Below are 124750 nucleotides of genomic sequence, written 5' to 3' on the forward strand. Positions count from 1 at the left end.
TGGGACGAGATGATGGCTCATTATCCAGACAGGTCCTGCTTTCCCTGACACTCCGTGATGACTGTATGGAGCTGCTGCCGGAGAGTGCTGCGGGACCTGAAAGGAAGAGCAGAAAGCTTTTTCCCTGCCTGTTCAACTTGTGGATGGACTTCAACCAAAAGCTAAGATCTATACTGAAGGAAAATTGTCATAAGGCGCCAGGACCAGCTCTCACAAAAGGCCTCTCACTCTTCATCAGCATAATTACCCCCCCGAGGCCAAACCTAAGCGCTGGAAGCACCGGGAAGCAGCTCCAGAGCTCAGCGTGCTGGCTTAGCATGCAGTCACACTCTGGGACACGTCGCTAAATGCAGGTGCACACCACTCCCATTTCCAGACGAGCTTTCTCTAGCTCCCAGCCCATTGCTCCCTTCCAAAAGCCAGAATAAGGCAGGGGCCAGAGTGCCTGATGACTGCACAGGCTGCTGTGCTGAGCAGGGCTGCTCCCGGCCCCATGCTCTCAGCTCCCCACACTTACCAGCAGGGCCTGGTAACTGGCCTCAGGACTGCTGCCAAACCAGTACAAATCCACAGGAACTATCCTCGTTCAAATCCTGCCGCTCAGATGAATAGGGCTGTGCGTGCACGCACACACAGAGCTGCTGTGGCTTGGCAGATGAGCGGCACCTCATTAAGTTGCAATAACTCAATCACGCGCTATCATCGCAATCTCTATTCTCTTAACTCCGCGGTTGGGTGTTTTCAAAGGCTCTGCGTGCTCGCAGGTCCCACTGGCAGCGCTGGGGCTCGCAGGTGCTGCAGCCTCTGAAGATCAAGGCGCTGTGTGCAGATGTGGGAACACAGCTCCCTGCCTCACTCGGGTGCCCGTGCTCAAAGCACCAACGCTCGCTCCACATTGGGGTGCCCATGTCACGAGACCACAGAGCCCATTCAGAGGAGCGGAAGGGATGAGCACAAAGGAACAGGCGTGGGTTTGAACTGGGAAACACAACGCTGCCCCAAATCCTGGGGGGATACCTGACCTCAGTGTGACTCCACAGACCCTAAAGTCTATTTATCGCTGTCATCCTGAACGCTCTCTTTCAGCTTACAAAAGCGATGGACCAGCTTCCCTGAGGTCATGTTTTAAATATACCACCCTGGAGCTACACTTTAAAATTCAAAGCATCAGAGGACACACAGAGAGGGCGTTTGGCATCATTTTTGACAAGCAGAAATTCTCCTTGACAGCCTGAAAGGTGAGCACCAGCGGGCCCTGAGCCACACGCACAGGCAGCATTGAAACAAGACCACAACAATACAGATTTCATGCACTACACCAACTTTTCTTCCACTCTGTTTGCCCACAGATCTGAACAACGTTGAACGAGTTTACTGTGGATAGCCCTTATGAAGGAGAGGGGAAGTGATGCTGCTGAGGTCAGATGGACCCAACACAAGTGTGGGAAGAGCCCCAAGGATGGATGCACTGACCCTTCACTACAGCCACATCCAGGGGCCAAGGAGGGGGTGCCCAGCACAGTGACATGCTTATTTCCTAATGAGCACCAGTAAACTGGTGTGGGTGGAGTAGTGACTTCGGAATTCAACCCAAGCTCTGCATGGCTGCCATCAGCCATCCCCACAGGCAGAGCATATACCTTTAAGTGCAGTTCACTTGCCCCCAAGAAGGGAGAAAAAAATATTAAAAAGAAAAAGTCCATTTAGAGTTATATTACCAGCAACAGATGAATTTAATTAGTAGTGCAATCATGACAAACATTTAAAGGTCTGAAAAGCTGTGAAGGGAAATTTGCTTTCCTGAGTGAGAGACCCATGCCTTGTGTGTGCTGTGCATAGCGGAGCTCTGCCATCAGTGACTCACTACGGAGAAACATCACAGGACCACGGGGTTTGTGACCAGGAGTGAGCCGGGCTATGGAGCAGGAGGGAGGTTATTACAAACCAGGATTCCCTTGCCCTGTTTCCTTGCCCACAAGGAGGTTGACTTGGGTTTCATGTCTGCACAAGCGCTGTCTTACCACGCGCATGCTCACCCCCTGCATGGGCTATCTGGACATTAGGTCTTGACAAGAAACAACTGCATGTTACATCTTAATTTCCTTCTTCAAATCAGGTGGGCGAGTAGGAGTGAGGAACTGGAGGAGGTTTTGCTTTATCTTCAGCTTCTATTTCCTGCTGCATCTAAGCACATCATGCTTTGCTGATGATCCAGCCCAGTTTCTCTCACCTTGGGGCATGGAGGAGGTAGGAGGGTCTGAGCTAACATCAGAATAGCATCACCAAGGGGCTCTCCCACCCTCCATCCTTGGGGACACAGTTTGTGGCAGCATCTCAACTGCTCATAACCCAGGCAAGGGGCATGGGTATCCATCTTCTGCTCAGCCAGAGCCCTCAGGTGTCCCCACACCCAGCAGCTGGAGCTCAATTCTTAAACATGTTTAGGCACCCATCCTGTGAGCCACTTACATTTCACCGAAGTATTTCCTTTTGGCTGGTTCTGAACTGTTGGAGATACCTTAACCAGCTGTGCACAGGGGCTCGGGTGGAACTCTGCCATGCAGCCCTTTGCACTGAATCTCAATGAAATGAGGAGGACCTCGATTCATACTAACCTTTATGAACTAGGAACTAACCCCTAACTTCTGATTTCAAGCTTGTGAAGTGAATGGTACAATCTTTTGTCATGACAGAAGCAGCAGATATATGACATTATGGGCTGCCAGATATTACAGACAAAGCAGACCTTCATAAGAAGACCAAGTCTTCTTCACCCTGCCTAGAGGTGGCCATAGAATTCAGCTGGAGTTTTATGCCCTTGGGACTGAGTGATGCTTTGGAAAACAAGAGATTTCCAATAGAAGGGAGCGGGGCTCCAGTTTGGTGAGCTGCATACCTACATCCCCTCCCAGTGAGCAAAGCTATCCCATTCTGCCACCACTAACTGCAATTTCTCCCTTTAACACCAGTTTTTAGATGCTTCTTGTGGAACATCTTCAAGCCAGGGACAAACGTGGTGGGATTAGGGACTGGCCAGGGCCAATGGCTTCCTTGGGAGATCTTGAAGAGGCAGAGAGCCTCACAGATCCCATCTCCAGGATGAATCCCCTTCCTGCATGCTTGTTGGAAGGCCCAGAATTTGCTACTTTGTGCATCCCTGCTGTCTTCCCCTTTGTGAATTTGAGTTTGGGCACAGAGAACAGTCAGACACTTGGGAGTTAAAGCAAACACACTTTGAGTTCTGAGACCCAAACCCATCAGTAGTGAGGCAAGGAGAATACATGTCACATGGGACATGCAGGGCTGTGGCCTGTGCCACACCACGCCTGTATAACATGGGAGATTTCCTGCCATATGGATGAGGACTTGCTGGGGCCACCTTGATGGACAACTGGGCAAGGAGCCGTGCATCCCAGTTCCTTCCCACAATGACATTCAAAAGGTCATCAGCAGACATGGAGGTGAAAGAGGAAGTTTCCTGCACTCCTGTTCTATTTTAAGGACTCATAATGGCACGGTACGTGATTTAACGTGCTTAATATACCACAAAATGAAGTGAGTATAAATGAATTTTCTGTTTGGGTAGAGAATCTGCTGAAAAAGAAACCAGCTTCTGGCAATAGAACACATAAACAGTTAACTCAAACAACACACAGTTGGGTGCAGATTGGCTCTGCTTATAGCCAACACATGGGAACTCTGGGCAAAGCCGTAGCACACTAGTTATAGACTCATCCCATAGATTTAGAGATGGAAAACACTTATTAGGTCATTGAGTCTATCCCACCTGCCAGTGAAGGATTGTTCCCTGCAGAATTTTCTCTATTGCTTTGTACAGTCCAGTTTTAAATGATCCAAGCGATGCGGTCTCAGTCGCTTCCTTGGGGAGGCTCTTGCACAGATATGCTTTGTTTAACTCAGCCCTTTAAATGGTTAACCCTTTTCTTTCTCAGTTCTCTTCCCATTTTATGTTTCAACTTTCTGAAGCACAAAACGTTTCCTTTTATGTTTTCCAGTCCATCGTACTTACATGTTTATGGCCATACAACCACCACAGCTGTGGGATCTGAAACAGGTCGTCATATCTACAGGCTAAAAACGTGATCATAATTCATCACAGGAAAAATACGTTTTTTTTTAAGTGGGTATGCAAACAAAATCCTCAAAGCCACAAAACGTGAAGGATATTCCAATGTGACATGTCTATCAGCATGGTGCAGTTGCTCAGGTCTGGTCCTGTTATGTAGAAAATTAATTGATGCTGAGCTCATGAATCAAGTTCATCTTCACAGGTAGCAGGTGAACCCAACATGATTCAGAATCTGATGAAGTTTTGAATGTTGGTAAACTCCCCTGACATTATTTCTGTTATTTAAGTTACAAAAGGCAAAATTTAACCCAGGAAAAGTCTGGCTTGTATTTTCCACATCTCAGTGAAAGCAGTTAATTAAAAAAAAAAAATCTAACTAACCATATACTTGTGCCCATCAAGGACAAAAAATTCGGACCTGGCTCCTTTGTCTTTCTCTAATTCCCCTCTTTTGGTCTTCCACTGTGAAGTGGGTCCACACATTGTCATTAACCTCTGGTACATGGAGTTGCTTCAGCTGCTGCACAGTCCAGCTCCCATGGGAGCATGTGGAAATCCCTGATGTGACGGTGATGTGAAAGGACCAACAAAGTATTCTCAAATAGAAGTGACTGTCAGTTTTGTTCTTCATGCTGCCAAATGCAAACAAGTCTGAGACATGCAGTTTTGTGACTGTGGACCGTGCATAGAAGGAGCACACACGTACAAGGAGAAGGATGTATAGGTTTTATAGCAGTGTTCATCCCCAGAATGTGAAGAATATATCAGGAGATGTTGCAATACCTTGCTAGTTTCCCACACATCAGATGTCAGGATTGCTCCATTAGTCTCGTAATTCACAGGAGTTATGGGAATTGTAGAGCGTATCTGTCTGGAAAATTTTGTGGAGAAAAAGGTAGTGGGTTTTACCAGACAAGCTGATGCAGATGGAAAACACCCACCGAGCCCTACAGGACAAATATCTAAGATATTACTTCTTTCTGAAAACTTTGCCTCTTTTACTCCTGTAGCCCACTGTAATTGGAAGGCTCATGCCTTGTCACAGTGGTGTTTTCTCACACTTTTCTATCATGTAAAACCACACAGCTCTGGGAAAAGGCACAAGAGCACCAGTTTCATGTCCTTACCATAGGCACAGTCACTGCATTACCTGGATCCATCCCTGCAAGAGACTGACCTGAGTGTTGAAGACCTTGTGAAGAACAGCAAGAGATCATAGAATCATTAAAAGATATCTAAGATTACCTGATCCAACTGCCAAAATATCCCCACTGTGCCCATTAACTAGGTCCTTCAGTGTAACATCTCCGTGGTTTGTGAATACCTCTAGGGACAGTGACTCCACCACCTCTCTGGGCAGCCTGTGCCAGTATGTTACCACTCCTTCTGAGAATAAGTTTTTCCTAACATCCAACCTGAACCTCCCCTGGTGCAATTTAAGTCCATCACTTCTTGTCTTCATGCTGTTATTGGGGAACAGAGGGCAACCCCCACCTCACCTCAACCTCCTTTCATGTGGTTGTAGAGAGCAGTAAGGTCTCCCCTATACCTCTTCTCCATACTGACCCATCCCAGTTCCCTCATCTGCTCCCTGTAAGACTTCTGACCCAGAACCCTCCATTGCCCCTCTCTGGATGTGCTCAGTATCTTTCTTGTAGAGATCTTCCTTGTGTGATGAGCAAGCTGCTCCAGTGCCCAGTGCTGCTCTGTGCCCTCTTCTCTTTACTGATAATACAGAACGTGTATCACTGTTGCTCAGACATAACTGGTGGGGATGGTGCTGGGGGGTGTCCCCACTTCTGCTCAGACCCTCTCAGGGGTTGTGTGCCCACAAGCCGTGACTTCGCAGACCCTGCCTGCTGCCTTCATCCTGCTCTATGTGTTGTAGTGACATCTGGGCACCAAAGGTGGTTTATTGCTCTAGGTAAGCAAAAGAACAACAGCGGAAACCACAGCTTTCTCTTGTGTTCTGTTTGTCTGGTGACTCCCAAACCACAGAGCCTGTTTTCAGAAGGAGGATTCGTAAACCTTCAAGAAGAGCTGAAGGTGGGAGCTGGCTGCATTGGGGGTCCTGGGCACAGATAGAAGACCTGGCAGAAGCAGAACCACCAGGAGCTGTCTGCGAATGGGGATGGCCAAGGGGAGATGAGGTCAGAAAGGTCCTGGAGGGTGGAGTGCATCCCAGGAGGAAGGTCACGTCCGAAAGAGCAGCTCTCAGTAAGTCAGATGAATTATGTTGCTTAGAGCAGCATAGATAACAGCTCAGGAGGCTGGGGCTGTCTCTGACTCAGGTTTCCGTACTCTGAGCATTTTGCAGAGCACCTTTTATTGCCTTGTCTACTGCCAAACAAATGGATAAATAACCCTGTGCCTCTCCCCCAAGCCTTCTTATCGTCAGGGTGTGAGTAAGCCCTGGTGCTTGGATCCAAACTCACACTCCCAGCCTCCTGGGATGCCCATCACGCGATCCCGTTCAGATCTGCACACGTCTTCAGGAACTGAGTGGGCCCCTCTAGGGTGCCCCATGAACCCCACAGTGATTTCCATGGGAGACCCTCGAGCTGCCTTTCAGCAAGTTCTTCCATAGCCAGGGTAACCCAGAGGGCTCTGATGAATCTTGCAGTCAGAAAGCCACCTCTCTGATGAAAGGAGATTCTCGAGTGTAGTATGGTCCCTCCAAAGTTCAGGTGGAATTAATGATAAGGTGTTAATTCTGTCACCAAGTGGTGGGGGTGATGCAGCCGTTGACCAGAGGCACTGAGCTGAACAAACATGCTGCAAAGAACTAAGCACACAAGGACATGTTGCTTGAATTTAACTGTCTGTCAGGACGAGAACTGTTTTCATCCACTCGGACCCTTCTGAGCTTTGCTGACAACACAGCACATATCAGAGCACCGTTTGTTATTCCAGCACAGCAGTCAGCAACAAGACTTCAACCTCAGTGTGCTGCATAAAGCATCTTGAGGCTTGTGAAGAAGTTATGTAGATGAATGATAACAGTCAAGATTAGACAACCGCAACTCTGTAAGCATGCTGCTGCTGCTGGCTCACAGCTCTGCCAGGGTGACCGCCAAGCTCCGTGTGCTCATGGGGCTGCAATTCCCCAACCACAGCTCCACAGTGGGACTGCCACTGCTCCAGACACCTGCTCGTAGCCAAGCAGCAACGTGTTGCAAGCACACCTCCCTGCCTGCCCTGCTTGCCTTGCAGAATCAAAGTGCTCACTAAAGGTCTTCCCGCAGTAACTGTCCTTTGCTTGGAAAATGAAACCTCCCGGTTTCTGCCCATCAGCTCAGAGACGAGGGCTGCCCATGGATGTATTGGACACCCTAACAGAGTTGAAGGTCCTGCTTCTCCAAACCCAGCATGGAATGCCTCTCCTCTCGAGTTAGCACTACCCATCAGGCTCTATTCCTGAGCATTACCACTTGTATTTGAAAGGGCAGGAAGGGCTGGGTATAATGAGTGTGTTCCTTGCTCCAGGGATTTTAACACAGGTCTGCAGATTTCCTGAGAATTTGCCCATTTGTAGGAGTGCCACACTGCAACAAGTGGTCATAGCAAACCAATGGGTAAAGAGGAGGGGCAAGAAGCACGTTCCTCTCACGCTACAAGCAGTGAAATTAATAAAGCACCTACAAAACTTGCTGCTGTTCAGCTGGAGACCTGGGCTGGGACACAGCAGCTGAGGGCTGCAGTCACACTTGGGCACACACCTCCCATCACACATCTGGGCCAAGGAGACAGAAGCTCCTGACCCACTGCAAGAAGTGCCAAGCATTCTCCATCCCTTCCAAAGGAAACGGCGGAGTCAGCACAATCCTACCTACACCCGGACTCCACCGAGACAGCTCAGGATTGGAAAATCCCATTACCACCCATTGAGACACCATTAAACAATTTCCCAGCCTTGCCATGTGACTGTGCACAGGCTACACGGGAGCCCAGGCTTCTGCACTTCCAAAGTGTGTCTGCTGGGTCATGTGGAAGCTTTCCAAACCCCTTAAATCTAGCCAACAAATGCACCTTTCCAGCCCAAGCCAGCAGACCAGTTGGGAAGGGAGCACTCAGCACCACCTCCGACCACGCGTGCTCCTCACCTGGGGTTTTTTGGCCTGCTGAGGGCTGGACAGTGAGCATACAGAACATACCATGCAAATCGCTGTGCATCTCCGTGCAAGCTTGGCTTGTGGCAGAACTCTTCCCAAAGCAAGTATTCCAGGCTCGCATATAAATTAAAGCTCGTAAATCAGTTGAGAAAAAATCTCCGCGATGGCAATGGCCAACTTGTTAGAAGGGAGCTAAAGGCTACAAATGGTTTTCAATGAAGCCTCGCTAGCTGTCAAGAATGCACGAGGCAGCGGCGGTGTTTGGGTTGGGAACGCGAGCCGGATTTTTCTCCCCTCTTTTGAGGACAATGAAATGTAGCAGCTTTCCTTCCCCTCCGAGCTGCTCGGGGTGACCTGAGCCGGCAGACAACAGCACAGATATAATCTCTGGAAATCATGAAGTGACCGAAGAATGGCTGAGGAGTTCTGAATAACTAAATAAAGTCCTCGGTGTTTTCTTTAGCAAGTAAAGAAAATACTTTTAGCGTTTTAGTGTGACTTTTGGGGTCAAGGGGGAATCTCGAGTCCAAATACAACAAACCCGTGTGGAAATTGCTGCCAAGAGTCTGATAGCTGGGCTGGGAGTTTGCCTTGAGGCTCAGATGTGCGAGTGCAGCCCGCTGGAGGCAGGCTGAGCCTGAGTTCTTGCTCAGAGCATGGGAATCTCGGGCACGTCCTCTCTCCTGGAGCAGCGTGCCCCTCTGCAGCCCACTGCCAGCACCCGGCACATCCCAGCAGCCAGGACCACGGGTCAGAACATCAGTGCTTCCCTGTGCCTGGTGCAGACGATGTGCCATTAGCAACACCTTACAGCGTTGTCTTATATTCTGTGAAATGCCCTGTTAGGAAATACATTATCACTATGTGATGTTACTGAGGTCACAAAGCAGTGTTCATGGGTGAGCTCAGTGAAAAAACAGGGAAAGAACTGATATCTCAGCTTCCTGATCTTTGATGCATTGTAGTAGATAGGATTGCCTTCTCTAGCACACCCTCTTGAAGACTTAACCTTTTCTTTTTTTAACCTCACACTGCTAAAGCGGTCAAATCTTCCTATACCATATATGTTGTAAAGTAGAGATGTTATAAAGTAGAAATGTAATACTGGCTTCAAATGTACATTCAAAAAATCTTCAGGGCTTTTTTTTTTTTTGTAGGTTTGCTTAGAGAATAATCGAATACTTGCGTCAGAACATCACCCCCAGTGCCAGTTTCACATACCCCATCTGTCATCATTGGCACAGGTGGAAGGACTCTCCTTCTGCTCTGATGCCATGAAGAGAGGATCCACGCTGCAGAAGCACACCCCCTTGGTTTCTTATTCCAGCATAGGATTGCTGTGCCATGATGGGCAAAAGAAATAATTGAGGTTGGAGAGAGAGAACATATTTACTGGACCAACATAGCCTACCCAAACACCAGGCTGACTTTCAGACACACAAGGTCTCCTTCTGAGTGATTTTTTGGGATTGTAACAGCTTAATGAAAAATATCACCTCTCTCTTTGAAATGGTCTTTCTTATTCACAGCATTCAGCCAGTTGAAATCCAGGTTTCAAGAAACATCATGTATCTCTTATTTTCTTCTGATACACTGCTGCTTGTGCAAATGAATGCACCTCGGGTTCTCTCAGCCTTGCCTACTTCATACAAGGATGTATTGCACAGCTTCCTCACCAAGCCATCTGCTCTCAGAGAGGAGAAAGCCAACATCTGACATACCACATACCATCAAGCAGCCTCAAAAGGACAGTAGTGGGCAAATGATACCCTGCATCTGCTCAGCTCGCATTCATTTCCAGCCACCTAAGGTTTGGCTGCAACAGCTCTTCTAAACCCAAATACATATGTTGGCTTAGAGACACCATAGTAAAGTAGCCTAACAAACCAAAGCAATTGGTTTTAATAAGAATCTTGGCTTGTTTTGACAATGCACTGAATCTTCATGCTGGCACTGCAAATGTTTTTTTAGGAAAATGTATGCATCTTTGCAGCTCTCAGCAACTAAATCCTCTCTGCACTTCATGGAAAGGGTTTCCTGGCTATCCGCTTTCTGATGTATTCCAAGTTCCTTGCAGCTGATTGTTGTCTAGGCTGAAATAGTTTAATATGAAGCTCAACTATTTGCCCCCGTTGTGTGCTGCGTGCTGAGGGTGCGTGGGGCGTGCGGGGATCACACACTATGTCCTTCCTCCTCCCACACCTACAGAGCGGGCCGGGGCTGCTGAGGCATCTCAGTGCTTCCCGAAGTGCGTTGTGCAGATGTGTTTGGAATAGCTACGGAAGCGGCTGTCTCCTGCTACCAGGCCTTATTACAGGCAGTAGCAATGCTCCCAGAGTTCAAAGGCATTTCATGCTCACTGAGCGTTTTTCAGCAAGAAATCTGAGATTAAATAAACTCCAGTCCTCTCTGAGGAGAAAGCAGAAGATGGAGGGAGAGGCGCTGACTCTCGCGGCACAGCGTGCATCTTGGTGTACCTTGGAAAACACCCAGGCGAGGTGCTCCTCAAGCTCACATCTGGCCAGGACATCTCACTGCTGGGGCCAGGGCTGTGCCTGCTGCTTTTGAACGGGCTCCGTGCCAAGGATGCCAACCTGCTCACAACCAAGATGTTCCCCAGCCTGTGTCCTACCACCTCCCTGCTGGCTCCTGAGGGGCCAGGTGAGGTTACACTGGATTTACAATTTTTCTCTTGTTATCTGCTATAAAAGATGGTAAGCTAGATTGTCACTAACAGAAATATTTAGCTCTCAGTGAGCATAGGCACACGACTCCCTCTCACTGGGAAAAGCAACTGCTGACCTGCTCCTTAGCAGCATCCTACATCCTGCTCTTGTGCTAGGGAAGCAGTGCCCAGGGCATATTACTGGCCATGAACACAAAGGCGTTGCTCAGACATATTCAGAGGGGCACAAAGAATTGAATTGTTTGATCTTTCTCTTCTCCCTAGCGACACTGGCTCTGTGGGAAAAAGAAAATGCTTGAGTCATAGAAGTGACTGAAATGTCATTCTCAGTGATAGGGATGTCTACCCAGGCTCAGATGGTCAGTACTGCCCTTAGCAGGCTGCAGGTGTTACTCCTTGCACCCTCTATTCCCCCAGTGAGTGGCATGGCTGAGGGCATGGGCTCCATGCAGAGCACCCGAGCTGGGAATGCTCTATCTCTGTGCATCTGCCAGCCTGAGGGCCAGGAGCAAGCACATTCCTCACAGCTTGAGGAAGTCCTGTGCTCAGCTTCTGGGGCTGGGCTGGCTTTACCGGACTCATAAAGGTATTGATGCTCTTACAGACTGCTCAGACGTTATCCAAGAGTACAAGGCATGGAGATCCACACCCTCAGCATGCTTGGCTGCTTCACTCTCATCGGCTCCACCGAGACAAAGACATTTAATACTGCTGAGGATCTGGGCCCAGTGTGGTTTGGAAAATCCCATTAGATACCATTCCTCATCTTCAGGTGACTAAACATTTCAGAAATCCAGTCCCACATGCCCTCAGAGACTGGACAGTCTCCACGTCAGTCTTTCTGGACTGCCCTGTTAAAGATCACTATTATGGTGCTGGAAAAACCACCCAGGTTAGACCTGACCTCAGAAAGGCCATCAGGCCCCTAAGCTAGATATGATGCAGAGGTAATTAGCACATACTCTCTGCTGTAGACAATACACTGCGAGCCCAGGATAGATCTAAAAGCCTGAGAGGCAGACATGGAAGAGTGTTATGTTCTCTGTCTGAGATCTGAATCCCAGGGAGGGTGGAAATAGCAATGTAGGACAGCTGTGAGTATGCTTAGTATTAATATCAAATATAATGGTAATTCAAAACAGAATCTTTTGGTACAGATCTGAACTGCACAAGCCAAGTTATGAAATGATATTAGCATCTGGATCTGAGAAGCAGCTGAGACTAAGTTGGCCAGCATTTGCCATATGTCTCATCTACAGAGATTATTTAAATAAGTAAACACAATGAGTTAATATAAATGAAATTACTTTGCAACCTCTCTGTGCTGGTGGAATGGCAGATTGTCAGAACGACCACGTTCAACGGAAAGTCTGAAAGGGGAAAATTCAGATGGCACAATACTGGCTTTTCAACTGGCTAAATAGCCTAGCCCAGAATGGTGAACATTCACAATGATTCTTATCTGCTGGCAGGTGAGAGAATCCCATTGCCGTTGCCAAAGCCTTAACTCATCAGAAAATCAGTGGTTCTTTCTTGGAAACATGAGCTAAAACCTTTCAAAGACCTTCTAGATACATCTCTGTGTAGGGAAAAGGGGCTGTAATTTTAAGAGCATCAAAGGTATAGAAAGTCATGCTGCTTTCCAGTAATTCCCTGACAACACCTAGAGGGTGAAACAAACCTGCTGGTGGTCTGATCTGAACTGAAGGAAAAAAAAAACAAAACCCTTAAATGCTGATTCTGGGAAATAAATTATTCCCTAAAAACAAGCCAGAGAGATCCAGTGTCTTCATTTCATTTTGATTTGTGCAACTATCTGAATGTCTCCAGTGAGAAATTAACCTAGGGAGGATTTCAGTATTTGGCTCAAGAGAAACTCTTCAGGGAGTGCCATCGTTCAGGCTTTTTCTTAAGAAGTCTCTCCCCTTTGAACAGCAGATCAAGGCTTGAGCACTGGGTCAATGGCATCCAGTTGCTTGGCCATGTGGGCAGGCTCCTAAACACAACCAGCTCTGATGCTGAGTCACATTCCTTTACTGATGAAGAAGAGAGAAAACTATTAATTGCATACCAAGGACATTTTCTTCATAGGAAATTGGTAAGCTCAGCACTGCCTTAGAAGATGTCAGTGGTATCATTCTAATAGGCTCTGGCAATTCTGCATCCCATCAGCCCCAGTTTTTCTACTCTGATTGGTACAAAATGTTTCTGAAAACTGACACTGCTAATAACAATAGGTGCCCAAAGTGATCACTTGCAGTTAGTTTTAGGAAAGTTCAAAGACTGAGTTTATTTTGGCTCTCCTAACTAGAGCATGTAACATTCTTTTAATTTAGAACAGGACCTTGCTTCAGCTCTCCTTGGATGGATATGAACAGGTCCTAAGGATGCATGAGCTGAGTGGCCCGAGCTCCATTCTTGTTCACTGCCCTTTTGCACAGCATACCAATAAACTGGCTGTTCAGAAGAATCAAACTGCATGCATCCAGGTTTCATGGGTTTGGGGTTAGTTCAAACAGGTGTAAAATCCCCACAAAGCATAAGGCATCTGATCCACAGAAGCAAATGATATCTGAACAATCAATATAACTTTTTCCTTACCTCTTCCATACGGTTTGTGAATGGAGATAAATTTTGTATAGGGTGATTACGCCCAGTGGATTAAATGGTCGTGATGCTTAGTGGGTAAAAGCTCGAGGATCCAGTGTGAAGGAAGGAAACTGCACAAATGGACTGGCCTGCAGTTCCAACCCTCTTTTCCAAACAGCCCACAGTAAGGCAGAAGAGCTCTGTGCTGCTTGTCATTCACTTCACCACATCTTCCCAGTTCTCTTTGCTCCTGTGCAATTACATTAAAGTCCCAAACGCACAACAACTGACCTCAAAGATGCATCCCTCTGCCATCAACCTGAAGAGGCAAAGCACACTGAGTTCTAATTATTTGGTGATATGGGGAAGTGTAAAATACATTCTCATGCATGAAAGCAAAGAGTGCAGCAGCTAGAACCAACGAGAAGGAGCAATCAGCCCAAGAGCACAAACACACAGAAATATGATGGGTATGAAATCATTCGGAGCCAATCAGTAAGCTCCCAACTTCTAAAGCAATTTCATAATTGAGTAATGGGACACAGCAGGGTCTGAACTATTGTGTATTATAATCTGAATGGAATGCTGTGAGAAGGCTCGAGCAATCTGATCGCACCGAGCCCTTGCTCACCAGAAATGCCTTTGACATATTTCCTTAAAGCGCAGCAACAAGAGTGAAGTAACTGCTTGTTAATGACACCCCGATGGGTTGTCTGCAGCGCTGAAACTGAGATAGCAGAGATTGGAAAGCCTGTGCCTCTCCTTGGCTGGAGTTAACACACCAGCCCCCACAGACTGCCCACCCACTTCAACCTTAATCGCTGGCGTGCCTGTACAATCACCAGTTTCACTTTACTACATATTTCCTCCCCCAGAGCTTCACTTATAAAGCAGGAGGCACTAATAATTTGTGATGATCCCGCGCCAGCCTCCTGTCATGGCTTAGTGCTCCGTGGCTGGAGCACACTGCTGAGCCGTGGCTATCTGCACAGCCTCACTGGCAGGCCTCATTCTCCTTCTATTTTCCAGACCTTCCTTGGATGTGCATGCATTAACTTCACCAAAAAGTTTTCAGCTCTCTCTGTACTTAAGGACATCATCCTCTACTTGCAAGCAAGCCCGGAAGGAGCCAAAAGCTGGAAGTGCTTGATAGCAAGGCAGCAGGGATGGTTTGAGATCTGAACTCCAGGACGTGCTGCAGAACCTCGGTCTGCTGGGACACAAAAGCTGACATAACCTACTTGCTCAGTATAGGTGTGGGCTGATATCCCCCATTACTTGACGGAGAGAATGGAAAGGGCAGAAGTGCAGTTTCTGTGGTAAAGACAGCTTGATAAATAGAGTAAAAGCTGCATGCACAAGCAAAGCAAAGTAAGGAATTTATTCCCTCCTTCCCATCAACAGACAGGTGTTCAGCCACTGTCAGGAAAGCTGGGTACCATCACATGTCACCAGGCCTTGGCGAAACAAATACCATCACTATGAACATGCCCTCTTCCCCCTTCTTTCCATGAGCTGTTATTGCTGAGCACGACATCTCATGGTATGGGATATCCCTTTGGTCAGCACAGTCCTGATTGTGACCCCTCCCAGCACCTTGTGCACCCCAGCCTGCTCAGTGCGCAAGCACTACCCAGCTAAAACAGTGTGTGTTATCTGTACTGTTTCAGTCACAGATCCTAAACGGGGCACCATGCAATCATAGAATCATAAGGGTTGGAGGGGACCTCAAGAGATCAATTAGCTCAGCAAACCCAGTTCAACTGAGCCCTGGCTGACTCAGGCTGGATGAAACCAACCTTGAGGTCTGCTCTCAACTTCCCCAAATGCTGCTCTCAGAAATGACCACTGTCCGGAAAGGGAATGATGCTGCAGTGCCAATGAGCTCACAGGGACCATCTTCCCTTCATGGCATCTCTGTGACATTAACCTTGACCAGGTTAGCTGCAGTCAGTCCCCTGTGTAGTTACATCCTCCTCACAGGAGCTGCAAAATGTCACTGCAGTTAGGTTGTGGCTGCCAAGTAGTTATGACGTGTTCCACCAGCCAAGGTCCCCTTGGTCCATGAGAATGAGGGAGGTTTTCAAAGTACTCATGGAGAGCAAGAGATGGGGACAGTTGGAAGACTCATGCTTGCAGAACCCAACATGCCAAGGAAGGGAAGGTGCCTAAAGATACAGCCTCCAGCTTGCCAGTCATATGAGACTTCTAGTCCTCGGAACACCAAGGAGAGACAGCCCACTAGGAAGAAAAAAACTATGGAGCTGAAAAATGACAAAAAATGGGGTTGCAAGACAGTACCACAGCTCACTAGGGTGGCACACACTGGTGTGGATGGCCCAGAAGCTCCACTCCCCGAAAGTCCCAGCAAGGCCCTGTCACTGGCATGGGTGGGAACTGTGGGCCAGGCCCTCACATCTGAATGCCCACTTCCTTCTGACTGCTCCAAGGGTTGAGAGTCAACAATAAATCCAGTCAGTGCAATTAAAGCTGGGAAGAGCAGAACTGATGGAGGAGCATGGAAAGAAAGTGGTAACTGTACTTAGAAACTGGAAAAGTGCTCTAAAAATAATTTATTCCACAGAATTTGAGACCTGTACATACAAGGCTGTCCTGTCTCCTCTGCCCAAAAGGATGACTTCACAAAACCTTTTCAACCTCTACAACCTGCTATAACAGTTCTGAGTTTACAAAGAACCTGCTTGTGCTTGTTACTGGAGGATGCTGGCAATTAATAGATCTGTTTTTCGAATTGATCAATGCCGAGCCCAGTATTGATGCACAGTGGATGCCTACACCTGGGTGCAAGTGTGGGAGAAACCTGTTCCGGGGAAGAAGAAGCAGGGGCCACCATGGGCTCCCTCTGACTTTAGATGGACTTTAATCAGGCCCAGGTAAGCTGTGTGCGTGCATGCAAGGTAGTCTGGATTTGGACTACCAAACACTCACAACAAACAACTCACTAATAAGCTGCAGACCAAGATTTTATTTCTTCAGGGATTATTCAATAAATGTTTCCAAATAAGAAGTTTCTATGGGAAAAACCTAGCCTTTTCCTACAGACAGCTTGCATTCCGGAAAGAAGGCAACATTGCTCACATAAATTTTTCATCACAAATTACTCACCCAGTTCTTGCAGCCAGTGGTGCTTTTCCTCTACCTGGAGCTGTAGAAAAGCCAAGTGGTGTCCCTTCAGAGAGAGGGGAAGGGCCATCTCAACCAGCTGTGTGACATTTGGCCAACACGAGAGGCTCGTGACACCTCCTAATACAGACAAAGCATTTGCCATGGGACCTGTATGCCATCAGGATGCTGAGTGCCCCCCTCCCTCATCCAGCAGGCACACCTGGGTAAGCAGCACTGACTTGGGTGAGGAGACAGCTTCCATGCTCAGCTAAAACGAGTTGGACAGCGTGGTGGGGATGAGGGTAACGTGAGAGCCATGGCAGGAGGAGGCATGGTTCTCACATTTGCAGTGCACTGCCAAGTGAAAGAAGGGTTCACTATGAGACAACCTGTGGCTGGGAAAGGGACTAGCTCTGTTCTTGGCTGCTTGTCGAAGCTAGTTATTTTGCAATATTAGTACAAGCAGTAAGTCCGTATTTTGCAAGACAAGTTTTAATTTCTCCAGCAAAACCAGGAGCAGACAGTCATGCCAAAACAGGCAGTCGGTACAGCTTCTTCAGAGCTTTGAGTCTGCAGGAGAACACACAGGTACAACCAAAATAAACAAGAAAAGTAAAACAGCACAGCCGTGGAGGCATGCAGGGAGGAACTTGAGGTGTTGCTGAAGTGTGTGGTCACATACCTCACCAGCATCACATGCTTGGGATGGACACAGAGTAGCCACAGGTTGGGGTTGCATAGACACAGAGATGAAGGTGTCCTTGGGATTCAGGATGGGGTCTTTCTTGCAGCTCCTGTGAATGTCAGAATGTGTGCAGCAGGACACAAGATAACAGTACTGAGTTGCTGCCTCTGGAGAGGCTTCTGGGGAAGGCATAGAGTGCTTCTTGAAGCCACAGCAGTGGCCATATTTTGTACATCTATTCCGCTGCTGTGCATCAGAAGTCTCTTTTGCACAGAAGTTTTTTGCCTGCCCAATTCTAACCTTCAAGAAGCCATATACTGTGCTTCCAGTACACTGTCATAGAAAGAAAACTAGGAACAGCAGGCAGCAGAAAACCAGGTGACAAAGCACCTGAATTTCCAGATCAGCGGAACTTCACTGCAGAACAAAGCAATGCTTGGTAGGGTTTTCCTCCTCAAAATACAGGTCATCTGCAGGCAGTATCCGCCACATTTACTAGAATGCCAAAGTTCATTGTCAGTGCCAGAGTTATTACTGAAAACAAATGCAGCCCTCACAGGGAACTCCTTGAGGTCTCCCGTGCCCCAGAACTATGATGGCAGCAGCCAGGCTGCACTCTGGTATATAACAACATCTGTCTCCCAGTCCAAATTTGCCAAGCTTCTGTATGCCACCACCAAGTGAGGTATCCCAGAGCTTCATTGCAAAAAAAAAAAAGCACCTTCCTTGGGGTCGAAGTGTTATCCTTCATTAGGACTTACATTAGATACTGATTGTGTAAATTCAGAGTTGTGTCCTTGCTTTGCACATCCAGAATTCTTGTTTGCTCCCGTAAATCACTCACTCACCACTTCCAGTTTCCAAGACAAATCATGTAATAGCCCTAATTCACACCATTTGAGGTGTCAGGCATTATTCTGCATCTCTTGCCATACTTTTCAGTGCGGCCAGGGTGAGGTTTTAGAGCAGCCAGTGCAACTCCTCAGGCTGCACTGCACTGAGCTCTGCACCTGAGACAAAGCAGCACATCATCACATCTTCAAAAGCAGGGCACACATTTCTCTAACTGACAGTGTGTTAAGTGGATATTATTCTTTAGCAATTCCAGTGCATACTTCAACTAGTTTAAAAGGAATTACTGGAAGTTAGGCAACTGTGGACTTCAGCGATTTTGTTTCGTCTTTCTCTGAACCTGACAACAGAACAGTGCAGACTTTCAGACTTACCAGACTGTTGAGGTCTGTGTGCCACGGGTGTACATGAAAGCCAATTTGAGATTAAGTGGCAATTTGAACCAGCAGTTCCTCAGAAGTGATGTTCTCCCTTGGCAGAGGTCCCTCCAGTGGAAGAGGCGAGTGTGCGTTCCAGTACATGCATTCCAGTGAACAGCACTTCTTGCCATCATCCTCCTCCTTCTGCGTCTTTCATCTGCTTGAAATTTAGAGGGTGATTTAGCAGACCCGAAATTGGCTCCTAATGAAGGCGATCTGACTTGTCAATCTCTCCCGTGGCTGTTGCAAGAATCCTTGATAATAACTTGGGTGGGATCCACCCTCAGAAGGCAGTGCCTAACACTGGGCCATCTGGACACCCACCATGTGCCAAACACCGTCGTTCACATTTAGTCCAGCTTCCTGCTCAAGTCAAATGGTATTTTGACGAGTGACTGCTGAAATGCTCAGGATCTGACCCTTGCGTGTTTGTCTCGCTGTCTCCAGCAGCGACGATGGCCTGCTCGTCAGCTGTTTACTCAGTTTGCAATAGAGCCAGCTGAAAAATTTTCAACAGTGCGATTTCTCATCCAGTACAGTCTATTCAAAATCAAAATATTTCTCGGCAGTTTGTCAATTTCAATGAAATTTTACAACAGGAGAATGTCAAAACATGGTGTTTCATCACCGCCGCGGTGGTTCTTTTCAATGGCATTGACGTGTTCCATTTCATTATGGTCTTCTTGCTTTCACGGCGGCACATATCTCAATATTGACACAAACGCAATGCAGATTTTATAGCTCCCACTGCCTAATGTCTTGTTTTTCCATTTTTATACAATAGGAAAGTAGAAACAAATCAACGTCATTTTGTCTTATTTAGACTTTTTTTTTTCCCTGATTAGTTTCTAAACATACATTTCATGAGAAATTTCCAGATTTCACTTTTTCATCTTGATTCATAACAAAAAGAGCTGGGGAGATTCAGGGCTTCTCCTGGAGTGGAAGTTCCACCTCCTGACACAGCCCTCGTTACCACTCAGCCCTCCCCCAGCCACGGCTCCAGCTGAAGTCCTTGGCTCTGTGGGAACAAATAAGGTAGATCTGATTCACAGCCTAGCAACAGGAGAACACAACTGGCAAACCGTCCCTCTGCAAAATTGCGTGAATCATCATGGCTTTGATGACAGCCCTCCTCGCAGGGAAAATGTACCTCAGCAACGGCAAAAAAAGATCTTAAATCAAATCAGATGCAGCATGGAGTATTTATCTACGGTTCTTCTGGGAACGAGAATTGTAGTGGAATAAGTTCTCGTGGTTATTTTTTTGCTAAGGTGGGCACAATAAATTAAAATTCTGATTATACCTTGACCAAAACCAAGAGAGAGACAACAAGAATGCAACGCTGCAAATCCAGGCCACTGCAGTAATAACATTGCGTGACACTGGGCACACAGCCTCCCCACAGGCTTTGGTTGAGGAGCAAGAGCCCTGCCAGGCTCCACCACAAGCGGAGGAACCTCTTCCTGGGGTGATTCATGCTATAGGAGCTGATGAAACATGAGCCCACTCCACGTGCATCATGGCATAGTTTCTCAGGCAACCTCTGCTCATCTGCTTGTACTGCCTTCAAACAGAGATACGCTGCCTTGGGCTGAGATGCTCCTTTCTTTCTGAAGTTGCCTTCTGGACTGCTGGGTCTCATCTGCCATTTGCTAGAGTTTAGTTTCGGGTGATGCAGCTCTCTGCTGTTTGGTGCTCACCTGTCAGTGCAGTGAAGGTGAGGGTCGGTGACCCTACACGGTGACCATGCTGGTGCAGCACTGAGTGCCCAGAATCGGAAAGATGACAGAGGAAACATCAGTTGCCAGAGTGAGACCTCATCAAAACCATGTTGACAAATCTACTGCTATTTCATGCTTTGTTTTCTTTGTTTTCCTTGCAGGCTCACAATTCCCTGGAGAACCCATTCAGAAGTCCAGTACTGTTGGGAAAGTATGTACCTTATAAAAAACTTCTAGTTTAAGGCGTTGGAGATGTAAGATCATCTATAAAATGATTTCACCTCTGCGCTGTAGTCCCAGGAGCTGAAGAGTCATGTCAGCCATTGGTTACAGAACATCAGCTAATTCCAGGCTTGCCTTGACTGAACTATCCCAGTTACACCAGCCTTTGCTCCTTTGTCCACTAATAGTCAACAGTACTCCAGGCTTCAGCTTTTCCATCAGATTCAAGAACTGGTCCAGTCTGAGGTCTGCTCTTCAGCCTGCTTCTCTGATGGCCCTGCAGCCTTTTCCTCCTATTGCCCAGCTGGACACAAATCCCATATACAAACAAAACGGCCATGCTCCCATCTCAGGGGTACTGAGTTACTCAGCCCACAGATGCCCACCCCCAGCCAAGAGGTTACAGACCGTGAGCTTAGATCATAAGTAAAACAGGGTGGGGACTTCCTAGCAGGGCTGCAAAGCCTCTTTGGGCAATTTCAGAGCAAATAAACAAACAACAGAAAAAGAGAAAGAAAAAAAAGTTATGTATTTCAAATGCAGAGCCCCAAGTGTTCGAGGCTGGTTTCCCTCAAACAGAGCCCTGGGGACAGGAGGTCACCCCGAGGTGCCCTGGCCAGCAGCACGTTGGCCATGTCCTGGTAGGGAGCGGAGAGCGCGGTCAGACTGCGGTTTCACAGCTGCACTGCTCTGGCCTTGGGTGATGAAATAAGGCCCAGACAGGAAGCAGTTTTCCTCAACAGTAAGCTGCTATTTTTACACATTTTGCTTTCCTGACCAAGGAGACACTTGAAGCCAGTGGGCCCTGCTGTGCTGCTCCAGCACCAACAGCCCAAGATGTCCCTGGACCTTCCTCAGCATCCAGCCAGGCAGGCTGCGAGCTCACCCCTACCCCATGTGAGGGGGCAGGATGGGTGACAGAGCTCCCATGGCTCCAATATCCCATGGTGGCAACAGGACGTCAAAACAGGGCAGCAAAGGATGGGAGGCCTGTTCCTCACAGGTAAGGAGTGGGTGTAGGAGCAGCATGGCCTCATCCAGCACCCTGCTCCTGCAGTGTCCCCAGGCTAAGTCACATTGCTGTTTACACACGATGGTTTCCTGCAGCTCTGCAGCCCCTGCCTGCAGTCCCAACTCACTGTCCCTCAGGAGCAGGGAATGGGCAATGCCACACCAAGCCCCAGTGGCACATCCAGACCTCACCACAGCCTCCATGCCACCTCTGTCCCCTGCTCAGCTCATCCCGCCTGCACGGGCTGCTCGAGAAGCTGCAGGATGGACCTAATGAAAACATATAATTAACATGTGCCTCCTAGGGGGGTTGTTAGGCTTAGCTCATTAACAGTTAAAGCATGTCCAATGCTCAAAGTTATTTGTTTGTTTGTGTTTTTGCAGCTGTCCTTAGTTCTCTTCGGTCAAGTAGAGGTGTGAGGTCCAAAATAGCACCGGGATGGCTGAGCTTATGTTTCCAGCCCTGAAAAAACAGTGAAGTGCTGAAAAAAAAAGGAAAAAAAAAAAAAAAAGCCTGTGAAAAGGATTCCACTCCAAAGCCCTCTGCAAACAACACATACAAGCATGGAAATGCAGGAGCCTGTGCACCCTGGGGATGGGAGCTGCTGCCAGCTACTTCGGGAGAAGAAGCAGAGTCTCGATGGCTTGGGGAGGAAACTTAGGACACAGATAGCAGGGTAAGAGAAGTCCCTGTTTCTCTGCTCCTTATCTGTAGTGCTGCAGCTCAGCTGAACAGCTGACACACGGTCAGATGAAGCCACCCATCCACTCTGGATGCTCAGTCCCACTGGGAACCAGTCCTACCTGCACTGGTGCCCAGCAGCTCCGCGGGAGCATCCCTGGTCATGTGCCTCTCTCCAGCATTGAGGCCCTTCTCAGAACACACCCAGAGGGGTGTGCATGCTCTTAAAATATGAGTGCCACAGGGAGCAGCTCTTCTCCAACCCCAATACCCAGCCCTTACAAACAAAGTGCTTGGAACAGAGCTAACCCCATTTTAAAGACTCGCTCCTTTATCCAGCTGAGCACAGCAGAACAGGTCTGGAAGCAGGTTTAAAGGTGTAAGTAAAAGTTAGAAGATCAGAAAATGATGTAGAAGTGCTGTTACCCATCTCTGTATCACTCAAAGCAGTGGCCATGCATCTCTGTGCATCACTGGAAGTGGACAGCTCTGGCTCCTTCTCCAGCTGGCGATGCTGGAAAGAACCTATGTGTCCCTGCAACTGGAGGCTTGGACAAGCATTGCACTGTGAAACCAGGCTGAGCATGAGGGCAAAGCATGCCAAGTGACAGAAAGGTGAGCTCACGACCTCTCCACTTGCTTCAGCTGACTCCAGCAGGGATGCATCACCACTGTTTCACAAAGAAATTCCCCTACAAGTGATCCCTCAGCTCACTGGCGGGCTCTCAACTCCTGTGTGTTTCGATCACAGTGAGGTGATGGAAGGACAAATAGCCAAGCAATAAGCCAAAGGAAACTTTGCCCCTGGAAGTGACCCTGAGCCCAGCCGCTGTACTGCAGCCCTGCCTCTGAGATCAGGCACCAGAAGGACTTCAGAGAGAGCATGAGGAGGTCCAGCTATGGCCACGGAGCAGCAGGAGTGGCACTTGGAAATGCAGCACTGACCCATGTCCAGGACAGGAGCTGCCGGCGTGCTGCTCTGAGCCACAACCTGGCCTGGCCATTTTGGTTGTTTTGGTCTTTCTTCGAGGGAATGAGCTCAGATGAAACCGAAGCAGGTGCTAATTAAAAACAGGGCTATTCTTCAAACTGGGCTTTTAATTACTGTAAAAATATGTCGAGGAAAGTTGCAAAGGGGAAGAAAAATAGTAATTCCTTGTGCTACCTGCCATTTTCACTTGATTACCATCACACTTTTCTGTAGAGCAAAAACATCAGTCCTTCATAACAAACTCCTCTCTTGGGGGCTAGTGTGAATTGAGAGCTGTGAGGCCCTGCCGTGGGCTCCAAAACTAGCAGCATAATGTCTGTAACAGACATGCTACCTAATTAAATTGTTAGGGAACAGGCTTTTATATCTTTAACACCTAATTTACTATTGTTTCTTTGAAAGTGTTTGGCTTCCCTGTGGTTTTTGGGCCTCCCTTCTCAGTTTTACGATGGCTTTTAAGTTTTTCGTGTGTGTTTCAACTAAATAACCATTTTGGAGGTTTTGTTAGGGTCCCGGCTCAAGTCAGACCGAGGGAAACCAGGGCCTGTTTTACTGTTGTTCATGCTGGGCGAGTTACCACTACCGTGCTAATTATGTAATTACCCCATTTTAATAGCTATTGTATACTGCTTTATTGCTAACAAATCTTATTTCCTCTTTCTTTTCTCACTGATTGAACGGTAAAAGTATAAGAACACACACAAATATTATACTGCACTATAAACCACAATACAAGCCTTGCAAGAGTTTGCACCATAAACGAGCACCTCGGCTTATCTGAATGTACGTGACAGAAGCAATGATGCAATCTTTGCTCATCAGGAAGACACCAAATTGTGTCCTTAATCCAATCCCAGGTGCAACACTGGACCAAAAGGGTTTCACCCAGTAAAAGCGGAGCAATGGCAGGGATTTGCTGGGCACATGGCAGCCAAATCCCCACTGCTGTCCTCCAGCCTGCTCCCGGCACCCAGATCAGATCTGCAAACAGCAGCAAGGGCTGCCCTGCTCCCCGTCACATTCCTCCTTAAATCCATCCTTTGCCAGCATATCTACTGAAAAAAAATTGACAGCAAAAGACTGAATTAGGCTGCTGGTGTGCTAAGACCACTGTCTATCATACTGAGCAATATTGGCTCATCGTCCTTCCACGCTCACTCTCTGTCTGCACCCATCTGCTGCCTGCAGGCTCACGCTGGGGTTCAGAGCAGCGATGCTGCGCAGGGAGCAGGTCGGGGACAAAAGCTGCAGGATGCTGTGGTGGCAGCAAGAGACAGAGAGGCACACCCCCATGTATGTGCGAGTGTACACAAATTTACATAGAGGTGGATAGCTCTATTTCTAATTCTGTATCTCTGTTTATATCTGTACCTCTATACCTTTACTCATATCTACATCTATATCTTTGCCTGTCTACCTGTACCTGTACCTGGCAGCCTTCAGCAGTCAGTGCTTCGTTTCTTCTGGCTGGACATTCAAAAATAGGGAAACTATCCCTGTAAAAAATGGGACTTGGCTGAAATCTGAACATCTGCAGAATGAGGTCTCGTCTTCCAGCAGGAAAATCAAAGTGTTCCTGTCATGCCAGACCCACAGAAAATCCCCACCCTGAGCCATCGTGGCACGCCATGGGCAGGCATCTCCTTGGTGCATGGGGCAAGGCCACAGAGAACATCAGGAGATGAAGCAGAGCTGTAGGAATGGGGCTCTGGCACTGAGGATGATGGCACCTGGAACTGTGGCTGCAGGAGGCATGGCGAGGAACATTGGCCTGGCCTGAAGGAGCACGGGATGATGTTTCCACACTGGAATTTCTCTAAGCTCTTTGTGTGGTTAGAAGAACTCTGAGCTCTCGCCTACCAGCACCTCTTTCAGCCTTAGCTCCTCACGCTGGGGACAGGCTGGGCTGGAGAGCACAGGCGTGAGGACACAGCCATGCACCAACTACACAAGATGGACAGAGGTCTGGGACATTGTTCCCAGCCCAGTGCCAAAGTAGAAGAGCAGAAAGCAGAAGCTGGTCCCCTTCCTCTCAATTCCCACCTTATGTCTCAGCAATGTGTGCTGCTTCCGGGAGACACTGGTGGGTTTAGAAGTCTGGAGCATCCTATTTTGGAATAGCTTCTGGCATCCAGAGCACACTGGGTCAGGAATGATGGAAGCCTACTTTTAGAAGGCCCAGAAGGCAGGAGCTGGAGCACAGATCACCTCCTGCTGAAGCATCATCTCTCTCTGGTCAGAGTCCTCCTCTGCTGACCGTCTAACGCCATGCAGCCGCCCCACCAGCCCTGTGTGGCCTTCAGGCTGGCGTTGGCATTGCCGCACCAACAGCCATGCCAGCACAGCCCAGCTGACATCACAGCCCACAGACATCTCTGCTGCACTAGTGACCGCATATTAATGGATTATCACCGTTTTGCAGCTGCTGGCCCAAACCCCGAGTGCTCCACCCAGACTTGAGCCTGCAGGCGTGGGCAGAGGAACAGCTTTCTGGCAGGCATGGCTTAGAGACATCATACGATGCTGCCCATGAACTCTGTGTTCCAGGCCCCTCTTTCCAGGCACCAGCAGGCTTTTAGGATGCTCCCAGAAGGGCCAATGAAGGGCCCCCCCTATGTCCAGGAGTGTTGGGTCTCTGGGTGGAGACACAAACTGCAAAACATCACTCCCCGCCATTTCAGAAATGATTTCCACCAGCTTCTGCTTTCCTATTGCACATACCAACCTTGAAAGGGTTAAGAAGGATTCGCAATATTTCTAACTTGTATTACTCAACGGTATCAAATTATTCTTGGATCACATATTAAATGGAGGTTTTCCATATAATATCTGTCGCAGATGGGAAAAAAAAAAAAAGAAAAAACACATCTCTATGGGTGAGTGTAATCCACTCATTGGTTTACTGATACAGCCCTCTCCAGGGATTGTCAGAAATAAACGCACTGCCACTGTTTGGTGGATTTTGCATTTGGATTGCTGAGCTAGCTGAAAAAACGTGTGAAATCACATGGAAGCCGACAGCTCCCTGTTGACTCGGCATAGGAACCAGCTCGCATGTGTTATTTATTCCAGCAAGCCTGTGGACCGTGTCGTGCACACGAAATGCTATCGCCTGCTCTGAAATGAGAATGGATAATGATCAGTAACGTTTTATTCATAGTGCATCTCTCGTGCGCACGTGCCGAAGGGGCGGAGGTCTGATCGGATGCTGCGAGGCGAGGTGCTGCTCACCAGGAGCATCCCTCAGACAGGTGCTGCTGGATCCAGCCCTGCCAAACGCTGCACTTCAGGCTCTCAGGTGTGCTAGAGACACGGAGTTTTATTTGTTCAGCTGCTGGTTACCTGCAACGAAGCGCTGCAGCGGTAAACATTGCTTATCCATTGGGAGCTCCCATGAGGAATGAAGGATATCAGTGTGCCCAACACAAGGGTAGGCAGGGGGTGGAGAAGCGATGCACGCTGCCCCTCCAGCTCCGCCAGCCCCCTGCCCTTGTTCCCACCCAGGCTGGCCAGCACTGCGCGTCCTCCCCTCTGCGCTGGCACGGCCGGTGTGGCACGGCTCCAGCACGGCATCGCCCTCACCACACAGCTACCGGCGGGGGATAATTAGTGCCTGCCCCATCTGCTCGATGAGCTGGGAGGCGAGGCTGGGGAGCTCTGCCAACCCGCGCTTAACTCTTCCATCCTCAGGCGGCTCCCGCTGAGGGAGCGGCGGTGGGAACGGCTGCAGATAAGAGTAGAGGTCACCCAGACACCCACCATGGGATGGACAGATTCGGGTTTCCCCACAGCACAGCCCCTCCACGCTCTGTCCCCATCCGGAGCAGAATGCTCCGTGTGCAGCTTTAAGTTGGACGCTGGCGTTTGGGAGACGAGGGAGGATGCTAACCGCTGCAGAGTAACGCAGACGCGAGATTAATGCTGCTCTCAGCAGCAGACTTCTCTCCTGCATTAAAGTCAACACATCACCCAACACTTACTTCACACCCTCCCTGGGGTGGCCGGAGAGTTCCATTTAAAAGGTTAATACCTTCTCCGCCCCCACGCCCCTAAAGAAACAGGATATTTCCTAGCTAATTTGTATGTGTCTAATTTTCATATCAGCAGCACCGAAGCTTTCTCGGCTTTGCTTTATTTCCCTCCGCGTTGCTGCTCTCTCCGTTTTGATCATTCCTTTTTTCCTTTCCCTTTCCCAGATTCCATCATCCACAGGTTTCTGGGTGAACAACAAAACAGCACATGCTGGAGCCTGCTCGGGTGGGTATTTTTTCTCGCTTGGAAAACCTTTTCCCCTCGCTTTCACCCTCCCCGCCGAGGAGTTCAAAGGGACACGTTCGCAAACACGGCCGCGCTCGCCGCACCCACCTTTGCCACCTTGAGGGAGGGAGCGGCACGAAAACTCGCTGGTGAACATTTGTGCAAATATTCATCTGGCATCCGCTAATGTCAAGTCTGGCTGGATTGGGGCGAGGAACTGCCGAAAAGCAGAAATGAGGCGGGCAGACGGCGAGCGCACAGCTGCTTTGTTATGCCAAGAGGAGACGCACCGGGAAGGGGTCCTATGGGCATCACCCAGCCGAGCGGCGGGGTCCTGCACTGTGCTGGAAGCATCAGGGTGTCGGAGTCAGGCTCCTTCTCAGCATCCCAAAGGCTGATTGTCGTTCGGGAAGCTTTTAGGAAGGTCTCACGGTGCACACAGCGATGGGCCCACGGTAACAAACCAGCGGTCCTGCTTGTTTCATTTGCTCACCCAGAAAAATAATTAATGCAAAACTGATGGTGGTTTTTGTTTGTTCCCTAAAACAATGTTATCAGTGCATGCCCTCGGTGCGTTTCACTGCAATTACTAAGGTTATTCCAGCTGGAAAGAGAGTCAGCTTAACTTTTTCTTTTAAACTAATGACCATTTAATGTCAGATAAAAGGTTTAGAGGAAAGGATTAACTACCACTTTCAACAGAGATGCAGGAGATAATTGACTCAATTTACCCCGATCCACGTGGGTGCAGGGACTCTCTAACAGGTGTCCCTGCCCTCCAGGAAGATGCTTCTGCTCTCAAACAGCCACGCTCTCAAGGCAGAGAAATTGCAGGTCGGATGCGAAGCTGATAACGAAACCTCAGGAGCAGATAATGAACCCAAACGCACAGTGTGTGCCAGGAGGCATGGGTGCAGCCCTGCCTGTTCTGAGCCCAGCAGAGCTGCATGCTCTCTCTCTCTCACTCACCACCGCTCCTCTGGAAGCTTCCAGCTCCATCACCTCTGCTCACTTCCCCTTCTCCCTATTGACCTTTGCTTTTTTTCTCCCCCCACCCTTGACTGCCATTTCCAACACCTCGGGGTGATCCCCAGGCTGCTGCAGGCACTGGGGTGAGTGCTGTGTGCCTGGGAAGCAGCCCAAGGGAGCTGGAGGGGCTCCTGCAGGGCTCTCGGCCAGGCGGGCAAGGGGCTGGGGCTGCTGTCTTCCTCCAGCACATGATGTAATCCCGGGTCACACCTTGAGCAGGTACGAAGCGAACCTGCAGCCTGAGTCACTTGGCTCCCACAGCAGATGGGAGATTATGGCCAGGTTCAGACCACCTGCAAACATCCTGCTCACCACTGGGTCCCACGACACCCAGCCCCACTTCCAGCTCCCCCACTAGTGGATGGGATCTGTACTCCCACAGCCTCCAGGCAATGGAAGATCTCAGCTCGAAGGCTCAAAGGCACTGGACACAGCTTGCTGCACTCGAGATCGAGCAGATTCTTCAGTTCTGTAACGGGACCAACTTCACTTAGGTTGCTGGCATGGGTTTTATGGGACCTGGAGAAGAGCTGGGCTGCCCTGTGCGTGCTGTCTCCAGTCCCAACCCATTGCCATGCCAGCAAAGGGGCCAGTTTCCCATACGGAACATCCTTTGGGACCCACCACTAGCAGATGCAGGAGACTTTTGTGGGGGAAATGTGGTCCTGGAGCTTCTTATAAGGGTGGAAATGTAATTGGGAGAGGAAGTATGCACCATAGCTTTCACTGAGAGGGAGGCGAGCACGGTAGATAAGGTGCCCTCCACCAGGGCAGGTCTCTCATCGCACGAATCCCTCATGGCCAAGGAGCAGGTCTGAAATTCACATCCCACACCTGAGCTGTTCCAGAATGTCACCAGCCCAGCCCAAGGCAGACGGGACAAGCAGCATCCCGCCTGCCCGGCAGCGAGCTCCAGCGCCTGTTTGCCACGCCCTACATTCATCTGCCTCCATCCCATAACAGGTCTCCCATTCCAGTTGCAGAGTTCACTGCCTTTCACCATATGCCTGTGTTTTGGGAGCAGGTGAGCGGGCGGTCCCCATTCACTTTCCCTGCAGTCTAGACTATTCATTACTTTCCTGTCTCTAAATGAGGCGGGCGCAGTCCTTTCAATACCTCTCCATAAAGCGGTCCCTCACGCGGCCTCTAATCGTTTGCATTGTCAGCTGCTGGGTGCTCATTATGGCCCTCCATCCCCTTCCAGGTCGGATATCCAGTGGAGCCTGGCTCTCTAGCAAGGGTCTCCTCGAGATTCCCCTCGTCAGGAATACTTCTCACCCATCCCTTTCACCATCCCCACATTTTGTTTAACTTTTCCGACAGCAGAAAAAGAAAAGGAAAAACACCTCGGAGTCGCTGCGGATGGCTCAATAAAAAACAGTTGCAATTAATTTGGAGCTTGATGAGCTCGAGCTATTCCTCGCGGTGTGCCGTGCCCCGCAATTGCCGGTGGTGAATGTTAGCTGCCATTGTGCTGCCCATTCACCTAGCTTTGTGTGGTCTGACAATATCTCAACCCAAGGTGGTATATGGTTGCAGGCACTGCCGCTCTCGTTATTTACAATGGCTAATTAAGATCCTGCTACAACCTTCATCCCACCCTTAATTCTTACGAAGCAGCCAACAAAAGGTTTTGATTTCCTTTTTGGCTGGAAGACCTTTTGGCTTCTGCAAAAAGGGGATTAAGAATGAAAGCACATAAAGGTATGTGCACAATCACAAAGTCATAACAGCTCTCCCAGTGCAGTCTCCCAGGAATGAAACGCAGTATTAGCAAGAAGGGCTAATTGGGACTGGTTTAAGGAGCACACATTGTGTAGCAGAGCCCGGTAACACTTTTGATCAGGCAGACAACACAGCCACAAATTGCTTTCTTCCCTCTCCAAAATATCTGACCCCGGAGGAAATGGTATTTTACCTTTCCCAAGCAATTCAGACAGATGGGCGGGACGGAAAGTGCTGGTCTGCAGGGGTGCAGGACCGGGAGCTGGGTCCCCACCACTGCCTCTAATGGCACCAACATCACCACTGTCACTGCCCCACAGCTCTCTGAAGCTTCCTGCCAAAAGCTGCGGGCAGTATTTGGAGTGCTGTGTTGGGCTTCCAGAGCCACTGTGAGACAAGCAGGCTCCGTCCCCTGTCAGTGTTTGGGCAAGGTGTGCTGCAGAGCTGGCTCAGCTGCCCCCTGAGAGCCTCCTCATTGCACACCTTGCTGAGAGGGAGGTTGAGGATGGCCTCTCTTCTGCTGCTTCCCACCACGGGCAGCCGGCACTGCTCCCAGCTCCCAGCCCAAAGCTCCCCTCGCGGTCCCCATGCCCCCAAGCCAGCCTACAGGCCAAGGGAATCTGGTTCATTAGCTCTTGGCAATGCCACCCCCAAAAATGTCATGGCATGCAGAAATCTATGAAAGCCAGAGGCCCAAGACATGTGTTTTTGTTTGTTTGCATGTGCCAACATTTCCAATGTCTCAAAAATGTGTGCCTGCAAAAGCAGCATGTGTGTTATTCATTTAGGATCATTTTCAGCCCTTATAATAGGAGGCTCATTTTATCCTCTTGAAAGCTCTCGAGCAGCGATGAACACAGCCCCAAAGCCTGCCATTGCTGTAAACAACATTTAGGCTCCACGTAGCTCCTGTCTCTCCTTGGGAAGCAATGCTATGGAGTGGAAGGGTTTTTACTGTTTGCTTGCATCGAATACATTGATAGATAGGCAGCTAACTCCTTTAGGTTCTTTTGTAAACCCCAGCCAAGATTTTTACATTCTGATTCATGCAAATGTGGTCATATGATCAAAGCAACATGTGCTACCTCCCAGAAACTAATGCACTAATCGCTGACGTGCCCTGGGCCACGGCCTATCTCACACCATCACTGTGCTCCATGGTTCCTGACACTGCTTCCTTCTGCCTTGCACAAAGCATCCCTCAAGCACACAGCTGGATCCAGCAAGCCGGGGATGGGGGCTGCTCTGAGCCAGGAGGCATCACCAACTGTAGGGTGAATACCCTGAAAGAATAGTACCCACACAGTGTAATGAAGATGGACCATATATATTTTGGATGGATTATTCAGATGGTATAAAGACACATGGTAAACTAGGAAGGGCTCATCTGGAGCTCCACACGGGAGGGATCTCCAACAAGAGATCCTTCCCCAGTGGTGGTCAGCCCTTACTTGGGGTCTGGGAGAGGTGGAGCCAGACTCCACCCCTTCTGGTCACACAGATGAACTGCCTTCACCTGTGCTCCCGTGGCTGATTTACTGCTCGCCTCAGGTGATCAATCAGTGATTCAGATCATGATTCAACCGTTCCCATACACCAATCATCCCAAACCCATTGCCTTCTCCTTTTCATCACCATGCATGCCAGGGTTGCTGATGGCAGACTTAGGCTGGTACTGATGGAGAGATGCAATGAGAACATAGCTGGAAACTCTTGGGGCAATTCTCTGGTATTCCCCCCATGGGCTCAGAACTGCCTGTTTTGACAGCAGATGGCCCTCCCGAGCCCAGGACTGCCCTAGCGGGTGCGAATGCTATACAAGGGGAGCAGGTCTGGGCTGCTGGGGCGGGGAGGGATGCTCGGTGTGCCCGCAGCTGTGCGCTGCCCTTCCCCAGCTCCATCTCTCCAACCGCACCCAGAGCTCCCACATCTGTGCTTCATAGCCTAGGGGAAGCCATCATCGGTGGCTGCAATGTGGTTACATCTTCCGTTATTCCTGGCCACTACTGTTGCTTTCTTCAAAGAGAAAGTGGTGTTTTCTATCCCTCAGACCCAAGCAGACCAATTCATCTCTTCAAATTGGTTTGATGTGGCTTGGGAAACCCAGCTGCTGCTTTCCCAACCTGCTGTCATCCGGTTCCGCTTCCTGCGGCACGGGGCTCGCAGCCCAGGGATGCTCAGCGACACATCTGTGTGCTCTGCAACTGCACTGCACTCCTGCCTCAGGAGCTGGGGGTCACCACAGGGACTGCTCCTGGCCCAGAGCTTGTGGGATCAGCTGGGGCCATGGGCAGGCTCCAGGAGGGGCTGCAGGTGGCACTGCACAGGGCATGGATGTGCTGCTGGGCAGTGGGCTGGAGGAACAAACTCAGGAGCAGCACTTTAGAGAGGGGGTTCGGACCAATTCGGAGCCTTTGAAAACAGTTTCCACTGAAAAATAAGCAGGGAGATTTCCTGAAACACAAAACACTGCTCTTCATTTTCAAAGCGAAGCTTCTCATTTCTCATTTTTTCCTTTGAAATCACCGACATTTAGGAGAAGAAATAAAACGTCGAATAGATTGAATGAAACATTTTCGGCAAACCCAAATCTCTCCACCCAGTACTTTGTCTCACTTAAAAAAGAAAAGTTTCAGTTTGACCTGATTTTTCCTCCCTAATTTTTCAGCTCACACCGTTGGAAATAACAGAGTCTGCATAGGTTACATCATTCGCGAAGAATCTCTTCTCATCCGTCTCCAAATGAAAAACAACAAACATTCAAAAAATAATTGAAGTTTTATATATATCCCTTGGCCATTCAGGTGGTATGGCTGGCACGAGACAGCGGCACTTGAAACAGCTGTTGTGAATCTTAAGTGTAAACTTCCACCCTTTGGCAGGAAATCAGGAAATTCTGCATAGGAATATACCTGCTTTCCCTCGCAGCAGACAAAAGTTGCAACGTTTAATGCAGGAGAGGGAATAGGGGAGGAGAGCTTTGTCCCTGTGGTTACCATCCTTCCCTCGGTGCCAAGGGGTGGACAAGAGGACCGTGGTTTGCCATACCTCTTCCTCCTTCCCAGGCAGGTATCTGGCTTGGAGTTTAACAGTAGGAAGCAAAACTACAGCCCCCCACACGTGCTGCTTCCCGTCATCCAACCTGATTTCTCAAGGCTGAGTATGGTAACACAGCGTGCTCTTGGAGCAAAGCTCACATATGGTTGGCGTTATCCAGCCCATCCCACCTGGAGCCAGCCTTGCCTGTGGGTGAACCCTCCCTGGGGAGACCAATCGCTCAACCACCCCCCACAGCACAAGGGCGAGGGTCTGCCTGGAGAACGTGCACCCGGAGGGGCACTGAGATGCTCCATGAGCCCTGGATGATAGACAATGGACATCCATGGAACCACGTGTAGCCAATGGTGATACACTCTTGTAAGCAGGGTGCTTGCTTCACCCAAACTTGATCTCTTCCGAGCTGTGTGCTTGTGAGCTAAGGCAAGCCAGGCCTGACAGAGCAATCTTCTCTGGACTCCCAGAGTTTCCCCTCTCAGACAGATTGATGTTTCAGCACAGCATAGGCCCAGCTTCACAGTTCATCTAGTTATGGCACTACCAGTGCATGCCACGAGCTGAGCCCCGCTGTGAGTAGCACTGCTACTACTCCAGCCCTACATTTGCAGCAGCAGCTACAATATGCTGTTATTAAATTCAATTAAGGAGTGTATTTGTTTAAAATGTGCCCACCCAGAGCTCCACACACATTAACGCCATTGATGGCTTCGAGCAATCATCTAAGTGTTACACGCCTTGCTATTGAGGTTATTTCCACAATGGTAATTAAATTCTCATTAACAGTTTTCAATTATAAAGTAAATGAAAGGTAATAGCCTACACAGAGAACTGTAGATCATATCCAGGCAGCCTGAAGTATTTCTGAAAGGAGGAAATAAAGGTAGAAAGGCTGCTTCTACGCAGCATGGAGGGCAGCAGAGCACTGCTGAGTAGGCTGAAGCCTACTGGTGGCTTCTTGTCCCATGGAGTACAACCCAGCCATGGGAACACCAGGACCCAGCCATAGGAGCACCAGGGGCCGGGTGCCCTTGAGCACTGTCCTGTCTGGCTCTTGGCACATGATGGATTTCCCTATTTCTTCTCATTCCTTGAATGTCTCCTTCCCTGAGCACCCAAACGCCCTTTGTGAGGGTGCTGGAAGGGAGCCTGGTGATGGATCCTTCTCATCTTTTCTGCTGCTTTTGGCACAGTTGCTTTAATAAAGCATAAGGAGCAGATGTTCAAACACAAATACTCCATGTGCGCTGTCCTCAGCCAGCCAGTCCCTCAGAAGGCTCCAGCCCAGGTGAACACGGTCATCTCTCCACTGTGATGACATCTCACAGCCTGAGGAACCCATCTGACTGCTGTCCCCTAAACATTTCTCCAAACCAACAATTTGAGTGCCAGAAGCCCTACTGTTGACTGCTTTGCCCCTAAGTCCCGGTGCCAGAGTCCAAACCCAGTGCACACTGAGGGACAGGGAGCAGATCCCCCCCCAGCTCTTGGCCCCATGGGAGATCACTTCTGCCAGCCCTTCTCCACCCTTTACCACCTTCACCCTCACTGAGTTCCCCAATGGCATACAAATCCTATCATGCTGACAATGATCCTCGGTGCCATGGCTGTATTTACAGGAAAAAAAAAAAAGAAGGCACCTGTAAATCCTTTCTTCCCCTGGAAATCAGCTGGGTTTCTCCTCTCACAGGTACTCACACAGCAATCTACAGCCACTCCCAGTCGCCCACCCCCAGCGCTCCTCTGAACTCTCCCCAAATCTCTCCCACACGCATCAATCTGAAGGCAAAGCAGAGCTGGCAAAGCCTTCCAGCACCCACCAGCCATATCCACCGCCACACTGCCATCCCGTGAGGTCCCACGTGGGCAGCAGCCACGCGGTCGGGCTGGACGTGGGCTGCCTGTGCTGCATCCCCTAAGTAAAGCATCACCTGCAGGGCTGCCTGGCTTTCCATCAAGCAGCGTGGAGTGACCGTGCTCAGCACGGCTCGTTTTTCTCTGAGCATGCGAGGTTTGGAGATCTGTTTCAGATAAGCATCCTCAAGTTTGCATGCTTATCTGCACCATCTCCCAAACGGCTTTGATCTGCAGGGTTTGGCTGCAGCTCCCAGAGTTATCATGAGAAAGCTTGTTCTTGGGAGAGCCGTTCTGACTAACAAGAAAAAGCTTTCTGAGTGGCTCTGAGCATCCTGAGCCCTGGCTGGAAGCAGGGAACACAGCGATGCGTGCATGCAGCAAGAAGACAAGTGAGCCTTTCCTTAATGGGGCTTGGTCGTCCCTTCAGCTATAACTCAAGGCCAACCATTTCATCTTCCTTCTTTTTGCCACTCTTCACTTAATGCTGCCTCACCTGCTCCACTGGGAGGGTCAGCAAGTGCTGTCTGCAAACACGGACAAGTTCTTCATGCTTATACGTGGCTTTGCATCACCCAAATCCTCTGCTGAAGTCTCGTAAGGAAAATGGGCTGTGCTGAGGAGCACCCAGAGGTGGGGAGAAACGTGCGTGGCAAGGAGGGCAGGGGGTGGCCCGGGGGCTGGTCGGGGCTAGGGTGAGTCCTAGAAGTTATAATATTGAATCTTGTCGACACCATGGAAACCAAAAGCACCCTCTCCAGAGCTCCAGCAAAGGAAACGTAAGCCACGCGTAAGTATGTGTTAATTGAGTCACATGCTAATTTTCCAGTTTACCTTTTCCTTGGCCAAAGCATTAGGAAATATTTAGCGGGCTGAAAAGTATCACATTTAAGCCTCGCTCTTGCAAAACTCCAGCACGTGTTTCCCTGCTCTGAGCCCATCGCCCCACGTAAGATTCCTCCACTGTGGGAGCGACGAGGGGGAAGAAAGAAGACAGCACTGAGGGAAAGGCAGAATTACAGAACTGGCAGTAATGCTCATAGCAGGGAGACCATCCCACAGGCCCTCACAGGGAAGGTAAACAGCCATGAAAAACAAAACCACCATCCAGCAAAGGGAAAGAAGCATGAGCAGCAAAAATATATACACGTGTTTTAAATAATTTTTTTTAATTGTTGAGGCAGTAATACTTGGTTCATGGAACTGCAATATACAGAGAGGTGAAATAAATAGCTTATATATATATAATATATATAATATAGCTGGTTTTAAAATATTCCCTTATCATTGGTGTACTAGGTCATTTTGTAGTCACTTGAATGTATTTAGCAGCATTCTCCAGAACTGAGCATAATGCAGGATCACGGAGCCGTGACACCTTATGTCGTCAGAAAGGTTACAGAAGATCAATGCGTCGAGAACTCCACGGAAACTCAATGACTGTGGCACACACCATCGTGTCTCGGTCCAGCTTGCAGCAGGCAATAAATAGATTACTGCAAAACTGGCAAGTTTCAGGGCAGGGTCTCAGTAACTTTGGGAAAGAACTTTGGTTTTCTTTGGCTTTATTGGTTTATTTTTAATAATTAGGTTTTTTTTTCCTCTGGGGATATGCTTGAAAAGTTGTCCTTTCCAAAAAGAGAAATAAGCACCTGTGTGTCATCAACAACAAGAAGTCAATTTAAATAGAGCAGTTCGTTTTGTTTTTCAAGTCACAATAAATCCCTAACAGCTTTTCCCCAGCGTTTGCCATCTAGTCTTTTATTAAGTTTTTTTATTTTTTATTTTTTTAAACACAATGTACAAAAATAGAGCTTCTTCCTTATTTTTAATGTAAAAATATTCCTCTGGTGCAGTTTTTTTTTTCTTTTTTTTTCTTTTTTTTTTTTTGTGGTTTATTACTGTGACACCGTTTCGTCTGCTTTTAACTGGGGTTGGTGGGTCGTATTCTCTTAGTCCTCTTGGTGACTGTTGTGTACTTGAAAGGTTTCTGTATCTCCACTTGCCCCTTTGGGTACCTCTTCATAAAATGCACATCCTGCTGGTTTTCCCGGGTCTTGGGCCCTTTCCGTGGCCTCCCTTTTTTGGTGAATCCAACATACCAGCCTGAATATTTCGCTGACATCAGCGCCGTGTAGTTGTTTTCTAGGACTTTCTCAATGAAGACGCACTCCTTGCTGGTGCCATCAGGCTGAAAAAGGGATAAAAAACAACCAGTTGTTATCCAAAGGCAAGCTCGCTGACCATAACCCTACCCTGCACAAATAAAACCATGTGAACCCTGGTTTCGCTTCAAACATCGCTAACAGGAGCAGTAACAAACCATCAGCTGAAACTGAAATGAGTTAGAGAAACCAAAACAAAAGCAACACGAGTTCACCTTCCTTCTGACCCCTCCTACGGAAGGGCAGAGAGATGTTTCACAGGCCGTGCTTTATCCCATCCAGCTCCTTCACCCTCAAGCAACGCAGGACATTTTGCTTTGAGTTTTCCATTAGAAAGGAGGAGAAACTGAACTTGTTCCAGAGAAACCTCATACTTATCAGGGGAAACAGAACTTTGCATTGGCCAGATGACGCTATTTCTACTTCTACTGCTCGCTTTCCACATATTTTCCAAAATACCTTATGGGCTTGTGTCCATAACTATCCAAATCCCGCTAGAACTATTACCAGCCTTACTCTAAGCCTTCTGAGTGCTTTGAACATTCCTGCAGCATCCCAGGCATGGCAGCGAGCAGATAAACCACGTGTGGAGCTCCCGGGGTGAGACAGATGGGTGCTGGGGCCACGGGCACGTGCTGTGCTCCCGACCCTGCTCGGACCCCTGGGCCCCATCCTCTTGCTGCTGCAATCTGAGGTCAGGAGGAAGCCAGCCCCGGCAGCACAGCAGCATGGAGGGCTGTCCCCATGCCGAGCAGTTCCTCAGGATGGGTCAAGCATCCCACATGCCTACCAAACCCCAGAGCTAGCACAGCGTGGGGACTAAGCCCACTGCCAAAGGGGATGATATACAGGATTACATATATATTATATATATTATATATACCTCTGCTCTTCCAGGATTTGGAAGACAGTTTCATTTCTGATGCAGAGGCGGACGTCAGCCTTCCCCTGTCCATCTCCGCCTGAGCACAGTCAGTCAAAGCTCAAGGAATTGGCTTTGAGAGCACATCTCTAAGTGGTTTTCCTGTTTGCAGAGCGAGCCAGGGTCAGGTGTAGAACTGGAGGTCAGAAGTTCCTGTTCCCTGAGCACCCCAGGGCAAAACATCCACCCAGACCGCTCACTGGCAGGAAGGGTTTGGCTCAGCGTGGGGACTCCTCCCCAGAGCCAGGCCTGGGTGCCAAGCAGGGCTGTGCACTGACCCAGGGTGCTTTCAGGACTCCCCAGTCTCTGCAGCACCTGCAGCACTGAGGGAAGTTGTGACACCCAGTAGCACGTTTCAGTCCTTCAGCATAGATGAAGTTCTATTCATCTTCTGGCAGAAAAAACCTTCTGTCCTTTAACTGCTGATTTAGCAGTGTCACATCAAGAGCATTGAACGGCACTCGGGTTTGGGCTACAACAAGTAGCGATGGCTCATCCAGCTCTGGATGCCGTCTCAGCCTTGGGTGTTTCACAGGCTCTGGACAGTGACCAACATACTATGGAGTTTCAGACAGGACTTAATCTAACACTTAGCAATGCCAAAGGAAGGATTTCCAGCATGGCATCAGTCCAGTCCAGCTCCCCAGTGAAGTCCCATTCGGGCTTTTGGGAACTGCAAGCCCATCAAATTCACCCCCTCCCACACAAACACAGCGGTATCATCCTTTGGCCATGTCTCTGCCACATCTCCAGGGGACACCGAGGCAGAGCTGAAGGGAAAATAGCACCACGGCTGCAGGTACTGGGGTAAGGAGCCCATCTGGCTGCAGTGGGGCAGGACTCCTGCTGGATGCTGGAGGCATTCCCAAAAGGCACTGCCACAGCCTGGGGTGCGCCAACCCGAAAGCCATGAAAGCAGCACCCTGCTGCAGGACCTCGTTACCACATGCCAGCCTCATTACGGGCACACAACACAGCAGGGCAGTAGCAGGCAGAAGGTGTGAGAGAAGGTGCTGGATGACTTCCTTCAGCACAAACAGCTGACCTGGGGCGCACAGCTCTACGGGGTTGAGCTCTGCCATACAACTGGCAAGCTTCACCCCAGGCCAGGCACAAAGGTCTGAATTTTATCATCTATAATGTGAAGCCTGAAAACGCTTTAATGAATGGCAAAGGTGGGCAAAGCACGGGGTTTCAGGTCCTGGGGGGGTCATTCTCCGAGTCCTGGGTTTGATCAAAGCCACATGAGCGGGGAAGAGGAAATCAGTTGACACCACAGGGTTCCACCAGGTTTCAATGCGAAGCCATAAAACCAGCCCGGGGTTTCTCAGGGCTCAGCCCACTACAAACCTTTCCCCAAAGAATGGAGAACTTTTAAACAATACCATGGCTGGCTTTCAAATCCACCCAAGCCCAGGTGCTGATGAAGCGACCAAATCTGTCCTGCAGGGCAGCAGGTAATTGGAGCGGCCGTTTCCCCCGTGCTCACAGAAGGCCCTGGCGTTGAGCCCTGACCTTGTTGCTAGGAGAACTGAGGCGTTTTCGTGCAATTTGGGAGGTTTCCGCTTGCACTGCAATGTCAGTTTCTCATGGAAAATGAAGACTGGAATTAAAAGAAAACGTGTGTGTAGGAGGGGGAAGTTATTCTATTCATAACAAAAAAGTATTTACTTATACCTTCAAATTTGCCAACATCGCCTAGGACAGAGACGGGAGGTGTAGGAATAACAAGGTGCAACTCCAGGCCAACCTCAGGGCTAATTTGAAGTAAACAAAGTGCATGAGATAAAATAATTTCGTTTTGGAAAAGGAAGAGCTAAATGATTTGATAACACGAAATTACAGCAACATTTACAAGTACTTGGAGATAAATGAGGATAAGGAGCTCGCTCTTCCCCAAACAGAGCATTCCTGTACGTGCTAAGGCACGCCTGAGACAGACAAATGATTTTCAGATACTTACAAGACGATTTTAGAGCATCTGTTATAATCCTCAATAGCACATAAATCACTCACACACGGTACCTACACCATGGAGAACAGGACCCATGATAAGGGCGAGAAACAATTTACAAGGGCTCTCAGTATTTCTCGTCACCTTGTTTTCATCGGGTGCCCATCACTTCACCATGTCCCTCTTAAATGGCAGTACAAAGCTCACTCACTGGGCCTGGCTCCCCATCCCCTCTGTTCTGCACCACAGAGATGGAAAAGGGAGACAACTTTTGCCAAGCATCGGGGGCTTTCAGGTCGATACCAGGTAAAAGATCAGACTGCCCGCCCTTCTCTGGAGCCCCGATGACATATTTGTCACCAATATGAGGCTGCATCCACTCCTGCGACGTCAGCATGGAGATGCTGCCAGGTGCATTTCATGCATACTTAGCTGTCAGGATGCACCTCAAAACTCAGAACTTTCTGGCTTGAACTGTTTTTTTAAGATAAGCAAGAGTGAGGCTGGGAGCTGGGCAGGAGCTGCTGAGTGCTGCAGGAGGGCTCACAGCCACGCTGCCCTGGTAGCCCCACAGGGCAGAGCTGGCACGAGGGATGCACTCAGCGACAGCACAGGGAGAGGAAACCCACTGGCAATGCTCCAGCTGGGACCCCCCCCGGGAGGACACAGACCTCAGCAGCACCAGGGATGCTCCTGTCCTGCAGCCCACGGGCACGGGACAGGGGCTGAGGAAAGCAGAGGCAGGCTGAGCTGGTCCAGCACATCCTGGTGGCACACACAAAAGCTCTGCCTCCACAGAGAGCACATCCACAACTGCCCAACACCTCCCAGCCAAGAGCGGTGTGAGCTCAGCGCTCTGTCCCTTCCACCTCCACAGCTGGAGGGAGGTGAGGCTGCAGGCAATTAGGCAAGTAAATTAAGTTTTAAAGAGAAAAGCCCAATGCTGTGTAATGGCTTAGGATGTTTTCCTTCTTTTGGCTCCGAGAGCAGAGTGGTGTGCAGCAGCCCTTCCCTGCTCTCAGCCAGCAGGTCTGCCTGCTGCCTCCAGGAGCTGGCCACGACTGTAGAGTGCAGCAGGAAGGGCTGTGGGACAGAACCTCAGTCTGGCACCAACACCCACACTCAGTGCTGGAAAGAGAAATGACTTTCCTGAGACCCCAATTCTTGCCAGAGAAAGCATTCAGAGCTTTTCTTTCTTTCTTTCTTTCTTTCTTTTTTTCTTCTTTTGTTTAAAACACATCGCTAATAGCTGTTAGATATGGCAGCTGCCAGCCAGCCTTGTGATAAACCTGCAGAATACCCAACCTGAAATCCACCTCCTGCAGACAGCTCAAGCATCACCCAGGCCTGCAAAGAAGCAAGAGGAAGGGCAGCAAGGCAGGCAGGGCAGCAGAGGCTTCAGCAGCAACAACAATCCCTGTACCACACAGGGCATGAGCAGCAGCGATCACCCCAGAGCCAGGAAGGGACATCTCTGCCACAGAACTGCTCCTGAAACCTGGACTTGCAGTGGATGGCAGCAGAGCTCAGGGAGGTGCCTTCGAGCCAGGGTCTCTCCAAGTACCACAAACATACCAAGGAGCACTGGATTGTTTGTGCAGAGCATTTGGCGACAGTCTCTCCAGTATTAAACACGAAATGCTGAACTGACACCAAAGCAGAATTAAGTGCCAAAGCATTTGCTGCTTCTGCAATTACACTCCAGCACGCTTTGGTGCTCCTTCTCGCCGCTCTCCTTTTTATGACCCAACTTGGTCTTATTGTAGTTTTGCTTTCTCGTTTTAAGTTCTCCAAATGGAAAGGATCAAAGGGCCCTTTGTTGTTGTGGCACTGCTGCCACTAACAGCTTGCTGCTGGGGGGGACCCCGCGGCAGCTCTGCCACCAGCCCCAGCCAAAGCACTAGCAGGTGCAGCAGCCGCCTCCTCCTCCTCCCCATTAGCCCACAGCACTAAGCCACCTGAGCAGCTTTTTATGGGAAAGGGAGGCCGGCGCAGGTTTTCTCATTTATGCTTCACAAATCTTGCTCAGTGGGCACCGGCAAATCCAAACTTCCTCGGCTTTTACGGCAACAATAAGCTCGCACAACGCGGCGCGGGGAGAGATGCCTCCACAGCTGAAAGGTTTCTCTGTTTGCAAAGATCAGGGCACAAATTAAGCCCCACCAGTAATGCTGTGTTAAGCTGCTGTTAGCTAAGCTTATGTTCAAGCACTTCCCCCTCCCCTCCGAGCCACGCTGACATCAGGAGCTCTCGGATAAGGCTGTGGTGACCAAACGCACCGTGATGGGCTGCGGCTGGGAACAAACAGCAAGCAGCACGGAGCACGTCTGGTACGGCCCCGGAGCGCCCGCTGGGCAGCGAGACTCAACCTCACAAATGAGGTCGGGATAACTCCCCTGCCTGAGCTTTCCATGTGGCACATGCACCTTGCATTTGGCACGGAAAAACCCTGAAAATGGGCCCTTTCTGCATCCCTCCCTCCTCCTCTGCACACACACAGAGGTACAGCCAGGCACTTCCCCAGCGCCGTGCTGGGCTCTCACACCACCCCCAGGTGAGCGGTGCCCCCGCAGAGCACAACAATTATTTCAAAGGACTGCTGAGAATTTCCCTCTAATGCTGGCACTGTTACACTCACACACTGCGTTCTACAGAAGAAATCCTGCCCTTTGTTTTCTACTTTTGAGTGGTGACAGCATGCAATGCTTAAGTTTTCAGGGGATGTGTGGCTCAGCAGTCCCAAGGAGCCACAAAGAGCCATCGCCAGGTGAGGGCCAAAGGCACCCAGCATGCCCAACCCCCCTGTAAGACATGGGAGCTGCACACAGCATGAACACAGCAGTGTGTGATCTCAGGAAGCACGTTACTTCGGTGCTTTTGCACCAGCCCAGCTCCAAGCCAAACAGATGGGTAATGCTCAGAGCCTCCAGACTCACCCAGCGTGGACTGGAAAAGCCTGAGTGGAGGAAAGTGAGGCAGGGCCATGCTAAAACTGCAGCTTTCAGCACTCCCAGCTCTCTGCGTCCACACACACCTTCTAAGGGTAGGTCAGGGAGTGGGGCAAGCGAGGCAGGTGCTGCAAGCAGCAGGCACGCCAAGCTCCATCAGTGATGTAGGGGAAATCACCCCTCACAGCACAGCCAATCTGAGTGCTCGTGCTGCTGGAAGCCAGGCCCAGCCACACTCTATTGGCATTATCAGGACAGATCTGTCATACACATCCTGAAGCACAGCATGCAGGATTTATGTCCGGGCCTGCTGACCACAGACACCTCTTGACCCAAATGCACACTGTTACTCCCAGCCCAGGCCGTAAATCAGGGAAGCTGCATCTATAACTGCCAAGAGTTACTCAGCCTCGTGCACGCTTCCTCCAGCTCTCTGCCCTCTGAACCTGCCCAATCCTCCGAGGAAAATACTTAGGAGCCATGATGGGCAGTTCAATAAAAGTGTCTGCCAGAGCAGCAGAGAGGTTAATTATGTACACAAGACATCTAAGTGCATTCACAAAGCGGGGGAAGTGATGCAGAATCTATGCAGTGGGGATTCTCCAAAGAGAAGGTACTTCTGCCTTCAGAAACCCAGTTTCACACCAGTTTGGCCCAGTTTTGCACACACCTGTCTGTAGGCACTGGGTACTCCAGAAAGCATGCAAAATGGGCACAGTCTTGCACGTGTGGGGTGGGAGCTGCAGGCTTTGCAGGGGTGAACCGAGCGAGACCATGGCCGTGTCGGGACGTGCCTCCTAACCTGCTGCTGCCATAACAGGCAAATGTATTGCTATCAGCACAACAGGAAGGAGCCTATCCATAACTGGAGCAAACTGGGATGGCTTCATCTGGAAACATGTTTGGTTGATAGAAATTCCTAATTGCATCTCAGAGAACTATGTGCACTTACCAGTAACGATGAGAGACATTGATCACTCTTAAAATGAACTTTATGAAAATTTAAGGAAGTATCACTTGAGTCAGAACTTCAAGAAACAACTGCTTCAGGAGACCTGAAACCACAGGCAAGCTACAGACATGACATCTGAGCAGATCCGTGGCACCCACCATTCCCTACACCTGCCTGAACCAACTGAATTTCTGCTTCTGGGTGCTAAGTGAAGGACAGCCTGGGAACGTATCGCTGCCCATCCCTGCAGAGCACTGCCTGCTTGGTTAGATGCACTGCTGGGCTTTGCTCTGTTTTCCCAGCCTCAGCAGTCATCTTTAGCCTCCACTGAGACCTTGTGGTCTAGTTCTGAGCTCATGAAAGGCACCTAAAAGCAGCAGTGTATTTCATGTAGGCTTACATTCATTACCTGGGGACTTGTGGCACTACAGGAAAACATTTAAACACTTTGGTTTAAAACATCAGATCTAGACAATAACAGGAGCAAGAACGTGGGAGCAGAACAGTTGCTGACCTTGTAGCAGATCTGGCAGATCACAGAATTGTAGGGGTTGGAAGGGACCTCTAGAGATCATCAAGTCCAACCCCCTGCCAAAGCAGCTCCCCAGATCAAGTTGCACATCCTACGTTTATATTTATTAAACAAACATAAACATCAACTCTTTTAGGTTATCATTTCTCACAAGCACAAGCTCCATCAGCTGACATTCTGGTAGTGACATCAATTTCCCTGAGGCAAGCTTAAATCAGTGGAGTTTAGGACCAAGAATGGTCATTGATTATCTGCAGGCTGGCGTTAGTTCTCTCCACATCGAGTTATATAACTGAGAAAAAAGAGAAACCTGTGATCAAATCAAGGGCCACCCATAAATCATTGAGAATAGATCCAGCCTACAAATGACGTCTCCTTTTGTAAACAACAAATGTGGGGCTTTTAAGGCTTGTCCTGCTTTAGGGAAACCTAATGCTTTTCTATAGGTAATAACTAATACTTTCCTAGAAGTAAATAAACTCAGTGTGATGCAAGTGTCTGCACCAGACACACACAGCGTGCCCTCTCCACCCAAAGAGGGTGAATGAGGCACGAGCAGGGCTCAGGGATGACCGTCCCCTCTCAGTAATTGTAATTAATGTTTAACCCCAGGGAACTGCATCACTCCGATGTGACACACAGCTGCAATCATCAAGAAACACAAGAGACAGGATGTTAGCAGCTTTATGGTGACACTTGCTCCTTGAACACAAAAAGGATTAAATTAAATTATCACGCAGCTTTCAAGAAGATGGCATTTCTTCCCTGGAAGGGGATAGACAGCTCTCAGCCACAGGATGAGAAGCAGGTTCAGAAGCCAAGCCTACAAGCCTGCTCTGCAATGCAAACCCTGACTTTGTCAAGCTCCAGTTTTGGAGAGAGAGCTGGTGGTCCTTACAAACATCCGAAGGAAAACATGAAGTTTGCTGAAGAGAAATCACAAGAAACCTGGAAACTTCTTACACAGCTCTCAGGTGACCCAACACACAAATGGGACTCCTTAGCACAAAACCAGCATCGTGAAGAAATGTAGTTTTCAAACAAAAAGTGGCTGCCAAAAGGGACCTAACCTTTTGCTTTGTTTTTGAGCAAACACTAAAGTACATTAAAGTAAACAATTAAAGTAGCATGGCTGTGCTGAGAAGCCTCCGTTAACCAGAGATGTTTGTAACACATGCCTGGAAGGTGACTCTGAGGACCCTTGATCCACCTGGCTTGACCTTGCAGTGATGAGCTGAGCACCAGCCCCATCCTGGACATCCCAGTGCCACCCAAGGCAGCTCAGCTTGCAGGAGCCACCAATGTCACAGTGCTCCTCTAACTCCAGTCTGGCTGCAGCTAAACCTCCTGTCCTTGGCTAGCCTGGGAGGATTGGTATCCAGAGGAGGGGCTTAGGGATTGCATTACCTGAAGGTAACACAGAAGGACTCAGCACAGACCCTAAATATTCAAATCACTCTTTTAAGACACTAGATGTACAACCAAAAAATACAAACGTGCTGGCTGGCAAATCAGCTAAGTCTGAATCCAAGCCCAGCAGCATTCTGCTTGTTTAAATGTACTTCATAACCTCACAGATTTCATAATCTGTGAACTAAATCCATCAGACCATGCAGGTTAAAACGTACATTCAGCACCCAGAGCTTTGAAACCTCTGATGACCAGGCAGCAAAGGGAAGACACGAAGCCCCCATCTATGCAGTGCCACGGACAGCATGGTCCTCTGGCTCAAACAGCCATCAGAGTGTCGGCATCCAAGCACGTGTGTACAAACACACCCCAAGGCCAGACTGTTAAGAATTGATGCGATTTTTCACCGCACATGAAATAGAGGAGCCTCCTCCATTACAAGCACGTTTCTTTCATCTTCTCAACCTCATGCACTGTGGGAGCTCCAACACCTCCAGCATCTCCCAGCTAACTCCCACCCTTTCTGCAGACTGTCCCACCTTCCCAAGCTCTATGGCTGTTCAATATTCATCAGCATCCACATAAGTCCTCTCCTTCTTCTGAATACACGGAGCTTCAAAATGACCTCCACGCTCCCCACAACACCAAGATCTGCCTCTTGCTATCCCAAAATGCCCCAGAACATCAAAACTTCTTCCACAAAATTCATTCCCCACATTCACGTCATTTCCCCCCCCTCTTTTCCACCTCCAGAGAAACTTTTATGTAGCGTGCTGCTGTAAACAAATTGCCAAAAGCACAGACCCAGGACAAGGCCCATTGCTAACAGCAAACATTAACGCTGCAAAGGTCTGGCTAACACAGACAAACCCCAACCACTTTGAAGGCACCACTGAGCACCTACGTCCATTTGCTTTTGTGCCAAGGCAGCCTCAGTGCAACAAACACTGGAAAGTAGTTTCCCTGGGCTCAACCATAAATGGCTTTTGGGAATCACTACACGGCTGTGCCACTCTCAGCAGGGATTCCTGGAAATGCCAGGTAGCGCTCAACATCTGCTGGCTGCCCCAAGCAACGCTGCTCAAGGACAGGAGTTGTCCCAGTGTGATTCCAGGGTACCAGGTATGCAAACACAAGGTGCCCGTGCCAGCCCTCCTTCAGCTTCACAACAGACAGGAGGACCTTCACAGCCTGTCAGGGAAGGTGTGTGATGGGGTCTGGGCAGCTTTTTGCACCTAACACCTAGACAAGTAACGTGACAAAACAATCACTGTGTGCCTACACAGCCTGAAACTGTATAACACTGTCCCTGACACAACGACTACCCACTCCTGTTTGGAAAGCTCTTCTGACACATTTCCAGCACTGTGCAGATGTGAAATCACAAGTGAACCAGATGCAAATACCACCAGCATTCATAGAAGTTTGGATGTGATGCTTCTGCTTGCCCAGCAATGGAAAATGAGCAGCTGAGAAAGGCTGTAGTGTTACCAAAAGCCTCATGACACTTGAGGGCTGAGAACAGAGGAGGCTGATTTCAGCTTCCACTTCTGCTTTTAATTTTATGAGAATGTCAGCTTTTAAGTTTTCAGTACAAAAAAAAAAAAATCAAGATTTTTTCCACTGGTTGCAAAAAAAAAAGTCTGATTAGGTGAATGCGAAAGACTAATCACTCACTTAACTGAAAGCAAACTGGCTTTGTCATCCCATTGGTTTTAGGCCTTTGTAGACCTGGTTTGGGGCACTTGAGGTTGCTCTCAGGTCAGTTCTGCACTGAGTTGTTGGAAGTTGCTTGGTTCCAGGTTCCACTGCAGTGTTTATTTAGATGACTAAAACTAAAACAAACTCAAAGGGCAGCAAAAGCCTGGGAACAGTTCATTTTTAAAAAGGACCGAACCCACCCTACATGGAGGGCCAGACTGCAGTCCAAAACGAGATCTGAGTGAGATCCAGCAGAAGACACGTCAACTTTGGTTTTCAAGCAAATGCCAAGTCAGGATAGTTTATGACTGAACATGTCACAAAGAGACACGTGCTGTCAAACCCAACACTGCTCTGTTTCTGGTTTTGTTTTTGATGTAAGTTCAGCATTCCACCCCAGAAATCATTAGGTTTTAGAAGCCCTTCTGTCAAGCAACCTGAATGCTGTGCAGCTCAGTGAAAAATCCTGGATAATCATCAAAACTGCAGAACGCAGACTGCTGCCCCAAATCCAAATTGCAGGGTTTGGACACGGACACTGAGGAGTGAGAACATCTCGTCTACAGCGTCAGAGTTACAAACCAAAGCCCCTGCCCACAGGAAGCCTAAAAGCAGGCAGCTGGGTGCCCTACACCTCCAGGGACAGCAGTGGGAGAGCCATGGCCCAGCCCCATGCAGAACATCCCCAGGGAAGGCACCCACTGGGCTCTGCGCCTGTCCCTGGGTGCCCTTGTTCTCAGGCTGTGCAGATCCTGGCTTTATAGAAATGCTCTGTTGCAAAATGAAGAAAGTTGATCCAGACACACTGACCCACCCCGTTTCCCCCACCCAGGTAAGATTCTTGTCCTGCAAAGGCTGGCTCCCAGTGAGCCATCCCATGCTCCCATAGGACAACGCTCCATTTCCCATAGGGTTGGGGTATTACAATGGGCCAAGCCTGCATGCATAGGCCCTAGCAAGAGCCCTCACTCTTCGATGCTGTCAGAGTTTTTTCAGCCAACTTTCCTGACTAAACACACACACAAGAAAACCCCTATTTTAAAGCTGTAATGTAAACAACCCCAAATCATTACTATCCCCTAAAGGCTACTGCTGGCAGGAATCAGTGATAAAGCTCTGCCAGAGCAGTCTGGCATCTAACAACAATTTGTTTGTTGTCCTGCAAAAATACACGGTCTTGCCATATGGTATAAGCAACTTTCTGGTAAGATTCAGAAATACGTTGGCTTGGAAAGCAGTTGTCACAGCAGAGAAAATCTTACACTGCTGATACGGGTTATGGTGGAGTGGTACAGGGGCAGCCAGCAGAGCTGTGTCACCTCCAGCCCCTGGCACAGCCACACGTCACCTGGCACTGCTTCCTTCAAGGCTGAGAGGAGCTGGACCGTGCTTTGAGGGACGAAGCTCAGCAGTGCTACTCTGTGCTCAGTGAATGCCAGAAGGGTTCTGAGGCTCCAGATACAGCAACAGCAGACTTGTCCCTAAAAGGACCCAAGTTAGCAGCCTGCAAGCTGAAGCAGTGCTCCAGTCACCCCAAGCAGTCAGAGTTCCTTGCATGTGCAGGTCTTCCCCACTGATGGTATTTAACAGAGGGAAAGCAGAAACAAAAACAAACTCATTAAATTGCTTTTTCCAAAGTAATGCATAAATATTATAACGATTTTCTGAGAATGTTTGTATATGGGGTCACTGAAGATTTTTAAAAGAAAGCCCAAATAGAGACGGTGCATGTCAGCACGCGGTCTGAGTGGGAAACTGCCCGTTTTATAGCATCCCGTAAACTTTGGCTTGAATTCTTTGCAGTCAATGAAGTGATATAAATGAGGAGGGGCTCCTGGGGACACAAGCCCACAGTTCCCACCTTCTGCAAAGCTCTAAACGTCTTCTCCTCCCTAAGGTCGTGAAACGGAACCAGAACCTGGAGCCAGAACCATTCCTCGCACAGGCAGTAGCCCCACTGCTCTGAATCCCAAGGCTTTGTTGAGGGCAGGAGACAGAGCCAAGCCTGAGCACAGAGCTGAGGGTTCGAACTAGCAGGATTCCTGCTCCCATCTGCTTTCAAAGCTGGCACGCAGGGCACTTTTCTATCTGAGCAAACGGGCTGAGGAAACCACCAACCAGAAAGACCTGGTCATCGCAGTCACCTAGGAAAAAAAACAGTCATTTTTCTCATGCTTTTCACAACCGCCCTCCACTTTCCCCTCATCGGAGTAAACTGGCAGGGAAGGATGTTTGTGAAAGATCCCCTTTTGTCTCTCCCTGCACCTATTTCTGGCATTTTCTCCATAGCCACATCCTGCCCCAGAACAAGGACTCGCAGCAGCTAAACGATGGCTGCATGACATGGAGGGGCAGCACCCAGCTGACTGCTGCCCAATGGCTGCTGCACTCAGGCCCCATCCCCTCGTGAGCAGAGTGCTCCAGCATTTGCCACCTGCTTCTCCTTCCTGGGACAGTCCACCCAGTGGCTCAAAGCACTGAGACACGGAGCTGTTCTCAAAACGTAACCCACAAAGAGCAAGGAACAATATTGCTGTTGGAGCTGGAAAAGACAGAGCCCAGCTAAGGTAAACCATGGAAGAACATCAGTGGGATTGCTTGGAGCATCTTCTGAAGAAATTTCTGGATCAAATCTAAGACATGCTTAGCTCTTTCCCCATTCTTCTCCAATCTTCTGGACTCCTTCCAGTCATTACCTTTGCCTCCTCTACACACTGCCCTGACAAACACGGCTCCCTTACCACGCTCTGCTGTCAGCCCCCTCTCCTGTAAAGACCCTGTAAAGACCCCCCACCCTGATCACCAGAAAACCAGGCCTATATCCTTCCCTCCCTTTCTAATTGGCAGAACAAAGCCCATGCAGACCACACAGCGCGATTCCACGCTGAGACAGCCACGGGAAGTTCCCTGCCAGCTCTCCCTAGGGGATCAGAAGGTGCCTGTGGTAAATTCGGGCCATTTTTGGCTCCACTCTCAGATATCCTTCAAAGTAAGCACTGCGAGGAGGTACCGACCCCTGCAATAACTCAGGGTCTGCTCTGCCACCTTCCAGAAGACACATCCCCAAAAGCAGTGTGCTATGTGATGAGGAAATCAGGGCAGCACCTAAAGGAAAGGGGCAGGGCTTAGGTAATCTTGCACCAGAACCAAAGGATCCACTCTGAGCTTCAAACAGACCCCTGACCCCTTGCAAAATGCTCTCTGAGGAGAGGACTGGGAAGGAACAGGGAATGGAAATCTCTGCAAAGACCTGCAATTCTAGATAGCACAAATCTGCTCTAAGGGCAGCAAAGCAAGAGCCCTTAGAGGTGGCCGGGCTAATTAAGGGCCACCTGCTCACATCCTGCTCTGCTAATTCTCACTGTAGATTTAGAAGACGTAGCTCTGAGAAGCATCAAGTCCCCCCCTTATTGATGTTATTATCCTCAGTGCGTGAGATAACAGAAGCTGGAGCAGAAAGAAAAACCAGAAAAGGGCTCACCAGGATAACGACAGCTCGAAACTCCGAGCTCCTCCACAAAGACCAATAACTCTCCTTCTCCCCAGCACTGAATTATCACAGATATTCAGAGTTCCTCTTTCCTCCGTGCATGTCCCTGCCCTGCTCCAGGTTTCACAAGCAGCATGTAGGAGTGCCGGTGGCCTCAGAAGTTGTGTGCTATGACAATAAATGCCGTCAGAAGCCCTCATCACCTCCGAGCCCTATTGCCAACAGTGGCTGTGAACACACGTGTGGTAACAAGCGAGCAAGAAAACATGAGGTTTGGGGCTGCTGAGAAAACTCCCTCAGATGGCCTCCACTCAGAAAAGCTGGCATGGGTGCCCGTAAGTAGATAGAAAAGCTGAAGGCTGCTCTTCTAAACCCGATGGATGAATCTGTTGGCCTGCAATGCAACCAGGTGGGGAGCAAGCCCAGTCTGGGGAGCGCTTACATTTGTCTCAAGTTCCAGCTGAGAACAACAACAACCTGCTCCCATTTGTAATGCCCTTTGTAGGTGATTATGGAAAACAAAAAGGACTAAATTCAAAGCAGGTTTTCAACTGGGGGGGATCCAAAAAATGCTGACTGTGAAGGAGAACAAAGCCAGATGGCATATGCTGGTACTGTTAGGGATTATGCAGTGTAAAGCAATAGGAAATGAGCAGAGAAAAAGAACCGATTTCATCCCAGGGCTCCTCCACTGCCAAATGAACATACCGGGGCAACCGTGAAACAATCAGTTTATGGGTTTCATTCTCCTCCACCCCCAGACTGAACTTAAATATTTGTATAAGCCGAGGCGTAACTTTTATCTAATGTTATCCTTGGGGTTTACTAGCTGTTTAGAGCATTCGGTCTAAAAAGCATTCCCCCAAACTCCTGCCGCAAAAAGAGCTGAAACCATGATACTAATTAAAACCACACTCTCTGGTATCAAGAAGACACGCTATTATTTTCTTTTTTGCTCATGAGAAGCTGTTAATATGGGCAATGCGTCTGGAACATTTTCCTTCCAAGCACAATGCTCAGTACCCCCTCCTGCTCAGGTCGGCTGCTTTATGAACTTGTCAGCAGTCTGGGGTGGGAAGGCTCGGATGGTGTATTTACAATAATAGATTTATTTTTTTTTATAACAAACTGTTTGCCAACTTCACGTTATAAAAAGCACATCGAGAAAAAAACAAAAGCTTTAAGCCGCATGAAAGGTGACAAGCTAAAGAAATGTCCTGCCTTCTTGCCCAATGGGCAACTGACGATGCCAAAATATACTATACATTGTGAAAAACAGCCTCCGACTCTGCCAGGATGCTTCTGGACACTCAGCACATAGCAGGAAAGGATGTGGGTGGCAGTGTGTACCAACAGTGACCCACGCTGGGGTAAAGTCTGCTACAGAAAACGGTAAGATTTCATGCTTAATTTTATCCCCGTAGAACGAGGATGCTTATAAGGTCTCCACTACTGTGCTATCAGCATATCATAGGTAATAACATATTTATCCTTACGATGTTTTTAAGACAAGGGGGAAAACGGTGTTATCGCATTTAGAGGACTAGAAAACTAAGGTGTAAAGAAATTAATGCCCAGGTTTGTGTCCAGTGCAATTTTCAGAAGCAGCAGCGTGCATCCCAATACATCTAGGTCCAGAACTTACTTCTCCAAGGTCCAGCAACGGCGTCTCATTGAGAGCAGGCAGTTACACTGCAGAGATGCAGGAAGCAGAGAGAAGTGGCTGCTTTGGTCCAGTCCTACTGGAGCACAACCTATTTCCAAGTCTCCACAGCACCCTGCATGCTCCCTGCTTCTCAAAAGCAGTTCTCCAGCGGGTTATGCAGGGTGCCACTGCTGGGGCTGCCTCTGACAGACCTGGGCTCAGGCCCGAAAAACCAACTGTAGTGCTCGCAAAGGAAACAGAAGTGGCAGGAACGATCCCCTGGGGGAAGGCACTTGTCCCACAAGTGTCACTCTTGGGACCACAAACGTAAATAATGTTTCATCAGAGCAATTGGTTTCTGTTTTCTGTTTGGGAGTGCAGCTTTCACTGTTCTGCCTTTGTTGACTCAAAATGAAACTCAGCTTCCCTTTTTCACAGCCACAAAGATGCCAGATTTTAATTCCTGGCAGCGCACAGTGCAGCAATGGAGGAGGGACCTTTTGGGGTGCTTGGCCATGTCTTAGCTTTGAACCTCCTCCTGCCCCGTTAGCGAGCTGCCATCCTCGCCAGCAGTTCAGAAGAACTGCCTAAGCTACAAAAACAAGTTAAGGCACGAAAATATGACTTCAGCAAAGAAGTTAAGCTACATGGGTAAATATGCTGTAACTTCCAACACGCTTCCATTGTGCAGGGATCCAAAGTAATAAAATATTGCTGTAATGCTAGAACCAGGAGGCCTAGTCCCAGTAAGATGTTCTGATTTCAGCATTAGCTTTGCCATGCTATAACCTGACATGCCATTGAAATCAGCACTATGTTGCTGGCCTTCCTAGCACATTCTTATTTACCCTAATTTCACTCCAAAGACAGACAGGATTCAATCAAGCCACGAAGTTATATGGACCACATTCCATAACACTGTGATCCAGAACTGACACCTGTCAATTTACACAACTGTAAAACATAAACCCATATGCATCCAAAACATCACCGCAGAATCCCAGGGGATGGCTGCAGAGTTGGTTTTAAGGACATGGGGGACAGTGGTGAAGGTACAGACTGCCTTCAAATGTCACATTCCCTCAGTCCTGCTTTTCATTTGAGGCTGACAGGCAAAGCTCGTACACATCATTACAGCTTTGAGGAGGCTGCTGAAGTTAACACGGTAAAGAAGAATTAACAGGAAACACTTACCTTCCCCACTAGCTTGCCTTTCCTGTTCATGCAAAGGTAGAAGTCTGTCTCCTTGCCTTTGATCCGGACTTGACTGCCAAAAGTGTCTGTTTCCACTAGAAGCTGGGCTTGTAAAGGAAGAAGAAAAAAAAGCATTTACCAGTGTGGTCATGTTAAGTCAGTGTGTGCAAACCTCACCAGTGTGTTGTCCCATTGCCTCCACTTGAACCACACCACGCTTGGACGCTCTACAAGGGAACAACCCTAAGAACCACCCACGGGCTGAGCTTCAGACTTGGTTACAGGTGCCAATCTGACATCTCTCCACGTCAGACGCTTCAGATTTAATGCCACTTTAGCACAGAATAGGCACACACAAGTGCACCCTGTATGTCCTTGCTGCCCCATCAGGAATGTAATGCTAGAAGCAATCCTCCACGCTGCAGGAGGTAAGAAAGTGGATTTCCTTCTCATGGAAGCGACAAGATTAGCACAACCAGAACGAGATTCCTTTCCCCACAGTCAGCAGCCCTCAAATGCTTCACAGAGGCACCCCAGGCACAGGCTCTTGGTGCTCATGACAGCCAGTGGGGGAGAAGTCCGGCACTGCTTATGTTCTGTACGATAAACACCCACTCTTACGAAGTCCTGAGTGTGTCAAGATGTCTTTCCTGGAGGTCACTGATTGCTTTCTGGCAATACAGTTCTGCTGAGCCTGCAACTCCAGACCTGGCTGGGAGGAATACGGCCAGTTTCATTGCATGCCTGTTATTAAGATGAAATGCTGTGCTGCAACATCTCCAGGAGCCATGGCAGGGGCTAGAATGCCCCTCCTTCTCCATATGCCACCTGCCCTGATGCAATGTTATTTGCAGAAGCGAGTCAAGCTGTCACTCGGATGTACAGCGTGTTACCATCACCACTAAAATCTACACACGCTCAAATTCAGCGTTTCCTTCTGACTCTGATCTAAACTCAAATTCCAGTCATGCTCGAGTTTCAGATTCCAAGAATTTCCCTGGAGAGGCAGGAACATGCAGACTGGACATTTTGGTTCAGCTCCATCTCCGATATGCAGGGGAGAAAGTAGACATGGTGGAAACACAATGCAAGAATGTGTAAGTGTCAGCAAGTGCAAATCCACGCTCCTGCTCTGGAAATTCTCACGTTTGTAAGAACTGAGTCTTACCGTAGAAACACAGCTTTTGCCAAACTCTGAAGAATGTTTGATCTGTGCTGCAAGAAGTCACATTCTTTTTGGCATTCATATTTCAAACTTTAAAACCCTCTAAGAGCAAATATGTTCACCGTTAAGGATTTACCATGGGGATAGAAATAGGAGTTTGTTTCATTTAAACACATTAATATTTTTCCCACTTGTAAAGTCAGCTTTTGGCTTCTGCAGCAGTGCAAATATCACACACCTTTAACTCACGAGGGCCCTAAACGGAGTTTTCCCTTTGCAGCCCAGTCACACATGCAAGTTCAGGGTTTGCCAGTTACTGTTTACATTCATTTAGATATATTCATTAAATCTTCATCGCAGGGGATATTTAAAGAATATGTTTCTGTATTTCTTTCTGACAGCGAGTGGGATAATGCCTGTATTATACCAGTACACAGCTTTCAAACACATAAATACAGACATTTATCTATGTCTTTTAGGCAGGTGTCGTGGTTGGAGGATGGATACCTGCCTGCCAGCCGCAGCTGCGTGCCACATGCTTTGTCTCAGCACGTGCCCAGATGGAATCAAACCAGCGCTCCCCTGGAGGCTGCTCAGATGTGGTGCCATAGCAATGGGTCAGGGAGTAGCCAGGAATATGACTATCTTTAAAGAAGTGACTGTGAAAGGTTGTCTTGTACTAGGAGATGTGGCTCACTGGGGAAATACTGGTGCTAGGCGGTTGATGGTTGGACTGGATGATCTCAGAGGTCTTTGCCAACCTTGGTGATTCCATGAGGAAGGGACAGAAACTAAGTCAGTGCGAGAGGGGAAAGCAGCAGCCTGAAAGTCAGGGAACCAGATGTGAGACGCCAAGCACTGGCCAAGAACTGTGGTCAATACCCAGAGCTCCACGGAGCTGCCTGCCGATCTCCATGTCAAATCCATCCAGTGACATAAATGGGGCCTCCAAAGGGCTGTCCAGCTAGGGCTGGGCAGATTGCACGCAGGCAAAAACAGAACACAAGTTCACCCACACTGCCTGCCCACCTTCCACTAACCACCGCTCTGGGAATACCACGTCTAAGCCACAAGGCAACCCCATCCATCCAAGCCTCAGCGTTGCTACTAGAATCGCTAAGAACAACCCCAAATATCAGATATGGGTTTTATCCAGCCGAAGTAGAAGTAGAGGTTGATTAAATGCTCCACTTCCTCATTGGAGCTGGATCCATGGGCTGCCAGATGGCCAGCAACCTGCACACAGCCAGCACGGGCTGACACTGCGTGTGCCCAGGCTCAGATGAACAAACACAGAGCACGCGCCTTGCTTCCCCCCCCCAGCCCCTCACACTGCAGCCAGCATGAGTAATATCCAAGCTGATTTTAATTTGAAAAATATCACCTTAAAAAGATGCCGGTTCCCTGCTGTGAAAATTAAAACCATCTGGATGGAGTGATTTCAAATAATTAATCTAGGTCTCCTTTGACACCGCTACTAATTAAAATATGATACCTTCCTCCCCCTTTTTAAATAAAGAATTTAAATAAAGTTTAAAGATCTAATAAAATAACATTATAGTTTAGAGCTAAATGGAACTCACCTTCCCCATGGGCGGCAGAGGTTACGCCGGCACCAACTCCCCCCCAGCGGAGTGCCACTGCTCGCACTGAGCAGCAGTGATGGACAAACACCTACAGCAGCATGGACACACGTGCAGGCACCCACACGGCCCAGCTCAGCAGCTCCTGATGTCCAAGTACAGGGAGCAGAGGCTCAGCAGATGCTGTCTGCTCCCTGCTGCGATCCTGGCTGCTCAAGCATGGGCTAAGGCAACCCAGAGAGCGGTACCACTTCTGGAAAAGCTGAATCTTAAGATGCTGAGTACATGTTCTTATCTTCAGGGACCCTTCTCCTCCTTTCCCACAAGACAGATCAGTCTGGCCTTGGGTTAGGGCTCACAACCCAGCTGGTTTCCACCCTACATGTTCTCCTTTTTAAACCACACATCCACACCGGAGATGTTTTGCCCATCTCTCCCTGAATTCTCCCAAGAGCCCGAACACTGATGCTGGACTTCAGCCCAGACAGCTATAATCAGTCAGTCCCAAAAAACACACGGGAACTTTACGTGGGCCCTTGGTGGCAGTGAGCCTCACCGAGCCCCCCCAGCACGCAGCACCTCGAGCCCCATCCATCCCCGGGTGCTCTGCAGAGAGATTACAATCTTTATTTTCAAAAGCTCTGTGCTCTAGCCTTCAGATCAGCTATTATTGTTTAAATTCTTTGACAGCTAGATAGTCTGATACATTTTCCAGAAAAAAAAAAAACGAGAGAGAAAGAAAAAAGATGTCTGTAGAGGGTAAGATCTACTGCTACATGATTTTGCCTTATTGGCCCATTTAACCTAAACCTTCCTGAAAACTCCCACTGGAAGAGACTGGAATTCCTCACATGTCTAGGTGAAAAGGATTACATATATATGTTGAAAAGCTATCTTCCAGCTAAAAAAACACGAAGCCAGGAAGATATGTGAAGGTGGCAGAAAATATGCCAAATTATCTTTGAAATATTTCCTGGAAATGTGAGGATGGGAGCCAGAAAAATACATGGAAGGAGAGAAGAAAAAGGTACCCAGAAAGTTTTTATGGTATTTACCACCAAATCCTAGGTGCCAGCCAGGTGCAAAGCGGCAGTAAAGGGGAAATGCAATGAAGGTGCAGAAGGACTGGGTGACCCACAGATGTTTTGAAGAAGCAGTGGCTGTGAGTGCAGCAGACAGACCTGATCGTCCTCTAAGAGAACAGGACTCACTCCCTTGTTGGGGCTGCGCTTGCAGGGAGAACCCCAGCCAAGGGCAGGCTCTTCTGCACAACCCTGCTTCAAATAGCTGCAGCTTGTTCAAAACACTGCCTGACCCCCATCCAAAAGAAATGAGAATCCTTTATGTGACCACAACGTCGGAGAGAACGGCCCTGTCTTCACTTTATATTCATGACAAAATAAGAGGGAACAACGCCAAAGTTATGCAAAGTCTGCGGGGTCTAACGAGGCCTGCAGGCTCTTGACAGGTGAGGGAATTTACGCAGCATCTTAATTTTTATTTTCTCATTTGTGTGCTCCTCCCAACAGTACGGTTCTGAAGGCCAACTCAGGTACAAAGCACTGGAATTGGTGAGGCTGGTGCTCAGCAGGGCAGCACTGACACACACACCAGCACTGTGAGCTCACCAGGGCTGTCCTGAGACCTAAACGTGTCACACCATACAGGGCCTGGTCACTGCGGGGTGGGGTAACAGGGGCCCCAAGGCCCTCACTCCAGGTACTTCCGAACACTTCCTAGCACCCAGGTTTGCAAGGACAGCCACACTCTCTCGCTCAGTCTGCAGCAAAGTCAGGAAGAAGGACAAGATCTCAGGAAACCAACCCCTGGGGGCATCAGCTCAGCACTACATCCCATGGCATCTCTCCAGGTCTGCAGAGGAGAGCATGTGAACAAACCAGAGTCTGCAGAGATGATCCGACACTCTCATAGCAGCACACACCAGTGCTTGGAGCTCTCAGGAACTAGGCAGGTTAAATATTTGCACCAGAAGAAAATCCATAACGCAGCAAAGACCTCAAAGGCACTTACACTGCAGCAACCTGATCCTGCAAATACTTCCACACAAAGGACATCGCATGCATCGGAAGCCCCTGAGTGCCCATACAGACCATGCAGGGCTGCAGGGTCTGTTCTCTGCCTAAAATCCCTTCCTAGCATGCTAGAGCAGCTTCCTGGGATTTCTACCTCCGAACTGGCAGATAAAGGCGTCGGGCTCCCAAAAATGCCTTCTGGCATTCTCATTGCAAACAACCATCCCGCAGCAAAAGGATGTCCTGTCTCATCTCCAGGACCCTGAGCCATCTACACAGCATTCACTGACATGACATGAGACCAAGGCATGCAGAAACATCCACGCTGGTGCCAGCCACACCATCTCGAGCCCCCAGCCCAGGACAGCTGTGCAAGCACAGCACACTGAGGGTGTACAGGCAGAGACAGCCAGGCCCTAAAGATGTTCAGGTTCTTACACCATCACTCACACACTGCTGAACCATCTGCTCTTTAAGCCTGTTGGATCGTGGCAGCAGCAGCCAACAAGAGATGCACAAGGAATGAGTGGGAGCTACTGGTGCTCTGGGTCCCCTCAGGTGAGCTCACAGCTCTGCAGGAGGTTACTGCTTCTGCCAGAACAGCAATACCAAGGAAAGAAAACCACAAAAAAAACAAGAATCTAAAACAAACAAGTACTCCTTTCAGGATTGCCCACTTGGGTCACTGAGGGACAACAAAGCTTTCAGACACGATCCCTATAAGCTAACTCCATTAGCAATAATATTCATCTTGGGAGATGCTCAAATGAAAATTCACCGAACTCCGAGGCATTTAATCAGTCCATATATATGAAAATTATGTGATAGTTCAGCTGACATAAGACTGGAATGAATACCAAGATAAGTCTTACAGGTTTTACCCAACTTAAATAAAAATAAATAAAAAGACATCTGAGGACAACATGAAGATCGTAAGTACCATGCTCTTAGCCCAAGTCTGCACTATTCAGAGTCTGGTCCCGATTAGGGTTAGGGTTAGGGTTAGACACAGAGCCATTTGTGCCCATCTGCAGATATGAGAAAAAAGCACGAAGCAACAGAGAATCAGGGCTCGCCTCTCCCAGATGTTTTATGCAGAATCTAACCTAAGAGACTAAAAATACTTTGGCAGTAGCTTCAGCTATGGTGAATAAGCTTATTTAGACAAGATTCAGTAAAACTGGAGGCAATAGGTTGTGTGCTTTAAAAACGTCTGGGCGGGGAGTGGCAGCGAACAAATTCTGAGCTGAACTTTACCACCTGCAAGCTTGCAATGACTAAGACGTAGGCCTGGAAAGAGAAACGTTTAAAATGTTAGCACAGAAATTCCTCTATCTCACCAGGGTGTCTTGCTGTCTCCAAACACAGCTCAAGTGGACAGTATTTCTACAGATGCAGGAAAACTGCTTGAAAAGCTGCCAGGCTCTCAGTCTGGAATTAGTGAAGGATGAGCCTCAAAAAGTTCAGAAGCTCTGTTATGCTTGAAAAAGCACCTAAAATGAAAATAAAGGGCCAAACCCTGATGTCTTTGATCATTCTCATTTGAATAAACTCCTACTGACATAGAAAAGACCAACAGACAAGGACCTCAGAACCTGGCCCTGAGCACGCAGCTGAAATGCATCCAAAGCACTGGAGTCTCCTGGGTCTGGAAATAACGTGAACCTTCCCTGTCCCACAGAGGGTTAGAATTACCACAAGAACAAACTTTGCTGAAGTTATTTTGACTCTCTTGTTCCCAGTCTTGGCTGAACCCAAAAAAAATACCGACGTACACAAAAATAACAATAAGCAGAGAACGACAACGATGGGAACCCCATGTACTCTTGCTTCTTCAAAGCTCCTTTATTTGTGGCCAGAAGTGTAGGACAGCCCATATTTACCCTGAAGCACTCATCCATCCAGCTTGGGCAGCCCGGTGGTTGGCTGCTCATCCTCAGCGATGAAGTAGGTGTGATGTTAGCACCACCATATCCTCTTACCGAGGACTCCCAAACACATAAATCTCCCCCACATGCCAACACCATGATGGTTTCACGTACTCCAGATGTTAGCCCCATCCAGGTCCCACTGTTGTGTTTGTGACTACTCCAAGCTGGGGATAACGAGAAGAAATGCAGAAGGCATTTGCAGAGTTACTTGAATTAACATTATCAGCTGTGTCTGGCGCAAGAATATGTAAAGTTCTCTGTGTACTGTGCAGGTTTTATTATTCTGTGCTGAGCTGAAATTGTGACAATTAATTTTATGGATGGGAATATAAGCACGTTTGTACAGTTTCTCAAAGGGGCTCCCTGTAACTTTCCCTTCTTCCAGCAAGTTAAAAACATGTTCAAAATACAGTTGCACGACGCTATGGTATTTTCAGTGGGATTCTTGTGGCTCGAACACAGAGGAGCAGAGGTAGCAGCACAACCTACCATAAGAAATGCTCTGGCACACTGGGGAAATTCCTCCACGTTGTAAGATTTAAAATGAGAGCCATTACAAATGGATGTGAATTCCAATTCAAAGAAACATGCTGTGCTACTGCCACTCACTTTTGCCATACAATGCACTACAAAATTAAGTATATAATCGTCATTCTCAGAGGGCTGTAATCAATTTTCAGTAAAGGCTGAAAGAAGAGGACAGTGACCAACCAGCTACAGAGCTCTTCCCTCCTTTCCATGGGGACACGTCCACTGGGACCACCCGCAGCCAAAGAAAGCCCTTGGATGACATACCTTGGAGGAGGTCCTCTCTGTCAGCCCCTTTTAAAGGTCTCTCCTGACAGAAATAGCACCGCTCTTCCAGCTATTCTCAGAGTAGTGGCAACAAAAATAGCAAAAATCAGATATCCCATTTATCCTACCTTCAACACCTTTGGTTTCTTATATCTATTTCCGGAAACGTGCTTTTTTCTGAACTGTTACTCACAGCATAGGGTAAGGCACAGCACAGCCAAGACTATCTACCTGTCTTCTACTACATTTATCATGGCATGAAAAGCTTGAAAAGTTGGCTTTTTTTGTTGGTTTTCTTTTTTTTTTTTTTCTTTCTAGAGTCACTCGGGACAAAAGGCATCTGGCATTGGACATTTAAATAAGACCTGTCAGAACCGTAAAATTAGTTTTATGTATAATAAATGTACTTTAAAAAGCTCCAAAATCATTCTGCATTCAAAGCACGAGTCTGGATTTAGAAAAGGAGATTCCAAGCTGAACTGTAATATTAAATCAAGTACAGAACTAAGCCAGTCCTCATCTGTGGCATTACAAACAAGAGCAGCAAAGCAGCAATATATCTAACAGCTTATCTGTTGTTACTCTAGATTTAAAGAACCAACACAGATAGAGTAAAATACATATTACTGTTGCTTATCCTAGCTTCAGTTTATCTAGAGACACACATCATCTGTAAAGCTCAGATTCAGTCCCATATTTACAACCTGAAGCTTCTCAGTGTTTCCCAAATGTTTCAGTTTAGGCTCAGCTTGTCTTGATGCCTGTAGGGACTTTTAATAGAAGCCTAAATTCTGCTTTGATTTATCATTTGTACGATATCACCATATTGCAGAGAGCCTTGCTGCACAGAGCCGAGCGTGAATGCGACTTCACCCAGTGCACACACATTTCTATTCTCCCTGCAGTAGGGGATCCTTCTCCCCACCCCAGAGGGACCCCACAGATCTGTGCAGGGATCCCTCAGCACAGTCAGAGACATGCTGGAGGCACACAGCATGCTGCTCTAGGTGTCCAGCCTACACCTGTCCTAGCACAGACAAACACAGCTTGTTTAGCTTGGAGGACTCTTTGGCCAACTCTTCCATCAGCACATCATTCACTTTAAAAAAACTTCACATTTTCAAAGGAAAAATGCAAAGGAAAAACCCTCCTTCCAGCACTCCTACCCCATGCCTGTATTGCTCCTCCCCAGTCAGACACCTCGTTACTCTCCTCTTGTGTCCTCTCCTACAGTCTTAAAGGAGAATGGAGGATGCAGAAGGAAAATCCCCTTTTATTTATAAGTAGTCGAGCTGCAGTATTTAAAGGCAGCCCTGATGGACAATTCTTCAGCTCCATGGCCATGCCAAGGAGTGGAGCTGCCCCTCACCTGTGCCACGGCAGGACAAGGACACCCGAGAAACATGCCAGCTCAGCCCCACAGCTGCTGCCATGCACTAAGCTCAGGGATGCTGCTGCTGGGGACCATGACATCAGAGCCACGGGTGTACAACAGCCCTGAGATATGCCACACAACCACAGACAGCCCATGGCAAACAGAGTCACTCTGGGTGATGCACATGGTGGAACAGAGCCCAGAAGGAGCCAAGGAGCCAGCTGACCCCAAGGAAGGAGCTTTGGTGCCAGCTTCTGGAAGGGACAGCAGACAGCCCCTAACCCAGACCCTACAGGGCACAATCGTTCCCTAGGAGGACCAGAGCAAAGCATGAAACGAACAGAGACCTGTGCAGCAGGGCAGGCAGGGCACAGGGCAGGCAGAGTCGGCCCAGAACAACTGTGACACTCACATTCACCCTCCAGCTCCCAACCTGGCACTCCACTCCGGGTCCACCTCTAGTGGGAAGAGTTAAAATTCATCCCCGGAGAGACACAAATGAAAAGGAGACAAAAAAGCAGGATGCTAGTGAATGATAACAGTGGGTGGCCAGTCGCCCGTGCCTGGTGCGTTCTGCATAGAACAGGCACAGCCGAGTGTGTCTGGCAGCAGACAATTATTTCACCCGAGGTGTGTGAAGCGGGAGCCCCCAGAGCCATTCTCCAGGCGAACCACCCAGCCATGTCGATGAACAAAAACGCTTGCCGGGAACATCCCTCTCCTGGCTCGCATCTCCCCACCGGGTTTGTCTGTGTTGTCCTTCCTGCTGTGGCATTTGCAGCTCTGAAAAAAAAAGGCAGGTCAAACATCTCCAAATGGTGCATTTAGTGCTTCCCCTCGGGTTTCCACGGTGTCCCGGCCATTTTCCTCCTGGATGCCAGCGGCATTCACTGGGGAGCGAGCTGACCCCTCTGCGGTGGGCGAGAGTGCCTGACGCTAAGTGCTGCTAATGCGTTCTGCATTTGTGCTCGGGGGCAGGAAATCTCAACTTCCAGTGCCAAGGGGTTAATTATAATTTATATAGCAAGATCTCAGGCAGTGTTTTTTTGTTTTTTTTTTCTTCGGCTAATTAAGAGGTACAATTACCTCTGAGAATCAAAGGGCTATTTCAGTACCCTGCTATCAGAAACAGATTACAGTCACTGAGAACACAAGGACATCTCAGCTCTTCTACGCGCGCTTCATTTTTCATTTAGATCATTAAAAAGACATCGTCATCTTTCTGCTCCATCACTGCAGCGTGCTGGAAAATGCCTACAAAAGCCGTCACAACACATGAGCTTCTTGCCATGCTGCTTTCCCAGTGCCCAGCTGCGATCCCAACACTGCACTGTGGGATCACAGATCACTGCCACCCAGGACTGCAGGCACTGGGCGAGTGCTCGGCAGGTCGCACCCACCTGGGGCTGGGGGCTCCCCAGAGCACGTCAGTGGCCTCACCTTATTCCCCCTATCAGCTCCTTTCCTTCACGTTTGTGCAGAGGTTTAGCAGCTCCGCTTCCTTCCCTCGCTGTTTAGTTGTGATGGCCAAGCCACTGCAAAGGGCTCATGTAAATTCAGATGTAGGGAGAGCGGGGTTTGGGTAGAAGATGGCAAGACGTTCTGGGGAGCCCTGAAGTCCTGCTCTGGGAGTCACTGGGGTTACACACACAGCACGGGCTGCACCCTCAGCCTGACCTGGCTCATGCTACATACAGTATTCCAGCAGTCACTATTGTACAGCCGTGGGCCATGGCTCCAGGAAACTAAGAGCTGAAGTTAGACACTGGTGTCGTGTCCTTGCCAGCAGACCACGTACACTCCAGGCAGTCACAAGTCAGGATCTCTGCACCTTCACCCTGACCTGAGGCTCAGCCAGGAGTACACGTAAGGCTGGCAGAGATGAGAGCCAGCCATTTTTCCATACGTGATGTCAGGAATGTCCATCCCTTTGAGCTAGAAGCAAGCCCTATGAGAGCTATCCAACATCACCCACCTCTGCCCACAGCTCAGTTAAACCCCCCGGGTTATCGCTGCCCTTTGATGTGCTAACTAGTAGCTAAGTATGTTGAATCTGCCACAAAGCAGGCGGAAACACACAAACCAAGTACACAGTAATGAAAAGCATTTATGTTAAATTACGAGGAGATAATGCAATCAACACCTCTGCGTGGAGGGATGCTGACTGGCACGGCTCATCTCAAAGGAGATCCCAGAAGTCTGCATGACACCTGACAATCACACGCTTGGTGTCCTTCACACATCCCACACATCCTTCCTTGCACCCTTGAAATCACCCCTAGGTAGGTAGGTGCAACAGAAAGGACACAGCAGCTGCCACAAGCCGTTTCACGAGAACATTCACAAACGACATCACCTTGCAGCAAGCAGAGCCATCGCTGCATGTGGTGACCACAGGAGTCACCGGGCAGAACACCTGGTCCCACTGCAGGAGACCAAGTGCAAATCAAGAAAGCCCTCCTATGTATAAGTTGCTATTCAGAGTGTAAGATGAGATGGCATTTTTAAGAAGGTTTATCATTGTGTATGGGGAAGGAAAGAGAAAAATGCTCGAGACCTACCAGGTGGCCCAGGACAGGAAAGTTCAGCTGGAGGAACAAACCAAGGCTGCAGCAGCGCAGGATGCGCCAGCAGCCGAAATCCAGTAGTTCTCCTAACACTGAGCAAAGGGTGCAGGCAGGCAAAGGACCTGGCTCTGCAGGGCAAAAAGCAAGACGGGATCACAGAACTGCTGCTTGCAGTCCTAGCCTGAACCACTAACCTGCAGCACACCAGTGAGAAGGAATGGTGAACGCTTAACCAGCAACACAACCAAGCTATATAGGGCAGAAAGAGAAAAGAGAGGCAGATCCAGAGGGAAATACATATATACCTCTCCTTCAAGCTTGCTTTTTATCAAAGAAGCAGCAAAAGCTCTGGTGCACTTCAGAATACAAACACTGACACTGAAATTCAGAGCTCTGAACCGCTTCCAACAGGGAAAATATACTGACCGCAGTCTGTTTGGAGGTCAAACAAAATCAATAGCTTCTCTCTCCAGTCTGTCTCTAAACTGAGCTTCTTTCAAAGACATCCAGAGAAAATGGATCATCTTTTGTTGCTGCGTGTGGTTTGGGGTTGGGCTTTTTTGTTTTGTTTTGTTTTGAGTGGTCAAACAGTCATACAAGCCTAAGAAGCTCCTTCCTCCCTCAGCACACTGGAAGGATTGTACAGAGGTCAAAACCGCCATCAGTTTTACTACACAATAGATGAGTTATCCAACTCTCGGGGAGGAAACCAAGCTGGAAGCTGCTTAACGCTTGGTAAGAGAGGAAAAAATAAATCAGTGCATTTGCTTGATCAGGGTATGTTTAAAGCTGGTTGTCAATTAGTTCAACACAGTTTGCTGTTAAAGAGCACAACAATTTAGCCCCAGGAGCTGAAATTTGCAGCGTTTCCTCAGATTCCTCCTGCTGAGAGAGCGATATTGGTTTCAGCCAGGTCAGACAGCGAGGAGCAGGGCTGGGGCTGAAAGTCACAACCGCAGAGCAGGCCTTGGTGGGAGGAAGCCTGGAGTGGGTACACAGGGCTGGAGGCTCAGGTCTGGAGCCTGGGAGCAATCTGCAGAGAGGCACGGGCTGGGCCATCTCCTCCTCTGCCTTTCCTCTCCATTCAAAGTACACAGGAAACCGGTTTAATGCTCAGAAATAAGAAAAGATAGCACATACTGGTTATTGCATTGGCCCAAAGCATGCCCCTCCTCTGCACAGCGCAGAACTCTGAATGAACTACAGATGATGCCCTTGTGCAGAAAGCTGTTGACAAACGTGAGCCAGTGCAAACTGAGGGGATGGGCAGAAAGACTATGAGAAATTTTGCCTAAACCTAATTTTTTAGACTACAAATTCTTCAGAATTTCAATACAAAATCACAAGCAGGAAAGGGAGAGACAGGCCACCACCAGACACTTCCTAAGGATCCCACCACATCCAGAGAATCGGTGCCTCCAAAGCAACTGATCACTGACTGCTTTAACCACCAGGTCTGTCCTGAGTGTTGAAAGACACTCACCAAATCACTAAATAACACAGGCTGGAAAGGATTGCTGGAGGTCATCCGGCTCAGCCCTCTGCCCAGAGCAAGACCATCAGGGTTAGGATCCATCATTCCTTAGCTGTGCTCCAGCTCCCCTGCAGCAGGTCACTCTCCCCAGGAAAGCTGACATCCTTGTCTTGAATTAAGAGCACCTAAGGATGCGTGGTTATTCTGTCAGAGAGACAGGAACATCTGCAGCTGCTCTGAAAACCAGCAGCAGTGAAACTGTCCACAGTCATGCTACAACCAGGCCCCATAAACCCTGCAGCCAAAGCACCTGGAGCTGCACGGATTCACATTTGCTTAACGAGCATCAGAAACATATTAATATCCACTCTAAATCAACAAGCCCCATCCGCACAGCTCCTGCTATCTCAGTTTTTCACTGTGGAGGTTGAGGTTTACCCCTAGCACACATCACTCACTGCATGCCTCCACGCAGCAGCTGGAGAACTGATGTCTCCCACACTGCTGACTTTCGCCCTTGTCAGTATCTATTCTAGGTATATTAGAGTTACTATATGCCTTACAAGATTTGTTTCTGCCTGCTGCACTCGCACAGCTCGCCAGCCCCACAGCTACATGGATCCTGACTCATCTGCTGTGCTCCACACGCATATGCTGCAGGAAGAAAGCTTTGTTCCACCAGTGCTGTAAAGGGCACTTCATTTCCAAGTAAACACATTCAGTATCTTTTAATTAGGATCTTAGCTCCTTCTTATGCCCACGCAGGTTTAGTAGTTCCAGCACCAGAAAACCCTGGCAAAGCACAAAGTGGTGACCATCAAATGTTCACACAAACTCTTTATATTTGCAAGAACACACAAGGTTACCAGCTCGAGATTAAACTGCAGTTTCTTTGCTAGGCTTTTCAGCTCCCCTCCTCCAGTCCCCCCAGGTGAATTCATTTACACAGTGATCACCCAGCTTTTATGTTTACTTGTTAGCACCCCCAAATTAGTAGGTGTAAAGTCAATATCCTTTGGTCTATTTGCTCCTAACAAACCACCAGTTAAAAATTCAACTTGAAAAAAGAGTCAGGAATGCAGATGCAGAAGCAAATGAAATAAAGGCAAGAATCACTGCTGATCAAATGTCCCACAAAGACAAGGGGCTGGGCTGGCCACGCAGCACCGTACTATTGTCACTGGCTAAAACCTAACAGCTTTGATTTGCCTCCCACTGGCTAAAATGGTTTGAAATGCAAGGTCTTAACAAAGGTGCAAGACACAAGAAGAACGGGAAGCACTGCTGGGATCTTAATCTCCTTTCAGTCTCACGGGGAGCTTCAGGAACAGCTCTGCTGAAGTCAGTGGAGTTTTGTGACCGCAGGCAAGAAGGAAACCAGGCCTCGGCTGCAACAGAGATACAACTCTGTGATCCCTCCAGCACCACACAGCAGCAAAGATTTTGCTTAGGATTTATCCTGAAGTTACCTGAAGGCAAGATGTTTAACTCCTGGAACCTGAGACATCACCACTCATGAGACCATCTTTCAGCACCTGAGATCACCCATGCTCTGACACAATGCACCCCTGGAAACTGTGAATCCAGAACTCTGTTGGAGGGCTAACAGGGATTTCGTGTTAAGGACACTTCTCACCTCTATCCCATACAGGGAGAGCCACAGACACAGCGAGGGTATCAAGACTATGCCTGGCCAAGCAGTGAAGCCATTCAGACTTTCCTACCTTTCCACTTACTAGACTTAGCTAGTCTCAATATGCCACTTGATTCTTAGCTTCTCCATACCATAGATTCTTCAGCGCCTCAGTGCCTGCAGGTGACCTCCATATCTGTTTGTCTGCTTCCTCTCCTGACTTTTCTTCACAAAGCACTTGAGAACAACGGGTATAAGCCATGCCAGCCACACCAGCGTGAAGCCTGCATCCCAAGTGCACCTACCACATGCTCCAGCACCAACCAGAACACACTCCAGCCTGCATCACTGCAACACCTGCTACTGCCATCGCATGAGCACAGCTCTGTGATGGAGAACAGAAGCAGAGGAGCAGTGCCAGAGGACAAGGCCTCCTCTCCACCACGCTACCTGGGGCAGATCCTTCCAGCAGCACAGCTGCCACCCAGTTGCAATCGCTGGGAAGCTGCTTGTTGGAGAGGACCCAACTCTCACTACTGCTACAAGAAGGCTGGGCCACAAAAGACAGAAGACAGGATTTGCTCTCATTGCTTTGGTCAGAAAGGTGCCTTTTCTGGCAGCCTCAAATGCAAAGGGGGAGAAGGTCTCGCAGGGTGTCACTTCAGACCTCAGATATGAGGGTAAAATAAATTTGAGCACTACCAAGCGATGCTTCAAACTCAGACACTCCAGGTAGCATACGCCTTTCTAAAGCGACTATAACATGGGGACACAAAGCTCAGGAGACGTTTAGAAGCTCTTAGCTCCTATGTCACTATAAAAGCCTGAACTGTCTCTTACGGGCATTCTGAAAATACTAAAAATTCAGTAGGGAGAAAAGCACGGACTACCCATGGCTGGCATGGCTCCTGAAGAAAGATGCTCACCCAGTGCAGCCATGCAGCCTTTACCCTCCAACCCCAACACTCCTCTCTTCTTCACAATAAGAAGAAAAAGAGGGTTTTTTTTAAGGGCCTTCTCATTCCCTTTGCTTCCAGCTCGCCTTCCCCGTCTTGCAAGAGCTAAGGAGACCGCAGACGCTCTACACGTTTTCTCCTCTGCATCTCACTGGCAGGCAGTCTGGAAAATGCCAGTATTGGAACGGTCTGAATTCAGCGGTTTCTGAATGCTGATCGGACACTATTTCGTTCAAGCCACAGATAGTCATTTTTGGGGGGTATTTTCAGCTCCCTTTTCGGACTCTTCCAGATTTCCAAGTGTCATGCATCAGCAATTTCTCCTCTTCAGAGCTTTGTATTTTCCACCTTTCTGCTGAGCTCTGTGCAGGCTCACAGGGGACAGGGCCCTTCCCTGCTCTTCCAGACGGTCACGCAATGCTACTGGCATGGCGAATGTTTGCTGTGCTCCACCTCGCAACGGCGGAAATTCCTAACTATCTGGTTTGTGAAAAAGCAGAGGTAAAACCTGAGCAATTAAAGTGCCTTAGTTTTTATAAAGCCCAACACCTTTCCTGAAGAAACCCAAACCTGAAAACAAGAACGTCCTCATAGCACCTTGAAAACACCAAGTAACTAGCTGGAACCAGGCTACTGGTCCCCGCTACCACCATCTCTTCAGCATCTCTTCAGTCATATTGCCATCATCCTTACAGCAAATCCGCACGGTGTGTCACAGCTTTTCTGCTGCAGACAAGGGAGAGATGTCCAAGGATGTTAAGGATGAAAGTTGTACTGCATTGCTGTGCATGAAAAGCCAAGGTCTTTCCTTCTCTGCTGCCTGGAGGCTCTGGCCCAAGCATCCCAGCACCTTACCTGGGCAGCATGCAGCAGCAGACATGCCCCAGCTGAGGAGCAGTGCTACCACTGCTGATACAGTGCTTCCAGCAAAGCAAGCTGCTGCATTTAGGTCCCCCAAACAGTACCCTAGCAAGATACCACGTTATCTTCACGCAGAATTGTGCTCATCACACTCCAAGGTTTCATTTCTCGTCCTCTCTTTAATTAGGCATGTTCTGCTTGAAGTTACTGACATTTTCTCTCTCCTCCAAACATTCCTTACAAAGGGCAAATCCCACCATGCACTTGACAGCGCACAGTTAGGTACACTGAGGACAAAAATTTCTACAAGTCAGTGTTTTTCACAGGGTCCCTCCCCTTCCCGGGGTAGAAGCAATTCAAAAAGCCTTTCAGAAATGCCGACGAGCCTGTTCTCTGGGTACTTCTCTTTGTGCTCCACGAATCAACTTGAATTCATGACTATCCCGATGCTTAGATATGAGAAAGCCTCAGAAAGCACACTGCAATGCTTCGTAAGGGACATGAAAATAGAACAACTAAAACCAACTCAGGAAGGGTTTTCTCAGCATTTGAGCGTACACACTCGTGGCCTAGAAATATTTAAAATTATGCAAACTTAATCTAGGACTTCATCTTCCAACAACCACGTCATACGTATAGGTACTTCTTGGACACAAGTAATTTTTGCACTAATATCTTCAGGGCCTCTTTCCAATCCTGGAAAGGACAGGGAAGCCCCAACTTTGTTTCTGTGTTATTTCATCACAGAGAAGAACATTTAGCAGAGCAGCTGCACAGGCTTCGCGGGGAAGAAATATAATCACGGCAAGGCAGGAACAGATAATATCACATTGACCTGTCTTCAGGGTCTGGCATTCACATTTTCATAAAGTGCCTAGGAAGATAAATCACTATACTAATAATATTTGTATTGATTATCTAAACTGAAGCAGCAATCGACTCCATTGTCTCACTTCCTCTTAAATTGCTCACAGATGGGATCCTATTTCCTATTCTGCATTTCTAATGGGAACACTTAAATCACAGCATAGGATTATACACACACACAAACTGTTAACAAAAACCCTCTTACAACTTGCATGAAAATAAAGATTTTTCATTCTGTAAGCTCTCCTTCCACTCCACATGGAAATTAAAAATGACAAATTATCAGCAGACCTTTGTATTACTTCTCTTCATTGTTTCTGAGTACCTAGTATTTACTGACAGGCAGGTGTAGGTTTTCCAGACATCAGTCAGCGATTATGGGGGCCTGGAGTTCAGATGCAGAGCGAAGAGGTGATTCTTTTTCTCCCTGAAATTAAAGGCTCTTGAAAATATCTCAAGATCCAAAAGTAGGGAAATTGTCAGAGGGAAAACAAACAGCTTCTGCTGGAAGGGCTCCAACAGGTACTTACACCACACAGGGCCAAACTTCAGGTGTGAAACTAAGCACAGCGCGAGTTCGGGATGGCAGATATCAAAAACCAGAAGTTTAGGAAACAGGCAAAAATTTGAAGTAGGTTTGTCACAGACCAAAAAGCAAAAGGTTCGGATTCTTCCCCCCCAACCCCCCCCGAACATCTCATCTTGCCCGAGCAGAGCATTCTGGCACAGACACAGAACTCAGCAGTTAAAAAAAAAAATCAAAACAAAACAGACTCTTAGATGTACAGATGGTTTGTATAAGACGATTACAACATATTTCACGTGGCTGCTGAACCTTTCAGAGTCAACTCGAAGGTGACGGCGGCCGAGCCCCCTCGCTGCACGGGGAAGCCTGGGAGGTCCGGCCCCCGCCCCGTGCCCGTGGCTGAACAAAGCGGCTGCACGGCTCCCCGCACCTGCGGCCAACGCGGGGCTGCCAAGCACACCGCCCGGCTGCGAAGGGACACAATCCAAGGGAAAAAATAGCAATAATAAAGCGTGCAAGATGTTGGGCAAGAGGGGGAAAAAAAAAAACCGAGAGGCAACGCAGCAGCTGGACAGCGAAGGCTTCTCGGGCTCAGGCCAATCACCAGGACCCATATGACTGTACAGCTGCCATGGTGAATGATCATCGCTTACACTGAGGTCAGCTCTGCCCCCGGGCTAAGTAAGTGAAAATAAATGGTTGAGGAGATAAAAGGTCTTTTAAAAAAATTATTTGTCTTGTTGTCATGTCAAAACTGTAATGGGAAGAGACGGGAGGCAGCACTACGTAGTTTAAATAGGAAACAGCCATGCTGATGTTTCAGCTGACTAAATTACAAGGCAAAGCACGGTGCACTCAGGCTCGCCGGCTGATCTGCACTGGGCCAGACAGGTCCTTTTGCACATACGTGGTTCCTGGGATGAGAAGCAGGTTTCTGAACACCAAGCTCGTGGAAATAGGGCTACATTCAACCAGCTGCAGCCACTACACAGGCTACACCTCCTCTCAGGTTAATTCAGTGCCTTCCAGACCCGACGAGTTCAGTTCTCCTTCCTGACCCTTCCCAGGGGGATCAGAATTGATTTTAACTATTCTAGGAAGGGAAAGGGTTAATCAGTTTTCCCAAGGCAGCTTGCTGTTAAGGTGCCAGAAACACTGAGGGGGAAAGAATGACTTGCTAAGGATGGGACAATGGCGCTGGTATTTTGCATTTGTTTCCAGGCTTTGAGATAGAACAAATGGGAGTCATTAGTGAAATGAGTTTAGGGAGTTCTAAATTAGCTGTCAAGCTGCCAAACCCGAAGAAGTGCTATGTCAGCTCATTAATTCTGGAGAGCGCAGGATTACCCAAACCTAGGAAGGAATCCTGCAAAATTTCGAGTCAATTAAAGGAGGCTATTTTGCTATAATAATATTTTCCGCACATATTACACCTCCTCATGGAACAGAGCCCACTTCGACCACAGATGAAATCTCTGGCGGGATGGAGCGTGGCTTATGTCTAGACAGCTGTAATGTGCTCTCCATGGGCTTGTCCACTGGCATCTTTGGGAAGCTCCAGCGAGAGCAGCAGTGGGACTGCTGGCTGCGTGCACACCACCAGGCGGGGTGACCCTGGAAAGGAGGCACCCACACCCCCAGTGCTTCGCTTCCTCTGCACTCTTCCAGTTGCCAGCTGCAACTTTCAGAGCTTGAGAGCCAACCAAAAAAAGGGCACGCGCACACAGCGTGTATTTGCACCACACGCACCTGCGATGTGTCCAGTTGCATCACCCATGCACTACACCTCTTGTCTTTGCTTTTGTTCTTGGGCTGCCTGATCCCACATTTACTGACCCTGTCAGCAAACACACGCTTTGTCCACCTCTGAAAACCTTCTGCTTTGGGAGAGTTTGCCGCGTCCCGAGCTTAACACCACCGAGCTCACAGGGACTTGCAGAGGGTGCCCCGCCGGATCTGGGCAGCCAAAATCAACAGCATGCAAGGAAGGAGAGAGACCACACCTGAGTGCTGTGTCCCTGGTGTGGGACATCCTCAGGGAAAGCCTCCCACGTTACAAACTACAAGATGTTTCTTTAACTGGGACAGAGCTAACTAACAACCCACCCGCGTCCTTGCCTTACGGACAGACAAGTACCCGCCGTAAATAAAAATCAACTCCATAGAGAGGGCGAGTTCAAACACCCCACAAATGCCCCTCACTTCTGTCCGCGTGTCTATCGCCACGCTTTGCCCCTCAGGACAACGGTAAACACTTTAAAACAAAAATCACATAGCTGTGAAATACAAATGAGGCAAAAAATGCCTTCACCCAACCAAGAGAGCTCTCTCACCGACCGCACCGGATACAAAGATAGCGAACAAACAGGATAGAATGTCTTCTGCCTTTTGTGAAATGAAAATAAATGAAAAGATCTAAGGTTTCAGGTCACTGATCTCTCTCTTCCCTATCTGTACCATTTATCGGAGGTAGAATATAAAGGTTCCAGGTCCTTTTCTTTTTTTGTCAGCACTTTAATGGTTGTTTTTTCTCCTTCCCTCTTTCATTTTCTGAATGAAAGGACCACTTAGGAACCTGTAAAGTAATAATAAGCGTATAGCAGGAATATTGTTTTACTGAGCCAGTGCAAACCCTTCCAAATAGGTTGAGGAGATTAAAGTAAAACTGCAATCTGTAAATAGATCAGTCTTTTAATTAGTTTATAGTCTGTTAAGAGATAATATTTTGTTCACATAGATCCTTCTGTTATCTAGGGAATCTCAGAGCACTTTAGGTACATCAATTACGCCTTAGAAAAAAATTAAAAGAAAAACAAAAAAACACCAACCCACAACCTTGGGAGATAGGTAAGTGTATTTAGATTAATTAGCGTAGCTGTGAGCAGCAGGCATTATTATTAGATTTAATTTAGTCCAATAATTGACTTATCTGTTAATGGATTCTAATTCATCTGAGAAGGGACCAAATCTATCTGATTAAAAGGATTACACTGACTCAATTAATTCTATTAACTGACTTAATTTGCCATTTAATAATTCCACATATGGGGCCAGATCTTGGCCCTGAACAATGCATAAGCCAAACATCACATACCCGAATTATTATGCCAATGAAACAATGCATCACAGAGTTGCATTTTTCCTCGTACGTGGGACATTCAGCCCCAGATAAAACATTCGAAGCAGCCTTCTCCTGCTGGACTTCTCCTGGCCCTGCAGAACGCTCTCACTGAGCCACGACTGCTACGGCTTGGTCATTTAGCTGTACTTATGATGGCTGCCTGGAAACGAGCAATTCACTGCCTGAGATTTGTCACTTCCCCTCTTTCCTGGGCATTCTCTTCAACCAAGAGGTGAGAAGTTTTACAGAAGTCAATAAAACCTTGCAATAAAACTAACCAACTCTTCATTCCTTCAAAGGCAGAATAACGCTCACATGCCAGCCATTTGGAAGCTGTATATGTGCAAAAAAATAAAAGGCCTCTTCAACTGGACACACTGTTCTTTAACCAGTTGTGAAAGTACGGGAGGAGAGGGAAAGGAGGTGCTAAAACGTTACTACCTCCCCAGCATTAAAACTGGCTAGTGCTTATTGTTCACGACGAGCACTATGGACCACAGCCACGGTCTCTCTCTCTCAACAAAGTCAGCCCTGCTTCCCACATCAAGTCTGAGCTGCGCTGCCCTTGCCTAATACTACCTCCCTGTAATGGGACTGAGTTCTTGGAAGGGCACAGCATCGTTTAGAAAAGCCAAGAAAACAGCTTCTTGCCCCCTACACACTCCACCTTCCTAACCTCTGACGAGCCTCCCACTCCCAGCCCGGACACCCTGTAGCAGCGAGTCTTTGAGCTGGAAGCACACTCAGTAACACTTGCACCTCACAGCTTTCCAATTTGGCACCCCTTTGCACGGCCTGTACTTGTGCCTGAGCGGATACAACTGCCCCCGATGACTGCAGAGCTGGAGCCCAGCAGAGGCGTTCTGAGATAGCCCTGCCCATATTTGAAATGTGGTTCAGGAAGGAGTAGGCAGGAGAACGCGGGGCTGGAGCCAGCTCACGTTCCACCTCCACAGGCACCTTTTCCCACATCTGTTGCCTTTCCTCATACACTGGCTTCTGCTCGTCCTCTTAAAGCCCTCCCTGGGCTGACACTCAGTCTCTGTAATCCTTCCAACATCAATTCACATCACCTCCACCATGATCTCTCCTTTCCGTGGGGATGGGGTTAAGACAGGGGAAAAGCTGCGGGAGACTGCATCGTCCGCAGCCAAGAAAAGAAGTGGGAACAGGGCACTCCCAAATGCTAAGCTCTGACTCACTGTGCCAACTGAAAGAGGAAAGAAGAGAAAAAGGGCAGTAGGAAAAACAGCCATCTGCTGCCTGAGAGGAAAGGTGTCCTCCTTCAGAGGCAGATCTGACCAGCAGCACTGAGATTTGGATCAAAAGTTCACAACTGTTCAGATCCCCAGACCTGGTTTAAGCCTCTCTCTGGTCTTGATCAAAGGTTACTCCATAATAATGCCTCTGGGGGAGGGGTTCCCAGCACATAATGAATCCTGTGTCATTGCCTTTGTATCCAGTTTTGGCTGTAACACAGATGGTTCTCACTTCAGTAACTCTGACATCTCTCCCCCCTTCATTATCACAGCTAGGAGCTCTGCATGGTCACATCCTGGACCTCCATGCCCCACCTCACTGTCTACCCGATTATCATGCTCTAAGTGTTCCTGTGCCAGGCAAGATGATGAACAGATTTCCATAACCTTTCAGCATGGCTAGAAATGGGAAGGCTTTGCAGCTTGACACATCAAGGAGTTTTATTAGTAGGAGAGGGGGAGGGAGCAGGCAGGGGTGTTAGCAAATGGCCTCAACGGTCAGAGCACATCAGGTCTTTAGGAAGATGCCAGCAACCAGAAGAGGAGAGGATCTGGTGGCAAGCAGCAGTGTGCATACTGCAGAGCTCCTGAGACAGGAAACGTAAGGCTCTGAGATTGTGCAGCTTCACCACTGGTCACAGCACTCTCCAGTGCTAGGATTTGTTGTTCAGACACGATTGTATATGTATGAAGGGGACAAGATGGGCTTTGACACATAAATTAGCACTTGTCAGCTGCTCACAGGCACACTTCCCTGCTGCACCCCACTGTAAATGCTGCGTTCTTTCATGGAGAAGAAAACTGCATCACGTTACCTGACATTCACTGCAGGCAAGAGCGCTTCCTGGGAAGCCAGCAGCTAGCACGCAGTGATTAGTTTACATATCAAACCTTAAGAGGATGAATGCAATAAAATGACACAATAATTAGCAGCCAAGTGGCACTTTGCACTCCTGTTTTATCTGGAAATTTTGGAATGACAAAGGACAACGCTGATGAACCCGCAGGGCAGGGCTTTTTCTGAGGGTCTGCGTGAGTCTGCAGAAAGCCTTGGGGGTTCATTTCACAACAGCCGGGTACCTTTGTGCTGACTCTTCCAGTGCCACAACTCTACACATTTCTGCAACAGCATCAGCTGCCCTTCTGATCACAGAACCACAGAACTGTAGGGGTTAAAAGGTACCTCTAGACATCATCAAGTCCCACCCTCCTGACAAAGCAGGCAACACGATGGGCAAGGACGGTCCGGCATCTTGTCTGAAGGCCGCTGATGGAATAACAGTTCTCATATTTTTACCTGCCCTCCATCTGGGATGAACAACGCCCCATCTCCACCTCCACCACTGCTGCACATGAGGTAAACCTCATGTGAATGTGTGTGCTGGCCAACACACCTTCACTCATACACAGCAACACCTACGGACTGTGTGTCCGCTTGAGAAAAAGGACCATTCCTCAATACAGCCCTAAAACCCATCCAGCAACCGTGAATCGGGCCTAAAACAAGTCAAAGCAAAGAACCTCTGGCCAAAGCCATCTCCAAGTGTACCAAGACGAGGAAGTTTCTCCATAATTCAGTCTCCTGACCAGCACTTCTATCATGATGCTTGTATGCAAATCGAGATGGAAATAGCTGAACGCATACCAGTCTGTGTGAGCTATTTGTGTTCCTCCAGGATCTACGTGCCTCAGGATTCAACCTAAGCACTCTCAAAGCTCTGAAGTCTGCTTAATTTCAGCTCAAACCGAACACCCTCCCCTAGAAAGATGAAAGGATGCTTCACTCAAGCACTGGCATTCATCCACCCTCAGTTCACAACCACAGCTTCCAAGTCACTTAAGCCCGGGGCCAGAGGTCATAGGGAAAGAACATCCTAAGTGACCAACTTCAATATCACATGAACCACTCTAGGCAAGCGGTCCGCCCACCTGCTAGGCAGGGAAAGATTTCTGCCTTCGAGCACCATCATACACTCATAAACAGGGGCACTACAGTACTATGTGCTGGAACTGCCCGCAGCTGGGAGCTGGGCTGACAGCCTGCTCTAACGCAGCAAATTCCACGTTCTTAATCAGAAAAGGTTTTTTTTTTCTCCCTGTGATCCTCAGCATTTTATTGCTCTTCTCATTTTTCTCCCACGAGGTTCTCGGGCCAACGCAGCGAATTAGAGCTTTTGAACTGGAGTCTGGGGGACCCCAGTAAATATTCTTACCATATTTATCTCCGTCTTCTCCTTTGGCGCTGATCCTTCTGCCTAGCACTTGGATGTGTTTCCCACTTGTCCTGCTGTAGAGCTGATAGAGCCGGAGCTGCTTCCTGCTCACGTCGTCTCTTGCTCGTGTTTGGTTCTCCACGTGTATCCGAAAATCTACATTCTCCTCGGCAACAAACATCTGAAAGTGGTGGCGAGGGAGAAAGAAAAGAGAACAGACTATGAAACAAAATAAGCATCTTGGAGAGAAGGATTACACATCAACCTGCCAAAGGGCACATGGCGCAAGATGACTGGGATTTGGCTGGCCTTCACTTGACAGTCGAGGCCGTGGTATCAGGCACTCAAAATGTAATTCTACCCAGAGCTGGCTCTAGAGAGTAAACCAAACCCGAGTTTTTACAATCAAACTGTGTGTGTGTGGGGGGGGGATGCTGGAAGGGGGGCAGAGTAAAAACTTGTGCTCAGACCTGCTTTGATTTAACCCTGGTCAGCCACACTGGCCATAAATTAGGCTCACTTTTGCATATTCATAGCCACTACCAAGATACATGGAGGTGTACAGGAGAAAGGGGACTGACAACTCAATTTCAGAGAGTTTGTGCTTCACCTTCAGCAACGGAATGGATTAACGGCAGGGAAGAAGTCAAGGGAAAAACCTATTTATGCTGACACTAGTGAACTGGATTCTAGCTACAGACATGCATAAAATGTAGTAAGATAAAAGTGTCATGTATCTGTGGGCTCCCTTCAGTGTACATTTGTTGCCAGCTTTGCTTTCAGTGAAGCCTGATCACTGCTGACCGTCTACTGCTGCATCACCGTCCATCCCAACTTGGGGAGGGATCACTTGGAGCACGCAGCAAAGCACATCGGCTGCGTCCAGCAGAGGCCATTACCAGCAGGGTTCTGGGCGCTTCAGCCTCTGCCTCTGTTTTTTCTGGCCAACGGATTAAATTAACCTTAGTTAACTACAGCCTCAAAACATTACCAGAAACTTTCTCAGTCCCATCTGCCCTTCTCTGGTATACTGTTTCCAATCTTAACTTACGGTTCCCAAGAAACACTGAAACAGGATTCCTGCTTTCGCTTCCAGACCCATCCTGGCTTGCCCAAGGTCAGAGGAGGAGGCAACCAAGATGCTCTCGAGAAGGCCCTCCCAGCCAGGAGGTTCAGCAGCACACAGCCAAAAGCAATTCACACTCAAACAACACAAGAAGACCAGAGACTGCTCCACAACCTGCCCCTGACAGCTTTTGCACCAGGTCCATACTGCCCATACAAATCTAACAAATGGATAATCTTTTGGTGGCAAACTCCCCTCGCAGTACAATAAATCATTCAGAAACCAAAAGCAGCAAAAGATAACTGAGCGGCACCCGAAAGACACTGCCGCACAGCGGGAGATCTTTAAGTTGGCAGCAACAGTGGTCAAAGCATACTCATTGTCGATGAGCTCTAATGCTGCGTACCATTTATATGTAAGAGATGAACTCCACCACAAAGTAAGAATCGCATGGGAATTTCACAAAGCCCAGGTTTGGAACTGGCAAAGGAATGACACTTACTCCGAGCAGAGTTACAGCTTCGGCTCCTAACACATTCCGGCTACAGCATGCTTGTCCCAGCCTGGAAGCAACAATGCTCTGATCTATTAGGGTGTGGATGAAGCTGGCAATGCAAATGAAAAGGGGTCAATAAATCCTTGCACAGGTCCATTCTGGGCTAAAGTGCATAAGAGCAAGTAGGGAGTGAATGGCCGAAGCACACAAAACCGTCTCACTTAAGCCTGCTGCATCTGTCGTCTCATACCACTGCATACTTTGAAGCCATGTAGTCAAATACTCCCTGAACATCCAAACCTCAAAGAACTCTTTAGCTTTTCCAATTATCAAGTAGACACACAGATCAGCAGCAGGAGGAAAACTTCAGGCAGGCAGTGCTGCTTAGCACCAGACCTTCACTAAGCAACCCAAACAAAAACATTATATTCAGCACAGTGGCAGCAGCAATGAGGTTCAAGGGGATGTTACAGGATCGCCTTTGCTGCCCTTATTAAATGCTAGGATTACAACATTTGAATCCAAAGTCCAAGGAAAGAAACCAGTTTAGCTCTCTTATTTTACTGTCAGTAGTCAAAAGGGGACTGCAGGAGTTGAGCGCTCAAGCTGCTCTAAAGAAGATCCTGTGTCTAAAGGGACATTCAGCAGGATGGCACAAGTGACGGGCAAGGACCATGCAGTTATTATTTAGCAATATTTCCCACTGTCAGAAAACAGCCCAGCAAGAAGTAAGGGCAGAATGAGCCACGGCACCTGCTGGGAGGACGTGGCACGAGGTTAGCAGTGCTCTCAGCTCTTGTGGGTGCCAAGCTCTGCTTACTTTCCTCTCCAGTCACCAGAGCTACCCCTGAGCAAAGCGAGCTGCATTTGGCTTTTGGCATGAATAATATCCACTTCTTTCCTTCTTCCTCCATCTTTCTTTTCAAATAAGATTGTTACAGAGGATGCTGACCAACTAAAAATAGAGATGTTCAAATAATGTCAACAGCCTGCCTCGTACCCACAAAAGCAAGGCTATTTGCAGTTAGGGTTCTGGCTCCATCCTTGCAAGATTTAAAACAGATTTTAAATCGAGATGACGTCGCTACATTGCTTTTACCACATGCTAATGAATTTCACATTTTTTTCTAGGAAAAACAAAACAGGTGGGATTTGAAGTGAAAGGAAGGGAAGATTGTTTTGCTTTCCTGGAAACTTCAAAATAGAAAAAGCAACCAATTTTCCAAAACATTCTGATTGTTTCTTTGCACTGAAACACCTCCGAGGTGGACTGGTGCCCCCTGATTTTTCCTTCAGGGCTTCTGATCTCTCCACCTGCACCTCAAAGCCCTATGCCCTCTCCCACGAATTCAGAAGGATGGAGCCCCAGTGTCTGCTCAGCTGCACAAAGACCCTGACCCTGACTGCACCCACATGGTCAGTCCAACAGAGTCTCAGCGCATGAAATAATTCTAGGAAAGGATAGATTCTAATTTTCTTAAGAGGTTCCTCACTAGAAGAGATGAGCTGTGCTTATCTGGAGTGCTTGCAGCACAGAGGCCCCAGCCTGCAGACACAGTGCACACATGGACTCTGGAGCAGCTGAGGAGCCTCCTCATGTTGCATGCATCTCCAAGCAGGCCATGCATCTGCCTGCAAAGCGTTTGCCAGTCCTCCTGCATGGCACAGCACGAAGAGCAGCCAGTATCGCCTTTCCTCCCACTGCAAGAAAGGTAAGCATCTCCACAGAAGGATGAAGTCGCCCAAGTGCAGTGCTTCCCCTGACTGAAGGCTGCCTGTGTGGCTCAACTCCATGCTCACCCACAGCCCCAAGAGCGTGCCCGAGCACAGCACGGCCTGAAGCAGGGCCAGCCAGGATCACCTGGGGACACCGAATCCCGCCAAGGTCAGCCCAAGCCTATGTCACCCCATCACCTCTCTAATAACAGACCTAGCCCTAAAGCAGGAGAAGAAGACCTGCAAAAGGGAAATGGAGCTGCAAGTTCTCCCCTTGTGGCTGTCCTGTCCCCTGGTCAAGATGCCCCAATGCAGAGAAGCAGTGAAATCACCAGGATTTAGCTGTGTGCTTAAAGATAAGCACATGCTTAATGACTTTGCTGAAACAGGATGCTCTGCTGGAGCATAGCCAAAGTGAATTAGCTGTGCCAGCCTGGACTGCATCTGGCCCACAGCAAAGAGTATCAATATTCTAAAATAAAATTTCATGCAGTGTTGATTTCATGAGATAAAACCTATTTGATCACTGCTGAAATCCATTCTCACAGTATCCCTGCCCTACAGAGCATACTCCCTCAAGCAGCTAACTTTACTGAGATAAGAAAGCCCATTTATATATACCATAAGTGGGGCTCTCTTTCATAAAGCTCAAAAAAATTAGTAACATATGCCTCCTTCAGTAACTGATCGCCAACACTCACTCAAGGTCACCTAAAACCAAGTCCATTCACCCCAAAATATATTTCTGTAACAATTACAACCACACCAAAACGAATATAGAAATCTCTTCGGTTCCTAGCCGTGCTGTAAAAAGTTAAGGGCTTTAGGTTCTGTCCACCAAAGCAAAATTAAATCTTTTATTTTTTGTAAAAAACCATTCACTTACTATTACTGCATGTAAGACACAGGCAGAACGACCACCTTTTCTTTTGCCTTTTAATCTGCATCCTCAAGCTTCAAACCAGGAAAGTGCCTTACAGAACACTCTTGGGACAGAAAAAGGATTTCCTACATTATCTCCTCCAACATTTTGTTGCCATTTGGTGCTGGATTATGATCTATTCTGCAAACCTATTCAACTGCTATGGACTGCTGTCTGTGAAGGACGACCTCAGCATCTCAGAACAGTAGATGCACCGAACACCATCTAATTCTCTGCCAATTGCTTTCAGCCTGCGAAACCTAACAGAGAGCATCACGTTCAGTTTCATTTTCATTCTTCCTTCATTTTCCTTTTCAATCAATTCCTCATCCGTGTATTATTTATCACTGTATCTCTCAGTAATATATACAGCTACAGCAGTATAGCTGAAATACAGCTGGCAATACAGAAGTTGGCAAGTGAATAAATAGCAGTTCTTTTGAAAGCAGCCATCACCCCAAGGAGCCGATGCATCTGAACACAAGAAGCTCTCTCTTCTCTCTGCTTGCCCTGTTTTACTTGCTCAAACATTCAAGGTAGGTTCACTTAGTCCTAATTCCTACACAGCCATAGAAACAAGTGACACCTAATCTGTCTTCAGACAGTCCAGAACGGGAAATACTGTGCAGTGACACACCGTGAGCGCGTCAAACAATGAGTGGATTCCACCTGAAAGGACTTCACAGCGACCCACCGGCTCTGAGAATCACTGTGGTATTAGTTAAATCCCAGATGGAGGGCAGGCAAGAAGATGATTTTGCTGACGCTGCCTAAGGTTTCAGCATGAAGCAATCCAAGAAACGGTCAAGAATCAGAAAAGCCTCTGACAGCAGCACCGTGATGTTAGTCCTACACGAGCTCATGCCACAGCTCTGCAAACACCGCCGCGCTGTTTTGAACTGCAAGCAATCAAAGCCCCGCCAAGGTCAATGAAATCCTTACCGTGCCAAGCCATGTTTACGGGATTTGGCTTGCCATCCAACCAACCTCTGCACATGCCTCATTTTCTATTTTTAGCTTTCCGGTAAAAGGGAATGTTAATATGTTATTGTTCATGTCATACAGCGTTACAGCGTCAGATGTCCAAGGCCCACAGCATGGCCAAATTAGCTGGGAGCTGGACTTGAGAATTTCCTGATTTTTTGCTTTCTATAGTACAGAGTCTCCAAGCCTCATCAGAGAGCAAACCATATGTCATTCCCCAAACGGAACGAGCAATACAAAATCCCTCTCACCGAGGGTCTGACTGATTTCAAAAGATAAACAAATCAAGCGACTCAAAGCCCTTTCAAAACTCAATCTGATAAGCAGGAAATACTTATTACCTTTCAGCCATCAAATCAACCTAATATTAATGATTGTCTCCGTGACCTTCTGAAGACATGAAAGTTAACTTAATAAGGTCAACAAGAGGATATCCAAGGCAGATCTCTCTCAAGTCTGCAAAGGCAAGTAACAAACCGCTTCGCTTCCACGACTTTGGCAAAATTCCTCTATGCCAATTACAACAAGATTTGCTAGCTCACCATGACAGTCATTCTTTGACATACGGTGAAACATAATGCGCTCCTTATTTGCTGCTTTTTCTTCTTCTTAACTGCAAAGTCAATCCACGGCCAGGATAGTGTTACAATCACGTTATACAGCGCGGTTCGAAGCAAGACGTAAGTGGATGTGCACTGCTTTGACGTACTCGCTTCTTTTGTGCTTAGAAGCACATTTGGAAATGAATCTAACACAAAGCACTCCGTGTTCAGATGCACTGCAGGAACCCTGAGTGGAGGGAGAGGGCACTTCACAGTGCATCTCTGCGCGTGCAACGGGAGAGAGGCCACGGCACGACCCTGCTGGAATTGCACAAATGTTACAGAAACCTTTCATAAGAGCACCACAACCTCAGAGCTGTGCTTCTCAGTTGTTTTACAAGGTGACTTCTTCTTGCTATTCACAGGAAAATGTTGTTCCCTTTAGAAATACATCTTCCCAAGGAGTCGCCCTCTGTTCTGGCAGATGCCCTGTGAACAATGGCCCGCACCCTGCAGGTCGGGCGGCACGAAGGGCAACGTGCATGGGACTGCTTCGTCCAACCACGGGCACAAGACTCTCAAGCTCCACAAAAGACTCTACTGATGGAGCTCACCAAGCATTCCCTCCAGATCCTTTGAGTTTTGGTGTTTTTGGGGGGGGGTTTAGGGGATCGGTTGGCTTGGGGTTGGGTTTTTTTTTTTTTAGGGTGAAAGCATGGATGTCCTATTTAAGACCCAGAAGCCCTTCCTCCACAAGAGCCCCATCGCTCCATCACCCATGTGCAAATCCAGTTAGATACCACTTTCTGCCTCTCCTTCTTCAGAAAGCTGTTCCAGATGGACACTTCCCTAACACTCTCCGACTTCATTCTCCAACAGCTTGTGTACTTACGTCCAGCTTACGTCTATTTATCCTTGTACCAACAGCGTCCTTCAGCTTCAACAACACCTTTCCCCCTCGCGCTTCTCCTTGGGACGCATTCAGGCTGCTCCCTCTCTCCGCTCTCCTCCCAGCCTTCATCTCGCCATGCTGGGGAAGGAAGAAAGCCAAGTACGCCCATGTTCCTCACCCAGAGCCCGGCCCCGCCCGCCGCGCCCTCTCGCCCCGCCGGGCCCTCAGCGCCGCACCGCTCCCGCAGCCGCCGCGCCCCCTGGTGGCCGCCCGGCCCGGCCCGGCCCCGCCGCGGGTCCCGGGGTCCGGGAGAGAACGTCCGGCGCGGGGCAGCGCGGGCACGGCCCTCGGGGACGGAGCTGAGAGAGGCCGAGGCGGCCCTTCCCGATCCATTGCAGCGGTGCAGAACGAGAGGAGAAGGCCCTGGAAGAGCGCAGCGCGGTGCTGCGGTCCGTATGGGGTCGCAAGCGAGGAGGAAGGCACGAGGGAGTGCCAAGAACCGGGAACGTGAGAGAGCCTGAGGAAACACGTGTTTTATGGCCTAGCGCTCAGTGCTTGGCCGCTTTCTGGAGAAAGATGATGATGCCTTCGAGAAAACCAAGCCTCTCCTTTTTGATGATGGGCTGAACCTCAGCCAGCACTCGGAAAGCACGCCATTTGTTGGGAGGTGACATTTTAAACTCGTTCCACCCGGGGAAATGGTTCAGGCTGAGGGAGAGCAAGGTTTCAGCCTTGATTAACTACATAAAGGAACGCAGAGCATGAAAGCAAGGAAAGAGAAGAAGCTGGAAGGCTTGCAGGTCCAGGCCTCCCCTGCCTGCTGCTGCACAGCACAGCACCTGGGTTTTGCTGGCAGAGCTGCACAGCAGCACCTAACGGGCACCAACAGTCCCACACCCCACCCCTACCTGCCCATTCTCACCGATCCAAAACCGGGTTGCTGCCTGCAGCCCGAGTGACACTGCTGTTACAGCAGTCTGCAAGAGCGAGCCCAACCCTCCAAGCATCCCCCTTTCTCCAACCCAGCCTGTACTGTGCCCGCGTGGCAGTGCAGAGGGGACCGAGCCCGAGTCCTTCTGCCTGCACCACCAGGACCACAGCAGGCTCCTTCCCATGGGACCAGGTCCTGCTGCCTCCATTAGCCAAAGCAAACCATCCTCGTGCACCTCAGCCACACAGGTATCTGCAGGGCACTGCCTCTTCCCACAGTAACAGTATTTCCCTCTCCGGAAATACGGTTCAAACCTTTACTCTTTTTCTGATTTTTCCCCAGTTGTGATTTTTTTCTTCTCCTTCAAACTCGGAGCTGGTGTTATTTTACCACAGCCATCAATCAGGCAACAAGCAAGCAGGGCTTTTCTTTTTCTTTCTTTGTCTTTCTTTCTAATGCTTGTTATATCTCTCCTACATACTTCCTCCCTGCACAGAAATATCCCTTCAAAGCTTGATATTATTGAGCAGCTTTCAACCATGCCCAGCAGAGCCATGTATTCTCTGCATTTGTTTGGCCTTTGTTTCTAGGAATGAAATACCAGTGTCTTAACAGTGTGACTTCATTTCACTACTTCATTCCAATACTTGTTCTATTTCTATCCCACTGGGTCAAACTCACCTATTGTGAGACCTCACCGATTTCAATTACATCAGGGATTAATTTGTTCCATGGCGTTGAAGCTGTTAATACAATCCTTGCTGGCTCTAGATTAGAAAAGGCACGATCGAGACCTCCCTCGCAGGCAGTGTGCTTAACAGCGGTCTTGATCTTCATTTTGTTCCTCCTTTTTCCTCTCCCCCCCCCTCCTTTGTGCCCCTTTGCCCCTCTTTTCACAACCTTCTCCTTCCTTTCTAAATTGTCCTTATCAGAACTGGGTGGTCCTTCTGACTTCCACTGTTACTGGCAGAAAGTTGCCTGCCAGCAGCCGCTGCCCAGCGTGTGCAAGGGAGCCAAGGGTCAGCAGCAGCAGGTCTGGCGTGAAGCCACCCAACACCCAACACAAAGCAGATCTTCCACCACCACCCTCCCCTCTGGCATCTCATCTCCCCAAGGGGGCACAGGGAAGGACTGGTTCCAGAGAGAAACTGCAGGTCCCTCTGCACCCACCTGGATCTGCAGGGGCTCGCTTCTGCAGCACAGAGCGTTGGTCTCAGAAGTTTAGATCCTGAAATACACATCTGTTAGGTAGCTCCGTTCTGGAGAGGATATGATCACTGCAACCCAAACCATGGTGCCAGCTGAAGCCTTCCCCAGCACCATGCTGCACGTAGGTTGCCCTGGATGCTTCCTGTGGTGCTGATTAAACCCCACCTGTGGCACGTAACCCACAGAGAGAAGGCAGGATTGGCTCTGGAGGATGCCTTACAGTACAACAGGCTCTACAACAGTCCTGATCTACAAAAATCACTACTTGCACAAGCCCAATCTTTCCAAAATACTCTCCCTTTAGGAGCGAAGTCCCTGCCTTACCTCCTCCCCAGATGGTTTTGCTGGGGAACTCCTAAGCTCCCATGGTTGTACCTTTACCACAGTTATTTCTGACACCTGAAAGTTCAGTGAGGGCAAAAGAAAACCCAAAGCAGTTCCCCACCTTCCCACCATGCTTTCTGCAGAGTACACTCTCAGCTCAGGGGAAAGTTTTGGTATCCGTTCACACATCACACACTCTGCACTCCCAGCTCAGATCACCCCCATCAGCCTTCAGAGGACCAAGGACATCCCTGCAAGTGGGTCCTGCGAAACTCGTGGGCAAGATGCAGCATGGAAGCATCATCACTTCAGCAAGTGGAAGCTGCCTGCTGATCGGTGGCAACGTGCTTCAGGTTTAGCAAGGGCCATGCATGAGCCATGGCTCGGTGCTGGCACCATCATCCTTTGCTGCTGGCATCAGGGCTCATTTTTCAGATGCAGCTTTGTGCCTGTGTGCCCTCTGTCACCAACAGAGCAGATGCCCTCATGGTACAGGTACTGCCTTGAAGAAAATGGGATCCAGGCTCTGCAAAACAGCCCCAGTCAAGCTGTGACATCATGGATCCACAAAGGCAGCAGTTAGATTCAGGGAGCTTGCCATGCTACAGCTGCCTTTGTTAACTTAACCAAAAAATATTGTTTCTTTCCATTATGGAGAAAACACTCTTGCTGAAACAAACTGCCCTGATATGCAGGAATTAAAACTATTCAGCAATCCACACACACTGCTGCAAGTAGCTGCCTATTAGCATTTCTGAGCAGCTGAAATATGCATTCAAAAAACAAAACCCCAAGAAGAAAATGCAAAGCCTCTTCAGTCTAAAACAAAATCAAAGAGCAACCCTGATCTCCAACAAGGCAGCAGCACCCTGGTGTCCAAACACACATCACCTGCACAGTGAGCCACGGAGAAAACAAGTTTGGAATCAGACTCTGAAGCAGCAAACTGCTCCCAAACTAGTGGAAGTGCCTTTGCACAAAGCAGAGGGAGCTCCACAGAGCAAAGAAACACCAAGCACAGGGCTGCCCCATACTAGGCTGCCCGCCCCTACAGGCTGCTGCACCCCATTTGCACGAGCTGTGGGGAGCCCAGCCTGGCAGCAGGCTGCAGTGCAGCCCGGCAGCCCTCCCTGCAGGGTGCTCGAGGACAAAAGCTACACACGCACCACTACAAATACTTACAAGCAATCTGTTTGTCTCTTTGAATGTAGCCCAGTTACTGAAAAAAAAACAAAACCAAAAACATGCCAACTTTGAAACACTCCGGAGCTTTTCTCTCCCTTCCTCCCTCCATCAGTTGGGACTTCCCACTGGGGCAGATGAAGGCCATGAACCTGTTCGGCCACAGCAATGGGGAAGAGGAGAAGCCTCAAGCCCACCTCCCTGAAATGGGTCAGATCAACCTGGGAAGAGGCAGTCGTTCACGCCTAGGAGTTACAGCCAAAGTGATGTCTGTGTCCCTTCTGCTCAACGCCAGCCCAGCTGGGACCTCCACAAAAACAGGAGCAAAAGCACAAGACATGGAAAATCCAAGAGATGCTCAGTGAAACACTGCTGTCAGAAGGAGACAGACGATCACCGGAGACTGTTCTCCCCATAAAAGAAATAAACATTTGCAGTGGCAGCACCGCAGCAGTGACCTGGTGTTTACCCAGGTAGCTCCTTTCATCTCAGTCCCTTGACATCGTCCAAGGAACACACAGGTCCCTGCTCCCACTGCAGAAAAGCAACTCCCTCTAGGGTAAAGCGTGGCAACTGCCGAGCAGCGCACAGAATTTTAGGACAGCGTTTCCAGAACGCCTTTTTCCACTGAGTTTACAAAGGCAATATAGAGATGGGAGCTGCTGCTGTCCAAGGAGACAGTCTCATGAGAAAGGTGGCTTCTCCAAATGCACGCAGCTCCCATTTCTCTGCTGATTCAGCAGTGATACCTGAAAACCCTATCAAATTATCCTGTGCCACTTTTCTTCGATCGAGTTTCCTCTGGAAACTGTTTACTAAGCTCCAGCCAGTCCCACTCCTGCTTATTCTGGCAAGATAACACGGTGACCCTACATGGGAAAGATGCCAGCTAGAAAGGGACACGCTCAGGTGCCCCTCTCTGATTCGGCAGCACCCACATGGCACTGGGATGTAAGGGGAGGGCTGTGACCAGGAGCAGGAGGTTTAAGTTGTATAACAATGCCTGCTCTTAGGACTGACTGACATGAGCTGTTAGAGATGCCAAATCCTCCCCGTAATTTGCACCCTTCCCTCCCTCATTTTCCCATTATTTGGGACCCGCAGATGCCCCCAAATCAGCATCTTCACTGCCACTGTCTGCAGCACCGCCCTGAATGGAGACGTTTGCCAGTTCAGGGCAAGGATCAAATCTGGTTTATGGAAACGACCAACAAAATGCTGCAGAATGCTCAATGGTCACAGGTTTCCTGAATACCAGTTTGTCACTGTTAGTTACTGAGGGGTAAAAGTCATATCCCTCTGCCACCAGTGGCAGTACCCAATGGGATGTCCAGCTCAGGTCTCATCCCAACCAGCACAGCCTGACCCCGAGGGACCCATCACCCCTGGAGAGGGCGAGGTCCTGTGTGGACAGCACTGAAGGAAGAGAGGTCAGGGTGAGAAGTGGAGCAGGCCTGCAATTTACCTAAAAACAAATTGTGATTTTTGAAGTCACGGCCATGGAGGTGAGCATCATCCACTTCAACTCATGCCCCTTGCCAACAGCTTTCCTTCTCCTTTCCCCAAGTTACAGTGACCAAGCACCTGCAGTGTTCAGGCCTGTCCTGCACAGTCCTCTGCTCGTGTACATGAGGAACTTCTTTATCTACAGAAATCTTGCAAGTTATTTCTGGAACGGGGCCTTCCTGAGATGATTTTGATCAGTAATTCACTTATTTGAAACATAAGATGCAAAATTTCCATCATCTTTACATGGGAGATATTTTCCTTTGATCTTTCTTTAAGGCTTTGCAAGGCAAGCAAAGCAGTTTTATGAACTGCACCCTCTGAGCCCCAGAAACATCTCAACAGGAACCCTGCTGATGCCAGAGATGGACAGGAGCAGTGTCCATTTGGAAACGTGCTACTTCTCTTAAAGAATCTCTTCAAAACCACTTAGCCTGGGAAGACCAGGTTAAGTTTTATTAATGAGTTTCATTGATTTTTGCTCACAACCTCCTTCTCCGTTTGAGATCATTTCTCCAGGGCAGTGCCCATCTCCATCACCTGGAAGCACACAGCATAACCTGCCAGCACTGCCCCAGAGCTGAAAGAAATGGCTTTAGGGCGCCAGCTCAGCACCCACTAACAGAAGCACCGAGCACACACTTTGTGCCCCCAGTTCCCCCATAACACCCTGCTGCCACCACACCTCCTTCTGCTGGAGCATGGGGGGACTTCAGTGCTGCCCACTCTCTCTTGCAAGCAGCAGGGCTGGGGGGTTGGCTGCCACAAATCGCCCCTGAAGCAAACCTGAGCCTGCTATCTTGGGATCAGGCTACACATGCGTTTTTGCTGAGTTATCAACCCCACTCTGCCTGCAAAACCCATCAGCCATAAAGAGAGCCATAAAAATCACCCTGCCTGGGCTGCTCAGCACTCCTCCAGCACAGCCAGCACCACGCGCCCGCTAACAGCCCGAAGTTCGCCTTCCCCAAAAGTTATTTCCAAGCTCTATTATCTCTCCTGCTTATACCGCAGTCCCTCTATTATCCAGAGATCTCCAGGTAATTCATAAGCCCACAAGCTCCCACACTAACGGGGCAATAAATCACATTTACGCAGCGCGTCGCCTACTGTTGGAGGGCAGCGGTGTGGGAGCAGCGGGCAGCACAGCGCGGGAATGTCACTGAAACCCCAAATCCCATGTCTGAGAGGGCCGTAAACCATGTTTTAGGAATCTGAGAGGCTGCAAAGAGAAACTCCACTAAAAAAAATAGGCTTTTTCTTCCTGTTTTTCATTTTCAGAGCTCATAGCTAGTTAGAGCAGTACTCGGAGTGGCGTTTCTGGGCTCCATCTGCTGAGCCCCGCCTGTGGATGGGACGAGGCACTCATGGCAGGCATGTGCCCCTCCAAGTCCTGCTCCTCCCGAGGCATACAGGGATGTCTCATTCAGAGCGGGGCAGTGTTGTTCTGAATGAGCCGGGCACTTGTTTTGTAAGGGTACTGGGAGGATTCCAGTCTGTGTCTCACCTCGCTGTGTTTTCCCCATCTGACTCAAAATACAAGCACACTAAAGAGGGTTTTCTTTTTAAAAAGCTCAACCAAAGGAGGAGGATGTTTTTGGCTATTTTCCTCAAGGAAAGAGGTTGCCCATCTAATAATCCCTAAATGGGCAGTGGGTTGTTGAGTTTTCATCCGCGCCTCCGAGCCTCATTCCCTCTGCCAGGTTGCTGGTTTTCTTTTCCACAGAGTTGCAAAACCCCTGAATAACAAGGTTTGTGCATGGAAGTGCTGACACAAACCTTAACTACAGCATCCTGAACATGATACCAGAATAAGGACGCTCCCTGTGTGGCCCAGCCTATGGATAAATAAAGCATTTCAGCAGCCAGCGCCGACAGATCATAAACCTCCACAAGCATAAATACCAACAACAACCCAAAAAGATTAGAGGGCTTAGGGGCGAGCCAGGCTGGGATGATTTAGAGTTGGGGTGGAAGGGTCATTATTTCTGAAGGGGGGGGGGTACATGGGCCAAAGAAATCAATAAGCCGTTGCGTCACTGGAAGGAAGGGCTGTGCTCACTGCGCAGGCCGAGCGCGATGCCCCTCAGGCCGGCTCGTGCTGCTCTCCAGGTGCGACTCATTGAACAGACACGGGCAGTGCCCATCTCCATCCCTATCTGCGAAGCTTCAGAGCTGACCAGTTGTGTCAGAGGTGGAGGTGGCCCCACGAAGAGATAGCCATAGGACCCCTGCTTGCTGCAGCGATGGCAAACACAGCGCTTTGCAGCCATGTTACCAGACCCACGGCTGCTAATCGCACGTTTCGAAGACCACAAGCTATTCCCACCTTGCCTCTTTCCTCTCCTCATTCAGCCCAAGTCTTGGATCTTTTTTTTCCCCCGCTCTCTTTGTCATGAACTGAGCAATGAGGAACGACTTTGGGTCCCCTTTGCAGTAGGGAGTGAAGCCCGTTTATCAACGTAACAAATGCATAAAGTACCAATTCATACCTACTCGTACCCAGCAGACCAACGTACCTGTGAGCCACCTCGGGGACACAGCACAGCAGGATGCCCTGGGATCCCACGGATGTTAGTGATGGATGTTACTCGTGAGCAGTAAGCCCAGCTTGCAGGCACACACACAGGTGCAAATGCTACGGAACTTCATTCCCAGAGACCCAGAGAGCTGAGCCAACTCCTGGTTTGGGGGGGAAGTACAGGAACCTGCTCCGATACCTCCCAGTGAGCCAGCTGCCTCCTCCACTGCCTTTGCAAAGATATTTAAAGAAAATTCTCTCTCTATCAGTTAATAAAATAGCTGGAAATCTGACCAGGTCATGTCAGGCTCACTGGAGTTAATGGGTTTCAATTTTAGTTGAGACCTTGAGAGTTTTCAAAATCAGTAATTTCATCTTCCCTCCAGAAATGAATTCCTCAATGGTTACACTGCAAAAATATTCCCAGAATGGACAATTCTGCTGCTAATGTACTAAAGCCCACATGAAAAAAATATATATCAGATTATTATTGAGCCTTATCAAAAGCACGGCATAAACCATGTGTTGAATTTAATCCAAACCAAACTGTCAATCTGCCTTCGGGATCAGATATAACAAACATGTGAGCCTAGGGCCAGAAATGAAAGCACAGTTTGTTTTCTAATACAAGATTTGTACTGATCTCTATTAGCCACACTCCTGCAAGGAAATCTTGACACTGCAAATGCCAGACAAATAGGATTTCTTATCTTTCTGCTTTGTTGAGCTGGGGAAAAGTTTTGTTTGCTTCTCATTAATCTTTCATTGCAGGTTTCCTGTTTGCAGGGAACAATCCTCAACAGTTTCTGAAAATAAATCCTTTCTGAAATTTCTTTAAATAGGGCAATTAAAAAAAAAACAACAACAACAACCATACAACCACAAAAAGAGGCATTACAATCATTAGGCATCTCCAACAGTGTGGGCATCCCCCTGCAAGGGAGCTGCAGGATGGGGCACAGCCCACGCCTCCCACCCGGCCCCAGCCCATCACCTCTGCAGTGGCAGTGCACAGATGCTCACGCCTCATCCCACACCGCCTGTTACGCAGCATAAAAATCCGATACTGAGTTTCCCATGGACTTGTAGGCAAAGTTTTCAAAAGAACTGACTGTTCCCCGGGATAAAGGCAGCGCGTGGATGCAGCACTGCACAGTACTCCTACAAAAGGCCCCACAGCCTTGCTCCCCTATTGATTGCTGGGGGCTGCTTGCTGCTCTGATCTCAGCTGGTCGGAAGTCTCAGCAATCGCTGTGAGGTCGCGACCATGGGGTCAGAAACCGGCACTGCATACATCATGATTTATTTCCCAGGCAATCGATACCGAACTCTGCTGCGCTGCAGCGTCACAGCCAGGGGCTGATGCAGCGCTGGAACCCTAAGGCCTGGCAGCCTCGGGAGTCAAAGCCAGCTCTCATTGTATGGCTGTAAGCCAGCACACACCCACTAGCTGTTGGTTGGTACTGTCATGCAACAGAGCAAAATTCTGCTTACAGCCTGAAACCAGCTTGGAGAAACAAGTGTTAGTGTCTGCTGGGTACCGTGTCCATCCTTAAGACGGTTCAGCAGGACAAGGCTGACAAGCAGCTTGGTTATCACATGGGGCAGAGGTGGCCCCATATCAGAAATGCATCAGTGCCATGTGGGGGGAACCCACACACCTGCAGCACCCACGGTGTGGGTGCTGGGCAAGGAGGGACAGACCAACAACCATTCCTCCCTCGTTAGCAGAGACCTCCCTTCCCTTCAAGTGGATAAACAGCAACGGAGGAGCAGCACAAAGCCCTTCTGCCAGCCCTGTCCTCCCCATTTTCTACTTGGTGCTCCCCGCACAGCACGCGCGTGCACCTTGGTATTCAGCTAGCTCCTGTGGTTTTGTGCTAATTCTGTTTTGCTGCAGAAGGGTGGCTCAGGGTATTCCAAAAGATACAGCAGCTTTTCAACAAGCTGTCCCTGCAAGTGGTGCCAAAGACAGCATTTTAGCAGGGAAGACAGGGGGCTGAGACTGTGCAGGAGGAGGAGGAGGAACAGGAGCAGGGAGGAAGAAGCGGTGCTGGAGCACCTTGCAGGATGAGAAAGCTGATAGCAACTAATTGCTCCGGTACTTGTGCCGATGCAACCTGCAGCTCCCTGGGAGCTTCACCAGATTCAGTGCTCACCAATCTCAATGTGCTGTGTTACACAACGTTACCGGGAGGCTCACGGGGCACACAGCACATCTCCTCTGCTCCCCTTCAGTCCCATCCCCGGCTGCTTGCTGGACCCAGCCCCTCCAAACCTCACATTTGGCCAAAGCCAACAGACAGAGCACTGCACTTTCACCAGCTGCAGTTTGCCCCTCTGTCTCCAAGCCCCTCGAAGGACCTTTGGGCAAGACAAACCCTCCCCCATCAGCCCAGCCCTCAGTCTCAACAGGGCACGCACTGCTCACAGCAGTGAAACCAGAGCAGCACCAAGCACAGAGAAGTTGTTTGCAGAAGATGCTGCTATCGCACCTGAAGGAAACAGGCCAGCGCATTAAAGCAGAGCAATGCATCCCTTATGTCACGACACGACCCCTCTTCCAGTGGCTGCAGCAGAAGGAAGCAGGTGGAACCCTGGTGGAAGAGCAACCGAGTGCCACAAGCAGGGTGCTGGCGATGCTCGCTGAGCAGCACGGTGCTGCACCTGGGGAGGATGCGCTTCTGCTGCGCGTCTCAGCTTGAAACCCAGTGGCTGATTGAGCACTACAGGAGGGAGCTGCCAAGGGGTGGCTGCTGCGAGCTGGCCCTGTGCTGCAGGAGGCCGAGGGGAGGCCGCCCTCCAAGGGAGCCAGCGGGAGGGGGCACAGCCCCGCAGCCCCCAGCAACCCCCGGCACGTCCACTCCCACCCACCGCAGACACCGGCGCGGCAAGGAGCTCTCACAAAAGAAAGCACGCAGACCATGACAGGCTAAGCCTCCTCCTTCCTCTCTCTGTTCTCCTTTCTTCTCTCTTCATGCTATGGCGAGGCCGCTGAATGCCAATAAGAAAATACTTTGGCAGACTCAGACGGTCTTTTCTGTGTTTTTTTTTCTCACTTCCCCTCCAGCTACTTCGCTGGATGCTAATCCTTCATCGGCATTTCAGACACCAGCGAACAGGAGACACGCCAGGTAGGCAGGGCTGCACCATTCCTGCTTGTGCCTGCTGCTATGGCCCACAGGGACCTAGACACAAAAGCCTGGGGATGGACCAAAAATCAGGCAGAAAGGAAAAGACACAGGCCCCCACATCAGAGCGAGGAGATGCAGGGCACAGGGACAGCTCCACACTGCCCTGCCCCTGGGGGCTCAGAACCACACGGATGCCCACAGAGGCTGTGTGCTTGGCGGTCCTCAGGAATGGTGTCCGCCCTCCCACGCTCCTTTATTTAAAACCTCACAGTTCCCTGAACTTATTTTTCACCTGCTCTTATCACAGCTGATATCAAAAGCGTCTGTATCTGGAAGGAATCAAAGCAGAAGCAGATAGTGCTGACAGGAGGAGGGGAGAGCGTGCAGCAGGGGCTTTCCCAGCTCCTGAGGAAAGGAAGAGAGACCCACAAAAATGCCCCGAGGATCCTGGAATTGGGCTGTGGATCCGGAGGAGTGACTTTCAGCCCCAGGGAGCCTTTCTCTCCGGGTCCACTCGCTCAGCTGGATCACATCACAGCTGCAGAAACATACAGTGCCCAGACTGGTGCTACAGCTCACAGCAACATAAACTATTCCGGGTGCTGCCCAAGTGCAGGCGTTGCTGCTGGACTCACCCCAGCTCTGACAAAACCAGGATGGGCAGCATCACCCTTTGCCCCTGACACTCCTCTCCACCCCAAGCTGTTGTATGAGCACATCAGAAGGAGATTTTAAGCAGGCATCCCTCCAAATGCTGGCATCCTTCACCCCCATCCAGCCCTGTCCATGCCAGCTGCAATACAGAGGGCGAAACAAACTGAACACAGCCATCGTGGCATGTCCAGCTATCTCAGATGGGGAGCTCTGATCCCACACCCACTGCATCCTCCTGTGTGCTCACCTCTGCCACGACCAAGCCCCTTCCTTCTTCCCTGAAGCACCTTGCGCATCTCTGAGCTCTGCAACTGCAATATGAGCTACAACACGTGGGTTTGCAGGTCAAGGCATTTGAGCAGCAGCTCTGCTTTGCTGCCCATGGCCACAACAGAAAAGCCCTGGAGCACCAAAGTTCACACACTTGTTTTTGCCTCTCAGAACGGGAATGGCAGCGATGGCCCTGGTCCCAGCAGGGCTGAGATGGCCCTGGTCCCAGCAGGGCTGAGATGGCTGTCCCGAGCCTCACCTCTTCCAGCCCCAGGGCTGGGCCTGGCCACCCACCACAGGATGCAGGGCCTGGCCCGCTGAGCGTGTAGAAGCAGCACTGCTCTATGTCCCACTTTACACGGTCCCAAACAGTGACTGCCTGGAGCTGCACGGGAGCTTCAGAGAAACGCAGTTACTATTGGCATGGTGCAGCAGTCTCCCTCTTACACAACAACAGCAGATGTGAAAATAGCACGGTGCCGCCACGTGCGCTGCTCTGACCTCCTGTTTGCTTCTGGATCAGATTCCCAAGCTGGATCCTAACACACGAGAGGCGTCAGAGCGAGGGACTAGGCCCTGCCAAGCCCTCTCCGTGACCCAGGCAGGCGTGCACCACACTGAAGGGCATGGCGAGGGGCAGGAGAACTAAACCAAAGAATGCTGAGGGGCACTGATAGCAGGAGAGACAGTAGCACAGCAGGGCGACCCTAAGGGAAACCTGCATGAACAGCTTAATCACCCCGGTGTCCCCAAGGAGACCCCCATCCCCGCTGCCTGAGACTGCTTTCAGGGCGCAGCAGTGCCAGGCAGCAGAGGATCTGCTGGGAAGCAGACAAGATAGGAACGTGGCCACAGGGATGGAGCAGGAGCCACAAAGGGATGCTCACAGCCGTGCCGGGAGCTCGGCTCCGCACCACACATCCCCTCATGGGACGTGTCACCCAACAGTGGCACCCTGCAGGAACCCAAACCCGCTGCCAAACCCTGCACCAGGGGATGCTGCAGGGGAGCAGCTGCCCCGTACCCCTCCTCCTGCAGCAGAAGTGCAGCCACAGGGCTCCACAGGACACGCTGCAGGTGCATCACCTGCACACGCAGAGCCCCAGGGTCCTGCACAGGGCCAGCGGGACCGTGACAGTGGCAGGAGGCGAAAATGGGCCTTAGGATATAATCCATCCATCCTGAGAATATAATCCGCCCCTAAAGCTCCCCAACGCTGCACAGAGCCCTTTAAGCAAAACCAAACAACTTCCTTTAGCCTAAATAAATATTGAACCGAAGCGATGCATTAATTTACTCCGGTTCACCAAAGGCTAACTCCTACCCAAACTGATCATTATGAAAGAAATCCTATAATCCCTCGCTCCCATTCAGGCTCAAAACATGTAATCCCGTGAATAAATCCAGAAAGAAAGTGTAACAGAATGGGCAATAAAAACTTACGGCGCTCACATCTTTTCATCTGCCATTAACGCCGCAAAGCCCCACGTGGCCCCGGAGGACGGCGGAGCCCCACACCCAGCGCATCCCACAACGCTTCCCACAGCCCCACAGTGAGGAGTTTTTTCTTCCCCCCCCTCCCCCCTTTTTTTTTTTTCTCTCTATATTATTTTATTGCTTTGGAAGCCTGCGAGCTCCAACTGTATAAATGCCAATAACTTCCCCAAGTTTTAAGGCTGCTGAAGTAAGAGATCAGATTTTAGCAAGTGCTTTCCAGGCAGCAGGCCAAACTTTTTTCTGATTCACTAAAAGCAACCGAAGGGAGGGGGAGAGGGAGGGGGCCGGGGGCTGATTAACTTCAGTTACCACACAATCGCAGAAAAATGTCTCCGGCTGCAGCGGGTGCCATCGCAGCCGGGATTCCTCGGGTCCGGGGAGAAAAAAAACAAAACAAAACAAAAAACGACGGCAACAAAACGCGGCGGAGTGCGGCGGCTGTGATTTACAGCCGCGGTTCTGCGCGACGCAGGGGCTGCGCCGGCTGAGCGGCGATTTTCAGAGGGACGAGGGGAAAAAATAAGTGGGCGCGTTTAGAGGAGGGGAGCGGAGGACGGGGCTGTCGGGTTGGGCCTGCTCGAGGGGACGCAGCCCCTCCCGAGGAGCTGGCAGCATCCTCCCCGGCCGCGGAGCACCTGCAGGTGCAGCAGGGGCAGCGCGGGGCCGGGTGGCACGGCGCGGGCAGCGGGGATGCGGCACCTGCCGTGCCCGTCCGCGCCGGGGTGCCGCGACCCGCAGCCGCCTTCTGCCCGGGCAGCATCAAAGCCAGCGGCAGCCTTGGACGCCAGAATAAAGGGGAGGGAGCGCGCAGCCTCCTCCTGGCTTGGGCACGCCGTGTTTCGCAAAGTATCGCTTTCGGGGAGTTAAGTCCCCTAGCAAAAGGAAAAAAAATAAAAACCATAAAGGAGCAGGAGAGCGTCTGCCGCTCCAAAGCAAGTGCATCCCTGCGCGCTCAGCTCTCGGACCCCGCGGGCACCGCGCGGCGCTGCGGGCGGAGCACCCGCACCGCGATCCGCGCAACCGGAGGGATCCGCGCAACCGGAGGGATCTGCGCGGCGCGGAGATGCGGGGCGCGCCGGGGGCAGCGACGCCTTTGTTTCTTGTATTTTTTTTTTCTTTTGAACAACCAAAAGCGAAAGAGGACAGAAAAGGACAACGTACCTGTACCTGAAAGCACAGCAGCAGGAAATGTAAACATCTGGAGAGAAAAAAAAAAAAAAAAAGCAACAAAAGATCAGATGATGCGGAGCAATGGTTACGGTCGCGGTTTTTTTTCTTTTTTTTTTTCTTTTTTTTTTTTTTCCGCTTTGTTTTTCTTTGCGATGTATTAAAGCGGCGCAGATCGGCGCTCCGCGCACGAAGGGGCTCTCTCTGCTCCCCGCTCCCACCTGGCTGCGGGCAACAACGCAACCGGAGCCTCCAAAATGGAAGTTTTGTGTTGTTTTATATATTTTTTTTTCCAAATTAGAACCACGAATAAAAATAATAATTAAAAAAAAAAAAGAAAAAGAAAAGCAAAACCAGAAGCAAAAATATATATATATGTATATGCCATAATCCTTACAGGCAAGTGCAGGCGGAGAGCAGTGAATACATCGCTGGGCGAGGAGGGGAGCTCAGTGCTGCCCGTAGCGCCGTGCAGTCCCCCGGCGCCGCGCTGACATGGGCGCGCTCCGACCGCCGCGCTCCGTTCCGCGCCGCTCCGCGCCGCTCCGCGCCCCGGGAAGTTGTGGTCCCGCCCGCCGTGCCTGCGCCGAGTGACTCGCTTAGGCATCAGCTCTCCTCTCCCCCTGTCTCTCCTCCTCCTCCTCCTCTCCCTCTCTCTCTCTCTCCGCCTTTGGGGGGGATGAAGGTGCTTATTGTCAGTAACTTCCGATCATCAGCCCGTGCCCCCCCCCCTCCCCTCCTTCGCCGCTCCCCCCCCCCCCCCCTCCCACCCCCCCCCCTCCGGGCCGGCACTGCGCTCCGCGGCCGCGCAGCGGGAGGGGGCAGAGCGCGAGAAGTGCGAGAAAAAGAAAGAAAAAATAATAATAATAAAGAAACGCCGATAACCACGACAACGGCCCGAGGGGCAGCGGGGCCGCGCCCCCAGCACGGCGGAGCGGCAGCACCGGGGGTGGGTGGGGGGGGGCGGCCGCGGCTCCCGGAGCCTCTTACCTCGGGCGGGCGGAGCGCGGCGCGTCCCGGAGAGCCCCGGGCGGGCGGCGGCGTCGCCCCCGCGGACCCCGGCGAGGACACCCCCACCCCCAATCCCTCCCCCCCGGGTCCCGGCTGCGGCCCCCGCCCCCGCCGCGCTCGCATCGCCCCCGCTCCCGCTCCCGCTCCCGGCCGGGTCCCGCCGCCGGCTTCGCCCCGCGCTGCGCTCTCCCCGCGGCCGCGCTGCCCACGGCTCCGCTCCGCTCCGCACGGCTCGCCTGCCCTCCAGCGGCCGCTCCGCCGCACCGCAGCCGGCACCGCTCGTCTCCGGGAGCTCGTTCCGAGCGGACAAAACGCCGAGAGCAACCTCCGGCTCTCGGAAGAGAGCCTAACGTCAGTTAACACCTTATTAAGTGAGAACATAACCGTAGCTCATAACCGCCAGCTCTCCAAATAGCCGAGTAACAGCGCACGCCGGTGCGCACCCCCGTGGGTGCCCGCAGCGCCTTCACCCCCCCTGTCCCCCCCGAGAGCATCACCTGCGGACAGCGCTGCACGGTGCTGTCCCAACCATAGCCAGGAGGAAACACGGAGAAGTCTGAAGGCGGTGACAGAGCTCCTTCAGCATCCTCCCAAGCTGGCCAGGAAAATATTCCTCATATTTCCCGCTTGCCCTTTAACGTGAACCCCATTGCTTTGCACCCCCTCCCCTCCCCCCCCCCTCCCGCCCCCCCAAGGTATTTCTTCCCCACTCTGACTCTAAAGGCACAAGCACAGCGCTGTAAACTCAAAGGGGAATGCAGAGCCCGGTGCAGGGAACACCCCGCAGCACCACGAGGCTGTCGCTGAGCTGAGTGCTTGCAAAAGTGAAATTCGCTCCTTTCTCCTGGACCACAAAAACCCCAAATCGCTCGTGTGTGGCACAACGCAGCTCCCCTCCCTGCCCAGCTTCTCTAAGGGTGAGCAGCTCACCACCCAGTGGGAGGGGGTGAACTCCCCAGAGCAGCCCCCATCCCCCCACATGGGGGTTTCGCAGGGCTCGGGAGCACGGCACCATGTTTGGGAGCTATTGGCCCATGCTCCTTCTCGAAGCATCAAAACTCATCCAACTCAAATCAGAAACTGCATTTACTTAAAAGGAGATCCATGTTTTGTGCCTCGGGAGTGTGACAAAGTCCTCCTTCGGCCTTTAAGATCCCAACTGTCACCTGGAGAATAACGCAGAGCATCCCTGGTGGAGCACAGCAAACAGAAAAGGTGGAAAAACCAAAATGCCACTTGGCCATCAGTGTGTGTGCACATAAAAGTGTCTCGTACCCACTCCCCCTGCTGAAGGCCACTGCTCGATCCTCTGGTGAGCTGAGGTGCAGATCCGGGCACAGCAGCTCCTGGCAGCTCGCTCAGCACTCCTCCATGAAGCAGAATGTTGAGTGGGTGTGTGTGTGCCTGGCAGTGCTTCCCAGCAGCATCCAGGGTCACTGCCTTTCAGCCTCAAGTGCAAACCCCTAATTAAGAGAACGTGCTGCAGGGCCTTGGGGCTTATGGCATCCATTGCTGCCCTCCAGCCCCACAGAGTGCCCCAGCCAGCTCACAGGGCTACCGAGGTGCCCAGCACAACGGGTTTCCCTTCCATGACCGGGTGCCAGGGCCTTCCTCCTGCCTGCTGGGAGCTGCACAGCTCAGCCCCACGGTGACCCCGCACTCTTTCACTTCCATCTGATCCTGAATCTCTTCCCTCGGTTCACGTCCATGAGTGATTCTCACTGAAGTTTCACTTGTGGGGGATTTCCAGTTTATGCCCTCTGTAAAAGGCAAGACAATGTTTAGAAGGGACGTGATGCATATTCTGTCCATACCCAGCCCACATGCAAAACCAACCCTACAGAGCCCATAGGGGACTTACAAACGTCTCCCAGGCAGATGAGCCAGGCAATGGGGGACACAGTGCCATTTGCCAGAGGAGCTCAGAACAACGCCAGCAGGTGCCCAGGACGGGACCTGAGCCCCAGCACTGCGATGCTGAGTCACAACCCCATGGGACAAAGGCAGGGCACAGCTCCAGCTGGGGGCCAAGAGCCGACGGCCACACAGAGGTATGCACACACACACACAGATTTATAGGCCACACTGTGTTTCCTAAGTTGGCACCAAACGAACAGCAGGGATTGTATTGAAGGCATTTTCCAAGTTACTGGTGTGCCACTGCTTTGTGGGGGGCTTTTTGTTGCTTTTTAGCACATGGCAGCAGCACCGTGCTCCAATGGGCTTCCCCTGCTCGCACCACCCATGAGCACTGCAGCTCCCCAGGAGAGCACACGGCTGCTGCTGGGGGGACAGGAATGGACAGACCTCTGCAGACATCCCCACACAAACCATGGGAAATCCCAGCCTTTGCACTGCACTAAATCCTAGGGCTTGGCTCCTTGGATTTATATTCCTCCACGGTTTCATTTTTCCCTGAAAAAATCACTAGCTGTTAAGCTTCAAAACTTAATATTTCCTTAACGCAGAGCTTTTCAGCTCAACAGCTCTTAAACATAAACCTCTTTAACTGAGGTCTCCTGAATTAAGCTGTCTCCAGCAAGTCCCCATCTCAAGCCCAGCCCCAGATCCCCCTCCTCTGGGGAAGGATCCATCCCCCCCACAGGCCCCAGGGCAGAGGTCACACAGCCACGGATGGTTTGTGCCACTCTGGGGCAGCACGGATGTGACTTGGGGCAACCTTAGAGCAGCTCGTGTTGGGCTGCAGGGCAGAGCAAACAGCCCCTTGGTGGGAACACTCACAGCCCCATTACCTCTGCAGCTCTCCACCCTTCACAATAATGGCAACAGGGCCACCTGTGGCACTTCAAACTCCTTTCCCTGCCCTGTAGCTCTCCCTTTCCTGCTCTTCTGGTTTGGACTGGGAGAGCTCATAGATGTGCTACAAGGGAAGAATGTTTCTGAAGGAAGTACGAAGGACTGCAAAACTCATCCCACAACAACTGACCACAGCCCATGCGTGCAATTAGGAGCATTAAGCTGTCTCCACACACACATTTATAACATCTTAATTAACATGTCATATGTATTTTTATTTACTTATTTTGTCCAAATGAAGTACAGTTTAAATCCCTTCTTAAAAGAGCCACTTGTATGACAGATAACCAACAGCCAGACACCGAAGAGCTGATCCAACGCGGCACACAGAATTGCTTCCAAAAGCACAAACGTATTAAAGAAAAAGCAAAAAGCAGCAGGTACAGAGCAGGTACAGAGCAGGTACAGAGCAGGTACAGCACAGCTCTGTCCCTCCGGGGAGGGATGGGGCCAGCCCTCAGCCCCGGACCCATTCTCCTGCACCCAGCCACGCAAGCTCTGCTCCCCATTCCATCAGATCAGCAGGACTCAGAACAACCCCTAATGAATACCAGATCACAAAACCTCCAGCCTCACTCAACACAGGAGTTGTGTGCACTGCTGCCTGCCAGGACCTACTGCCCACCAGACCGAGCCAGGGAATAAAGGCACTCCATCGAACGCTGAGCTCCAAACCACCAAATTCGTTCACAGCTTCATCTATGACATTTCCCAAGTAGGATCCAGTCTTCAATCTTCCTTTGGGGTAAGAGAGAGGAATCCTTCTGCTTGCTCGCAGGGAACGAGGGAAGGAAAAGCTGGGGAGAGGTTGGCTGCCAGTCAGTAACGGCCCATTGGAAGGACAGGACATGGCCTGGGGCATTTGGTAAGATTACCAGAGGAGGGGAGGACAGAGAGAGTGTTCCAGCATGAACGTCGCCCCGAGGGATCGTCTGGGTGGCGAGGAGCCCAGAACCACCACCCATCCCGGCCTTGTTTTCCATTACTTCAGCCCACACACGCTCCCTCCAGGCTCCTACCAGCCATGCCCGAGTAGGGCCTCCCCAGAGGCTCCAACTGGCGCTGGGCGCAGGCGAAGCAGAGCCCCGTGTTTGTCATAGCACTCCAGCTCTGAGGCATCTACGCTCCAATTTGGCTCTTTAATTTTACAGGACCGAACAGAAACCCAAGAGAGAAAGTTAAGGGCACAAAAAATCACTTTTCTCGAGCAACACTAGAAGACAAAGACTTGAAATTGAGAAACACTGTTTCACTGCAGGACAGCACTGTCCTGCTATTGCTTCCTCTCAAGTCAGATGTCCAGGCTTGGAGATACCCAATCCAGAGATAAAACAGGTGTGGAGACCAGCTGCAGGCACTGCTGCACAGGTACCAGGAGCTGTTCTGCCAGGGCAGGGACAAGAAAGCACACTGCTCCTCACTCCTGCTGTACCACTGTGTTTTCAGAGCCACCGTCCAGAACCAGAGCCAGACAGGCTCTTGCAGCCCTCAACGCATTAGCTTTTCTAAATTACCTTTAAGGCCAACACTCTGTAGTCAAGAACAATACTTCAGGCAAGACTTGTGTTTGGTGTCTTCTCTTCAAATGAGTTTAAACAGATTTCTGAGTTCAACCTTGTGGGCTCATCAAAATAACTGAAGGAACTGGCAGCTGCCCACGAACACCGTACCCACGGGCTGGGCCTGCGCAGCCCAGCAGCCCCACAGCACTCCTCGGCTGGCCAGCCCCAACAGGAGCTGAGTGCTCAGTCACGACTGGCACAAACAGGCCAGGTGTGGTTTGGGGAGGGCTGGGGCAGACTGCCATGCAGCAACAAGCCAGATGGGGCACAGGCAGAGGATGCCATCGTGTAAAGCACGGATATACCCAACGCCTTGCTTTGCTCAGTGACTTGGAGGCACAAAACACCCCGGGGCTTCTCTGTGAGATCTAGTACTCGGAATTTTACTGCCCGGACAACCTCACACAGGAGTTACTGTACTATTTTCACATTTCAAGTAAAATGGAGGGCAGCTTTCCTGAACTGAGCCCATCCATGCCATCAGCTCAATTTCACTAAGGAAATCTACGCTCGCTCAAACGTATGACACCATCTGTTGACATGACCCCACAGGAAGAGGCATTTCAAACCCTCACATGCTGCGCTTGCAGGAAAGCTTAAACGCACCTCTGACACTGCATCTGCACTGCTACAGCCCTACCATGCATATCATTAGCTTTATTCTTCCAAGGGGAAGATTTGCTTCTGGAATTGGTTTCCATCACTTCCACTACAGGTACAAACTTTACATGGCAGCAAACTCGAAGAACTGTGACATTTTTACAAATTAAAGAGCGCATTCCTCTTCGAGAACAACTCCAGCAGCCTCTACGAGTGATGCCCAGCCAGCACTAGGCGACTTTGCTGTTTTGGTTTTATTATCTGGTACAAAGGAAAGCAAAGTTCCCTTTCGAATGACCACGCACACCCTTCACGCCTTCCAGTTCTCAAGGCTCATGCTGAGAAAAAGAGGGAAGCCAGTTGCAGAAACTCACACACAGCAAGGATTAAATCGAGTTTAATTGTTACAACTGTTCAAACATTTATTCAAACTGTTTTGGTCTTCACACCATTACTGCAGTTACTACACAGAGAGAGCATTCAAGCACCTGAAGCAATACAGCATTTAGACAAGAGCTTTGAGAACAAGTTCACAGTGCCAGGTATGTCATCCATGCTTTCTTCCCTCCCTCCACATACCATTGACTTAACACCTTGGCATTCATACTTCAGAGTCAATGAGTTACTTTAAACGATCCTCTTAGCATCACGGGTAGGCAACCCATCAAAACTAAAATAGCTAGTAAGGCTCAGCTTTGCCATCTCAGCCATATTAAAAGCCAATCGCTGCTCAGTGAGTGCCATTGTTTATTCTGAGAATTAATTTCCCCCAAAGGCCAGTGTTAAGAACCAAACATGCTTCGCCCCATTTAAATAGGAGGATTAAGTTTGAACGTGGACAACCATTATCTGGAGTGCTTCGGAGAATGATCTGAGGAACTGTGATGCAGACTACCTGCCCATCTGAGCTTTTGGGATTTGCAGTCTTCAATCTTCAAAGACCAGAGGATTAGCTCTGCACTATTCCCAGGAATTTCTCCATGGGCCACTGATCCCCCTCATTGTGAGCTCTCTGGGCACATCCTTCAGCATTCAAGCTTACGCTCCCCTCCACAAAACCCTTAGCCCAGTCATTAAGTGACACAACCTCAGAGACTGCAGCCCCCCCAGAGGAACAGCACTGCCAGCAGTTCCCAAATCAGAAGTATTACATTTTACAAGCAGTCACAAACCCTCCAAACTTAGCTGTTAGAACAAAGCCATAAACCAAAAAGCTATGAAGCAGGTCAGAAACTGATGTGGGAAGGGCTGTTGTATGCAATTACATAATCAGTGGTCACTTCCAGACAAGAACCAAGCCCTGCTTACCACTGAGCCTTCTCACCGAGCCATACTGCTCGGGAGCTGTAAAGCTCCTGAGAGTGGGCTATGGCTGTTCTTAAAGCTGACAACATCACTGAGACTGAAGCGTACTTGCTGAAGAGAAGCAGCTAGAATAGTGAGCAGTAGCTCCTAGGAGATCTTAAAAGCCCTGTTATCTTCTGGGTTTGGTATGCAGACTGCCCCCAGCCCACAAAGAAAGAAACGATAGTACTTTATTAAAATACTAAAGTTTATTTTTTTTTCCACGTACATTTAGTCTTCCCACCATTTCCATTTGTCTGACCACCACCACCACACCACCATGCCTTATCAAAACATTCCATACATACTTAAAATGAAGCTGAGGGTGGAGTCCCCGTCTTTAAAAACTAAACAGGCATTTTGGACAACACATTCTTGGCAAGGTAATCTGGATGACATTTATCAGACACTGTAGGGAAAGCTCTTTCAGCATTTGTAAAAAGGACAGCCAAATAACGGTTACAGAAGTAAGACTGCAGATTTTAACCAACTGTTTGAACTGTTCTCTTACAGAGTCTGCCTCCATTGCCAGAGAGCTTGAATGACCTGGAAGTGTACACAGAAAGTTAGACATTCAAGTCTGTTCCTTGTTGCTTCTTCTTCCTTTTCCAGTTTGCTATCTCTACTTCTCAAAACAGACATTAAATGAGGAAAAAAATGCATTTCTTTCAGAGAAAACTAAGTTGACAGCAACACATGAGATCCTTCTGCTAGAACTCTGTTATTCACTTAAATCACAATAATAAAAATTCAGTGAAGGTAAGTGAGAGGATGGGTGTGGACCAGCTAGGCAAATATTGGCTGAACTCTGCCTACCCCAGCTCATGTCAGACCAACTCCAGTAGCTGAGGAGAACTGCTTTTAAGTGCTCTTTCAAGAACCTATCAATTTGTCTATCAGACAAGTTTACTCTGAACCACTGAAGGAAGCAGGAAAGCGTAAGGAATTCTGTCACTGGAAGAAAAGTTTTAAACTTACAGGAATTTTGGTGGGGAAATCTAAGACATTTTAAGTCCAGTACAAGTTGAGTAATAACTAATTCAGAAGCTCGCTTCCTGATACCACCTTTTGGCTTGCCCTCTTACAAGAGTTCAGTTGACTTTGGGAGAAAGCACAGCATGAAAGCCATAATCTCAATTGCAAAACAGTTCCCCCTCCCAGACACCCTCCCCAACAAAAGGCTGAGCAGCAGACTGGCCTAGGTGGCCAACTTCAGCAGCAAGGAAAACCACAGCTCATTTCCTTCACCAACAGAGTGCCAAAAGGAAAATTCTGTGGCTTTAGTAAGCAAGAGATAATTTACCAACCATATAAAAGCTGGAAAAATGTAATAAAATATTAACTTTCTCATCTTGCCAACGAGACCCTTAAAACCGTTCCCATTTAATCTGAAGCACTGTTCGTGGTTTGTAACCCTTTGAAAGAGTCCAAAGCTTGTAAAGATTAAGAAGTGGAAAAGAATCCCTAGTTAGGTTATAAAAGGTTTTGGGTTTTATCAAGTTTCAATAAATTCAGTTACCTTTTGGTCCTCCGTCCTGAAGCAATTCTTGACATAGTTGGCAAATTTGGGTTCCAGCTTAGGAAGGGAAGAACCCTATTTTGAAAAAAGCAAGCTTTATTGGAATGATGCAACAACCAGTGTACTCTGAGCAACTCAAGAGGCTTAAACCTTTTGCAATCAAGTGGAATTTTACTGAACTCACCTTGCAACACCCAAAACCAAACTTTTTTTAAGCTTGCTTTCCTACAGTACGCAGGCACTCTCAAGGCAGTGTGCCTGCACGCTGAAATGCACGGCCACACATCCTCGCTCACACTCCAAAGCAAAGCAGCAAGTCTTTATCTGCGTGTATCTCTGCTCACAGTCAACACTAACATGCTGAAACCCACACATTTAGGGGCTTCTACTGCTTTGTGCAACTTGAGACATCACAGTACTTCTGCTTAAGCTTGGATTTTGATCACGTTTTGCCCCTGCAATCTGCCACGTTCCTATCTGCTTGCTGACATCTATTTAATAACTAAGCGGAACTTCTGTATGATATTAATAAAATAATTAAGCTGTTTATAAAGCTACTAACCTCCCCTTACACTGCAGAAATACTCATCACTGCCTCCCTTCTGTATCACTCAAGGAACCACCCCCAGCACCCACCAACCAAGAGGTTGACCTGACCTAACAGCACAGCATCTGTCACCACCACACTCACAACCCAGGGGCAGAAGTACCACCCACCCACCCCTGCTCACTCTGCACCCCCTGTATACTACAATCGTTTTTGCTGCATTCTGCATTTGTGGGACAAAGCTGCCTTAAAGCTTTAAGAATCTGAACACGAGATAAGCCCAATGAGGATGCACAGGCTGCCTAGAGAAGCTAAGGATGCCCCATGCCTGGAAGTGGCCAAGGCTGTGCCAGACAGCTGGGAACAGCCAGGTCTAGTGGAAGTGTCCCTGCCCATGGCACAGGGGCTGGAACTAGAGAAGTCTTCCACTCTCCTTCCATCCCATCCATCCTATGATTCTAATTCTTTAGGTGTCAGTGTAAAAGGGAAACAGCTCATCTCAGACCAAGTAAAACCAGCATTCTCCATAGCACCAACATCGCTGTAGGCTTTGGCTTTACTCAAAAATACATTCCCAATCCTCTTATTTGGTCACCAAAGGGCACGTGATCTTGAAGCAGTTCAAGTTACTGAAGAAGCACAGATGTAGATGACAGCTCCTCACTGCCAGCTGTTCTGCAGGAAAGGTTTGTCTGCAGTGAACTGCACCCCTACATAGCACACAGGTGTCCAAACTTGGCTTATGGGAAAAGAATTGCTATTACTTTCCACACTTCTACCCAAGCAACCTATCGACAGAGCACCTCTACCGAAATGCAGCTCTTCTCATCCCAAGCATCTATCTCCCCCTTCTGGAAGTTCCACATCCTTACAAGTCTCTGGATATGACACTGCTGTGAGACCAAGCAATGCCAAGCACGTCAAGAACTCCTTCACTCTAGCTGCCTCAACCAAAACGTGCACACTATTTAGATACCACTAGAATAAACATCACCCCCAAGATTTGTTGCTGTGCTCAGCTTTTTTTCTTGCAGCCTTAAACTGAGGCAGCTTGCTAACAAAATCACTCTTCACTTCCAGGTGTCAGCATCAATTCATCAATGCATGCACAGTTTGGAGCACAGCGAGCAAGGGCAATCATGTCTCAAAACCATTCTGTTGCTGCTGCAAGAGTTAAAAATAAGGCTGATCAAAGGTTCACAAACTCACCTTGTCTATGGAGGCTTGCATTTTTGCTTTGATCTCCTCTAACGACAGAGGAACTTTTGGTGTTTTTGGAGTTAGAGATTTATCCTTCTTGGAATCTGGAGTCTGAAAATTATTCATTTTGTTAGAGATGCATACAAAGCTGCGTATCAAGTATGCAACAAACAAGTTTCCTGAAAACAAAGATCCTGGGAAACCCCATTGTGAATTTATATTCAATAAAAGGAGTGGCTATCACAACTACTTCAAATTGTTTCTAGGCACATGTCTATACAGCTTTTTCTTCCAGCATAAACAAAACTGAAAACAGTCCAAACATTCCTGGATTTTGAGTATGCTCCACAGCTGCAGCCAAGTTCAGTTCACACTTTAGAAAGGCACACTGACAGGGCTTTCCAGATGCCATCCATCCCACACTGATTTCTGTACCCACCTTCCTTGTTTAAACAGATGCAGGAAGGAAAAGCTGCCTGAGGAAGCCTGACAGCTACAAAACAACTGAACAAGAAAACTTCTCCCCACAAAGACCAGTTTTCTAACTGGTGATATCAAGCCACAGTAGCAGCACTGCAGGGACACAGCGGGCAGCAGTTAGAACCAGAAGGGAGACTACAGGGCTGCTAATGCTCACAATGGCAGCTTACTGCAAATACTGACAGCTTCACAGGGTGCATGAAGCGAGGAAGGTAAGCATGTTCCACATTCCTTCAGAAACCTAACTCGGTGGAAGACAGCTTCCAGAGCCCCATGAACATCTGACTCATTTCTCTTCACTCACTTTTGTTTTAGATGCTGGTGTGGACGGCTTCGAGTCTTTTCCATTTTGCTTTGCTTTCTGCATGTTTTTCCCTGCAGGCTCACGGGCAGGCTGCAAAGAAAGCATTCCAAACAATTTGCCGTGAAAAGACAATACTGCTATGGTCATTAACACATCTCTGAACACGCTGTGACAAATACAAACTATTTAACCTTGAGCAAAATACAGTCTCATTTCCCATGTTGTATCATCCGTGCCCACTACTTAAGCAGAAATTACAACAGTAAACTACAAATGAACAGACAGCCTGCTTGCTGGTTCAGCACAACAGGGAACAAGTAAGTTTTGTTACAAGGCCATACAACCACGTAGGGCTATTTTCCTCAAATATGTCCTAGATTGTCTAGTACTTTATACAGAAATCCAGTCTGGGATGTGCAAGAGCAATGCTATGGGCATATGTATGAACTGGATTCTTGTGTTCCTATTTAAACCCAGGGATCATTTCACTCAATCAGAAGACATGTGATTAGATAACAGGAAAAGTGGAAAGAAACATGGAATGTATCTAAGAAAGCTGCTACCTGAATACAAATTCAAGCCAAGACACACAAGTTTTAAAGCACTACTTTCTCTCTGCAGTTGCCAAACTGTTTTATTCTGTTCCTACCACCAGATGGCACTCAAGGGCTGATGCAACCCCGACACCTGCATCTGAATTTCTTCCCATAGGCTCACACATTTTACAACCCTTTTCACTCCAAGTTCTGTCCCTGCCATCACCTCTACCACACAGCAACAGCAAAGCACAATCCATATGTAGGAGCAAGGTTGTGCTTGATGCCCTAGACCCATGCATACCACCATCACAGCCACGTGTACATTCAGTATACACACAAATGGACCACTTACTTTCTTCACTGGCGTTTTAATCTCTTCCTCATCATCATCCAAGTCATCTTCATCACTACAATTACAAAGTGGACATTCACCATAGTTTTAGGACATGATAAACTGTTAGGTCAAATACTTTACTAATATTGTTGTTAAACGGATTGCCTTCTACTTCAATGCTTGTAGTGCAAACCTTATGGTTGGTTAACAACACTAAAGCAATTCTAAACTACTGAGCTACAGAAAACTAGGTTTCCCATCCCAGCATCACATACTTGGCTAACGCAGACTACATTTGGAAATATATTTCAGCTAATTCTACTCTTCCTGCAGTGATGACTGAGAAGCATCTTCTTCAATTAATAGTGAGATAAATCACACAACTCCACTGTTGTGTGCTTATTGAAAGCTCTCTATTTCAAAGTATGTGATCACAACAAAAAAACATACTCATCATCATCATCCTCATCTTCGTCGTCGTCCTCATCATCTTCTGATAATTTTGCTTTTTTCTTGGAAAAGAATATGTTAAGCATCAGTACCATATCAAGTGTTACAAGACAGCAACCTCTACCTCAAATAATTTGTCCTAAAAGAACATCCACCAATCTAAAATTCAGTACACAGAGCTGCCCCATCAAAAGCTTTACACATTTACTGAATGGACACGTCAGTCTTCCTATTCTATATCAGTGTTTCAACAGCATGCTGCAGGAGTTTGGGTTCTAAAGGCTTCTTCCAAAATCTGCACACATTCAGTTACTGCAGTGGTCAAAGCAGACTTGACATCTGTTTCCAAAGCTTTGCTGATTGCACTATCTGTATTTAACAGTGTTTCTCTAAGTCAGTATTTGTCAAGTAAGCAAATCCATCCCAAAGATGTCTCAAACTTAAGTCAGTCACCTGACTGCTCACTTTTAAGGCGGAATGAATACTGAAGCAAAAGAAAATCCTGCTAACTGCATATACCTGTGGTGTTTTGGCTCCTCCTCCGCTTGCTGGTCTCTTTGTTGAAGCATTCACAACTTTTGTATCCTCCTCCTCATCCTCTGATTCTGGTTCTTCCTCTAATGCTGATAAAAATGATGGCAATGTTTAAAATATCCACCTCATTTAACAACAGCGAAAGCAAGATTACTGGTCAAGAAAAACAACACGTTATCACCCACAACTAAACAAGGTCCTCTAGGAATGGCAGAAATAAAGTAAGCAGGCTTCCTACCAGCACTACCCACTAAGGCCAGAAGCCTCCCAGCAGTAAGCACACACAGGGGACCAGGGAATGCAAGCACTTATCCGAACTCCTTCACCCTTGGTTACACCACATTTTTGAAGACAGCCAATTGAAAGACTCAGAAGACCTGTATTACAGGAGTATTGCTTGAGGTACTCAAGTTCACAGCAGTTCAGGCAAAGGTGGGAGCCTGCCAATACTGATGCCTTCTTACACACGCCAGGCTGCTTTACAACCAACAACATGCACAAAACCCTTTGTTTTGCAAATACCTTTGAAGATTAGTAACCAGGACCATACGTACCTACAAGATGCTGACCACTGACATAAACAGGCCCCGATCCACATTTTAACCTCAAGACAACTGGTGGTGTGATCTCAAATCCACCTAGTGAAACCTAAGGGAAAAAAAAACCAAAGTGTTAACAGGTTAGTTCATACAAATTAAACCAAGTACACCAACATCTAGAGACTGCAAATCTAATATGCCAGCCACACACTTCAAACTCACAGAACACTCCAGCAGTGTTTGGAGTTGATTTGGGGTCAAAGTGCAGCAACAGCACTGTTTTTATAACATGGTGATGGCATATCATAATTAAAGCACACTTTAAGCCAGATCAATCCACATTTGTCTCTACTTTGTTGCAGAAGGGTCCATTTCCAGCCACACCTGCCCCTCAGCACTGTGCAGTTCTGCTTACACAAGATCAACCTGGACTGAATTACATTCCAGACAGCAGAAACAAAAGGCAGAGTGCTCTTAATTCCAGGAAAGACAGCAACCACATTTAGAACCTCTAAGAAGTTGTGATCCAGAGAAGAATTACATTTTCTCACTCCACATGAAAAGAAGGCAACAGTGGAAGGTTACAGGTACATCTACACATGCTTGTATAGAAGGATATGACACATACAATGAGTACAGCTTACTAAAAACACACACAATTAGGCCAACCTGAACCCTTTCCTTATCTGTCCATCTCACCTGAGACCCAACTCATAATAGATTGCTGCAAGTACATTTACTTACTGTAGGCTGCACAGACATTTTCAGAGATGCCAGAACTACTTTAGTAGGGTTGCCTTCGTAGTCCAATGCTTCTGCTTCTACAACATGTAATTCATCTTTGGCTCCAGCCCCTAATGTAACCTGTGAAGTAAAGAACAGTGCACATCCTGAGAATTTTCTTCAATGTCTGAAGTCTTTTAAAGTGTATTTGCTGTTCTGTGTGCCAAGACTGATGTTTCTGACTAATAGCTGAGGTAACACTCCTCCCCCAAGACAACCACCTCTTTTTCCCATACCACTTGCATGTACAGCGTGCAATTCCAGGCAGCTGCTTTGATGAGTATATAGCAAAGTTACCTGACATTGTTTTCCAAGAGGTGGGAGGTGTCAGTGACAATTCCACACAGCACTGTTAACAGGCCCGTGTGAAGAAGCATATGTACATGGCCAGAGGAAGAGAAACAGCTGCTTTTACTGCTACTCATCTGTCATGTTTTCACTGCATCACCTACATTACATTGTTTAAGTTCAAGAAGTTAAGTCTCACTGCTGCTGAGCTCAATGTTTTCATTTAGGCATGAGCCTTCCTTCTGTAACAATCCACCAAGGACTGAGAGCTGTCATCCTAGCACATTGCAAACTCAATTATCTCAATTCCTTACATCACAAACAAGACAGGCACGTTCTAGAAACTTGAAAAATTGTAGTTTGAGGGAAGCAAACAAGTGACAGACATGGGACAGGCCAGAAATTCCAGTTTCCTGAACCTCTGGCACCTGAGTCAGAGTTTTATGCAAGTCCTCTGAAATCCAAGAATTCCCTTAGGTACTACAATTATTCGAGACAAGCAAACACAGCTTACTGTGTCCATTCCTAACAGCCAAGAGAAGAAAGCTTCACACTCTTCATGGAAGACATGGGTGTAAACACTTTTTTAACACTTCACACAGACAGTGGCATGCTCAAGCTTCCATTCTCCAAGAGCTGAGCTTGAAACAAGTGATCACAGTCTGGACAAGGCATACCAGACTGAAGAAACAGGATGGAGGCTCCACTACTCTGGGCAATTTTTAATGTGAATTAGAAGTAGTGACATTGGTGCTCTGACCTCACCTCTCAAATGGATCCACACCACAGTGAGTCACTCAGCTGGTGGGACTGCCCACTAGGATGAGAATTTCATTTAAAAAGCATCCTCCATGCCCCCACCTACCTACCCCTGCATCTGCCCCAGTTCAACCAATACTACGGCACTTAAAGAAATATATTATTTCACCCCACTTGATTTGTGAGCCCACAGATGTAAGTTAACCCTCATATCACTTTGTACCTCTACACACATAAGTGCTCCTCCCCTTTCACTTCTACGCTTCCCTCCCCTCCATCTAGAACAAATTCAGCAAGGGACTTAAATGATACATGTCTATCTTTATTCATTAGGACTTTTATCCTGAGCACAGACCAGTCACAGTGCTTACAAGAGTCATGTTTATCTTCCAGCAACTCCTTCCTCCTGCTTGCCAAGCCATCTCTTGCTTGTAGATTCTTCCAAGAGATTCCAAGGTTAAGACATTTCTAACCTGTTGTTTATTTCAATCCCTTTGGATCTTTTTTCTACAAAAGTCAGGCTGTTGAATTATGTTTTTCTACCCTGGCCTAAACGTATGTCCTGCTAAGCATCCAATCTGCTTCATACCTGATGAAGACTGTACAATCCATCAGGAGATGCTATAGTTCACTTCCAAAAATGGGAAACTTTGACCAAAGGCATAAAACTGATATCTCACCATGATTCTCTTCATTTCACTACAAACATACAAGTATGAGAGCCACCCATATCAACTTACTCAAGGAACTTCCCTCAAAATGAACTCTAAAGGGAAAACAATTATGTATGAACTACATATTGTCAAGTCCAGACTGCAATTTATGTGAAATGCAAGGATTGAAGACATGACCCACATGACTAATACTGAAGTGAAAGCATCCCAGGTATCATTTTGAGTAAGCTGTGCATTGGACAGCATTCACATCCAAGTCTTCTGCAAAAAGCAACTCCCACTTTTAATTTTATTTTTTAAATCAAGGTGTAATCTCCATATTTAAATAAATGTGGAAGTGCAGAGACACTACGTGACTTCCTTGACTGTGAGCTATAACCTCCTTGCCTGTGAAGATGTGGGATGTTATGTTAGTAGTAAGCAGTAACATAATTATGCTCAGCCTTGAGCAAAGGCCTTGAAATGCTGTGCCTTGCTCACTGCCATAGGTTCCACAAAGATCTAAGTTATGCACGCTACTAGCTGTTTGTAGAAAAAAGCCCAGGAATTATGGCTGGGGATCATATGGAAGACCTACTCCAAAGTTAAGTTTCTGTGGCCTATTGAAACGTGCCCTCTATGATTGATGTAAGTCCTCCTCTCCTCGTGCTTCTGAAGAAGTGAATACTGCATTTATGGTCAGGTCCAGCTCTTAATCCCTCAAAGCAAGCATTTATTAACCTCTTGCACATAGGCCACATCTTTTCAGACTTATACTATTTACAATAAGCCATGAAGCATCAGTACTTCTTGAAAGGTATATGAAGCAAAATCTTATGTTCAACTCCCCAAAAAAGAGAGCTTAAGTATTGGTAGAATAAGACTTGTGACTACAGAAAGCAAACTAAATGAAACCAATTTCCAAATCGAAACACCCTTCTTGCAGCAGTCACGCAGCACTACTCGAGCACACCAGCTCAGAAATCGCCGCGTAGAAAACGAATGGTACTTGCCGTTCTCAAGGACAGCTGATGCTCGTTTTCTTCATCATCTACTTTGAACTGATACTCCTTCTCCGCTTTCAGCTCGCAGCCTGGAAGAGAGCACGGAACGGTGAGCCCAGCACTTATCTCCCCGCCAACCACGCGTTACTCGGCCGCTCGCCGCCCCGGGCTGCGCGTTCAGAGCCGCACTGCCGCGACACGTGCTGGGCCAGGCCTCGGCCTACTACGACCGACCACGCGCCGCCACCCCGGCCCGGCCCACGCGGCCGCACTCCCTGCTGCAGGCCGCTCCCCTCCCCGCCGCGTGGGCGGCCATGGCCGCAGGGCCCCGCGCGGCTCCACGTGCTCGCGGAACAAAAGGGCCGCACAGCCGCCACGTGGGGACCGCCGAAAGAACGGCCGCCACGCGCGGCGCTCCCCACGCGTGCCCCCCGCCCCCCCCCACTCCCGCCCATCCCGCTGCCGCTGGGCGGAGGCCCCTTCGTGCCGCGGCCCCGCCGGCCGCCTGCCCCGTGCCCCGAGCGCGGACGTGCGGGAGGCGGCGAGGCCGGGCCCGTTACCGAAGAGGAAGGTCTGCGGGCGCAGCGGGCCCATGCTCTCCATGTCCATGGCGCTGTCCTCCATCTTCTCGGCCTGCTCGCGCGGGAGGAGCTGCACTGAACGCGGCGCTGCGGGCGTACGCGCACCAAAGGAAGCCCCGCGCCCGCCCCCTCCCAGATATAGCCGGCGAGCTCTCGCGAGATCGCCGGGCCGGACACTCCCCCGCTGCCCTGCTGCCGCGCACGCGCAGTGCGGTGCCGTGCCGTGCGTTCCCGCCGCGCGCGCCCGCCTGGAGGGTCGCGAGCGCGGCCCTCGGTGCCCGCGGCTGAGGCGGCCACAAAATGGCGGCGGGCGCGCGGGCAGTGTGCGTCCATTGAGCGTGCGTCCATTCAGTGTGCCGTTCATACCACTCGTAGCTGCGTTCGTGTTCAAGAAGCGGGCAGCGATTGCTCGCCCTCTGCAAAACTGAGCTCTGTGCGAAGCGCGGTGCCGGTTGTGGGTTTGGTGCAACTCCGCACGAGCCGCGTTCTGCAGGACACGTCTCCCCGCGGCCCTGTGTGTGGAAGCGCAGCTGTGCTGGGCTGGTGCATTGCCCACGGCTGGGTAAAATGCTGCCACAATAAAGCCGGTTGGTGTGGAAGACGAGTAGAGGGACAGGTAGGGCTGCGTGCCATGTTCAGAAGCAGCATTTCCCCACCTGAGGCTGTGTCACCGAGTGGTACTGGCACTGCCATTCATTCCCTACCATCACGTTTCCTAAGCACAGAAACTTTAGCCTCCCAATGTGACAAACCATGAATGCCACGAGGAAACTGGAGATCAAAAGAAAACATAATAGAATATAATAGAATAACTCATTACTTTATCCCAGCAAGGCAGAATTACCTAAAATACCACAAATCTGGTGCAAATAAGGATTAACTTACTAAGTCTGCATGTACCACGACCTGCGTCTGTTTTCCGTCACAATACCAAATCTAAGAGCTTAAGAAAAGACATTTTTAGCTTCAAGGGGGAAGAAGTAAAGATGGGTGTGTGTTGCTCCATATGAATGCAAGACAAGGGCAGTGCCTAACCTTATCATTTCTATCACTGCCCACTGGGAGACAGATGTCAGGCAAAATCTGAGGTTTCCTTAAATTGGTAACAAAGCCAGAAGGGTGTGGAAAAAACAGAAACCTCAAAGGTGGAAGGATCCAAAGAGAATACAAGCTTGTCTGTATCTTTCCCAAGCTCCAGGTGCAAGGCCACAGTAGTCCTCTTCATGGCTTTGTCAGGCAGAACTGCTACTCCATGGTCATAGTGAAGGAGGTGCAGCTCACCTGACATAAAGCTAACAGGAGCACATGGCTGCTCATCACACACCCCAAGGTGTGCTCCACACAGCCCCCAGCACAGCCTGTGCTTGCAGGAGGCCACCCAGCCCTGTCAAAGGGAAGCAGTGCAGCCACAGCGTGTTCCTCTTCATACCGAGTCACTTTTAATTCAATTATAGCCTTCCATTACCGAGGAAATAAATGTGGGAGGAAACAAAGGACAGATGCAGAGAAGCAAAACAGGGGTAGCGAGTAGGAGATAGATGCTTACTGTGTCTCGTTCGGCTCCGTGGGGCTTTAGGAGGGCTGTCATATATCATGACATTTATTATTTCTGCCATGTACTAGGATGAGAAGTCCATTACAATATCGATCATTTTACTTTGCTCAACTCTATGCCATCTAATATTCAGCATAGCTGAAAAAGCCTACAAGTGATTTAGAAATAGCTGCACTGGGAGAGCTGAGGAAGAAATCGGAGTCAATATGGTTTCCCTTAATGGAATTCTCTTTCTAGTAAGCTTTTACAAAACTTAGGAGATTGCATTTCAAACACGGTGAAAGCCACAGCATGGTTGCAGCAAGCTATCAGAAGTTCCTGACACAATAAAGATCTCCTATGCAATCTTAATTTGCACGCTGACACGATGATACAACCTTCACATATCCCTCCACAGCATTCCTCCTCCTTTCTCCAGTCAACAATTCCTGCCCCAGAGAACTCCAGGAGAAATTCTTACAAGGCATCGGAACACTTACCCTTCCTTGACATCAGAAATAAAACCCACAAACCTGAAAATCTAGGTGTTTCCATTGAACCTGGAGCAGCTGCAGTGCGCAGGGTGGGTGACACAGGTGATGCCAGCTGCTGGCACTGGGACACCTCTGGCCATACCTGGTGGCAGGCCTTTCCAGCCCTGCAGCATCAGGGACTGAGCTTTCCTGCAGCCGTAGATCCCCTCAGCCTCACCTCCTTGCTGCAGTCTTTGGATCCTGTTGTGGGTGGCACTAGGAGTTTTCTTCATTCTCCATCAGTGTACAGTCTGTTCCATCCAGGCCTCGGCTGCAGCACATTATTTATGTAGAGCAGCCCAAGGCCTGCATCAGAAGGGCCTTCAGCACTGGAGAAAGCTGCGTGTTGGAGGGAAGCCAAGGGCAGCTGACAACCAAGCCCGCATGCTAAAGGCAGTGACTGCTGCTGCTGCTCCATCTCTTCTGAAGCCTCACATATCGCTTCCAAGGGATCCATTGTATGTTTGGGCCCCATTTCAGAGATCCACCTCTAAAATGGAGGAATGACGGACAAGGATGTCCACAAGGGTAGACCAACACCACTCAGGTGTCACAGAGTTACACAGATAGATTACACCTGGTGTTAGCATCGCAACACCTAAAGATTCTCCTTATTTATTTACTAAATACCCTAAAATCTGTACCGGTGTGTACAGAGTCTCAGCATTTGGTGTGAATGATCCAGCCTTGAGCATAAGTTAACTCACTCGAAGTCAGAAATAACACAACCACTGCCTGAATTGAGGCCCCTTTTATAAAAAGGATTTGAGACTGTACAGTTAGTCTTTGTGCATGCAGCTGAGGTTCAGATATGACTCTGCTCATGCCTGGATGGGATGTATGTGCCTAGATCTCAGCTGGTTGTTTGCAATGCTAAGTAGTAAAAGCTGGATTCTTGCAGTAACTTGGATCATACCAACAATTTACTGACCATCATACGTGCTAGGGCCAGGGCCCCAGGCATCACAGGAGCTAGATGCTGAGTATGTGGGTTAATGTGGACATGCTCTGGGGAAGGAGGGAGGAAGGAAAGCTAGGGTGTAAGGAAGGTACTTCTTCCACTGAGTTTTATGTTCCTGATACAGGGATGAGCAGAAAGAACTGTCTTTTTCCTTACCTGTCTTCATACTGGACACGAGTTTGAGCAACACCTTGAAAGAAAACAGGGAAAATCTGTGTACCAAGTACATTTCCAAAGCAAGTAGTATCCATCCCAAACTTTTTCACCTGCCTTGCCAATATTCAGATCAGTCCTTACCAAATTACAGTCTATGGTTCTTAAATAGGGTATAATAGGTATAATAGGTATTCTAGGAAGTCAGTATATGGTGCACTTTGTGCTGATTTACAACAACTTTTTCGATCCAGGATCCTACCAGTGCTCCCAGTTGCTGGAAAAAAAGAAAAAAGAAAAAAGAAAAAAGAAAAGATCCTAAATGTCTTAGGCACGTTCTGTGTCCTGCTAGTCCCAATGTGAGACCACCTCCCAGCAGCAGCAGTAAAAGTTTGGATTTGATGGGGCTGTGATAGCTCAGGCAGGAACATGGCAATGGGGAGCTCAGTGAGCCAGGCACAGGTGAAGATGACAAGGCAGAGCTGCACTCTTCAGCCAGCAAACACCCTTGCCCATTAAAGGGTCTGCAATGCTTCCCTTTGGGTTATTGTTTGTTGCTATGCACCACTGCCATATCTGCTGCCAGCTGCCAGCACTCCTCTGCTCATTAAACCAATGTACCTGGTCCTGAAGTGATGCCCCGCATCAGTGCATGAGCTCTCCTGACCAAGGTGTCAATCAGTGACCAAGGCCATGGTGAGGGGGGGGAATAGATGGCACTCCACATAAAACAGCCTGATCTGATGGTCATTTTCACTGCTACTTCTTCTGCTTTGGCTTTGCAATAACTCCTCGTGCACTGCTCCCACAGATTGTGAAAAAGGTAGATCTGAGGCTGCAAGGTGGGCCCACAGCATGCACGTGTCCAGGTCTTGAGCTTCCTGTGTTTGATGCACTCTATCTCTGTAGCTCCATCTCAGTGTCAGGGCCTCAGGGAAATGCCCATCTGGTGTCTGAGAGGCACACAGGGTGCTGTCAGTCCAACACAACTTTGAGCCGACGCTCTGGCTGCGAGCTTCAGGAGGGCAACTTCATCCCCTCAAAGCTGTCTGTTCTCATATCAAGATCAACAGCACCACCTAGTGACCCCAGTTCAGCTTCTGTTACCTGCTGCCTCACCCCCTGCAGTTCATGCATTGCTCCAGGTCTTCCAGACGAGGTTTCCCTGACTCTTCCCACCTACAGCGCTGATGCTCGAGGGTTACTCAGCAGAAGGTATTACATGGTGGAGGCTGGGAGCACTCAGCCACAGACCTGCAGGCTGGAACGAGGTGGTCCAAATCAACTCACAGACCAAGAGACACCACGGGTTTGTGTGCCAGGCCCATTGAGAGCATTTTCTGCACAACTCACAGCTTCCACATTTAAACTAAACCTCTTCAGGGAAAGAAATAATCTCTTTCTTACTCATCCCTTGGTTCTCTCCTGGGCTTGACCTTGCCCACATGTTGTTTAAGCCATGCAAACAAGGACCTCAGGCACATCAGTCGGAGGCCAATGTTTTGTTCCTAACCTCCCACTGGTACACAGAGGTGATAATATAGATATCAAGAGAATGGAAAGAATGGTCAACATCCTCTCTGCTGCCCTAGCTTAGAGCAACAGGCAGCCCACATTTCCAGCGTGCAATGAGCCCTTCTGGTCCTCTCCCCACCACTCCTACATTTTTCCCTGCCCACCCTCCAAAATATACATATATATAATAAAGTGAAGTGAAGTGAAGTGAAGCGAAGCGAAGCGAAGCGAAGTGAAGTGAAATGAAGTGAAATGAAGTGAAATAAAATAAAATAAAATAAAATAAAATAAAATAAAATAAAATAAAATAAAATAAAATAAAATAAAATAAAATAAAATAAAATAAAATAAAATAAAGTAAAATAAAGTAAAATAAAGTAAAATAAAATAAGGAAAAAAAATCTGCAATTTCTGCATGGAAACCTGGAGAGGCCACCAAGGATCACCATCCCAGTTCCTGCCCCACTGCAAGAGGCAGAAAATATCATGAAGTCACTGTATGCGTGCAGGGTACTGTTACTGTTCCATAGGTAGTGATAGCCCTGCCCTGTGAAAATAAAACAGTATAAAGGGCTATTTGGTGGTAGGAAGGATGGGGACCGGACAGCAGGCAGCTGTCTCATTAACAGAGATAGAAGGGCAGAAAGCAAAGATTGTAGGTGGCAGATTAAAGAGGAAAAAAGGAGGGTCAGATCTGCACCCAGTGTGAACTGTGGAAGTGGCAGCCAGAGGATGCTGGGGACAGCAGAACCTTACACGTGTTGGACACGCTCATGGGAAAAGAAAAATCAGCTCAGGGAGAGCAGAGAGCAGACTGGCTCAAGGAGTCCTTGAAGTGCTTGGGGAGATACGGTGGGGAAATGCCACAGTCAGCCTGAGCCGATGTTAGATCTCAAAAGAATGTAGAAATCCCTTTACAAGAAAATGAATTTCCAGTTTCCTCAAGGGAAAAAAGAAAAAAAAAAAAAAGAGGGGATTTTTAAATACCTCCAAATTCCTTCCAAATCTGAAGTCTGAGCACAGACCGCAGCCTCACAACAAGAGCTCCCGTCTGTCTCGTATGGCACTTTGCAGGCTCTGCTCTCCGTTTGCAAATCTCTGACAAGTTGCCGCTGAGCATTCTGCCTCTCCTGCCAACAGCTTCACTTTGTTTTGTTAACTAAAACTGTTAACTGTCCTGACACAACCAGATGTACTGCACACATCTGAGCAGCTTCCTGCAGGTCCCATCAATTTCATTTACCTTCGTTGTGGTGCCTTTTAACGTTTAATTACAAAGCAGTGCTCTTCAGTCACCTTCCTCATCACCTGCCATTTCTGTCACCTCAGCAAGAGCCCAGAGTCCCTCCGGCTCCTTTGCTGGTGGGGTTTACAGGTGGGAAGGATTGCCCTATGTGCCTCATTAATAGCGAGCTGCTAACAGATCAATTAGCCCTTGGCACTCCCGGCATAAGCATCCTCCACATGCTGCCCACTTGCAGGTTGTCACTCGTGTTCGTTCCCATTCCCATCTGTCAGCCATGCTTGGCACGTGGCAGGGACATCTCCCATGTCCTGGGCACTGCTCATGGCACAGGGCTGTGCTGGAGCTGAGCAGAGGACCAGGGGCCTGAACTCGGCAGGATCCGTGAGGGTCACAGTAGCATCTCTCTTTCAGGGTCATTGCACCACTCACCAACAGGCCGTGTCCGGCCTGAGCTAAATGGAAGCTCTCAGCAGCTGCACATCTACAAGGTAGAGGTTAGCTGTCCTGGGGCACGGGGCCAGCTGAGGGAGTCCCAGGCTCCTTACACCTGGCATGCCTAATGGCACTGCTGCTGCTCCTCCCTGCAGCTCTGAAGAGTGCCCCTGCTTCACAGGGCCCTGCTGGTCTTCCCATGTCAGAACCGAGGGGGTCGCATGCTCAGCTGATGTAAGGGTCCTCATGGTCAGAACGTCACTCTCTGAGTATGTCAAATCCACCCACATCAGTGGAGACAGAGGAAGGACTTTTTTCGCTCATCTTTTCTTGTTTATGCTCCAGAAAGCACAGATCCACCCTTGCCCCCATGCTGGCTCGCTCTGAGGTGTCACCAACCAAGACAAGCCGCTCCCCAAGCCCCATGAGGACCCGTGCTCCAGGCATCTTTCCCATCAGCGACAACACAAATCCATTTCTGTTGCAGTTTTAGGCTCCGATTTCACCATCGGGTGGGCAGGACCCTTAGTTAACAGCTGGGAAGCCTGAGGGCACTAGGAGCACTCGATATGTCCACGTCTGGGAGGTGGGAGTGGGGTCAGGACTTGAGTTTGAGAGGGGTTTGATGCCGTCTTTTGGGAGCGTGAAGCAGCCGGGCCGGTTCGTGCAGGCGCGCAATGCGCGCAGGCAGCGCTGCACTGGAGGTGTCCGTACACGAGAGGGCACTGTGAAATTACAGATGGCGAGAGGAAAATTTATCGAGTTAGTGGAGCTGGGGAAAGACCTCGGATAGGAGAAGGGATGGAAGCTGCACCCAAGGAATTTGAACCTTCACAGCACCGTGACTGTGGAACATGAAAAGCTGTAAAGAAGAGGCTGTATTGGAGACAGATTCTTTTGCTAACTACGTGTTTTTGACGTCTTACAACCAGCAGCAGTCCTTGTGGTGTTTTGGCTTGATCTGCCCTTCAATCGGGGAGGTTTAATTTAAGGGAAACTTTGCCGGGGTCAAAACCCATCTAATCAGCGTTGGATCTGGCTTTAGTGTACCCTGAGCTGTTATAGAGCCTGCCTACGCCTCTCTGCAAACTCCACACATACTTCCCAGTGCTGTTGTCCTTTCTGGAAAGCTGTG

At 49.0% G+C, this 124750-nt stretch overlaps 2 protein-coding genes across 3 annotated transcripts; both read right to left on the minus strand.

Moving 5' to 3' along the window:
• Positions 1-36280: 36280 nt before the first annotated feature.
• Positions 36281-100052, minus strand: FGF18 (fibroblast growth factor 18). 2 transcript variants are annotated; one of them, XM_065734957.1, is made up of 6 exons: positions 99791-100052; positions 99388-99424; positions 84999-85136; positions 78381-78561; positions 54022-54128; positions 36281-37299 (listed from the first exon to the last, which is right to left on the minus strand). In XM_065734957.1, exons 1-6 carry the CDS (start codon positions 99820-99822, stop codon positions 37033-37035), a joined length of 762 nt encoding a protein of 253 aa, XP_065591029.1. In that variant the 5' UTR covers positions 99823-100052; the 3' UTR covers positions 36281-37032. The 2 variants fall into 2 exon arrangements, with proteins under 2 accessions (XP_065591029.1, XP_065591030.1); XM_065734958.1 differs by lacking the exon at positions 84999-85136 and having other exon boundaries at positions 99791-100051.
• Positions 100053-106914: 6862 nt separating this feature from the next.
• NPM1 (nucleophosmin 1) lies at positions 106915-117331 on the minus strand. Its single transcript, XM_065734469.1, has 11 exons — positions 117221-117331; positions 116670-116749; positions 113918-114037; positions 113189-113282; positions 112620-112723; positions 112101-112162; positions 111669-111723; positions 110778-110867; positions 110003-110104; positions 108247-108321; positions 106915-107273 (listed from the first exon to the last, which is right to left on the minus strand). Exons 1-11 carry the CDS (start codon positions 117282-117284, stop codon positions 107235-107237), a joined length of 885 nt encoding a protein of 294 aa, XP_065590541.1. The 5' UTR covers positions 117285-117331; the 3' UTR covers positions 106915-107234.
• Positions 117332-124750: the final 7419 nt, after the last annotated feature.

This window comes from Cyrtonyx montezumae, unplaced genomic scaffold (genome assembly GCF_038088225.1).
Source record: "Cyrtonyx montezumae isolate F1298 unplaced genomic scaffold, pur_monq_1.0 scaffold_18, whole genome shotgun sequence".
Lineage (NCBI taxonomy): Eukaryota > Metazoa > Chordata > Aves > Galliformes > Odontophoridae > Cyrtonyx > Cyrtonyx montezumae.

Coding starts and splice junctions, on each gene's coding strand:
- FGF18 (XM_065734957.1), bottom strand. CDS start 99,822: ATGTATTCACTGCTCTCCGCCTGCACTTGCCT. Junction 78,562..84,998: donor TAAATAGACGTAAGCTGGAC/GTAAGTACACAA, acceptor CACCACTTTCAG/ATGTTTGTTGCCGAGGAGAA. Junction 54,129..78,380: donor AGAAGACGGAGATAAATATG/GTAAGAATATTT, acceptor TTCCTTTACAAG/CCCAGCTTCTAGTGGAAACA.
- NPM1 (XM_065734469.1), bottom strand. CDS start 117,284: ATGGAGGACAGCGCCATGGACATGGAGAGCATGGGCCCGCTGCGCCCG. Junction 113,283..113,917: donor AAATGTCTGTGCAGCCTACA/GTAAGTAAATGT, acceptor TTTTTCCCTTAG/GTTTCACTAGGTGGATTTGA. Junction 107,274..108,246: donor TCAGGACGGAGGACCAAAAG/GTAACTGAATTT, acceptor GTACACTTCCAG/GTCATTCAAGCTCTCTGGCA.